The sequence below is a fragment of the Athene noctua genome, chromosome Z, assembly GCF_965140245.1.
Source record: "Athene noctua chromosome Z, bAthNoc1.hap1.1, whole genome shotgun sequence".
Classification (NCBI taxonomy): Eukaryota; Metazoa; Chordata; class Aves; order Strigiformes; family Strigidae; genus Athene; species Athene noctua.
Genome location: NC_134077.1, coordinates 21,342,342 through 21,486,520, shown reverse-complemented (window position 1 = coordinate 21,486,520; position 144,179 = coordinate 21,342,342). Strand labels below are relative to the sequence as shown.

General features: G+C 38.2%; 1 long non-coding RNA gene across 1 annotated transcript; it reads right to left on the bottom strand.

The window, feature by feature from the left end:
• Window positions 1–47,955: 47,955 nt before the first annotated feature.
• On the bottom strand, window positions 47,956–128,147 carry LOC141973646 (uncharacterized). The gene is made up of 4 exons (XR_012635583.1): window positions 128,040–128,147; window positions 101,402–101,505; window positions 49,065–49,395; window positions 47,956–48,247 (listed from the first exon to the last, which is right to left on the bottom strand). It is a non-coding gene; the product is annotated as an uncharacterized LOC141973646 (long non-coding RNA).
• Between the last annotated feature and the right edge of the window lie 16,032 nt (window positions 128,148–144,179).

The window sequence follows — 144,179 nt, the reverse complement described above, 5'->3', positions numbered from 1 at the left end:
AGACTTCTTACAATCAAATAAGAATTTCAGGTTAAAATGAGAGTGAACTGAAATACAGAAGAGCTCACAACAACATGAAGCATTCAGAGCTGCAGAAGTACATCTGCACCCACATGCCTTAACTAATTGCTGCATGACTTAGAAATTATTCCTTCTAAGGCATGTTCAGACAAAAAATTGAGATGCTTAGTCTGTGCCAGCTTTGTAAAGGGACTTTGCTGTGCTATGTTATATAGTCCTTGTAAGGACTTAACTCTGGAGAATTCTTATACTGTGTTGCAAGAATTCTTCCGTGAAGTAAATATTGTTAGTGCTAACGTACAAGAAGCATTTCCAGAACTGGGCCTTGTGTGGTAAAGAAATTTATGTCAGGCAAAATGTTGTTCAGTCTATAGGGAAGGGAGTACCTTTAAAACTTGGCCATGTTCACTGTTAACTACTTTTAAAAGTAATGGTAGAAGCACTGGTTCTGGAATTCTTTAACTTTATTCAGATTTCTACTGTGGCATTCTATGCATAGGGGTCTAGTGACACCTTTAATGGCAAGGGTATTTTGGAAAACTGCACAGGTCTAGCAGATATAGCACAGGGCTACTGGGAGACCAGCGTCATGCCTGGCTAGTCTGCATTCCATAGGGCATCTAACATGCATGGTGCCCACTTTCACACATGTGGTGCAATCCTAGAGGTTGTACAGAAAGTAGTAACAGCTTCAGAGCCATGGCACAGATGATGACACAAGACTCTGATTTCTAACACTTGTGTTTATTAGAATAAAGAAAATGGTGACAGAACAGATTTCAAAGAAGACTGTGTAGCATTCCATAGCAGACAGTACCTTAAAAATGTTAAGATTTTTAAAAAATTTGTTTTGGAGGAAAATAACGTATTTAACCTATTTTCTTTGTATCTAGTCCTGGCTATGAGTATGTTTGACATTTTACTCTATACATGATCTAAAACTGCTTTCAGAGTAGTTTCTTAATATTCCAAATTCAGGCTGCTGTGACTGTGCAGCTTTATGTCCATTGTTTTCTGTTGTTGAATATGGTAAATACCAATTTGAAAATGCTTTTTATTGATACATTGTCACTTGAATTTACTGTTCTAGGGAATATTTATGACAACTCATTTAATATATGACTACTGAAAAGTAAGTGTAACAGGGATGCAAAAATAATGTCAGTGATTTTATTTAGTAGCTCAGATGAGTATTAGCAGGTATTTTGGGTTTTTTTCTTGTGCTCGTTAGTTACTTGTCTTCTCAGCTAGCTATATGAATAAGTGGGCCCACTGTATATTTCCTTTAAGACTAGTGTTCTTAGAATACCTTAGAATTTTTTGTCTACTGTGATTTTTGAAGAGTGTTTGACACAGTTCCTCATAGAATTTTTATAGAAAAACTGTCTGCCCATGACCTGGATGAGCAAATGCTTTGCTGGGTAAAGCACTGGATGGATGAACGGTCCCAGAGAGTGGTGGTCAGTGGAGTTAAATCCAGCTGGCAGCCGGTCACAAGTGCTGTTCCTCAGGGCTCGGTGTTGGGACCATTTCTGTTCAACATCTCTATTGATGATCTTGATAAGGACACAGAGTGTATCATCAGTGAGTTCACAGATGACACCAAGGTAAGCGGGAGTGTTTATCTGCATGAGGACAGGGAGGCTCTGCAGAGAGACTTGGATAGATTGGATCGGTGGCCAATGTTAACGGGATCAGCTTCAACAAGGCCAAGTGCCAGGTCCTGCACTTGGGCCACAACAACCCCCTGCATGGCTACAGGCTGGGGGAGGTGTGGCTGGAGCTGTGTGGAAGAGAAGGCTCTGGGGGTTCTCATTGACAAGCAGCTGAACATGAGCCAGCAGTGTGCCCAGGTGGCCAAGAAAACCAACGGCATCCTGGCTTGTGTCAGCAATAGTGTGACCAGCAGAAGTAGGGAGGTGAAAGTCCCCCTGTACTGGGCACTGGTGAGGCCACACCTGGAGTGTTGTGTCCAGTTTTGGGCACCTCAATGCAAGAGAGATCTCGAGGTGCTGGAGCGAGTGCAGAGGAGGGCAACGAAGCTGGTGAAGGGCCTGGAGAATAAATCCTATGAGGAGAGATTGAAGGAGCTGGGACTGTTCAGCTTGAGGAAGAGAAGGCTGAGGGGAGACCTCATCACTCTCTATGACTACCTGAAAGGACACTGTAGAGAGGCTGGTGCTGGTCTCTTCTCACACATAATTAGCAATAGAACAAGAGGGAATGGCTTTAAACTGCAACAGGAGAGGTTCAGACTGGACATTAGGAAAAAATTTTTCACAGAAAGAGTGGTCAGACAGTGGAATAGGCTGCCCAGGGAGGTGGTGGAGTCACCATCCCTGGATGTGTTTAAGGGTCGTTTAGATGAGATGTTGGGGGATATGGTGTAGGGGAGAACTTTGTAGAGTCAGGCTGATGGTTGGACTCAGTGATCCCAAGGGTCTTTTATAACCTGAATGATTCTATGATTCTGTGAATACTGGAAAAAGAAGGAAAAATCATATTTTTGAATGTTGTGAGGGTAATCCCTATGGCAGCAGGAACAAAACAGCTCAGCTCTATTTTAAAAATGTACACATGAATTTCCAGAAAGTAAAGAACATAATGCTGTCTTAAATCTAAATTTTGAGTATTTGGGGGATCAAAGCCTCATGTATTACTAGCTTCTCTTATATTTTTATTCATTCTTTTGCCTTTACTGGAGACCCAGATTTACGATGGTCCTCCAACACTGAAATTATCCCATTGGGTTGGCCTAATTCTGCAGTGATATTCTAGAGTTTAAGCAGTTAGTTTGTTTCATCATAAAGAAAGGGGGTAATTTGCACTTCTATGTGATAAGACAGAAATTAGTCTTTGATGTCCTAACTTTTTGTGTGCAGCCTGCAGCTGCTGACAACAATCTCCATTTCAAAAGTCAGAACCAATAATACAGGCTAAATCTCATTTGAAAACCATTGTGTTTGTATTTTAATTAAGAGTTTAGAGGAATAAATTATTGTCTTCTAGAAGCTGAACAATTCCTCTCCTCAGAATGTAGCCTGTAGTATTAAGCCGTAGCAGACTTAATTGAGAAGGAAGTAGCATTTGCACTAGCCAAATAGTTTGTTTGTTACATCATAGCAATTACAGTCTACATCCCGCCATGTTACATGTCATTCATAAATGCCAAACCACATCTCATCCTTTGATATCTAGTAATGTGTATATATATTTACAGGAAGAATATTTTTTATAGCCCCTATTGCATTAAGTAAGGAAGAAGATGAAACACATGAAATAATAAAAAGGAGATTAGAATCTTTCTGATCTTTTTTCACACTGAAAGAAAGCATGAGCCAGCATATGATGCACAGTCTTTTATAAGTAAATGAGATGAAAAATAAATAAAGTCACTTCAGGAAAAAAAAGAGAAGAGTTGGATCCCATCAGAAAATAAGTCATTGCAAATGAAATAACCTTTACTTTCAAATTTTAAGGGACAATATTGCTATTATAGGATGTTTTCAACATAAGTCAATAGGTACTGGAAGGAGTTCTCTTTCTTGTGATAATGACAGTGGAGTTCTCAGTGGAGGTATGTGCCCTTTGCTGTTCTCATTCCCTGAAGCTGTCTAGATCCATCAATATAACTGAGATCTGCCCTGGAAGAGCAAATCAAAGATGCTTCTCTGGCTGTGGCTTATGTTGTGTCTCTCACACATAAATGGAGAGCATTATATTCTAGCTCATCCTCAAGAGTTACAAGTAAACAGCTGAAGAAAAGGAGGGGAAGCCACATAATCTTTTGGAGTGAGTATGTGATATACATGAATAGACTTGTCAGTCTCAATATCTAGAATGACAGGCACTGGCTGTTTCTCAGTGTAACATAGTTCTGCCACTTTTTCTGTCTCTGCCTTTCAAGTCTGTATACTTCAGCCCTGGAGATCTAGCATGAAGGATGTAATTCAATGCACTGATTCACAACTTTGAAGTGTATGATTGTCACTGATAAGTTACATGATATCAGCAGATTCCACTTTGTGTGCTACCAACTGTTAGATAGAATTTAGGCACAGGTCTCCTATGATAAAAGTCTTCTAACTAATTCTTAGGTTTCTGCAACTAGAATATCCATTCTAGGTTTACTATAGCCTCATGAACAGCTGAAAAGCAGTGTGAGGTATTTATGAAATGATGTATAAAATTCCAAAGGAAAGCGGATTTTACTTAAAAATGCATCATCCACTAGAACATTTATTTTGCTAATTACTGAAAGAAAAGTAAACAAAAAACAATATTCAAACTAATCCATTTACCAAGAAAAGGTAATGGAAAAGAATACAAGTAGAATTACATCACTGCTGAAAGTGGAAATGGAAACTCAATTGAAAAAATATAATCTTGCCGAATCACAAAAGGCAAAAAGTTGGATAATGGGATTGCTCAAACAAAATGGGATTCTTGGCATAATGCCTTGTGATACCATAATTAAGACTTTACTTTAAACATAAGAAAATAGTCAACAATTGCTTGCGATAATATTTTGTAGGGCCATTAAGCTTGCCTTTCTGTCTTCAGACTAAATTTAGAACTCTAATTTGCTGGAAGTAATGATCCCAGAAAGCAGTGATGGATGGGAGTGTTATGGTTCAGGCCAGCTCTCTGACCAAAGACACAACTGTCTTTTTGTCTGCATCTGCTTGGTCTGTACGAAGTGCATTGGGAAATAATATAGTAAGAAAGGCAGAAAAGAAGAATGTGCCAGCTGAAAGCAGTCAAGATTTCAAACTCACTGTCTTATTATCTCATTCCTTCAAGATGCACTGTATTCTATGAACATTTCAGGAAAATGGTAGAGACACTGCAAGTTGCTCTTTTCTCCAGCACTGGAGAATAACTGCAGGTGAGCTTTCCCTCCAGAGTGAAGGAAAATGCTGCCTAAACACCTGGTGTCTTCATATTTTAATTTTCTGAATGAGAAAGACTTCAGTCATGCAGCGGTATGGCAATTAACTGTTTTAACCCATCCAGTACTTTTCAACTGTGTATTGATTGACTCAAATATGCTTTGGCATTTAGGATCATTGAGGAAATAAAGGATTCCTACACCTGCAGCTGGTAAACCCAGGCATTCATAATGCTACAGAAAAATTTTGAAAAGTGAGAAAACCTGAGAAGTACGGGTGCAAAGACTACAGCTGCAACAGGTTAAACAGAATGCCTCAAAATATGCTGTGTTGAAACCTCAATGGAATAGCATATCCAGTTCTAAGAAATACTGACTACCAGAGTTTACATGGTAGTATATGTCCATACATTGGAATTTGGAATGATTTGCATATTTCAGGCAATTGTCACACAGTGGGAGTGACTGTTCAGCTGTCAAGTTTATTGAGTGCTTGAGATGTCTCCTCAAACACAATTACTCGTAGTCATTTAATTTTAAACTATTATTTCAAAACAAAATTTCAACAAAATATTTCAAAAATTTCAACAAAATATTTCAAAACAAAAATTTCAAACACAATTAGATCGTAGTAATTTAATTTTAAAGTAAACATAAAAATAACGTGGCTCTTCTAATTTGTGAACTGAAAAAGTACATGTTGTTCCATCTTAATGATGGTGTTCCTCAAAGGATAGACTCTCGGAGTTTTCTCCTGAGGTCTTATTGCAATTGAGGTACTTTTTGGATTGTTCCACAAAACAGCAAAAAGGCACACTAATCAGTCTCTTTCCTAGGGATGTCATAGCCTTGAAGACTAAAGACTTTTTCCTTAAGGACTTCAGTAAAGGCAGCATAAGAGAATTATAAATCACTGTGAACTACACTTTAGCCATAGGGCGCACTCTTCCCTTTCTTGAGTATTGTCCATATTTCACTGCTGTCTTGATGAGTTTTCTTTCACCTCAGAATGACCTTCTATTTTCAAATAACAAAGTTTCAAGCTATCTTTGTGGTCTTTTTTTTTTTTTTTTTTGAATAAACATTATTCCTTTAGTTTCTTTTTTTAGTATTACTTTTTATAACTTTATAACTTTCTACTTTCTACATTTATACCTGCTATTTCAAAAGACTTCCTAAGAGTTTTGCTGTGCCACGTAATACCAAAAATAGGAGGATACTAGCCTTTGTGTTCATTACACTTCAAAGTAATGTCATATTACCTTTTCTTGTATTCCTTTTCCTCTCTGTTCTTTTGGTCAATGGAAGTTAATTGTTTGCTTCTTAGCATGGTGCCTTGTACACCAACAACAGGTAAAGTGATGGAAATCAAATTTGATCACACTGCAACTGATGAAAAATCTGACAGTGAAAATGGATGAAACTTTTGCAGAAATTTGGGGTATTGTAAAAAGGTAGAGAGAATGTTAATTACTGACAGAATAATGAGATAGGATGCACTATAAGACTAATAGGAAAAGAAAGTCCTTCAAAATACAGTTCTTAAAGAGACTGAAGAGAATTTGACAGACTATATGGTGCTAAGCTAGACATGTTTTCAACAGGAACACATGGCAGTGTAGCAGCAGTCATGGTAAAGTGCCAATTTAAAATAAAATACATTTTGTTCTTCTGTTGCTCTTCTTGGAAGAGTTCCACTTTATATAAAATATTGAATATTCATTGAATCAGAGAAGAGTGGTGAGAGGAGGAACTGTACCACCCAGCAGTTAAGAGTACTCATTTGGGAAGAATGAGGTTCAAATCTCTGCTCCAAAAAGCATTAAATTATTTATACAATCAGAACTCCACAGGGTAACTTCAGTCACAACTTGTCAGATCAGCTTAGAAGTTGGAACAGTCACTGGGAAGACAGGGGACCAGAGAGTCCTGCCAGTGAAAAATGCATACCAAGGGCTTAAAACTGGGTCTTTTGCACCCCATATCAGATCCTTAATCATTAGGCTTTTCTGAATTACTTTGTACCTCTTATTCATTTTTTTTCAGAATTTCATATGAATCTTTCATATTATTTTCAAGTATCTTGCATTTATCCTGAAGTGGAGTGGGAAAATAATGTGTCTAGAACATTTCTGCAGCAAAGAAACAAATGAACTTTCCTAAGCTAGCTGTATGCTATTTGAGTGTGGTCTTTTCCACACCCCCTCACGCCCTGACTTTTGCCAGGAAATTCACTGTCTGAGAAACTTTTCTAATGCATCATGAATCATAATAATGAATAAGCGTATTTGAACAAAATATATCTATATATTCCTAGCTCACTTTAGGTTGAAGGCTGATGACACATGAGCATAATTCTTAGGTAGGCTGCTGCTTTTCAATATAATAGTAATAAGTAGGGGTTGATCACCAGAAAAAAAAAAAAAAGAAAAAAAAAAAAAGTTAAAAAAACAGAACAGCCTTCTGCAATCAGTGAAATACTCCAAACCAATGCCTAGCTTCATTTCTATTAAAACAACATTGTCTCTTGCTGGTTAATGTAGAGATTAGAGTTTTTAATGTCAAAGAGAAGTCAAGGGATCACCCTTTGTATTTGCTATTTTACTAACTTGGTCTGTTAATACTGGGAAGATATTAAACAAATGAGACATGCCCTAACCAGCGGTAAGCAAAAGGGTGCTCTTCAGAACATGTGGCTGTTGGTGTGCAGGAGTGTGACTGAAGCATAGGGGGAAGGAGTGTGACTTTGGAAGAACAGATTAATAGAACACATACCATAAACAAGTGGGTGTTTTTTCCATGTACTAGATGCATTTTCAATCAATCCATCCTGATGGTTGCCAGAATACCAAATTATTTCACACGTTTTTAAGGAAGTTGCTTCTTTTGTCACATCCTTCCTTATTATTCTTCCCCTTCCACCAGGAAGGGAATGTCATAGCTCTAAAAATGATTGAACAGCACATATTCTATTACAAATCCATTAAATAGTTTTGACCTTCTATACTTCAAATATGACACAGAAAAATTACTGATTTCAGGTAATTTTTACAATTTGTTGTAATGCATTCTGATATTGTCAGTTATGATCCTTTCCTCCAAAGTCTCTGAAGTGTTTCTGAATCCCATCCATATTCTCTTGCTGAATCCAAACATAAACACTGTAACTCAAATTTTGTATCATGAAGGATGTTGGTAAAGGCAACCATAAAATTTTTGTAGAGGAATATCAGTTTTAAAACTACTGAAAAACACTGGAAAAATTAAGATTTAAGATAAAGGAGTAAAAACAGTGTGAACTGGAAGTTTTGCATTGCATCTCTGAATCCAGTATCTGGACATCCAGCTTTACTGTATCAGTTGCCACATACAATATTGAATGCCATAAAAAACTTTTATGTGACACTAGTTATAGTTTTTGTAGTTTCATAATAGAAAAGGTGTGTTCCTAAATACAAATAATTCCAAAGAGGCTTTCACTAATATAAGCTGACTTTTGGGGTTAGGGAGCATTCCATAGCTACAATTTATCTAACTGAATAAAGACACGCAGAATATCTAAATGTGTGAGGACTGGAGCAGAAAATATATCATGTCTCATTATCTGTTTTCAGCCTCTTCTAATTCCCTTTGCATATTCTAATTTCTAATATATTTGTGGAAATTTTTTTTTATTATTTTTTTATGTGTCCTTCCATTTGAAAGTTTGATTAATTGTAGTTTTTATTTTTACACCATATGATTAGGCTTTGATGGCTACCTTCAGCCATGTGCTTTTCAATTTTAAGTTCTTTCTTATTTTTAAAAAGATTCTAATACATCTTATGGTGCTTATAATCTCTTAACCATAAAGCATTCTCAGTACATACCTTATTTTTTCTTTTTTTTGGGTCATATTTTGCTACTGCACTTTGAACACCTTAAATTACGCCTAGTGCTCCCTGAATCCTTGGACTATCTGTCAAGATATACTACCTATCAGTTTTCAGAGTTTACTGAAGTCTGCTTTTCTGTAAAACACTATCCCTCTTTTGATGTTTCTGTTTCTTAGCCTAACTCCCAATTTCTCATTAAACCCATGCAAATTATCTTCCACCTTCAGATACTTTACTCAATTCTTCTTTAATACTTTTCCTTCATTTTATCCAATTATCTCTTAGCAAGTTTGTCTAAGAGAGTATTCAAGTGGCTGGGACTTAGACTGACATAGCATTAGACTTACTATGTCACTCCCACGGTTAACTAGAGATAGAACCCTACCATGACATTACTCTTCTTTCTTTACACTTTTCTTTATGCTTTGACCTGTTCTTGATGTTCAGAATAAGTACACATACTGAAAAAGTATATTCTTGAATGAATTTTCCCTTCTGCTCTTTGTGAATAATTTTTACTCTTATACCAGTACTTATCTCACAGTTTGTTCTGCCACATTTTCTTGATGTCAGTGTTGTCATGAGTTTGGCTGTATGTTTCGTTTCTCATTGTGTCTCTTTATTTCCTATACTCCTGACATATGTAGAGAATGTGTTCCTATAAGTCTTGTCCCTATGTCCCATATGGTCTTCTTGCTGTTTTGTCTTTTCACCTAGAAGCTAATTCTCGGACTAGGATTTTTTTTTTTTTTTTCTTGTAGTCTTTTATCACCTGTCCCTTTCAAATTTTAAAGCCTTCCTGCCTTCCTTTCTAGGTCTAGGAATCTATACCTGGTCATTTCTCTCCCTCTCTGTGGGAGCTGGACCCAACGTTTTACTACAGGTTTTCCTTCCTCAGATGTTCTTTGTAAAAGAGACTAAAGCTTCCAGTTGATTCTGCTGCAGAACAGTGCTTGTTTCCAAAGTGTGTTTGTACCCAATTGACCTTTACTCTTTTTTTGTTTACTATTTTGACTTATTTATTTCTACCTTTATTACTCCAACTGAGCCTCCAGCCTATTGAAGTCACTTCTGACCTGCTATGGGTTACCTCTAGCATATAGTTAGCACTCACACAGAAAGTGCAGGTAACACCAAGAGAGCTAGATTGACTCAGTGTAACACTCCCTGCTTTCTAAGAGACAAAACCTTTCTCTGAATTGTAGTTCTAACAGCAGGCAGGTTGCTTTGCGGATCACCAGGGAACTTTTAGTCTGCTTCACCTTTTGTTTGTCCTTTTGGAATTGTGGCTGTATCTTCACAGCTGCAGCTACTTCTCATTCCTCCACCTCTATTGTCATGGTTTGCTACTGTTTTTTACAATAAAACTAAATGGTTCTTGATTCTAATGACAAAATAACTTGGATAGGAAGGGTGTCATTGCATGCTGGCTGGTACAGATGGTATCTGTCCCCCTCTGCTGAGAAGCAAGTGTTTTCCTCTTGAGGTTGTTGTAGATGAATACCAGAACATGAGTTCCCAAATCTGTCTTCCTATGCATTTGGGCTATGGGAGAAAAGGAGGAAATAAAAATATTCTAATGAGATCTTCTAAATTTCTGTACTATATTGGCTAATTTTCTTCCTTTTCCTCATATGGGGGCACAAAGTTTAAAAAGCTTCCCCAAAGTCTTATAGCTTCAAGAACCCAACATTAACCTTTCCATGGTAGTTCCATTCCCCAGTTGCTACCTGTTAACGGTCTGACTTTTGCAGTTTACCAAGGACAGAGGCACTAAGACAGTCTGTACATAGCAAAAATGTATATGGCAGATAACCAGGAGATGCTAACTTCATTTAGAAAGTCTCAAAAATAATAAGAAAGTAAAACATATATAAATGGCATATATATAAAATATATCAACATAGAGGGCAGGAAGATTTTTAAAGACATACTTTCTCTGACTCAGGCAGTCAGAGAAAGTCGAGACTGTTTCCAAGTAATCTGCCTGGATGGAAGAGCCTAAGCAGACCAAACAAGCATCAGGAGCTTCCTGTAAGGAGATCAAGCTGGCAGAGCAGAGATTTGAGATGTAGAGCTCAGAGGTGAAATGCCTCACTATGGACCTGTGTTGTGGAGAACTGCCGTAAGGGCCCTGCTGAGACTAAGATTTTTGCCTTGAAATGGTCACTATTAGAAAATGTTTTGTGAGTCGGTGCTTCCTATCAGGTATACTTTTAAAACTGTGAAGCCAGCTCACGATTGGAGATGTACATGCACATGTATATTGGGTTTACATGGCAAAGTTTTAGTAGCAGGGGGGCTACAGGGGTGGCTTCTGTGAGAAGCTGCTAGAAGCTTCCCCTGTGTCCAACAGATCCAATGCCAACCAGCTCCAAAACAGACCCATCACTGGCCAAGGTCAATCCCATCAGCAATGGTGGTAGCACCTCTGTGATAACATATTTAAGAAGGGGGAAAAACTGCTGCACAACAGTAACCAGAGAGAGAAGTAAGAATATGTGAGAGGAACAACTCTGCAGACACCAAGGCCAGTGAAGGAGAGTGAGGAGTTGCTCCAGGCACCAGAGCAGAGACCCCCCTGCAGCCCCCGGTACAGCCCCTGGTGAGGCAGGCTGTGCCCCTGCAGCCCATGGAGGTCCACGGTGGAGCAGATCTCCACCTGCAGCCCCTGGGGGACCCCACTCAGAGCAGGGGGATGCCTGAAGGAGGCTGTGACCCTGCGGGAAGGCCACACTGGAGCAGCCTCCTGGCAGGACCTGTTGCCCCGTGGAGAGAGGAGCCCACGCTGGAGCAGGTTTGCTGACAGGTCTTGTGACCCCATGGGGGACCCAGGCTGGAGCAGCCTGTTTCTGAAGGACTGCAGCCCGTGGAAGGGACCCACGCTGGAACAGTTCATGAAGAATTGCAGCCTGTAGGAAGGATTCATGTTGGAGAAGTTCATGGAGGGCTGTCTGCCATGGGAGGGACCCCACGCTGGAGTAGTGGAAGAGTGTGAGGAGTCCTCCCCCTGAGGAGGAAGGAGCAGCAGAGACAAAGGGTGATGAACTGACCACAACCCCTATTCCATGTCCCACTGCACCACTAACAGGGAGGAGATAGAGAAATCAGAGTGGAGCCCGGGAGGAAGAGAAGGGGGGAAGGTGTTCTGAAGATTTGGGTTTATTTCTCATTATCCTACTCTGGTAATAAATTAAACTAATTTCCCCAAGTTGAGACTGTTTTATACATGACAGTAATTAGTGAGTGATCTCCCTCTGTCCTTATCTCCATCTACAAGCCTTTCATTATACTTTTCTCTCCCCTGTCCAGCTGAGGAGGGGAGTGATAGAGTGGCTTTGGTGGGGATCTGGTGTCCAACCAGGGTCACCTCACCTCCACATGCCACTGTTGATAAAAAGAAGACTGATCATATGATGCATCACTTAAGTTGCAACTGAAAAATTTTACTTTTATTTATTTATATTTGTATATATTTATTTATTTTATATTTAGTTTAGTATTAGGTCATTATTTTAGTATATGTTAATATGGTTGTGGAGTCCCCAGTTTCTTTAGATTGATGACTTGACTATCTCTAAAGTAGTTATGCAATAGAATACCGATATTCTTAGCTTGTATAGAACATCAATTAATAAATTAACCATTTAAACCCCTTACACACTAAGACTACTACACAGAGATTAGGCATTTCATTCCTGTTACCGTTCAGGAATTAGATTCTGTCCTGTGTTCACAAAGAAGCAGATGACTCACCTGTTTAAGTATGCTACATTACACTGAAAATCTGCACATCACTTGACCTAAACCTAGTTAAAGTTAACATAACACTATGGTAGCAATACTCTAAGCTTATTTATTATATGATTTAACTCTGTGCAATGTATGTACATTTGATTCCAGCTAAAAATAGTTTAGCATTTTATTAATTCACAGTTACTTTTCCATTAGTTTGTTATAAGTTAAAATAAGAGTGGACATAAATCTATTTTCACAGTCTCACTCTTTCACAGAATAACAGAAAAGCTCAAGATACCGTGTAGATTTTTACTGCATATAACTATTTTTACCCTGAAAATGTGCACTGCTTTAGCAGTATGTAACTTTATTTACTTTTTCAACATCCCTCTCCCAGGTTTTCTTTTTTCTTCAGTGAATCAAGATGCATACTTCCAGTATATCTGGCAAACAAACTGAGTGTAATTTTAAGATGCTGTGCTGACATTACACGTAGCATGAAATGTTATTTTATATAGTTTGGTCTAACATTTGAAATAGAACTTGGTCATTCTTTATGTATTAATTTACTGGAGACACTGTTGTGCCTGAGGAAATCATAAACAAGAAGTGTGCTTTATTGGTCTCCACAGGCTTCAGTGTCAGATTTTCAGAGCATTTTATATATATTAATGACTTGAGCTTCACACCACTCCATGGGGAAAAGACGGCATTATCCCCACTTAGCAGTGCAGGAAATGAAGGAACATATGTGAGTTATTTAAAGGTATTAGGTGTCAATCTGCATGATGAAGTGCTGAAATACTTAGGAAAAAATTCTGGCTCACTGAAGCTTGATCGTTTAGTCAAGCACATGCAGGAAATCTGTGGCCTCGCCAGGAACCCAGAATCCCTAATCCCCAGGGTTTTAGTCATAATCCTCCTTCTAGCACTATCAGTACAGTGTGCAGCTGCTGCAGGTAATGAACCCCGTTTTATTTCAGTGTCTATGTCCAATGGAGCAAGGGATGAAAAGAAAGTTCATACTGAACAGCAGATTCTTAACATAGCCATGCCATGGGTATTGGCATTGGTGGAAATAACATCCTTTGTTTTCTACTAACAAGATGAGAATGTTTTTTCTACCTGTGGTGCTTTTTAAAGCTTTTTAAACGGGTAAAACCTGTCCTTTATAAGGAAAGAAGGGAAAAAGAAAGAAAATTCTATTTGCATTTTTAACTCCCTTTTATGAAACAGTGTGACTTAACTTTTTGTGGGCCTGCAAAGACTAGCGGATTCAAGCCCCATAGCTGATTTAAACTTTTCTAAACCTGTTCTTCAGAACAGAAAAATCAAGTGCTTTAATCTTTTCATATATTTTGGGGGGAGGCATAAGAAGACAAAGTAATTAGATGAAAACAACCACTTTAAACAATTTCAGACATTTATGTAAAAGAATAATGACAAAGTAAACTCATTTAAATATTTATCAGACCAACCTGGAAGCCAAACTATATAAGATTAAAGGGTTATGCAGGTCTTAAAAATGGAAATAAATCCTTGTATTTACTTGTGATGATACCCAATAACAAAAGAAATAATTATATCAAAATGCAATTTCTTCTTACGCCATTATGCTCTGCACCTCACTGACTCAGCATGGTGAAGTTTAGGCAGGACTGTCCCCACTTGGTTCTGCTGACTAAGTGTTCAGCTGCTAAATTTCCGCTGAAAAGCAGATTTCTAACCACACAGTTTGCTAGCTGGAGGTACTAGCCCACACCAAAACCTTGATGAAATGCTTACACTCTTGCTATCTTCTGCAGCTGTAAATCAATCCAGCTAAGCAATCCCTTCATGAAGTGGACCCTTCCATGAGATATCATGTGGAAGAAGGCTGAGATACTGGGGACATGCTAATGTTTAGGCTTGTTCTTCTCAGCTGCCCAGTGTTTGGATTACCCTGATGTATAAAAAAGGCTGAACTTTGAATCCTTACCCTGTCTGATAAGAGGTAGGGACTTAAATCTGGATTTCCACATGTGATAATCTGTGGGTTGTTGACTATTCTTGAGAGGGTCTTTCTTAATCTTATCTTTGAAGCTGTTCTGCTTTATAAATAATTAAATATGCAGTGAAGCAGAGACTGGAACCTCTTGTTCCCACCTCAGTGCCCTAAACACTGAGCCTGAAAGTCCTTTCTCCTTCTCTTTGGCTCAATGAATATTTAATTATTACCCCAAGTGGAGTAATGCCAACAGATTAAGATGGCTTTTCTACGATACCCAATAGTCTGGTGGGTGGAACACACTCCTGGGATGTTTCTTGTGCCTGTTCCACTGAATGGCTTTAAAAACAAATTTCTGACGTGCCAGAGGATTACCTGGTGGTGGAATAGGTCCCTCCATGTCTTTGCTTAAACTTGAACATTTGACTCTTCAGAGAAGTTTCATTGGAGTCAAAAGGAATCATGTCCATAAATGTCTTGTGTTGAGGTCTCATCTGATATTTTAATTAGTAATGTGGAAATTGAAGTTGATATTATCCAATTTCAGATTACATGATATTAGGTTTATAACACCTACAACACCTTAGAACACCTAAACATAAAACATCTTTATAGACACAACAAAAAATTCCAAACAAGACAAGAAACAAAGGTGAAGCTGAAGCTGATACTGCAGAAAGGTGATGGGAACTACAGCTGGGAAAGTAATGCAGTCCATAGTTGTTTAAGAGAAATTATGATGTTGAAAATCAATGGCTTTGAAGAGCAGTCAAATAATGAGGGACAGCAAGTTAAATGAAAATATTTGAGATTACAGCCAGGTCTTGAGGGTTGCATTTAACCCTTGTGAATTTTTTCAGTCATGTCCCTTTTTCCCCAGTGCAATTTTGGTTTTTTCCAATAATGTATTAAGTTTCTACTTTCCAGTGCAGAATGAAGTGGATAGCTGACACTATCCTGGATTGGTGATGTTTAGATACTTTCTAACATTACCACACCAATGTCTGATATCATATACCAACAATTTTACATGACAGTAAAATGCAATAGAAATCTATCATTAAGTGTCATTATGCAGATAGAAATGGAAGCTGTTACTGAATTAGATTTCCTTTTAGTGTCATCTAAATTCAAGACCTGGCAAGCAAAAATGCTTCTTGAATGGATTGAAAATACCTAGGGAAAAACTAAAAGAATGAAAAATATTATTATATCATAGTATTTTTTAATCAATGTGTCTGACTTTTGTAACTTGACAAACTGTTGGTATGTTTAATTGAGATTAGCCAACATACATAAATTATCAATCTTTTCAGATGTTCACTCGTCCAAACAATTTTACCATACCTAGTCTTGCCTTTATAATTGAAATGTCTTTTGATGCTCTTTTATTTTAGTTCTCATTGTTTATTTTTATCTTCTTTTAGCTAACTGTTTTTAAGTTTTGCTTATTTCTAGTCACTTAAGGAATAATGTGCGCTGGCTATATCTGTGTTATTTACAAAAGTTATTTAATCAAGAGTGCTATCATTGAAGAAGAAAACTGCATGAAAAATATTGTGTTGTTGTTTAGACATCGACCCAAGCCCATTACTTTCTGTTCTTCCTCAGGTGTGGGAGCTCAGAGGAGGTGGTGGTGAGTGTAACAGATATCACCCTGATGGATTTGCAGGCATTATGATCTTAACGATACATGACCAGGATCAAAACCTCTCAGTACTTCTCAGAAATTTACATTTGGAAGGAATGTGTCAGTTGTATTATGGGGTGCTAGAAAAGTCTCATAAGCAGCACTAGTTTCATAAGTTGTACTAGTTTAGGCTGCTAAAACACCTGCAAACCAGAACTGCACTCAGGTCTTCCTGACTTCTTACCATAGGTGAAGAGCACTGCACGAAGCACAAATGTACCTGATTTGTGGTTCTGTCCAGTAACCTCCCTCCCCAAGGTACTCTGCATAAGTGATGCAGAGTCCAGCTAACTCCTGTCAGCACAGAAATGAATGCTGAAAGGAACCTGTCTTTCTTCTCTAGAACATGTCCTTAAAGGAATGAGAAAAACAATAAAAGCAGGTATTAACATTAATTGTAATTGAAAACTAGTAAAGCAAGATCTACTGCATATGGAGATGACAAGATGAAAGCTTTGTTTGTACAAGATAAATTTATTTTCCTAGTGCCTGTGGTTCCTCTTAGCCTGTGTTACCTCTCTTAAAGGTGAGGGAGGAACTAAGAACTCCAAACACAGAGAAATTATGTGGAAAAAAGTGTCCATCTTGTTTTGTAATTAGTTTTAAGGTTTCTGTTCCCAAACAGAAAGTCTAAGAAACATGCAGTATTTCAAAGACAATAAGGATAAACGGCTGTATTACTGCACAGAGAAAATAAATTAATAGGGGACAAATAATTCAAAGCAAGAGTGTTAACTGTCTTGCATTACGGCGTGTGATAATGAAACCATGGTTTTCAAAAACTTGCGTGTGTGTATTACATCTCCTACTGGGTATCCTCCAGGATATTGTCAACAGCTGAAGTAGAAAAGTAGTTAACTGTTGTTTAGTGCAAGTATAGACACAGTCAGCTGATGCTCAGATCTGCTTTCATTGTTCAGATATTGTAATGGAGGTACAGGTATAGAAATACACAATACATGTGGTAAATGTTTGGACCTATCTCCCTTTAGAATTATGTTAAAAACCAGTTCAATTGCACTCATAAATGTGCAACAGTAGATTTTCTAAAGTAGACAGGTCCTGCTGCTTCCTGGCACATGTGAGTTATAGAGTGAAAAATAACTTCCCTGGCTATCATACATCTGATGTGACTGATCACTCCATCTAGAACCAGTTAAAATGCTCTGTGCAGAGGACTTTCAAATTTGAGTTCATTTAGCAGCTACCAGCTAGGTTTTAACTCTAGAAAACCTCTTTGTGTAAGCTCTTTCAGTGTTACTAGAACTAAATACAGTTTTCTACAGAAGTGTATATTTTATGAAGCAGGATGCAGGATATCAACCTAAACACATAAAAATGCTTTTCTTCCAAGATCTGTTGGTTTTTGGTTGTTTTTTGGTTTTGGTTTTTTTTTTTTTTTTGCATAGGATACATTAAGTGGATTAGTTAGAATTTAGCTATAGAATGTAAGAGAAAATACTTTCTTTTCACATTCTCAATTAAAGACCTGCTCATACTGAGGTATAAACTTGTCTATCGTGGAAAATATCAGCTTGGAGGAAAATACCAGCTTGGATGACTCACTCTTTTCCCTTCCTATAGCAAATAAAATACATATCACTTGAATTGCCTTAGGGTTTAAGTCTTCTGCTTACTGAACTTTTCCAAATTAAACTGTAGTGTAATCTATCTTATTTTATGGCCTTATAATAAGATAGATTTCTGGTTATTTTAGGGAGTACACAAGTTTTGACAATTAGAAATAAAGATTGTTTGACTCAGAACATTTAATTTATCTACATTTATATCTCATAGAATTTGTGAATTTCTTTATATGGGTATCTCCTATCAGTAAAGTCAAAGTAGAAAAGACTGGATATACTGAGCCTGAGATTTTGAAATCAATCTTTCTCCTTTATTTTATTATCACCGCCTAATCTACTTTTCAAGGTTGATTGATGCTAGAGTAAGATATTAGCAAGACAACATCGTATTTTAATGTCATTCTGATAAAGTGAACATCCATTGCATGATTTTGATGAAAATCTGCCTTTGTCTGCTCCCCAGGGAGCATTACTGACTACTAAATGTGAATAGTTATGATAATGCAGCAGTTGGCTCTTTGGCCATAAGAGATAGGCCTGGAAGGATATTCCTGGAATTGCAGTTAACCACAAAATGGACCCTTTGTCCAGAAAGAGAAACTTCACGCTTGAATTGCTAACAGATCACAGTCTGCCTACCTCCCACACACTTCATAACAAATTGAAGATATTGTACAAGCCTGCTGTGCAAAATTGCTGGCATGCATTTGTATACCCAGTTTATATCTGCCCTGCTACCACTGAGAAACAGCCTGACCTCAGAACTATAGATGTCAAAAAAGCCAACTGTTAACTTTAAGATGTGTGCTTCACATGCCAGGCTAGGAGCAGTGTCCTTGGCTCTGGGTGCTCTTTATTAAAATTCCTCTGCGAAAACAGAGGAAAGGATCAGGTGAAGAGGAATTATTTACTTTAATTTTAGTTTTACATCTAATGCCAGGGTCTTCTAAACACCTGGAATGAAACTGCTTGCAGCCTACCAGCAAACATATCCTTCCCTTTTCTTTGGTTTATCTAAAACACTGGATCAAAGACTGATGGGGAATGTGCTGAGAATGTATTTCCTATTATGACTCTTTCTGTTCCTATCAAAGGGGATGAGAAGTATGACCAAAAAGCATAGGATTTGGTTCTAGATGGGTAATGTTACTGCCATCAGGCTGCCGGTTTGGTCCCATGTGATAGACCTGTATGATCTGAACCACATGTGACAGTTTATCATTATGATCCTTCTGACAAATCCAGAGGGCTGGGCAGGGGGCATTCCTTTTGCAAAGCACACTTAAGTACTAAAGCCCAGCATTACAAGTCCTGCTGCTTCGGTATTGTTCATAGCTTTAGTTGCACATGACGGTTAGAGCGGAATGAATGGAGCAGGTCCCTAGGCTCCGTGGGGAAGCTCCTGGGAACTTCTTAGTCCATCTGAAACCAAATCACAGTTTGTAAGTAATATAAAACTTACACAGATCTAAGCAGTAATAACCCCCCCCCCCCCCCCCAAATATATGTTCCTTACATGAAAGACGTTTTATATGCAAAACCTTTAAGGAATTCAAAACACTCTGAACCTTCAGCCTATAACTTTTTCAGACAGGTCTTAAATGCCTAGATCACTCCCTTAATTTCTCTGTATTTGCCATTCTTCCTCATGTGTTGTTTCTGCATCTATTGCCTTTTGTGAGGTTTAAGTTTCAGTGCCAGCATCTGGTTTGTAGTTTTTTGGAAAAAATTTGCTCCATCAAACTGCACTTTAATCTTTTCACCTTCCCCCACCTCATCAGAAAAGTTAGAGAAAATGGGCCTTACAGAAGATTGCCACTATTGTTTGCCTGTTTTGTTCAGGGATTGCCAGTCTTTAACTGCTGCTTCTAGTCATAGATGAAAGTACTTATTATACCCTTTCCTTATTTTATGCAATCTGCATGACACAGGATGCAGTAAAAAGGCAGTCATATACATACAGGTTTCTAAATCAAACACGGAAATGTCCCTTTATGGAATAAAATACCAAATAAATTACATTTTGTTTTCTATACTTGGTGATTTTCATGGCCTTGTATGAAAACCCTAGCTGTCTATCCTATCTGTAGCTGAGCTTATATAACAGCACTGATTTTAGGACCTTGATGTCCAGTATAGCTGTAGAATGTAGACAATTCTTGCATCCTCTTCACTGTTTGTTTACCAATCTGAGTATTGCACATTGATTATGTCCAGGCATTTATAGTACAGACTAGAGTTATAGGTTGAGAACTGTGATTTTTTTAATATGTTTTGCCATGTTAATGTCAGCAGTTTTAAAGAAAGGTGTGGAATGGTATATACATATTTATGCATTCATACTTGTATGTATAATTAAGATAATAAATCAGAAAAAAATATCAAAGATTCAAAAAAATAAAAGCTGTATCTGGAAGTGTTCCACTGCTTCTATGTAATAGGGTCATTTACTGAACAGGAATTTTCTTAATAATTTATATACATCAGTCATGTTTTGTCATGAGTTTAGAGTATGAAATCAAACTGGTTTTTCCTACCTAGTAACTACTATAGATTAGCTTTGTACTGGGTTTATATAGTTCATTGGGCAACCTATCTGGGGTACATTCAACTTCTAAGTCCTCTTTAAGGATTGCAATATCTACTAAATATTGCTGGTTTTATTGCCACACAGTGGAAACATTCATCATAGATCAAAATTAATGTTAAGACTAGTGTGATGTTTGAAGGTGTTACACTACGTTAAATACTAAATGGTGTTTCAAATCCTAGTGTGTTGGGGGAGGCAGCAGGTCTGCCACCAGCCTGATTGAAGAAGAGTTTCATCTTGATAAGATTCCAGTGTACCCTTGAAAAGGAGGAATGTCTGCTGAATAAACAACGTAAGAGGAACAATGAGCAAGGAAGCAGGATGTAAGAGCTGCAGTCTCACACCTATGGAGGAGCAGATTAGAAGAGTACAGATTAACCGATAGCAGTGCTAATGTTAAAAGATAGCTATGGGACCAATCAAACGAGCACACGGGTTTGTAAAGTAGATACAAAAGAAGGGTTTGGAAAATAAAGACATAGACATTTTGCCTGCAACATTCGTTTGTAGTGTCCGTCTCTACCGCGACACTAGTGGGTGACTGGATTTAAGATGTTTTTTCTTGAAGGTCATACATGATGTGATATAGATAAAAATCCTATAACCATGGTAAAGGCTGCTCTTTACATCATTTGTGTTTGCTTAACTAAAAGTAATTTTAGTATAGATTCAGATAAGATGGTGCAGATTTCTCCTTGGGCACACTTTTTCACAGATTGTATGAATTTCACCTGATTAAAAATGTGTTGAAATAAGAAAAACTAATTCAAAACAGCTCTAAATCCACGCAAGGAAAACTATGAAATTAATATAGTTAAACAGTTTTCCATGTATACAAATGTAAAGTAAGTGAAGCACACTGACCTACTGTAGCCAATTCGTACAAGCATGAAGGCAATGAGCACTGAGAACCAGGCTGACTATGCATAAGGTTGCTTTTCTGCTTCTGTGAAATGATTGTTTCATGTCTATGTATATATTTAAATATGTTATCCACACATAGAATATATAATACTGTATTCCTATGTGAGAGCCAGATCACTTCACCAGGAAGGAAAAATTAAAGACTAATTTAAATAAAGCACCTTAAGGTTTTCAAAGCCTCATTATAAAATGAAAAACAAGTAGTAAACTTTGGAAAGAGACACAGATGTCTTAGCAAAATTCAATACTCTGAAACTTCTCAGAAATATTTTGCAGTGGATGAAATGCCCAGACAAGCTCTGAATTGTTTTCTCCTGTAGTAAATAAAGAATAGCCAGAAAACATTGCAAAATAAAGCTTCAGATCAGTACTGCATAGACAAATCAGGCTATTTAGCACAGTGGGATTTAATTTTAAGCAGAATCTAGTAAGAAGATTATTTTCTCACTAATGTTGTCATAGATGCATAATGACAACTTCTGTTGGACAAAGGGAGCAAAAAATGTATTTAACCAGCTACTGCACCTTCTTTAGCTCTAGCACTTGCTTTCAGATTGACAGGTATTGAAACTGTATGGCTGAAAGTGAGTGAACAGAACCTTTAAATTTTACTGGATTGGCAATGATGCACTACCGCTTTTGTCTAGTAGTTTAGATTCTCCGTATATGTTTACTTAATCTTTTCCTGGGCCTAACCTGTGAGGGAGAGGTAGCATCCAGACTGAAAAAAATGTTTTAATTGCCTTAGTTTAAGGCAGTGAAGGCCTAGTGACAAAAGAATAAGAGGAAAGGAGGGAGGACTTTTGTGAATGGTGTAATGGCACCAGATGCCTGCTGAAGGAAATGGAAAACTGAAGGGCAACTTTGCTATTAATTTTTTCATGCTCTTGCTTATTAAATAAGAAAGCGGAGCTTAAAATTCTCTTCCCTCTCCACTTCATTACATTGTTTTCTAGTGCAAAACTATTAGTTTGTCTTTTTCCAATTGCTATGGGTTATTTTATAATCTGACTTCTAATTTGTTTTCTGAGGAAAATGTGATGACAGCTTTTGTCTATGCAAATAAGTTTTGATTGTGTTGACAAACTTCAGTCAGAGGTTAAGGTCACTAAGACACGAAATACATGGAAGTTGCATTAATAGGCATCTAGAGGAAGCTGGAGACACTCCCCTCCATCCTTTGTATGCCCTCTTTTTTTGAAAAAGAGAGGCTTCAGGCTTGGCTGGATATTGGAAGACTCACCTATGATAAAATACATCCATCACAAAATTTTCTTATTTTCTCATTTTTCTCTACTTTTATTTTGAAGTGACAAAAACTTCACCGGAAAGTAAAGTAAGGCCTCGACACAAAATGACAATGAGAGCTTCTGTGGGCACAACCTGTAGTTTTGCCGGAAATCGTCAATGATGGCAATTGAAATGACAGTGTCCAACATCTTGGAGTTAGCATTTAGAAAATTGTGCAGATGTACTGCTGAAGAAAATTACAGATGTGAGTTGAAATTTCCATTATAGACTCCTCCCCAGATGTGGCCATGGCTGTAGGGGAGCAGAGTGTCTGATTCTAACCCTTCTGCACAGGAGGAAGCATCTGTAACAAGGCTTGAGGGTAAGGGGTGTGATGTGCAGCCAACCTACAGAGGTCTACATGCATGGGAGGAACAGAGTGTAATTTTGATCTAATGATCCTTATCTTTGTATTAGTTCCTCTCCTAACCACTGCTAGCTGTATAATAGTCTTGTTTACCAGTGAGTAGTGTTCCTTCTTTATTTTATTTTCCACAAGAATCTCAAATAACCTCAATTTTTCTTCATCTTTTAACACAAGTCTTGCCAAAAAGTAAGTGCTATTTTCTCAAGTTCTGGCTTCTGCAATCAAGAGGGAGAATGCTGAACACCCTTTTACATGTTTGTCAGTTTTTAGCTTTTTCAGATTCACTTTTTCTTTTTTTCCTTGAGAAAATGGTTTCACTAAAAAATACCCAGAATAGAAATAAAGTAACTGGAGATTGCTTACAATGTGAGCTTATTCTTCTACCTGTTTCTTCTTTTCATGTTTTTCTTCTTTAATATCCAACCTTTCCTTACTGAGGATGGAGCACTGTTGGGTAGTGTACTGAGGAAATGTTAGGGAAAGGCCACTTGGCTTTTTCAGTGTGTGCCACTGAGATCCTCAGGGCTGCTATACTCAGCTATGGCTGTAACAGCCTCTTGAAGCCTCACTGAATTGCATACTCTTCGTCTATGGCTACAGAATGAGTGAGATGGGCATCTTTCATGCACAAATTAGTGCTAAATTGTGGATGTGTTGTTATTCTGTGAGCAGTTATGCTCCTGGTATGGGAAGCTGCTCTCAGGATAACGGGGGTTGAAAACCCCATCCCATGCTCTTCATTAAACAGCCAGTGTTGTCTGAACTGTTACACCACTTTTTTAGCAGTGACAGGTAGAGCATGTGATGGGAGTTCCCCACATGGTGTTTGTATTTCCTGTATCCAGGACTGGCTTCAAAATATTGGAAAACCAGAATGTTTATTGTAGATATATACATGCCTGTGCTCAGTTATTTTTCAGTCTGGTCCTGTTCAAGGTTAATAGTCAGGGCTAGTTAGCAGTTTTCTTCTGCATGTCTGCAAGTGAGGTCCCTGGTTTTTGGTGTTGGTTTGTTTTTTTTTTTTTTTCCACTGCAGTTGTTCTCAGCAGCAGAGACTTAGAACTAAAGATATTCTATGCAAACATATTAGAAGTAAATAGTCTGCAAGTTAAAATGAGCACAATATCTAGATCTAGAATGCAAAACTAATTTACGTGAAAGTTATTTTCAGCTCTGTTATAAAGTCAAGATGAATGACACATTACTGGAATAAGCACCACATGTTTTCTGCTCTGTAATTAGTTATGTAAGTTATTTACTATGGAAACGCAGTAAGATGTTTTTCTACTTGGACAGATACATGCTACTGCTACTACTGGCCCAACTCCCACTGTGTGGTTTGGGCAACATTTGAGATGCACAGTGTTTGGTCTCAGGCAAATAGGCAACCTATCCTCCTCTATTCCTTATTAGATTCTGAGCTCATTAACTATTTACACAGGCCTCCAAATGTGCATGTATATTCAATAGTCACTCTGAAAAATCACAGCTGAGTAATCCTAAATATATTTGTACTTGGGGACAAATGTTTTTGAAATCCCCAGTCAACTAATAGGCTAAAACTGTGTACTGGTACCATAGCTACCATGATCTTGGAAGTGCAAAGGAGCAGGAATGTCTGCCTGAGAAAATGAATATGAATGGTTTTCCAGGTGTTATTTATAGCTGAAAGAAAAACCAGGGAAAAATGTAAGAAAAATAAGCAATAGATTTTTAAACTCTTTTAATCAATTTCAATATTAAATTTTTAAGCAACATCCTAGAGAAATTCTTATCTTGCTACTTCCTGTGAGGTTCCTTTATTTCTTGTGTAGCCAAACTATAAGCAAACTAATTTGCTTATATCTCTGCCCCAGAGGCAGCTGTGGCCAGGTGATATTACACTCTGATTTTCTAATTGGTCCATAAAGTTTTACCTGTATGCTGTGACCCTGGAATCAGAGCTGCTTCAAGTATTTAAAGTGTGCAAACACAGTCCTTAGCCAGGCCTTTGATGTCCTTTGTCTGTAAAGCAAACAGACATGCTTTGTAAGGAGACTGAGTTGGACACAGCTGAATTGACACTCTTGAAGAGAAGTAGCAGGAAATTTTCTAATTCCATCATCTATATCTCGAATAAAATAATATTGTGCTATTTATCCCTACACAGTTTTCACAGGGCTGACTGAAAGTGACTTAACAGGTTTGGATTATATTTAAAAATCCTGAGATCTACATTGAGGGAAGGCACTTGACACAGTTCCGGGTGTACTGCTTGCACTGAAAAATCTAATTCTAATAGTAAGGTTCAAACATACATTTCTTTCACCATCTAGTTCTCTTTAAGTATGGCTTTCATAAAGCAAGTAATTAGAGTCCCAGATTTTTGATCTGAAAACTTTCTTGGGGGTTAATAATTTGTATATTAAATTCTCCTCTAATGCACTTGTAACACCTGAAAACGGGGATATGTTTTGTATATAGCAGCAGAACTTCACTTTCAGTTAAGCAATTTAAGAACATCTTTCACAGTATGATGATATTAGTTTTTTTCTGAATTGTTTTGCAAATTCAGATTCTACTGTTGGATATAGCAATGGAAATGAGTTTAAATAGGTGGTCACCAAAATATTCCTGTTCTCACTGCTAATCATACGCGTACGTTATGATGAAAGAAGAGTAACCGTATGAGAGAATAAAAAGAATCAAGAATGGAAATTTTCATTTAATGACTTTTATTTTCAACTGACTGTTCTGCACTGGTGCATACAGAAGTGAGGAGTTCATAGACTTCTCATCCACATTTCTTTCTTTGGATGAACACGTGAATATACTGAGAAGAAAAACTTGCCCTGAAGAATTTGGCTAGACAGACAAGATAATTAAAGTCCACACACTATGGACAAAGGACAGCAACACAAAGATTTTGTATGGAAGGTAGATACGTTAGCATATTATAGCCACTAAGTCCTACTTCTCAGCAGTTTTTTGAATGCTTTTATCTTCAGAAATCATTCCTTGGTATGGAAGATTTAGTTTAAGTACTAGAAAAAGTATAATAAAGACATTATAAGACAGACTGGAAAACCTCCACCTGTATAAAGTGTTTACAAATATTGGACAGAGCTAATACAAATTTCATATAATTATCACAATACTGAGTGGTGTCTCAAAGTGTCTTTGGTCAATGGGCTACATTCATGGACCATCCAAACGATTCAGTACTAAATCAGACCATGATCCAAGAGAAAGCAATAAGCTGGTTGAGTAAAGGTAGCTGAAGGAGAGGTGACAGGAAGGATTTATTAGCTTACAGTAACAGATAAACCCACACAGAGGTTAGAACTGAATGAAGAGGGAATGATGAACCAGGGAACTGAAATTTTTTCTGGCTGTGAGGGATGGTATAGCTGGAGATGAGTGGAGGAACCACAGATGAGATGGCAAACCAGGCATTAAGGCAGTGTGCTGTGAGAGAGCAGCCAAAAAACTAGGGCCTCTCTGGTGCTGCTGATAAGCATTCACACAAAGCAATTGCAGAAAACAGTCATGGGCATTGCAGTGGGACAGCAGTGCTTCCACAAGAACAACAATTCATTAAACTGTTCATAGCTATTTGGGATACCTATTACCTTGGTCAGATGAAGAATGTGGTGAGAGTGGGTGCAGGGGAAGCCTGAGCAAACATAGCATAGAAGGGTCTAAGAAAACAAGTTGTGCTGATAATTAAGAGAAATGAAGATGATGTAATTCAAAGAACAGAAGCTGAATTTAGGTGGAAACAAGTACACCTTCAACAGCAGTGGCACAAGCAAGAATTTGGAGATGAGTTTAAAGGCTATTGTATTTGGAGCAATATGAACAGTAGCAGGTTAAAAGGAATTAGCTGAAAGCTAGGTTTACACTTAAGTGATTTCTGTATTAACAAATGTCTGCAGAATAGCTGCAGTAGTTCTTACAAGGATGTGTGATGGCCTGAGTGTAATGGCGGTAAAGGAACAAAAGTTTCAAGTGAGAAAGGCTTGGAGAAATACCCAGAAGGCAGTCTGTGTGGTGTGTTGTTAACCTGAATGCCATGGGCCCTGGAAGACATCAGCAGGGGCAGTGAGCAGAACTTTCTGGGGACACTCTTCTGATAAAAAGTCTTTTAGGCATTAGAAATTAACAAAATACAGGGAATGGTGGATAAAGCTTTGCTTTCTATGAGGCATAATGTGTTGCAGTTTAATCAAGGAGGCAAATCTAGATGAACTGTTTCTACCATAGATCTGCCCCAGGTTACTAAACAGCATGAGGTACACAAAGTACTTACTGCAATAGAAAGCTATAGGATGCATGCTTATATATATATTGCTTCAGACATACTATAAATGCTTTCTAGAGCAGAATATTGTGACATAACCCAACAGGGACTCTAGAAAAAGAGATGACAGATTCAAATCTAAATTTAGGCATAGCAGAAGAAACTGAAAGGAAGAATATTCAGTGTCTGTCTGAAGCAATAACAGGTTTAAGACATTCTAGGAAAAACCTTGGATTTAGGAAATACAAACACTGTGCAGTAAAAACAATGAGTGACTTTCAGCTCTTCTCTTTTAGTTTCTTCTTTTTTAGATCTGGGAAGACGTAAATAGGTGACCTAAATAAGTCTGTGACTAAACCCATTAAAACTCTAGAAACTAACAGAGGGTAAAATGTAAGGTCCAAATCACTAGGTGTGCCTCCTCTTCCTTGGACTCCTGTGAGAGATGAGCATGTGTGGTTGTTCACCCACCACTCTGCTTGTTTCCTCCATGTCTCTTCTACTGCAAACACTAAGACAGAATTAATCTTTCCCAGGTAGAAGAGGACAGTTTGCCTTTGCATCTAGAGATCTGCTTGGCATATAAGTAGGCTCAAATGGATATATAATCAAGACACGGTGCCATCACTGTGAAAGTTACCACTTTATGGTTTCCAGTTTCTCTGCTGGGTTCCTTGCTCCTTTACCCATGAAAAAACTCTTCTTCTATAGCATTTTACAGATAAGGTTTCCTGCAGTAATGAAGCTAACTAGACTTCATAGCTCTGTGTAAGGCAGTCTAACATGTAGTTTTGCGGGCAGTCTTTTTATACTAGAGGAAAACAAGGAGTCCAAGAATATGGTTATTCAAATATGAGTCAAAAATTACATGGAGGAAGTTACTGTTGGTATAAACAAGACTGTGTGAGTTAATATTTCTATTTACACTGAATTGGAACTCGATTCAGATGCCCCACTCACTTGAAGATCTGTGAAAAATTTCGGCTATTACTCACTATTTGAATTTAATGAATCTGGAGACTCTGTTTTACCTTCTACATCTTTTTACTCATCTTCTGCTACTTCTTTATCTCTATACAGTGTGCATTGAGGCCTTGATTCTATATAATGATTCTATACTGTGAGCTTAGGCCTACACATAGTCAGCAGTGTTGCAGGGCACAAGAGAGTCTGACTGTGTAGACTACAACTGAGAGAGTCTGGATTTTAAATGTGTTGGACTGGCATGCATGCACAGTGTCTTTCATTCAAAGGGTGTTTGATAGATGATCTAGGAACAAAGCAGGCTGTGGAACTGGGTTTGGCTTTCTAAGGATGTCCAGCTTGGTGTGAGAAGATAGCATGGCTGAGTTCATAAGGCAAACCTATGCCTGACTAGGGGAGTCAGAGATAAATCCTCCGTGCTGATGGTCACCTGTGTCCCTTTCCAATAGAGCATGGACTCTGCCATACACTCCAATTCAATAGCAGATTTTCTGGCTTCAATTTCCATTTGATAAAGTCATATAAAACAATTCTGATGCTTTGAAAGTGAGATGTTTATGAACTGACAGTCTGCCCTTAGTTGATTGCAACACAGTTCAGTGCAGGGGTGGTGCTTTGAAAGGGTTACCAAATAGCTCAAAGCATCCCTGCTGAAAGGCAAATATATTCTCAGAGACAGCTGGCAGACAATATATTTTTTCAGAAAACTTAATACATACTTTGACCTATACAGTTACAAAAGGGCTATGGGAAATAGATGGAATAACAGACACATTTTCTGGTGAAGAAAATAGAGCACAACTAGAGCAATTCCATTAGTTTTAGTCCTTTTTTGTTTACCTCACTGAATGGGGCCTGGTCTTGGGTAGTAAAGCTGTCTCTAGGCTCACAGTATTTGACAACCAATGTTGAGATTTTGTTGAATATCTTTGTTGAAGATTCACTCACTTCATGCAAAGCATGAGAGGGGAAGTAAGAAGCAGCCAGCCTCAAGGGTGGGGCAGAAGCTGTCCAGAGTCCCTAAGCTGTCACACACTCAGGCTTGACTTCAGTGCTGGACACGGTAACTAGGAGCTGGGGTTTATGAGGGGGATAGGACAGGAAATGAGAGATAAACTTTAGCCACAGTTAACTCAGGTCAGGGAAATTCTCAGGACAGCTAAATAATTTGTAACCTGACCAAGCACTGAGGGGTGTCTGAGAACATAAAATATTATGAGGTGTATTTAGCTTCCTAAAATGGTTATGTTATCCCCGTGCTGCTGTGATACCTGTTCTGCACAGCTGGGGTAAGCAGACAAAGAGTAAGCAAGTATGAGCAACAATTAAAAACTATTAGTTAAATTACCAATATTATTGCAGAACAAACTGCCTTTACAGTGAAAATTACTGGTATTTTTGCTTTTGTTTCTGATGCTTAGACTGGTGAGCTATGCTTATCTTTTACTGCAATAATAAAAAAATGTTTCTTTTGTCATGGACTGACATCCAGGTTCAAATAGGCAATGTGAAGATGCAGAGCAGAAAGACAGATACAGCCCCAGACCAGGAATGGTATGTGTTTGTGTCTCATCTAGTGAAATCCCTGTAGTTCATGTCAAAAGGGATAGTTACTGGAACAAAAGAACGCACAAGATCCCAGTATGGCTGATTTAAGGGGGATTCTTTTAATGAATATGATAATTACTACAGCCTCAAACACTTAATGTTGTAGACAAATAAGCGTGGGGAAAAAAATTTATTTTTTTATGTTTTTTTTAACATTTTTTAACATTTTTTAACATTTTTTATGTTGATAAAAAATTATCAACAATGTAATAAAATGTATAATTTCAAAATCCTAAATATCCAGAGGGGTCTATGTGCTCCATTATTCTTTTCCTCAGAGGGGTGGGTATAAGTGACTCAGCAATTTGCTTGCCAAAGGAAAAAAATAGTTATGTCAAAATGACCTCTTTATCTCAGACATTTGGTATCTAACTTGTAAGCATCTGGAGATGAGCTGGTTAATCAGAAATGATCAAAGCATGGAAAACCTTTAGCTGAAAGGTGAATAAGGTTTTATGTCCAACTTTGTTGGAAAGTGAGGTGTGTTGATAGCAAAAGCTGTCATTGGTGCTCTCTGAAGTGATGTGCAGTCTCTTGCAAAATCAATATGCAGTCAGACTTTGTGATCCTACCGCTCACTTTGGCTGCAGATGGGAAAGCTCCAATGTGATAATACAGAGCAAAGTTCACTTACGGGATTATTTGTTGTTAAGTAATACGTTGAAAACATTGCAAAGTGAACGATGGTACAGGACTTTTCAGACAACCATTCACTTTTGGAGCCAGCTTCCATTTTATTTTGTTCATGTTTGTGACTAGAGGAACAGCTTAGGAGGCTACAGACCTGAGAGCTGAATACCAACAGAAATGTATTTGATTAAGTATTTACTTATATGGTGCTTATGAGTGTGATGGTACAAACTGATGAAGTAGAAGTTTCCTGTGGAAGATTTGAAATGCATGTCAGTACATTTTAAAGGCTGCAGTCATACTGCCAGTGCCAAAAAATTAGAGGGAAGGTACTGCTCTTTTCTGTTATTTTCAGCATTAACTATTCTTTTGTACCAATCTGAAAGAAAAATTAATGTTGAACATATGAATAGTTCAACAGGACATTTATGAAGGTCTATTTATTCTCCTAACTTGTCTCTGCAAGTGGCCGCTAGCTAGTGCTAAGCAATATATAACAACAGGGAAACTGCATGATAATTCTTATCCAGGACAATCTTTTAGGCCTAAGCGATTTGTGGCCAAGGATTCTCTTAGCCAAAAAGATCATCATTCATATGAGTGAAGGCTACCAGGCATCATTTTTCTTTCCTGAACTTACACATATGCTTTCTAAACCCATGTCTGGTACTTACAAGGTCTTATGCCTAGAAGCTCTCCATTGTTTACCTGTGCTACTGAAGAAGAATATTTTTATTTTGACTGTACCACCTCACATTTTCATGTGATACAGATGTGTTTTGTACAAAAGGCAAGGAACAGACATGCTCTATTCACTTTCTTCCTTCTATTCATATAGCCATTCTCTATTCACCTTCTCCCTTCTACTCATAAGTGTATAGATTGCTATTATGTCCTCCTGATGACATGTCTTCCCACACCTAACATCTCTTTTCTAGGCTAAAGAGCCTGGTCTCCTTAATTTTTGTCCATCTGAAGTTGTTAGTGCTTTTCTAGCTGGCCTTGTTGATCTTCTCTCCTTTTGGTTTGGTTTGGTTTGGTTTTTTTTTTTTTCTAATTTTATAGAATAGGAACTGCTTTCCTGTCAAGTTTTTGACACATAATGGATTTATGGTGTGTCACATATTCTACCTCTTTCCTAGTAATTCTTAAACCTTGATTTTCTCTTTTGACAGATCATTGAATAGATATTTTCACAGAACAGCTTATCATCACCAAACATCTTGTTTTTGACTGGAAGAAAAATAAAGTATTTGGATGTTGAGTTGGGAAGCCTGATTCTCTAATGAGAAATAGATCACAAATCAACAATTTTGGCCATTCTGGAAAGAGGGAGGGAAACAAAAATTGGACAAGTTAAGTCTTTTCCCCATCCCTAGTTAGCACTGGAGCCAGAGCTGAGCAGGGTGATGCTCTCCTCTATGTTTTGGTATGGCAGCAGAGCTGTAACTTTTTCCCCTGCCAGGTGAGTTTGGGGGCAGAGAGGCTCTTGGAAGAACTCACCTGGCACTGACTCAGAAGAAGCAGAGTGGAGTGACTTCAAACACTGCTCAAGCAGCCACTGCCTGGGTGCCCTTTTGAGCTATTTTATTTTGAATGCTTTCTAAGCTCCTGTGTACAGGAGTCTGTGATGGAAATTCATATTCTATTCTATTTTAAAATGCCATTTTTGCAGAACACATAAGTATCCAAAGAAGAACTTTTAAGCATTTGGAAAACACAGTATTTTGCCTGAAAGACAGAAAAGCTGACCCCTTGCTGGCCACCTGAAACACTTGCATCAGTTTTATTTTCAGTCTACTGGAAAGTAAATCTGAGTGAAAAATCTATACATGCTATTGGGAAGAAAATATTATCTGCTTGGCTTTGTCTCTGTTTTGGAACAAAAGAATCATAATGCTATTTTAATTTAAATATATATGTATTTATTTTAATATCTGTCTCTTTCTCTATATGTGTCTACCCCTGCTGGCTCCTTACCACTACATCTTCTGAGTATTGCCTTTTTAGACTCTGAGTGCTTATCATGGATTCTTCTTTTATTTTGTCCATTATTTTCTCCCAAAGACCTATCAATTCAGATGATCTCCCAATTACATTGTTATTAAATAGCATTACGTTGGAAGTAATCACTATGATTACTGGGAGGTTTGTTCTGATGTTTCCCACAGGCTGTGGTATACCCATTCCTCATTTCCTCAGTTCACAAGAAGCTAGTGAAAGCTCTCTGAAAATCACGGGGGGCTTCTTTATGGAAATGTCATGGGAACTATCATGGTGAGTAGTATGAAGCTTGCAAAAGCAGAAGCTAAAAGATTACTATTGCAAACTGTGTATATTTGAAATAGAAAAGCTTGGATGAATATCTGTGTGCATGACCCTTGCAAGGTTCTTGCCAGCTTCATTTTCTCTCCACAGAAAGAGAAGGAACATAACTTAAAAAGACTCTCGCAAAGAACAAATGGGGATTTGGGGTGCCAGTTGATAATCAGGCTCAGTGCTGGGCCCCAGGATTTAAGAAGGATGTGAAGGTCCTTGGATGTGTCCAGAGGAGGGCAACAAATGTGGTGCAAGGGCTGGAAGGCATGTCCTGTGAGGAGTGGCTGAAGACTTTGGGCTTGTCTAGGTTGAAGGATGTTGAGGGATAACTTCATTGCTCTCTACAGATTCCTGGGAAGGGAAAGTGAAGTGGGAGGTGCTGATCTCTTTTTTCGAGTATCCAATGATAGGACACGTGGGAATGGTTCAAAGCTGTGCCAGAAAAGGTTTAAATTGGACATTAGAAAACATTCCTTAAGTGAGAGTCAAACACTGGAACAGGCTTTCTAGAGATGTTGTCAATGTCTCAGGCCTGAGAGTGTTTAAAAGGCATTCTGAGAATGACCTTAATAACATGCTTCAGCTTTTTGTCAGCTAAAGCTTTTGGTCTAGAAATCTGTCCATGACTGTAATATTTTACTAAGAGGGTTTACATAGCATCATCTGGCAAAAAACACATTCAACTGTTCAAACCAGCCTTAGAAGATAATTTCCCCAGTAGTCCCAAAAAGTCATCTAGTGGTGGTCTTGGAAGATCCATTCTAATGACACAGACTTCTGATCTGACTTGAAGGAGACTTTTATAAGCATATACCCTCTGAAACAGTTAGAACTGTATCACTCTAACACTAAGCCATCACTTAAATTTGAGGGTTTGGATCTGATTACTGTACATGTTCTGAGTCTTAACATTTTCATATTAAATCCCCACTTGTGACACAAGATTGCACTGTACTACCCAATGTTGCAGAAATTGTTTAAGGAAAACAATATGATAGGCCATGAAGTTAGCACATATTGTGATACTTTTCTCTCTTTTTTTGTTTTGGTTTTTTTTTTTTTTTTTTTATATATAGTTTGTGGTTGGTGGGAAGTTTTTTTTTAATTGTTTGGGGACTAATTTGAATCTTGATTCTGTTTTGTCTAAGTGAGTCTCTCTTGGGGAGATGAAATGAATTTGGTTTTATCTTGAAGAGTCTTCACATGTAAATGTTGTGTTGGATGTCCTGGATTTCAATAATAAATTGACAATGTCTCACTTCAAGGCACTCAGGCAGTCTGAATTTAGTCAGGAAAGCTTTGAACTACCTGAATGGCTGCTGAAGGGAGAGAGGTCAAACTTCAACTCTTACCATGAGTCTTTTACACAGATGTCTTTCATTATCTATGTAGACAACCCTAAATATCAGATGAAGCACTTAAATTTGATGCTAAGATTGTGAAAATATCCTTAACTGAAGGATACAGTCGTACATTGAAGGACTAAAAAGTCATGCTTGTTTACACACAAATGTCTCAGTAATAAGGATGGAGGAGGTTTGTGAGCTTGAGAAGACCCCATCAGTCCTAGAGAATTCTGAGCACGGAGCATGGCAGCTTAGTGCATATGTGCTCTTTCATGCTTTCACCTTGGTCTCCTGTCACTTCTGGAGCCACAAGCTTTTTTATTTCTGTCATAGTAGAAATCGCTTTGTGGCTACCATAAAGGAAAGAGGGTCAAGGTTGTAGCTAAAGAAGCTCTATTCTTTTCAGCCTTGACATTCTTCTCCACAGTCATTGAACCTAGGTGTACTACTACAGAGGAGTGCGTAATTGCCCCGCATTGCTTGTCTGATAGAGAAGCTGGGAGAGAAAGGAAAATAATAACAGTATTACAGACTTGAGTGACCTCAGCTACCTTGTTCTGGAATCTCAGAGGGAGAGTCCACTGCTGATTAGGACTGACTTCAGTTGCAGCTCAATGTGGTGGAAGGCCATTCATCTTCAGTGTTAAATAACTGTTGTCTTCCAATATAAGTTTATAATTTTCAGAATAAGAGTAGTTTCCTTGTTAGCAAATAATAAATTAATAAAAGCATGTATAGTGTGTATTATTTGTTTTTCATAATGGTTCCCATTTTTCCTTCTTGTCTTGTGGAATGAGTTAAGAAATAAATATATACAGCTATTAATATTCCATATGTGATGTTTCTGGAGATCCAGAAACATCTCTGGAAATCTGGATGGAAGTTTTTCAGTGTTGTTCCTATACCAGAGGCATGTTTGTGTTATTTTAGTGGGCAGATCCTTTCTATGCTTTTTTTTTTTTTTTTTTGTTAATGTTTTATTACATATAGCAAAGCAATATGCCATTCTGGGCACCGCACTAGAAAAGCAACAATGGAAACAAAAACTGTCACCAGGTGTAACTATAGGCAGCCTCTGGAAAAAGAATAAAAGAAAATAGTAATGATACAGTCAAACAGGATAAAAATATGACTAATAAATGCAAAAGCTCCACCAGCAGCAGAGCACATGGGATTTTATTTTCTATTTTAGCTCAGTAGTATTGTTCTTTCGTTGCTGCTCAAATTTGGTAGAAACATCTGGAAGTGGAAAAGTATTTGCTTAAGGTAGTTATGAGTGGAAAGTCTGCTGGAATGATCTGGGTGGTACAGGTTTGACAGTCAGAGCTTAACCCTTCTGTGCCACAACCAAGCTGCAATTTGGTAAAATGGTGGCAGCAATTAACTTTGGTACCCTCCACCCCTTGGTCTACCCTCTGCAAGTCCAAGATGTTAGAACTCTAGAGCAGCCTAAAGGTGGTTACAAGAAGAGATGTTTAACTATGTTCCTTTTGCCTCAGATGCTCCCCTTCCATCAACGTGAAATGTTCAAACAGCAAACGCATTGCTTTCATATCTGTGGGTTACCTGAATTTCACCTTATATAAGGAAAATTCTTAAGAAGCTCAATAAACCAGATGAAGGCTGCTTTGTTTTGCAAAGCAGTTACAGTTACGCTGAAGAATTTGGACCTTTGAGACAGTGAGCTCTTAAAGGTAAATGGGGTGAACACTGTGCAGAGGTAAATGGGGGCAAGCTGTGCTCATGGACCTGTTCTGTCCTCCAAAACAGTGTTTGCAGGAACACAGCCTCCCCTTTTTTTGTCTTGTAATAGTAAAACAGGGAGAGGAGTTACCATGTGTACACTGTTGGATGTGACAGTATGGACTGTCATGCTTTGGAAAGCCTCTAGGCTGCCTGGCTGTGTTCTCGGCAGTAGAACTGATCTCATGAGGTAGCAGCTAGGGAATGTCTGCTATTTGTATGATAGCATTATCTAGTATTGTAGCGTGCAATCAATCCATAAATATGCTTCTCCTCTGCCTTTCAAAAGCTGCTTGGTTACTCATTTACGCTTAAGATCATTGTAGTTCATATTGTCATGGGTTTAGGGATAATTGTGCAACAGTTAAAAGGTCTTAGCTGTGTCAACGACAGAAACAATACTTCTGTTTTTTCTTAAACTTCCAGGTAACAGGTACACTTAAATAATTTTTACTCATCCAAACTTGGAAATCAAGTGCAGAGTTTTCCCAGTAAATCACTACAGGACAGGGTGGCTGTTATTTTTTCTTGGGAATGTCGTGCTCTGTGGAAGTCCTGACTGACTGCTGACACGTTACTCCTGAGCAGAGGCTGGTAATTGAAGGAAAAAAGCCTCCAGATAGCATGAAGTACACTGCCTTAAAGTGGATATCACATAAAAGCTAATTGCAAAAGAATATAAATTCTGAAAATCATGTAGAAAGTCTTTTGATGTTAATTTCCCAGAGGGGAAGATATCAGATGGCATGTTAATTGCCATAATTTTTCTTCTTTCTCTTCATCATTTGTGCTAGTCCCCACTGTTTCCAACACAGCATCAATCTTTTAATCAATTTACAGTGCTGATTATTGCCAGTGTTAACAAGCTCTATACCATCTATTGGAGCATAAATTTGCAAACTGACTTAATCTGTAAATCCCGATATTATATTTTTACTTTGAAAAGTATATAAGCATCCCTTTATTGCAACCATATTTATTTGTAGGTATGATACCTGTAATCCTTATTTCTATGCCATACTTTACCTACCTCAAGAGATTTCTTCCTGAGATATTAGTTACCATTGTATGGATGGATTTTCTCTTGAACATATACACTGCAGATGCAAAAACCAGCTAGTCCATATGGTTGCATTTCAGAGAATGTTATTTTGCTTAAGCCAAAGCTATACCACAGACTGTTTTAACAATATGCATGGTGTTCAGAAATGTTCTTTGGCACAATTTAATTTATTAACACAGATGTAGACTAAGATGATGCACTACATGTAGTTCATGAGTTTGAATTTGCTTTTCTGCTTTGATCTGTTAGAGGAAGCAAGTTTCTCCTCCCTCCCTCTTCCCACTCCCTTCCGTGGGAAGACTTAGCTCATGCAATTCACCAGTTTTTCAATCTCTAACAATCTTCCATGTGTACATCTGTGTCTCTGCCTTGATTCCAAGTCCCTTGACTGGAGAAGGCACAGCAGACACATTAGTCTCCACGTCTAAGGGTTTCTGCAGAATTACCAGGTGGTACCATGTAGTTCCCAGTGTCTGGGTTGAGTTTGTCCAGTGGCTGACCATACTCATGTCTAGATTAGCTATCTAATACTGCACATTTTTATGAAAATCCTATCATGCTGATGGGCAGTAGAGGCATTTTTAAAATGTATTTTGTAGCCCTAAAGCACTTTGCTGCTAAGAAATACTGTAAAGTATTAAAAGATCCTCAGGGAATTGCAGAATGTTGTGAATGGCAGGGTGGGATTTGGATGCTGTGAAAGGTGTTTTCAGAAGTTGGGTTTTTTTTCAGACAGTGTAAACAATCTTTTAATTGTTTACTTATTGCCTATTCTTCAGGCAACGTAACATCCTCTGCATTAATGCATGAGTCACCAAACATGGGCTGTCCTAAATCTTAGCCATCTGGATTTCTTATAGCAGATAAGAAAGAGTAGTGTGGGAGCTAAAGAAAACAGGAAGATCCCATGTAGAGAATAGAAAAAGCAGTTGGATCATACTGCCTCTTACAAAGCAAGCAAAAATATTTTATAACTAATCCTTGACGATGTCATCTCTGAAATCTTCAAAGAATAGCTGTTGATTTTTCTTTTTTGAAGATTGTCAGTCTCAGAGAAGTTTTGGTTTGGTAGCTGAGGGGATGAATAAACATTGATGAAAACTTCTTATAATTCTAATAGCTTTAAATGCAACAAATCTCAAAAATGGCATTTTTTCTCAATAATTGTTTGTAATTGTTATACACAGATAAAGAAATGTAACTCTATGGATAAACCTTAACAGAAATTATGTTTTAACTAGCTGATATTTTACAATAAATGGATTTGTTTAATGAGTTCCAAAGTATATGTGGCACAATTCTCATCTCACTTCACTTGCTGAGCTAATCTGTTTTGGTTTTTGTCAGCCACTGTTTATCAAGCACTCTGCTTTTTCAATAAATCTCAAATGAGATAAAAATGTGTTTAGTGTTGTTGACATCAGACCCCTGAAACCAGCTGCAGAGTTGCTATTGTTTGGTTTCAATGCTCAGTAAAATGAATTTCCTTTCTGTTGAATCCGAGGGATATGATGAGTGACAGGCCATCTTTTTTTTCTTAATCACAAAGATCTGTGTGTTCCTCTAGATGCCCTGATAAGTAGTGCATATGTGTGTGAAAGGAAGGGAAACAGGAATTCCTTTCGGAAGGGTGACAACCTTAGTAAGACTGAAACAAGTTCAAGGCAGATGTTCCTGGCAGAAATCAACTGAAAACTCGGATCTAAAAAAATGCACAGCTGCCAGCAAAGAGACTTGCATTTATTTTGGCTCTTTTTCCAAACATTGATCTTGTTTAAATAAAGAAAAAAACAACTTAACTCTATAAAGAGCTAGTTTTATGCCAATTCTATAGTACACTGACTTACTACACCATGAAAAAAAGGACTTGGCAAAATGTCATCCCAACAGCCATGTTGCTATTCTTTGGTTTAATATGTGAATGTTTCCATCTTAGAGAGCACCCTTGGGACAAGTTGTTGCATTTAATTAAGCATTTGTTAGTATTGTAATCAAAGTGGTGGAAGTGAGATAGAGAGTTTTCCTCACAGGAAGAAAAAAAAAAAAAAAAAAAAAAAAAAGTTGTGTTTGATGATGCATCTACAACTTGAGTATGGAGCCTTTTCTCGTTCAGACATCCCAGAAACATGTCACAGACTCCACTGATGCCCTTGGCCTCTTAACCAGAACGTTGTTCTTGATGCAGGCTTCCTCCTGTAATTCTGTTCAGCACAGGCTCTCAAGATTTTCCCCTTCCTCTACTTGTCCTGTGCTCCTGTCACACAGAGCACTACTGCTCCCTTATTTTAAGACCCTGGGTGACAACAAATTTAGAAAAACTAAGAGGCAGTAGTAATGGATAAATTAGTTTTACAAGGTTAGAAACAGCATGGTTTGGCATTTCATGCTGAATGAGACCCTCCTCGTGGGCTGCTGTAAGTCTAGAGAAACACTAATAACATTGATAGGGCTACTTTGGAAATCCAGTAGTTTGGCTGACTGAAGATTTTAACATGTTCTGAGAAAAGTTATATTTAGGGAATGCTAGATCAGATGATTCAACTATGAGAAGACACTAACCCCAACAATGGGGTTGAAGAAATACTGTCATGGAACAGAAGTGTCTAATTATTCAGGTTCCAACTGCTCTTGAAATATAAGGGGCTGGGGCAGGAATGGGAGATCTTGTAACACACTAGGAAGGGCACTAAATATAAGGTCTGGGATATCCAAGTGGAAAACAAGGCTGGAGTCCAAGGAGATATCCTGTGTGTTGCCTGTGGTTAGAACAGGAACTATTATCCTAAGAGTCTGGGATTATAACATGCTGAAAAACGTAACTGGAGTAACTGAAATTTGAATTCTAACACGGTTTTTCAAACTCTAAAAAATACCACCAAAAAGTAAAGGGTAATAAAAAATGTTAAATCTATAACTGTTGGAAAAGGAGAAAGGCTGAAGTAGTTTGAAAATAATTACATCCACTTACTCCATGTTGTCAAATGGCAGAATAAGCAAGCCGTTTTTCTTATTTGCCCTGTTTCTTGGCTATACCTACCTTCTTCTCCCCACTCTCGTTCCAGTGGGTAATTTATTTCAAGCCTCTCATATGGTCTTAATGTACTTCCCTAAAGTGACTACCAGCACAACTCCTATAAATGGTCGAATCACTGTCTCGCCCTTACTAACATATTCTAGAGCATTAACAATGGGACAATAATGATCAGTCTTCTGTGAGATATATTTCTGCTATAGGTCTCCACTCAGGATCCCTTATACTTTCTGAAATAGCCAAGAGCACTAAGACATACATGGCAGGAGGCTGCATATTTCAATAATACAAGCAAGTGTATGTGCTTCCACCCTTGAGATGCTTTGCTTACTAAGCAGCTGTTATCTGGGAATCCTGGACTGATGTGATGGTGGCCCCAAGTAGGCAGACTTAGGCTAACACCTGCAGTGCAGTGCTCAGTTACTAAGAACTCTGGTAAATTAATATTTCCTTCTCAGTTCTGGACTTCACTATTGTGTGTTTTCTGGAAGAGCAAATTCCCACTGGTTACCCTCTCTTCCCCAAGGAAACTGCTTAATCAGATCCAGCTGGACCGTTACAGGGCAGGAGTGTTCAATACACACAAAGTATCTTCTATACTCTCTCTGGCTTGAAATGTGCTTGAAACTATGTCTGTTTCAACAATTGGTCTTTTGAGCCTGAACAGTCATTGTCAGCAAATTATATCACCAGGACTTGTTTGACGTCCTAACAGTTCTTCTTCATTGGTGACAGGACACGTACAGATTTAGTTTAGTTCTTGAATTATGTTTGAATATTTTTGGCCACTTCTATCTCTAATTCTTGTTTTTCTCCCTTTCCATTGTGCCCCTCGCTCTTCTGAGTCTTCTGCTTTCACTCACCCTTTACCCTAGACATCCCTTTCCTTACACATACTGCTGCTCCCTATTCTAACCCAAACAAAAATATTTTCATGCAGAATGTATTCAATACCAGGATTGCTTTATACAAATTATAGATAATTTGTTTATAGCTTAATGAATCTGCCTGTTTTTTTCTTTGCATCCTGTGTTTTCTGTGCAGAATATTTTAATAAGCAGTTTGTTCCCAAATGATTAAATAGCACTGCTTTATCTTCGGTTCTGAAAAGACTAGTTACAGAACTATGTGAAGACCCATTTTCCATAGCTTCCTTCTTTGAGCCAGAAGGCTGTTTCTAGGAGGGGTGTGATACATCCACCATTCCAAACCACTTTGGACTGTAGTCAGTTAAGTTTTCAGTATCTGGATCTTGATTCTTTATCTTAATTTCTAGATTATAAAGTAGCAAGCACAGTTTTAGATTAAAAATTAACTTTCTGCAGTAACATATTCAAATATGAGCAACAAAAATAGATTTATAATTACATAAAATGCAGAAAACAAAGAAGAAGGTTTTACAACATTGCAAATGTCACAGTGCATGAACACAACTTCTAACATGCAGAGCTATGCTGAAATCGATATCTTTGAAAAACAGCCCAAAGGATTGCCTGTTCATGACCCTTCTTCATAGTGGCAACAGATCTGCAAGGCCTGTCTAATACAGGCCAGTATTGAATTAATGTATAGGGGGTTTTGACCAACTTCTCAGTGACTGAATCACCTTCCTAAAAAGCTTTGTTTGCTGAGGGAGACAAGCCTCTCTTCCCTGGAAGCAGGTGAAGTGTTGTATTACTTTAATGCACCATTCCAGTCCATATCATCAGCTTTAAGAGTGGAAGAGTCACATGCACTGAATAGTGTATCCTAGCTCTTTGTTTAACCATTTGTTTAGTAATCATTTAGCCATTTGTGTGAAGGGCATGAGACACTGGAGGTTTACTTGCCAGCACTTTAGATATCTATATCAGGGCAGGTTATCCAGACTTTTTATAGCCAATGGAGAGAAGTTTGTACTTTAATAATATAATACCTCGTCTCCAGTTTGGGATGAGAACAATTCTGTGCTAGGATTGCCTGCTTTCTCCACTGATTACCAGCACCCATTACTAGAACAACTAACTAGGATATGAACAACTTAAGATAGTCAGATGAATCCCATCTTAGTCAACGTCTTTTCTACATAAAGATGAATGTTGAAAACTTCACACACTTCTTAAGCTAAATATCCACTGAAATCAAAGTGTTACGACTTTGGATGTAGACTCTGGAGCCTGGCAGAGAAAAATGAGGGAAGGGCAATTTTTCATGTCTGCCCATTCTAGTCTATAAAACAGGATGCTTTTTAGAGATTGGAGGGAAAGAAAGAATGTCCCAGTTTTTTGGGACTCAGCATTAGTGTGATAATAGCAGTTGTATCCATATGATCAAGACCCATGTGGTCAAGGGACAATGAAAGGGGAAAGTGAAATTTGGTCAAGGGATAGTAACTTGGGAAGTTGATATTTGTGAGCTATTGTTATGCTGGACAACCAGCAGTGTGTATGAGAGCGCTATTGTATCGTGATTGTAGGGGAAAATGTGTAAGTCACTGAAATATGGAGATTGCTGCCTGATTCCACTTATTTGCTGCCCATTCCCTGTGGAGGAAATCCTAGGTCACTTCTGCACATTTATTAAATGGGTGGGTGGGCGGATGGATGGGAGGGGACAATTTATTATGACACATAAGCATCCACATGGAGAAGAGGTTTGCCAAGTTCCTGCAGAGGCCAAAGTGACCAGGAAACAGGCTGCAAGAGTGACGTAGGGGAAACTTGGTGGGGTTGCACAAGCAGAACACTTAGTAAGGAACAGCAAAATGTCAAACTTAGCAGGCAGGAGGCTCTTTTGTGTGATAGCGCAGAGCTTTTTTTCTGTTCAGCAAATTCAAAATGATAACCACACTAGACAATATGATCTACCTCTGCATCTTCTAAAGACAACAAAAGCATATCTTGCTAGTTTACAATTGTTTATCCTGTTTTAATAAATACAGCCTGTTTCCTTTTTCCCATCCAGAGCCTGGAAGCCAGATGCTGCAGATGAAGCTTCCTTTGCTATCATTGAGTGCAATCTGTTAGGATTTTATGTTAAAATACATTAAAGTGAAGACAGTAACCAGACCACACCAACCTTGTGTCAACAGTCAAAGTTCTAATGGAGCATATGTGGCAGGGGGCCATGGCCCTGGACCAGGACAGTGTGACTCGACAATGTCCCTGGCAAAGGCTTTGGGTAGTGGGGAGCTGAAGGGAACACCAGCAGTACACTGCATGCCCCCAGCTTGGAGAGAATATGGCACCTCCTCCCTCTGCTGTGTTGTTCGGTGCAGAGTAGGGCCCACAGCCAGAGAGGGAACAAAGCATTTCATGAATACCGCATTTGCATAAAAATTGTCATTTATTAAGTAACACTCAAACTAATCCAAAATCTTTATTATTTTCTCAAACTGTTTTGGAGGCTTTTGTCTTGCTATGAAGTCTCTCAGAGTTTACAATGTTTTGGCTCCGAGCAGAACTTCTTTTACTGTGCTCCTGTAAATTTTATAAAGTGAAAATCTTCCAGTTAGCTGCTGCTTATGGAATTCAGCATAGGACTGTATTCCTGGATGTAGTGGTAAACACTTTTATTATTTGCTTTAGAGGATGGCACACAAGATACGTAGGGAGGATTACCAGAATCTGCTTAAATAGATTGCATCCAGGCCTACATTGCAATGCTGAAATCTGTCTTGCTTAAGTTGCTTCCTATTCTTTGGTAAGAGGGTGACGAATCCTGGTGCTTTCACACTGTTAGAAACAACTCTGGGACATGAGAGATGGAAAAGAAGTTTAATGTGCCTTTAGGAATTCTCATACAGGTTTGGTGCAGGAAAGAATAATGCACTTCTAAACTTACAAGGAGTGCAGTTCTAAATCCATAAATTTAAAAGGTCTTCTGTCTCAACCTATATTATTCTTTTCTCCTAAAGTGGAATTTCTCCAGGAATGGCTCCACTGAGCGAGGAGTTTCTTTTATTTTTTAAAATCCATTTCTTTTCCAAGCTTGTTTCACATTCTTACTAAAACAAACAAACAAACAAAAAAAATTTTTTAAATGTTTTTCTTTTCCCATTACTGTAATTTGTTTCTTTTCAGATTCTTGAAATCTAATATATGCAACCATGTTTAAAAAAAAAAAGTTATCTGTCACCATGAAACCAATGTTTCAAAAATCCAGATAGCAGAAGTTGTCCCTACCTGCTTCATGTCTGGTTCATTCTTTTATTTGAAGTATATAGAATAGACAACTGGGTCTGACTATAACTATGAACTATGGTATTGTACTACAATATATTCAGCTTTACTGGAACTGGAAGGGATGACATAAATGTTATAGTGTGTCATGCAAATCACAGCAGATATATTTCTGTGCTGTTGATGTTCAGGTTGGAGGGAAAAATAAACTGGTGGGATTTTTGCATTCTGTTTTGTTGGTTAAGTCAATAAGTGTGTATGTATACACATTTTTATATATATTCCTGATGACCAAAATGGAACTCTGATTCACCTGCTCTGTTCTTCTTTCTCACGTACTGTATTTATTTTGCATGCTACAGTTTATGTTCAGGTGTGTTACTTCTATTTGGTTAAGGTAACACTTCTAGAACTGTTACACTTTTGCAGTGAAGAAATGAAAGGGAGTGCCACCATCACAGCATTTTGGAATGGCTTAAATTGAAATAGACCTTTAGAGGTCATCTGGTCCATTCAGAAGTAATCTCAAAGTCAGATCAGAGGCCTTTTTTGCTGAGTTTTAATCATCAGGAATGGAGACACCACAAAATTTCAGGGCAGCCTGCTCAAGTGTTTGTCCATTCTCCCTGGGGAGAAAATTTTCCATATGTCTAATGAGAATTTTCCTTGCTGCAACTTGTCCATCTCCTCTTTTTTATTAATCTATATTAAAGGACAGTCATTCTTATTGTAAACTTGCTACATTGTTTAACATTTTTTTCCTATCTTTAGCTGGTCTACATTTGTGCTGCTTATACCAGTTGGATGTATCTCAGCTACATTAATAGATTAAAAAGGTTTTTTCATGAAGGCAGACAATGTGTAAAGTCAAATGAGGTGACTGTATGGAGAAGGAAATGGACTGAGCTCTTTAAAAGTGTATCTAATGTGCAGGTCTTTAAGGATGTCTTCTTTATGCGTAACTCTCACACACAGCCTTATTCTTGAATAAGTATATCATACTCTTGCTTGACTTGAATTTTTTGCTACAGGTAGAAAAGTCCTAGGATTTCCACAGCAAAGCATATTCTCTTTTTTTTTTTTTCCCCCAAGTGTTTGCAAAAATTAGAAATGTGATCCCTGGGCCTGAGTGTGACATGTCATTGCCTATCTGAGTGTAGGAGCTGCTCTATTTTCTAGCTATCATGTCTTAATCTCTTGATTTCTCTGCCTTCTCTGCATGCTTCTTCTGACTCCTGCCTTCTTGCATGTGAGAAAGAATTAAAGGCAGAAAAGTATGAACTCATACTTTTTTTTTTTTTATCAGAGACTACCTCATGATATTAGGGGATATTCTGGATACTTTGCCAAAACTTAAAAAAAAAAAAAAAAAATCAGGGATATATCCACTTCTGAACAAAACCAAAAGCCCCCAAATATTTCTTTGTGAACGTATTTGAAAATCTCCACAAGAAATTACTGCTTCCCCCCCCACCCCATTTTATCAAGGATCTTTCTTCAACATTTAGTGAATTACAATGAAATCTGTGAAATCTGTCAGACCTGTGTGCAAAATGGAAAACAAGTTACTTGTGCAAATGGAATAGTGTTATTTAAACTTGTCCCTTACAAAGGTACTGTGGGAGGACAATGGCATTGGCAATGCAGTCTTGTGCCAGCCATTGCAATTCACCAGATTTCTTTGCTACCATGAAGCAGTTGTGTGGAGCATCTTAATTCCCTCCTCATGATTGTCTGCAACAGTCGAGAGCATACAACAATGGCTACAGGGTGATAGATATTGAAAAGTATAGTGCACATTTCTGTGATTTGTACTTAAAACTGTGACTAGAAAGTGACTTGAAGGATACAGAATATTTCAGCCAAGTGTCATAAGTGTTCTTGTTTTAGTCCCTTTAAAATGCCACTACATGAAACCTGTAAAAATCACTAAGGGTCTTAAATTGGAGTTCTGGACCATTTAAAATGTTTGCTTCCTTTTTCATGTACATACAGTTTCCCTAGCAACATAGAAATTAATGCCCCTGGGTAGCACCTTGTCAGGTTGTCTGCACTGGAGTTTACTGAAGCAAAACATCATGGGCCTGAAAAATTAAGAGCAAACCTGTCCAAGGGATAAGGAAAACTAGTAGATTAAATATGAGGAACTAGAACTGACAAATCCTCATTACCATACACGTGGTAACGTCAGTTCTGAAACAAAATAAGTGCTCTGCCTTTGCTCTAGCAATGTGTTTAGTTTAGGAAAAGTAAGAAGACTTCCTGAGAAAATCAAGAGAATGTTGATTACCTATTTGAAGAGGTAATATTCACAGTATGTGACTGACACAAATGCAAATACCACAAAGAAATCATCTCAGAATAGCATATAGGATATTGTAAGGCTTTTTTATTAGCAAAGAGTGGACAGACATAAAAAGACAGTACACCAAATAATGCAGAATACATTTACTTGGAGTGCAATTCAATTGGGCTTTATTTCTCAGTTGTAGGTAGTGGGCACAGTTTACAGGTCTTTAACTTCATACTCCCTTTGCAGATTTTTTTCATGCTGGATAACCACTTTGGAACATTTATTTCCTTTCTATTTTTGTGGGAGAGGGGAGAAAATAAGCAAGAAAGATTTAATCTTCTACAGGAATGAAGCTAATGGGAAAAAAACCTATACTGGGGTGTTATTTTATTTCAGGAAACTTTAAAAATAAAAGCTCTAAACCAGTCACACATCAGAGTGTAGGATTTGAAATCTGGCAAGTACAGGCTGCAGATGTAGTGCTCTTCCCCTCTTGGTTTACCTACCCAAGCTTGGACAAATCAAATATGTAGATGCACACTACAGATTCAGATAGACCTGAACTATGCAGTGTAATGTACCATAGTTGGTGCAAAATGAGCTGTTTGGATACTAAAACCTACCAACTGCAATGGTGCAAAGTTCTTACCCTTCTCTCAAAGCAGAGTGACTTGGCTGCCATTTACCCATGTGAAAATCCTGAAGTATCTTCTATCAGAGTCAGTAGGACTGCAAAGTCACTATAATTTGGACAAAATGTGCCCAGTCCTATATGTATTGCAGAAAAGTTTTGGTAAAAGTGTCACCTGTTAGGACAGTGCCTTTTTAACTGTGTGGTCTCTGCAGGTTTGCAGGTTATTGTAGGCCAAAAAAAACCTTTAGCAATGAAATCAGTGAGGAAATATTTGATATTATGGATTTAAAGATCAGTCTTCTGCAGCTTAATATCATAACTCACAAAACTTGAGAAAGTTACTTACTAAATAGCCTGTTGCATTTCAGCAAAATGGGCAGATAACTGCATCTGCCTACACAAAAGATGGCTATACAAGTAATATATTAAAAAATAAACATTGGATTTAGTGTAAAAGAAGTATCATTTGAATTAACTAAATGTACAGAAGGAACATTAAAGATTATAGTTTCTCTGGAACAGCTGGCAGATTTGTTCTTCCTTCCCTTGTGAGATATCTTAAGTATGCTGCTTTCTGCCTGTTTGTCTGCACTCCCTATTTCTTTCTCATTGTTTCCTTGAGGCTTTGTTTCCTTTTTTTTTTTTTTTTTTTTTTGTTTTAGCCCTGCAGCTGAAGGAAAATATAAACCAACAGCTGTCATTAGTGAAATGTCTTCTTTGCCACAGCTCTACCAAGTCAGAAAAAGATGTAGATGATGGGGCAGGTTTTTAAAAGAACAAGGGAGCTTTGTACTGAGTCAGTGGGAGTTGCATGATTAATTCTCACTCCTAGCTCTGACAATTTCTATCTACTCAAAAAAAATGCATGTATGTATATATATTCTTATATATATATTTATATAATCTTGGTGTTTACAAAAATAAATTCACCACCTAAAAACCTGGATCTGTATTTTTATTTAAACAAAATTTCTACTGATTTAGTGGTAGCATCACCCAAGTAAAGAATTCAAGATCAAGCTCACATTTTGAACACTGTGCTGAATCTTCTGTAGTTGTGTGGCCAGAACAGTGGGCTCAGTTCTTGCCACTGGGGGTTTCAAAATGCATTTTGTTCCCTTGCAGTACCCTGGACTCCTGTAAGGAAGTGGCATGAAGTGTGACACGGTTGTAGAGGTCAGCAGAGGAGCTGTTTCTGAGGGAGAACATAGTGGTTGTGACTAGCAGGCACCTAAATCATATGAGATCACAGTCAATGAATAAAAGCAAAACAGATCCTGCTCAGGAAAGGACTGAATCAGAGAGATCAGCTTGAGGGGTTTTTTTTAATCCCTCAATGCTGTCAAGATTCAAGATTAAAGATAAGAGGACATTTTATCTATACATGCGTGGTTTATTGGTGCGGTAAGTCTACATGTATGGATGAACTACTGGCACACAAATATTACATAGGAATGTAGTAATTAAGGGATGTCTTAAATTCAGTTCCTGACAAATGAGACACACTATTATAGGCTATTATAGGTGTCTGCTTTAAACTGGTCATCAAGACTCCCTCTGTAGTCACTGGAGAGACAGAGACAAGGCTTTTGAAGAGAAACAGAGCACTTCAACATTTTAATATTTTACACATCTATTTTGATAGGATGTAACACCCTTTGCAAGTTCTTGTTTTGGTGGTTTTTTTTTGTTTTGGGCTTTTTTGGGGGGTGGTTTGGTTTTTTGGTGGGTTTTTTTGTTTGTTTGGTTGGGATTTTTTTGTCTGTAGAAACAGTCTAGGCAATGTATTTCAGCCAGAAGCCTTTCTGAAAGGTTTTCTGAAATCCCCTCAGATAAGGCCAACATCCTCAGTCTGCCTTTTCAGAGCAGGCAACTTGAGGCACCAATAGATTACAGAATTGCTTGGGGTCATGGAGAGAGGAATAAGAAAAAACCTTACCAATTCGTATTTGCCCAGTCACTTTCAGACATGTCAGTTTTATGAAAGACTTCAAATTTACCATGAAACTTACCTCTGAAAGACAAGGCCTTGAGCCAAGTTACATTTTTTCCTCTGTCCACAGTCAGATCTTTCTCTAGTCAACCTCTGCACACCAGCTGACTGATGAGCAGCAACCCATGCAAATGACTTCACTCTGACATTTTTTCCACTCTTTCTCTGTGTTGTCTAATAGTGAAAATGTCACCAAATTTCTTGCGAAGTCCTGTTTTCATCTCACGTGTCTTTCTGAACACAGGCCTGCATTCCTCTCTCTGATGCAAGTCTTTCACCTCCCTCTGATGGGACTTTCCCATTACTCCATTCCCATATTTGAGAGTAGCAAAATGTCTTCAGCACAGCGCCTAGAAAGAAGAAATGCATAGTTCAATATAGATGTAGAGAAATAGCAGAAAGAATGTTCATACAACATATCAGTGTATTAATATGGCAAGATAAGAAAGGAAAACAATCAGAATTGTAATATACAACAAGCAATTGTTTTGCTCTTAACCAAAACCACCTATGACTAGGATGTAGTCTAAACTTTTAGAGTTCAAAAAGCATTTTGGAGTCTTTAGAGCTGTTGATTCTCTTTTGCTTCTTCTAGTTTTGATCTAATCCTGATCCTAATCCTGATTTTCTGAGAGTTTCATTCAGGTGTTGATATTCTACAATAATGTACTGTGTTACATGTATAATGTATGATCCAGACTGTCACAAAAAACCCAGTGATGTAATGAATTCATAACATGAGACCAAGAAGAAAAAATTCATGGAGGTTGCCTGTCTATAGATTGTAAGGTATGAAAACCAATCTGTGGCTGATGTTGGATGTTATGATGTTGATAAGGCATGAGAATTAAATATGACCTCAACAAGTATGAAATTGAGATGAAGTAATGTAAATGTGCAGTCCAGGCACATTACTGTTTTGAAATGTCAACAGCTGCTGTGAAACACATATCAACATGTATTATTTTATATTACTGGTAACTCCACAGTCCTACATCTATCAGAAATCTTGAACAGGGAATATTTTTTTCTCTGTGGTGTGGAAACATTTGTGGAGGTGTTCTGGGAATTCCTAGGTATCTTGGTCTGTTCCCTGTATTTATTTGCAATTTGATTATACGAAAGACATTTCATTGTATCAGAAAGATAATTAGATAGGATAATGTGGTGAAACACAAAGTGGGAGGGAGATTTTGTTCCCTCCTACTTTCTTATTGCACGCTGTGGCAGTAATATTACTGTTGCTGTGACTGTAATGAAAGTAGAAGGTAAAGTCCTTTCATTGTTTCACACTTTTTTGTCTTCCTGGGCTACAAAGTAGGCTTTCTGTTTATGATTCTAAATTGATACTTATCTGTCTTTTGAATTATTCTGCTTTGTGTGTATCCTTTATACAGTTACATCTAAATTATAAATTATTTTATTCCCAGGTGACGTAATGTCAATTTTTTCCTACGTTGAACAGTGCATTTTGGTAGTTATATACCTTGAGCAGCAGAACAAGCTAACAGTTAGGCTGCAGGTGTTCTTCAGTGACTAAAGATTAGCAAAAAAACAAATGTTGGTTGGCCTCTATACTTCCTCTCTAAACAGAAGATGGGAGATCATCCAACACGTCATATTTTCCTTAGAGGAAACTAGTCATAGAAGAGGAAGGCAGTGTCAATAAAAGAGGTACAGCTAAGCATTTCATGATTGTATTGAGCCTCTAAATATAGTGCAAATGCTAAAACATATATATGTGTGTGTTTGATATGTATATGTATCTTAAACAGTTGGTGCTGTCTAGCAAAAACAGTAACCAAAAACCTTAGAAAACTGGTATTTTAGACCCCAGCCCAAATTTACTGACTTTTGTGACAAAGCTCACTATAAAAAAAAAAAAAAAAAAAAAAAAGAGAGAGAGATCGCTGTAAAACCATAAAACTCAGGACTGATTTATATCTAGTCAGGCTCAAATTCCGGCTGGTAAGACACATAATCACTTTGTATCATTCTCTAATGCAGGCTTTTCTGTAAAAATCACATTAACCTGGCAGATGTGAAGGGGCTTCATAACTACTCATCCTCCAGCCTCCAGCTCTCTGGCGTCTGGAAAGGTCAGTTGCTCTGGGAGAGTTCATCTCACAGTCTGGTTTGCCAAATTTGCATCAGTATTCATTCTTTATTAGAAAAGCTTAGGAAGAAGGTTCAAGACAGTTACCTACTATGCAAGAAGAATAGACAGGGTGTGTTTACAAACATTTTTACTTCAGCTTGTCAGCTCAGTTTTGAAAAGCTGCCTCCTGATTTTGTCTGCAATTTTTGGACTGAAATGGTGGTGAGGTAGATGTGATATCATTTACACACTTAATTCCCTTGCTGCCTTGGCATGTCAAGATTACAACTATATAAAAGACATCATTTTCACTCAGAGACATCTTAAACTGTCATTTTCTTTTGTTCTTACTTGGAAAATGATAAGCTGATTTTCAGACACCTTTTAAGAGTGTAGAGACACCTTTCTGCACAGAGTGTAGAACTAACTTCCCTTCCCCTGCAACTTCCTGCCAAAAGTCTGGAAAGATCTTCATCACAGTAATTGTGTTGTGAGTGCTATATGTACCTTGTGTTAATACACATGTGCGTGAAAGAGACAGTCTAGGAAACGCTAGATCGTGAAGTAAATGTATGCCAGCATCCTAAAATGTTTTGTCTGGGGTCAACAAAGACACAACTATCAAATGAGAAACTAGAGACAATCTACTTTTAATAATACTATAGCAGTGTCTGATAGCTGTAAAGTGAAAAAAACCTTTCTGTCCTAAAATGATGCATTTCATTCCAGTTGCCTCTTAAGTCCCACACAGGGTATGGAGGAGAAGTAATAATGCTTTTCTACAGATGGTACCCAAGTGCTTACAGGAAGGAGAAGGAAACATTTTAGAAACCTCTGGTAGAAATATATCTTTTCAAATATTGTGGCATTTTTCATTCCTTTTGCAGAGCGGTGGGGAGTATGATCAAGAGTGGATGCAATTGCAGTATAGGTTAGTATGGGTTGTGCAATGGTGGATGAGGAAATGACTGCTTAGCTAACCTGTGACTCAACCCATCACATGATCCCCATCTCGTGCACTGCACTGCTCCTGTCAGCAGCCTGGAGTGGGTTGTAGTGTCCTTTGATGTTTTTGAATCCTCTTCAGTCACCTTCATCCCTATCTGTAGACCTGTTATTGTTTCCATCACTGCATTAGAAAGAAGCACACAAGCCATTCAGTAAGCAGCTGTACTTGAGACCTTCTTGTGAGTATGTGTAGGTCATGATATTTGACCTGAATATATTTGGAAGCACGCTCTTTCAGTGATAATTGCAGAGCTGTCAGTCTTCCATGGTCAAAGTGTAAAATGAGAGCTTTTAAAAATGTCGTTCTGCTGCTACGATCACTCTGGTTTCACGGTTTAGCTAGATGGCCACATCATTTCTGTGGTGTCCGTAACCTGTAACTTTCAAAATACTCTCAGATGAACATTGCCATTTATAGTCTGAATAACTGGCATATAATATCCTAACATCACAAACTTCTTTTATCTCCCCACAGACATGTTAAGGAAAATAGAACACTGTTCCTTAGCTAAACAGAAGCAGGGAAATGGTGCATGTAAAACAGTATTTCATCTCTGGAAAGATTACCAGATGTCCTTCAGCTTCCATGGGAGGAAGGAGGAAGATTCCCTTTGTTATTTTAAGATCACAAAAGATAAAGATGTCTGTGTTAAACAGTTCATAAAATTATCCTGTCTGATGCGAGATCATATCATCACAGCTGTCTTATACAGCCAGGAATGAACTATTTTTCTTGAAAACACAACTCAGGGTGTTAGGGATGAAGAGTCACAACTCTGATTGTAAATAGTGGTGCTATATTAGGACCAATTTCCCCTGCCTACCTCATGTGAATTTTCTACCAAAAAAAAAAAGGATAAAATACCCCAGCACTATGCATTGCCTCTGCCAACAAACAGCATGGTGAATTCACAGACCTTTCTTCTATTCTTTTGTCTAGGATAATGTCAGTTAGTCCAGTTTTTATCCGCTCGCCACAAGTCATTCTTTCATGGCCTAAACAAGGTGTCTTATCTTCGCTTTCACTTAGGGTGAGTTATCTTGCACCACCTGAGTAGCTCTGGACAAGACTCTGTACATGAGGAGGCACCACTGAGCAGCTTCATAATTTCACAGCAATCCATAACCTTCATGTGGCTGCATTGCCTGGGACATGATTCCTATCAAAGGTGAGATTACTGGCGGGTTGAGAGATCCTGATGGGTTGAGACCCAGTTAGTCATATCAAAGGCATAGAATAGTAAATTTTCTTTTTTTTCTATGGGGGTGATGAACAGATTGATAATTAATATACTGAGATTCACTGAAATCCTATAAGAGTTTTGTGAATTATATTATTAGGCCCATGATTCTATCCACAGTATCAGGAGACAAAATCAGACACTGATTAAAAAGCATAAATCCGAAAGAGTCAGAATTCATGCCATAGATGCTGAAAAGCTGTTATTTTATATTTTGGACTAAATCTATCTATAGCTTACTCAGACCTTTTAAAGCACATATAGGTGAGTAAGAGTAAATATGAAATATCCGATGCTGAAGCTGTTACCAACATTTTGTGCATTCCTTCTCCAAAATAATATATTATTCTGTGTTTATAATGGGCAGGTAGCAACTTCCCAGTATTATGATATATACTTTTTAAATATTAGCTTCACATGTGTAGAATGGAAATGACTGTTCATTATCAGAATTTTAAATATCATTCAATTAGTTCCCTTCCATGACAGAAAATATAGTTAAAATGCTTTCCTCTCCTAATTAACATTTGAGAATATGACAACTGTAGCTGTTAGAAAAAAAGGGAAACTTTTATAAAAAATAATAATAGGATGTAAATATAAGGTAAAGCATTTAAACTGTATTTGGAAACATCACAGAGTTACAATGATATGTATATATTCCTTTGCTTTCTACTGTTCAAATATAGGAGGAAAATAGCAAAAGTAAATAAAGAGTCAAGAATAAAGCTGCTTTTCAGCTTTTGTGAATATTGTATTTCTGGTGGAATCAAGTAGGAGAGCACAGGAAGGTTTAATCAGGCAATTTTCTTGCCGTTAATTGAAATTTGAGGCTATAACCTGTTATGTCTAGAATCAGATAAACATTTCTTCAAATCCAGAAACTGTACAAATTCATAGAAAATATATATGTTCAGGAAGTGCTCCTTGAGGAAAAAAATATTTTGGGCAATTTAACTTACAGGCTCCACAATTGTAACATCAGATCTTCAGGTGTTTAAGAGTCTAACCTTACCTATAGAGGATGAGCAAAGGAAAGGTAGCACCCATATGCTGAGAGTGCTAGAACTTTTCAGGTGATCTAAATTTTACAGATCAGTAATGATAGTACTTATTGACAATTAAGACACTGTATCCACATGTGCCAATGCAATGCCAGCCACTCTTTCTATTAGTCATTTGATAGAGAAACCTCTATTGCAGTTCTGCTTTCCCAGACCATAGAGAATGACTGAAGAACGTCCTCTGTCTCTCTTTTCTAAATGGCAGCATGTACACTGGAACACTGAAGCTGAGTGTTTGTATACATGATCGTTTTTTTCAGAAGCAACAGCCTGTTTGTGTTATACAGTGGCTCATTACTTCTGTAAGGCTGTGTATGCCAGCCCTAAGGTCCCCTAGAGATCCATTTTCTTGGTAAATAATGCAAGTGAAGACTTGTGTGTCATTACAGCTGCCCAGTGCATTGATGATCTAAATAACTTTCCTGTTTTGTAAGCTTTATGATACTGTCTGCAGTTTCCTAGCTGTATTTCTGGAATCTGCTAAACTCAGTACAGGTGGGAGTTGAAGCGTTGCATGGAAAACTAACAAAAGTCCATAGAGAGGCCATCAGCTTGTTCCTCTAGCTCCGTGCCACTAAGTAGATGCTGCTTTTAAAATGCTCAAGAGGTCTAAAAGATGTTCAGAAAAGGCTGTAACTGGCAGTTTACATTCACCTTGCTGCCTGATATTTGCTTGTGTACCAGCTGTTACTTGCCCAAACTGGATCATGCAATCCCACTGGGCTTAGAAAGTGGGATATTTACAGAGCACTTACTTCCACGTACTTGCACAGTGGAATGCACAACATCTTCTGGCATGTGCATGTGTCTAGTGTGCCTGAACACATCCATATGTGAATTTTCTCTGAATGGAGTCTGTTAGGCAGAATCAAATGCCTGAAAGCTTCAGATTAGCTCTTCAGGCCTGAGTTCCCTTAAAAAATAATGCAAATATAATAATGACTGATCTTCTTTAATCGTTCTGAAGGGCTTGAATGCTGGAGATAACTTAAAATGTCCTTATAATGAGAGAGAATCCCACTACAGCAGCTATTAGAAAGGATAAGAAGATTCTTCCCTCCTAGACCTTACAGTCTCGGTGTGAACATAGCACATAACTACCAACAGATTAAACACACTACAATTAAAAAAGTCAGGTGAGAAGCTCTATCAAAATGCAAAATATGATTATTGCTTTGAGGTCATGTAATTTACAACATTAAAAGCAAGGCATATTGGTTTTCTATGAGTCAAAAATTAATTTGTGCTTCAGATGAATCATTGCCTTCGTGGTGATGATGAAAGATGTGAGTATTGTCTTCTGTTTACAGGTTTTATTTTGTTTACTGTTTCTTTCGCATCGAGGATAACAAGATTTTTGTATCAGGAGTAACAGAAGATTATGTAGACAGAACAAAAGTTGTTAAAGTAATTATAAATTGTGTTGATTCACCCTTGAATTCTGTTCTAGATAATCATTCATATAACAACAACCTACATGATATATTTGTAAAATCTTAAATGCTTACTGTATCTCTCTTTGACAAAGTATTTACCTGCATATAGATATTTATGTAAACATTCTTACACAGATAATTCTTTGAGAACTGACAAATCTGAATATAGATTTGGAATTTAATTTCGTGCTTAGGAACTTATGAATCTTTTTATCTTATGTCTCTCTTTGCATTTTTTAATTTGCATGTCCTATGGAAATGGCCAACATGATATAAGAAGTAGGGGTATTATGCTAGCAGATGAAAGTAGATATGGAAATGATCCATTTCTTAAATTGATAAAATGTGTGTTCAGCCTTATTTTGGATAAGGTATCACGCTTGTGTACATGATTTCTTAACAGTAGTCGACAGTGGAAAGACTCCAGAAGTGAATACTGTAAGATTTAGAGTTATTGGTTTTATAGGAGCATGGTTAGACCTAAATAATTTTTTAAAATTTTCAAAATTGTTTTCAGTACTATCAGAGAGCTAAGCAGAGTTTCTTCTTGGTTCAGCTTTTACCTGCAACACTATGCCTATTTCAAGAATGTCTTTCATTTAAAAAGTGATGTTTTCTGGTTAAAATGAGAAAAACAATATTCTGTCTGAAAACATCTGTCAAACGCTATTAAGAAGTTAGATCTTTACCTGTTCCAGGACTTGATGCACTTTTGCAAAAAGTAATGGGAGAAGACCAAACCTGGAAAATCCTGTTTTGTAAAGAACACTGAGGTTTGCTCTTTTCATCACAGTTCCATCATCCAGATTCAGAAGCCTACTGCAGATGAATCAGTTCCTGGCAGAAGTTACAATAGCCTGGAGGATTCATTTATCTGAATTGGCTAAAATGTCTCTTCTAGACGAAGTTCTCAGATTGCTCACCTCCCTTTGGTCAGGAAGAGGTGTTCACCCAAAACACCTGTTCCTGTACTGGAATGCTCACTGTCTTCCTTGATTTACATTTCTGTGCAGTGAAGTCTGCATCAAATAGCATGCATATTCACTGGACCACATATATGTATAGAACATCCTCTATTGCCAGAATCTCTAGTCTGAGTGAGATAGTTTGCCAGAGACATGTGTGTACTGAATCAATGAGGTATTTTGCTCTTACAGTTAAGATACTGTAATTGAAGGCATCCTGAACTTGATCTATTTAAAAGGAAATAGAAATAGGAACCACTTTTCCAAAATAATTAACTTACACATACCCCTTCTGTGTAGTCTAGAAATAAACTGCTGCAACAGGGATGCTGTACTCTACAAGTTTAAGTGTATTACTGTCATGCAGATAAATCCAGAAAAGTTCATGTAACATTCTGAGCATCGCATAAGCATTACATGTTACTGAGATCCCTCAGTATGAGAGGAATGCCATGAGGTGTTCGGATCTGTACTGGGAATCCACAACACTTTGTAAGGCAGTGTGATCTACTTCCATGGGGGACACATGCCAGGGTGTTTGCCAGGGCAACTCTGCTTCTCTTTTTTTTCAGTTCCCTCCTGTGTAAAATAGCAATAATAAGCCTCACTTCCCTTGTGGAATGTATTGACAGAGTGATGAAAAAATGCTATTTATTACTGTGCCTCTTTGCTGAGGAGACTGTGACTGTGCATCGGAAGTGGAAACCTCCTGGCATTTGCAAGTCATGAAGATTCATTCCACTGCATAACCACAAAGCAGGTAAATTCTAAAGCGACAAATTGTATTCTGGAAATCTGTGTATTGTCTTGCAAAGGTTGCATGATCATTCACGATTAAGAGAAAATTATTACAAGCTTTGAAAATTTTAAGGTGGTAATTCACAGATCATTTTGATGAACCTATTCAGAGAAGTCAACTTGAACACAAATTGATGAGAAAAAATATACCACCTTCTAAGAATTTTTAGAAGCCTACCCTGAAATGCACTCAAAATTGAAAGTGAAACTAGACCTTAACATAGAGATATATTACATTTGACCTTGTACTGGGAAGTACTGAGTATGTATATTTCAGTTTCTTATAGAATTTAACTGTTAGTCACTAGACTTTCACCTATCATTAATAGAAATGTTTGAATAGCCATAATTTTGATCCGGTTACTGTAATCCGTTGGACAACTTAAATTCAGTGACTTTTTGTCTGTTTGTGTTTAAAGTCTGTCTTGTTACATTTGTTAGTTTTGAAGCAGTTATAGAACTAATTTTGATTTTTTAATATATTTCAACTAAATTTATTAATCCAATTCGATCTGAATAATTTTAACAGTTTCAATAGCTCCTCAACTACATGATTAATTAAACTTGCTGCCCATGAGAAAAACAAACTGAATCCAAAAATATCATCAAGCTTTGCTCATAGAGAATTGCTGTATGTCAGTTTATTGTGATGTCTGGGATTTACAGAGTCCTGACTGCAGAATATTTATAGCTACTGCATCAGAACTGTAGTTTTGGGGTAGGGTGTGTAGCAGGAGGAAAAGGATAAAGACATGTGAGAGATGGAGAGGAGGATATCTGAAGGCACTCATATACTAATAAAATAATGAAGGTTTTTTTAAACAGCATTTACCCCTTTTCATCACTGCCGTGTGCTCATAAAAATCTCTTTTAGTTTCTATGCGGTAGATACATGGTTCAAATACAAGTAAGGATTTGAGGAATACACTAAAATAATGTCCTAAGAGCACTGCTACATGACAAAGCCTCTGGCAAGATTTTCTTCTCATCATGCTGAGCTAGAGACTTATCATCATAATTCTCATTATGCCACATCTTATCCACACTACTGATGGAAACTTTTGCATAGATAAGAGTGACAGCAGCTTGGACCTTAAATTGGTCCTTGTGAGGAAAGAAACATGGATTTGTCAGCACTGTAACATTCAGCCTCAGGAATGGCAACTAAAGGACTTTAATCTCAGCCCTGCCACGTTTGACTTTATTCACGCAGAAAACTAAGCCGACTCATCAGACCAAATGCTCAGTAGTGATGCAGCTGCTTTCTGCCAGTGGGACATCCGAGTACCACAGAGCTGTCACAGGGACGCGTGCCACAGATCTTCCTTTGTCAGAGAGGAAAACGACTGTAATAGGAACTGGCAGATCTGTGCCAGGACTGCACTTTAGCTTCACACAACCATACAAGGCTGGTGTAAAAATAAGAAGTGCTTGCCACAACACAAAGGCAGTGTTTGTGTACAGAGCAGGAGAATGTACTAAGCAGGTTTGTTCTCTGTTTTTTAATTCTTAAGCATCTCCACGATCTGCAGTTGGCCATGCTTGAAACAAGTAATAGAATGACTTACTCTTTTGGCTAGGGAGGTTTTTCTGGATTTCTTTTGTGGGTAAGTCAGAGACACTTTTAGCAAAATCAGGAAGAGAAAACCCAGTCTGATTCCTCCTGGGAAGAAAAAAAAGTAAGTTGTCTTCAACTTGCCACTTTCCTCCCTCTTTATGTGTGATGCTTGTAATTGTGTTAGCATCATGTTAGAACATGTCAGAACAATTCTTTTTGCAAGTCTGTGTTTTATGAGCTCAGAGCCAAAACTACCAAACTATACCCATAATATTCCCATGCTATTATGAGACTTTGTTCAGCTTTAATTAGAGTACAACTGATATAAAATGTATTTCAAAGCATCTTAACTGCACAAGTTGTTCTTCATTGTAAGTACATTATAGTACCGTATTCTATGTGATAGATTTTATTGCAGATGTTTATGCACTATGAGAGTTAGTAACAGTAGAGAGAGGTATTCTGTTGAAGTGGTAATCACATAGTGTAGGAAATTTAGACTGCAAAATCGTGTAGCATTATCCTGCTCTCACACTGTAAATTATTTATAATTTGAAAAAGTATTAAAATCATGCTAAGGATGAAAATATTTTGAGTTAAAGCTAACTACCTGTTTCAGGATTCTGAATTACCAGTAGTACAGAGAAAAGTTATAAATACAGATATACAATACAGGTATATTTGGGCTAATTAAGAACAGTTTTTCAGCTGTAAATGGTCATTTACAGTTTTCTGAAAAGAGCAGTGTGAGCTGTCATAATTGTTGAAAATGTAATTTTTTTTTCTCCAAACAAATGAGTTTTTAATTAATAAAGATAAAAACAAAGCCCATGAAATAAGCCATATGAAGAAAAAAAAATAATTGGCTTGTATAATTGCTTTAACGTTAGTCCAAAGAGTAGTTCTCAGTCTAAGATGTTTTCAAAGGCAAGTTTTCAAAACTTTTCACATAATTGTCACAAAAGCTTCTAAACAGAGTTGATGAGACATCTTTACAGAGACATCTGGACAGGCTGGATCTCTGGACTAAGGCCAACTGCGTGAGTTTCACTAAGGGCAAATGCCGGGGGCTGCCCTTGGGCCACAACAACCCCCAGCAGCGCTACAGGCTTGGGGAGGAGTGGCTGGAGAGCTGCCAGTCAGAGAGGGACCTGGGGGTGTTGACTGACAGCCGGCTGAACAGGAGCCAGCAGTGTGCCCAGGTGGCCAAGAAGGCCAATGGCATCCTGGCTTGTGTCAGCAATAGCGTGGCCAGCAGGGACAGGGAAGGGATCTGACCCCTGTACTCGGCACTGGGGAGGCCGCCCCTCGATTCCTGTGTTCAGTTTTGGGCCCCTCACTACAAAAAGGACACTGAATGACTCGAGTGTGTCCAGAGAAGGGGAATGGAGCTGGTGCAGGGTCTGGAGCACAGGTCGTACGGGGAGCGGCTGAGGGAACTGGGGGTGTTTGGTCTGGAGAAGAGGAGGCTGAGGGGAGACCTCATCACCCTCTACAGCTCCCTGAAAGGAGGGTGCAGAGAGCGGGGGATGAGCCTCTTTAACCAAATAACAAGTGATAGGACAAGAAAGAATGGCCTCACGTTGCACCAGGGAAGGTTTAGACTGGATATTAGGAAGCATTTCTTTACAGAAGGGGTTGTTGGGCATTGGAATGGGCTGCCCAGGGAGGTGGTGGAGTCCCCATCCCTGGAGGTGTTTAAGAGAAGTTAACATAGAGCTGAGGGATATGGTGTAGTTGAGAACAGTCAGTGTTAGGTTAATTGTTGGTCTAGATGATCTCCAAGGTCTTTTCCTTGTGCTGCCTTCCTTCCACGACCAGTGGTTGCACAGATGAGATGTGTTTTGTATGTATACTCTTGTTTGCACTTACAAGTGTTAGGCTAGCCATAGAAGTGTAGGGAAAACCACATTTCACAGAAGGTACAACGTGAGATGGTCATTTTACTTCAAATAATAACATTTTGACTTTTTCCACTGTATTATATGTTGGAAAATGACATCTGTACATACAAGACCACATCATTCAGTGTGCTTACAAATTATTTGTTTTACCAGTTGCAAGCTGAATTCCACTGGGATTGTGTAAGGGTCTTGGCAGTGTTTAGTGCCTTATTGTCTGTAAGCAGACCAACAACATAGTAATTAGGAAAAAAATGCGGAATTTTGTTCCAGATAAACCCTATGTCTTATCAAACCTTTGAGGTTTTACTCATCATTCTGCTTTTCAGCCCTCCATGTCACTCTCGAGTATCTGAGTTCAGTTTTGAGAAGTCATTCATTAGCTCAGTCAACATCTAAGGGATGGATTTAGCAGGACAAAGTAGGCACTGTCTACGAGAAATACTGGTTTTCATGTAGCAGACAGCTATGTGGACAGTTAGTTACAGTAGTTACCATCCTACATGGTCACTACCTGTCCCAGAGGCTAATGCCCTCCTACTAGATATGAATATTTAAGTGGGCAAATGAGTGCAGTTAAAAACTTGGCAAATTTAGAATTTCCGTTCACATTGAACACCACAGTTATGATGTTTATGTAAACGCAGAGAATCACAGCATTGTATGTACACACATGTCCTGCTCATTGCCCCTGTCAGAAATGAGACATGGTAGGTGCTGAGGGGAGGGTCATAATCCTTCCAGACATCTAACTTTCATCTGTTGTGGCATGTGAATCATTATCTTGTTTATTACAGCACTTTCCTGACAAGTATTTAGTGGAATTTACAAAGTGCAAGTGGGTTCTTTGGCTTATTATGAAACATATAGAGCAAGTTAGGACTTGTCTACCTGGGGTGCAATAAAAGGCCGTGCAGCAATTTTCTGACCTGGTAAGTGGCATGGCCTTGCTGCCTAGGATCTAGAAGCAATATCATAGGATTTGTGTGATGCTGTGCCAAAGTTCACTGGGTCCTGCATGGACATAGCCCTTGTGATGGCTCTGTAAAGTATTCCTCAACAGTGCTATGTTAACAGAAGATGATAACACAGGTGCATCTATCTGAAAGCTACTGATACGGACTTAACTGTTCAGGAATTGGGTCTGCAAAGTCAGATCAGAAACCAGAAACTAGCTCTTTTCTGGAGGCCCTAAAAAGATAAAAGTATAGATTTTTCTGAGATATGCATCTGATCCCTCTGAACACCTTCTGTCTGATGTTTTTGCTCTAGGTTTTTTCAGGTTCCTGTTTCGGATGTACTAATCGAACTCTGCTATTGTAAAAACTGTCTATAAACCAAAGTTGTTTAAACTTGTTTTTCCTTCCTCTCCACCCTAACACTTTCTCATAAAAGCATTTCCCTCAGAGTTGAAGGGAGCAACCACCATGGTCAAGTAGTTTGGAAAAACTGGCACAACTTAAGCTATGCAGCTGACATGATCATTTAGCTTATGTGATCTTTTAGCCTATATTAAAGACACAGTTAAAATTTTAGAGATTAATGTTCAGAGAAAGAAAGTGAATTACGTCCTGGTTAGTATTCATGTTTGTAATTTAGTTTATGAAGCCCAGAAGTGTATTTAGCTGTACCCACTTGAGGACCTGGAGTGTTTCACAAGGAAACTGTGCTTGTTTCTGGCGTTCCCATAGCACTTTGCTTGCAACTGTCTGTGATTAGCTACTCAGACAATCCCAAAGTTAGACAGGTGTTGCTAGTAGGGTGCAAGGCAAAGTGGTCTGAGGATATCTAGCTCTTCCATTTCCCTTGTGGCTGAACATTTCCTTTGAACTGCTTTGCTGTTTCCTCTTCCTTCTCCACTTCAGAGGTCCTTCAAGTGTGCTGCACCTTCAGTTTGCCTACTGGAGTTCAGACAGATGGGTTTGAGAGTGAAATGTTTAAAGAGAATTGGCACTTGACTTGTGACAAGTGGCAGGTTGCAGGAAATGCTAATTTTCTCTAGCCCTATCTCTGTTTTCTTTGTCTCTGTTTTCACTGTCTCTGTCTTCTTTATCTCTCCTTTATTCATAATGTATGATAAGGCAGCAAAGAGCTCTAGATTGACTTGATTTGGTATAATGGGAGGTTTCATATGAAACTGAGCTCTGTCGTAACTGCCTGTGGAAGTGAAGCTGACTGCTTAGAGTTCATGAACCTTACCCTTTGGTCTCTAATAGTTAGCTTTGTATCATCAGCCTCATAATTTGTAATCACTATTCATCTTCTAGAATATATGTAAAAAATAACTTGGCTTTTGTTTTTGCACAAGGGAAATAAAAATCTATGCTATAAAATGGGATTCAGAGAAAAGAGTTTTCATATGTAAGGAAAGGGAAATGAAATTTGACAAACAGCACAAACGTGATAATGTGGTTTTGCAATTGTTTTGGGTTTGTGTCCATTCATCCTGTCCCCACTCCCTGCCTTCTCATGAGGCTGAATGCAGCTCCAGCTGTTTCTAGTATGTTTCTTACAGCATCTCCAACCTCAGTCTAACCAGGAAACACTCTCCCCAGGCCTAAAATAGATTTGCAATATTATTTTATGGTTGTATTTTTTGTTTCAATCACTCAGCCACTGTGGGAGATGTAACTTACCCTTCAGAGAGCCCTCTGAGCGTTATAGGCTAATGAGAACAGCTGCTACATATTCATGCTTCAAGTCAGCAGTGTAATGAGTTCAGCAAGTTGTACATTTTTAAAGCACTGTGACACAGAGGTCAGCGGATGATATCCAGGGCAGAGCAGAGTTATGGAAGAGGATTAGGATCAGCTAGGTTTTAAAACTGTTGATCACATCTGGGGGACTAAATGTAATTTGTCTAGCTCTGATAAAATTAAAAAACAAACTAAATACTACCCTGTTTGACTTAAGACAAAACATCCAATTTAAAAATATTTAAAATCTGAGATTGTATTGCAATATTGCCGTCCTTTTGTCAGATATGCGATGCCATGTAGTCCTCCTGCACATGAAATATACTTTGGAAGTCCCATTAATTTACTTTATATCATGTACTAGTCTTATATTTAGGCATTTATTTCCATATTTTGCTAAATCAGGGCTTTGCCATGTGGGGCAGGTCTGAGAGAAGTGTTTCCTCTGGGTCAGACTACAGCCTCTCTCATGACTGATACAGAAGACTTCTGGGTCCTGCCAGGACTTCATGTGGTTGCACAGCTAACCCTGCACCATGGGCAGCTGCTCTGCCTCTGGGCACAAGGGTCTGGCAAGGTGGTTTCCATGTGCTGGAGAATTTAGCCTGGTTTATGACATTCCAGAGACGGATTTGCCAGAGATGACACCAAACTGTTTTTTGCTCTTTTTCTTTTAAAGATTACATGGAATTACATTAATCATCTTTCAATTATTTTACCAAAGACTGTCATAAGTGTGTTTCCATATTTTTTGCAAACCTGTAATTCTATTGAATTTGAAATGATTTGCTGGACAAGGGAAGAGGGTGCAGGTGAGGCATATCATTACATCAGATTCAGATCCCTAATCCCAGGCAGTTTGAGCAGCCTGCTGAATGCTCTGCAGGAGGGAAAGGAAGCCCAACCTTTCCAAGCTAGGCACATAAAGTAAGTGATTTCTGCTGCAGGGCAACTCACCAAGACTGGTTCAGAGCTGGGTTTCAGTGTGCACTTGCTGTGTCTTACTGTGGAGGGCCCATTATTCCTTGTCAGTTTCATGCCTTGTAGCCCAGGGTATATTTACCTGCATGGGTGCTGACTGTTGCCTGAGCCAAAGCAATCTGCTCCAGCCAATAAGCCCTGCTGAGACAATTTGTAATAGCTCAGGGTCAGTGCCCTGCCAAGCCACAGGACACAGACAGACAGACATGTCTTCAGTTGTGTGAGACTCACTTAGTCCTGCTGTGACACTTGCTTAGAGATAGACTGATGAGGTGGCTGGGGAGAAAACTCGATGTGATTTAAAATACACACAGCCATTGAAGAGTTCCACCTCATTGATGTGAAATGATTAGGGTGGAGGGAGATCGGAGTCATGTTTCACATTGTTCTACCATAAAGGTTCTGCCTTCACATCTCTACCGAATTCACACAGGTCTATGTGCAACATGGTGGAGTTAGCAGGTGGCAGCTGAAAGGAATACCATGTCCCTCATGATTTCTGTTTTCAAAGGGGAGGGTAAAACCTATTCATTGGGTTATACATTCTTTCAACTCACAGTGTAGCTTTCAAACATCTTAGAAAGGTTTGGGATGCCAACAAACTGGTGATAGGCAGTGTGAACTAAAACTAGTACAGGCTCAAGTTTTCCTGTGGAGTGAAAACTTTGCCTTGAGTATTTGTTCCCCACTGTCCCATGAAATGGACTTCCTGTCATTCTTCTAAAAAATCTCTGCCAGTCCAGGAGTGCTTGAATCCTGTGATCTGGTTCCTTGGTATTCTAAACCAATAAAATAGGAGAGAGGTGTATACACATACATAAGGTGTATATACAAATAACTTGAGGATAATTAAAACACTTAAAACACTTAAATTTATTATTGTTTTTAAAAGATGAACTAGAATCTTCTGTCAAGAGGATACTCATACAGCTCTGGAGCTATGTGCCATGTCCGCTCACACCTCTTTGGCATGCTGCTTCTGATAGGTAGTGAACTATCTGAATACTTCATCTTTCCTCTTAGAGGGTTAAACCCGTGTCATTCTGCAAATGAAATTCATCATTAAGCTAAGAAAAAAGGCTACATCCTTTTTTGGTTTTGTTGGGTTTGGATAGCCCACTTTGCATTTTCTGTGCAACAATACATTTTGTTCATAACAATCTATTAAAATCTTAAGAATATATTGTATTTTCCAACTGGCACAGGTGATTAAGCTGTCATTTATCTTCAGTGCAGGCTTCCCGGGGGGCATTGGCTGTTGTGCCTGTCTCAGTAAGGTACATAAACAGGGCTCCAGGATGTGCTACAATGCAAATAGTACCATAAAATTTCTTTCAGAGTTTCACATTTATGCTGAAACCTCTTACAGGAGCCGGCCTTTCTTTACATCACAACTGTTGAAAGAGACAGGAATAGCTGTAGGCCTTGTATTTTCAGAATTTAATCTCAAATTCAACTGATTTAGCATCTGCTCAGTTCTTGCAGGAGGGCACACTCTACTAGCCATAAAGAACCCTACAGAGATTGTATGTGTATTCCTTTCCTACGAAATAATAGCTCTTCTCAAAATATACTGATAAAGATTTTTCAACGTTTTCCATGTTTACAGATGCTAATCCTCACAGAAATTTGATTTCTAATTCTGTCTGATCCTTGAGATTCTGCCATCAATTAATCAAATTTATAATAACATTTACATTTGCTGGTAATTTGCAAAAAAACTGCCTCTCCTGTGAGGTGGCTGTCTCAGGATAGCCCTGGCCTGTACTAGAAAGACTTGTACAATTTAGTACCTTCAGCTGAAGGAACACCGTCGTTTAGCATTACATAAATGTATAACCCTTTCTGGGAAGTGTGACTGAGGCCAGGTGGGAAGCAGTTATAAAGTGCTTTGGAAACAGGCTTTTGTCTTTACTGTGCTTAAAGCTGTTTGTAGGACTAATACAGCCCTTACGTCAAGTTAACACTCTGTGCAAACCTGAGTCTCTGAGAAGTAATATTCAAACAATCGATTAAAAGGTCACGTTAGTCCGCTGTAAGGTTCTAGGAACCTGAGACTGTTACACTAACATTGTTACACGTTTGGAAACACCAAGTAAGGGGCAGCAACTTGCTTCCGATGCTCTGTGAAAATGAGGAGAGTAATTGAATGCTGTAGCCTCCTGAGGACTGAAGAGCAGATCCCATTCATTATGTGTCATAAAGAGAAAGATAATTTCAATGTGCTTCCTAATCTTTCTGACATACCACATGCCACACACTGGCTTTTAATGTCCTCTGCTCTGAAACCCAGAGAAAAGAGCCCTGCTTTCCAGAGTAAAGCTGAGTATCACCCCTCGTCAAAAGAAACAAACCAGGAAGAAATGAAACCTCTTTCCAAGAGATGACAGAACTTATTCAATTATGAAACCTATGCTGTTAACCAGGTGTAACCAGGTGCTTCCTAAGCTGCTGTTGAAAAGAGCTGGGTCTGCCCCTGATGTGCTGCTCCCAGCACCAGCCCAGGCAGTTGCCAGGGCAGTACAGCCCTGAGCAGTGGCCCCTCCGGGCTTGGGCAGGAGAAGACATGGAGCAAGTAGTGGATCCACACAGAACATCTGGCCTTAATGCTGCTGTGTGTTCGACAGCAGTTTCTCGGGGATTGAAGAAGGAGTGGAGGGAGTCATGTTGTGCTGCCAGTACTGCTGGTCAGAGGAAGTTGCAATCACAGCTCTCCAGGCTAGCAATTCAACAGGAAGAGCCTAAAGAATGCTGACAGATGCTTTGTATCTGCTGAAATTGCCTGGCATGGCACAGTCTGTATAAATGAAACCACTTGTTTCATCCCAAAGAAATTATCATAGAGAATTAATATCTTCTGATAATGATAAAAGAATTTAATTTTTTTTCTTTTTCTTTTTTTCCTTTTTTTCCTTTTTTCCTCTTTTTCCTCTTTTTCTTTTTCTTTTTTTCTTTTTCTTTTTCTTTTTCTTTTTCTTTTTCTTTTTCTTTTTCTTTTTCTTTTTCTTTTTCTTTTTCTTTTTCTTTTTCTTTTTCTTTTTCTTTTTCTTTTTCTTTTTCTTTTTCTTTCTTTCTTTTTTCCTTTCCCTTTTCCTTTTCCTTTCTCCCTTTCCCTTTCCCTTTCACCTCCCTTCCCCTCCTCCTCAAACTGAAAACTCAAAGGAACAGTTTTCGTTTTTGATTGCCCAGAACCTTGTGCTCACCTTGAGTTGGGACAGGCTGCTGGGAAATCCCCTGGTTACACAGCCAAGACTGTTGGAGACTCCACATCACTGATCTGCCCCAACATGACTTGTCTATGAGGGTTTTTTAATTAATTCAGTTCTCTCTTTTATGTGCCTGCTTCCCACAACATTTTGCCTCCTTTAAATGTGCTTCACCAATGAGAAGGGAAATTGATTCAGCAACAATTACAATAATGTTCCACTTGTACAATTTGTTTCATATGTACTATGTGTGGTGGTATTTTGAGAAGTAGTAGACATACTCAAAACATTTTTAAATCTCCCAGTTAGGAGTGAAAAGTGCAGGGCTGTAATGAAGAAGGAGAATATTCAACATTAGAATTTAAATATTTGCACACATCTCTTTCAGTACTTTGAGATGGGAGGAATGGAAATTTGTCAAGGATTTGCATTGCAAATTGCATTTAGAAATTGATTGAATTTACCCATCTTGTGAAAGTGTCAACTCTTGACATTTGATAATGTCCTTGAACCCTGCAGGGACTGGAACAATCAGATTTGCTTTGTGATTATGAGATACACCTCTGTATTTTTTCAGCAACACTGTGGGACTGTGATACCCACTGCCTGGGTGTAGGCTGTAGATGAGTACAAAACTCTGGGTTTAGTGCGTGTTGTATGCCAAGCCTGTGCAGTGGCAAGGCCTGGTCACTATGCAGACCCTTTCCATCCCTCTTTCTCTCTAATCCCATGTTTCCACAGAAAGGATATGCAGTCCCATGGCCTTATGGGAGCTGAGGTGTATTCCCACAGGGGCATCACTTGTGGGGTCATGCAGTGAACAAGCCATACTTTTTAAAACACTGTATTCCGGTATTTTAAAGCACTGTACTCCAGATAACGCAATTTAGGCTGCTATACTGGAGTTGTAAAGAAGGCGTAAATTCCTCTTCCATAAAATATCTCTATTTTTGCAGAAACATCTCTTAGCTGTGGATTGCTTCTATACCTCTGCCAGTACCTTGAGATATTCTGTAAGATAGAATAGGATGGAGTGTGAATCAAGCTGAAAGAAAATAAGGAACAGTGATAGAGAAAGTCTGTACTCTCATAAACTGTCCTGTTGGGCCCTCTTAAGGAAGGAGCTGAATTATCACTGGAAACCAATTTTCATTCTAGGCTGCCCCTAAATATTGACCAAACTTTGTCCTCTAAGTGCAAACTTGAGGCCTTTCTGCATCTTCTAACCAATCTTTATTGCATTTCTTTACTTAAAAACTCTAGATATGGCTCATTCTCTCATGATTATGATGCCTTTCATTTAAAAGCCATTTTTAAGTTTAAAAAAATTGAAATATGCCTCACTCGCTGAATCTTCTTATATTATCTGGACAGACAATGCTATCTTAGGAGCCACCTTCGTAATTTAGGTAGTGTGAAAACTGAAATATCAGTTTCAGATCGTATCAGGACTGCCAGACTTTACTCTCACTGATATCATAACTGTTGCATTAGCGAAAAAAATGATGCAATATAACCTGATTGCATAATAATACTTTTGAAGCAGATTATACTAAAAGGGAATTAATAATATGTGAAATCAAGAACTATATGAAACAGCCATAGTGAAATCACATGAAACTGTACCATTGCCCAAAATATTTTTGTAAAGTCAAAGCAGAGGTTGAATTTATGTGCCATGGAAACAGCCTTAAATGAACTTTGAGATTTTAAAGTTGATTGAACTGTAAACTCAGTGAAACTAAGGAGAGAGGAGAGACAAGCATATTCACACCCTTTTCTACTCACATGACACGTTACAGAATTGATGTCCTGAATTTTAAGACTGAATCTGAGGAAAAAAATTTTAAATTTGCTTGTAACCGCAAATAGTAAGATTAACCCCATATTAAATGCTGTAAACCTATAAAACCAATATAGAGGCAAAACGGAAGACACAAGCTGATTACATTAAGATAATTTATTTAGGGTGACTCTCTTTAGTGTTCCTCCTGTATAAAATCTGCTGATTTTAAATTTCTTATAAGGACAGAGATGTCATCTTAATGGACATGTTGTTTTATTAAAGAATGTAGCTTTTTTCTCCTCATTTGAATATGCAAGCTTGTCCATCAAGCACATTTTTATTGTGCAGGGCACAGAATATTTGACTTATAGGCATTTCAACATGTGTGATACTTAGTTTCATTATGAATAACCACTGTCAGTGTAAGAACATGACACTGGATATCCTACTGGTCCTAAATGAAGATTTATTATTATTTGTAATTAAGCTGGCAAATAAAAAACACCTGGTCTTTCATTTTCTGATGTATGCTATAATAGAGTGAAAGTCTTAAGTTTCCCATACCTTAAGTTGGTAAAAAAGATCAAAACCACCACTGCTAAATACAGGATTTATGATATCATTGATAAATGAAAGGTACACCAAAAGAGATAGCAAAAATAATTAAAAAAGGAATCCCCTTCCCTCAACTAATACATGGAAGGAAGAGGGAATAGCTTCAAAAGAAAGCTACAGTATACAATTAAGGATTCTAATTGCTATGCTACATCAAATTACAAAGGTAAGTAGTTCATTAATAGATCTTTTAAAACTTCATTTCTATACTGTTTAAAAATACATGTATAACAATTATATAGAAAGTTATGATCCTGACAGTTTTTTGGTGAATCATTTACACTTAACCTGGATTCTAGTGTAACATAAAATGTAGTAATAAGAACTAACACGGGTCTTTTTCTATAAGCCCTCAAATTGTTGTAAATCCAGTTGTATCATTTATTGGATGTTTTTCCTCACTACACTCACTCTGCAGTGATTATGAGTGCCCTGATATTTTACAGACAATCCAGTACAATTTATTTCATTGAACCGAATAACATTGATGGGGACATGATTATTCCACTGTAAATAAATCAGTGAATTTAAAGACTTTGCAGATCTTGTAAGGCCAGGGGTTTTCACGATAAACTCCCATTTTACGGGTGAATGACTGTGGACAGTATATTATGACAGAGTAATTCATGTTGGAAGAGACCTCTGGAGGCCACCAGGTGCAATCCCCTGCTCAAACAGAATCAATGGCAGGTTGCTCAGGGCAGTGTGGAGCCAGGTTTTGATTGTCTTCAAACATGGAAACTCCACAGACTCTCTTCTCTTCCATATACTGTCAGAGTACATATTTTTTTTCCTCACATCTAGTTGGAATTTCCCTCATTCCATATTGTATTTGTTACCTGTCATCCTATCCTGGTGCACGTCTGATAAAAGTCTAATGCCACCTCCTCTGCACCCTACCTTTCAGTAACTACAGGCAGAAATGAGGTGTCTTCTAACCCTTCCTGATAATGCATAAAAACATTTCCCTTGGCCTTTTTGCATATGTCATGTTTTCCAGTCTCCTGACTGCCTTGGCCCTTAGCTGGATTTGCCTCCATCTGTCATTGTCCTCTTTATACTGATGAGCCCAAATCTTGATATGGATTAAGAGTCCACAAGTGCAGATCTCTGGTACAGAGACAGTTAAATAAAAATCTGAATTCCAATAGCAGTTTAAAAATATGGTTTAATATATGACAGTAATGATTATGTTTTTATTTAATCATGTAAATGTGCCATACAGGATCCTTTTCTATCTAATGCACAATCCCACAGTGCTGTCTGGTCATTGGCATCCTCAGAGGAACATGCCTGTCCTTGTGGAGTTTTTTAGGCCATGGTCATTGCAACTGATGGAGGAAGAAAGCAATTCCCTAGCTGGCTATGATATTGCTTCAAAGATGAGTATTTGTACTATCACACTGCCACTGACAAAACTAAAACAAAACAATAATGTAAAAATTGGCAGAGTAGTTGAACAAAGACCATCTTGATAAGAATCCTGTCTCTGAAAGTGACTAATCATATCTACATAGAGTAAGAGCACAGAAAAACCCTGGGATATATGTCCCACCAAAATTTCTTCCTAATACACAAAAGTGGGAAATATTGCATTAACTCATTGTAAATCTGTTGAAGTAATTTCTCTAAGAAAAGAGGTTTCTTTAGACAGAATTGGAACTCTGTTGAAGACCTTTCAGTAGATTTGTCTGGCAACCTTCATAATTCTTCAGGAAATGCCAGTTCATCTAGAATGAAAAATGTTACAGAAACAACTTTTTCAATACTATTTTTTGTTTGTTTGTTTGTTTGTTTGTTTAAACTCAGGCTGGACATTTGGAGAAAACTAGAACTAGATGGATCCTCTCAAATTTACACACATAAGGTATTTTTAACTAATGATGCAATTCATCTACCCCAACTTTCACTGTCTGAAAGTTAAATATCAAAATCCGGACTGCTTACCTTAGAAACTGCCTCTAGAAGAAGGTTCATTTTATACTAAAATTGATATACAGCATCAGTCAGACGGATCAGCATTCCTCTACTTTTCTCCATTGATTATATAAACAGCCTAAGGTCACTAGATCAGACTCACAAGTTCAAACTTTAGACGTGTAAAATTAAGAAAGGTAAATATCAGTATAAGCATCCCTAATTCCAGTCTCTACTGCGGAGTACCTCTTTCTTTCCACCAAAAAGCCTTTGGGAGATTGTCTTTCTAATGAAAAAGAAAATATATTGGAAATAGTTTTATCTAACACTTTAAAAAAATATCTTTTGAATCTTTTGAATAGGGTTTATGGGATGAAAGAGCTGTTTTTATATTAATCTGTCACACTTAGGCTTTTGGCCAGTAAATTTAGCAGACCATCTTCTAAATTTTAATAATACAGAAGCACTGAGACTCTAAAATAATCTAGTTGTCTATATTAATATTAGAATGTTATGAAAATAAAATTCCTTTCTTTTTCTGCAGTAACACATTATCATTTGAGTTTACTGACTATAAGACAGTGCCAGTAAAACAAGATTTTATCATTTACAATAACTTTTTTACTATATGAGTATCATACAGTGCTAGTAAAACGTAATGGAAAATTGTGGGGATGATACATTCCTCAATCCTAATGTCAGGATAAAATCTCTGCAATATAGTTTAAAAATTTGAGCTCTTAAAGGATGCATGGGAAGAACGTTTTATTACAGCTGCTGCTGCCATGTCATCTGCAGGAATAAAGTGAGATCACTAAACAAGTGTTCAGCTTTGACAGGTGAAGCATCAGTCTGATGGTTGATTGTTTCTTTTGTATGCAGCCACCATAACTTGTCAGGAAAACGTTTTAGCTAATCTTGAGTGTAGCAGCTGTTGTTGCCAAAGATCGGCAGATATACTAAAGTAATGCCAGATTCCCACCTTGTGGCATAGAATTCAACCAATTTATTTAAACTACTGTCAAAAATAGGTATGCCTTTTTTCCTGATAATTTTAAATCCTCAGTTTCTCATTAACTGTTTACTTTGATTTAAAAACAAAAACCAGTGATGGAAACAGTGAGCAAAGAATACATATGCAAAATTTAAAAAATATTTTATATTTGAAAGCTCCCAGGAGAATTTCAGGTTACTTGTACTATCCATTGTATCTTCTAAATATAGGTGAGAAGCACCATTTACCACAAAGGCAGGTTTGCCCAAGTTACACCCCTGGACACTGCTGTCCAACAATAGGCTTGGAAATGTGCAAAAAGAATAAGAAATTAGTCCATCTACATATACAATAATTTCTGTAATAAAGGCCTTTGGATTCTAGCCTATGCTAGAATTTGGAACCACACAGTGAGGTAGATAACTGTTGTATTGACTTTATAGATGGTGGAATTTAAGTACAGAAAGCTTTGCAGAAACCCATGCAGAAAGTCAAAAGCAAACCCAGAACAGAGCCATTGTTTTCTGGCACCCAACTCCATGCTTTAAAAAGAAAATGTTCCATCCTGTGCAACATGGATGAGCACAAAACAGAGCCCAGATTAGATTTTCTAATTTCAGACTGGGAATTTGTTCTGGAAGTGTGTTCCTGAAGGGTGGCAGCAGATTGTGAATATTTCAGTGAGGTCACTTGTCTCTCAGAGACAAAAGGGCAAGCAGTCTTTGTGACTGACTTAGGTTTAGGGTAGGAAAGCAGCTTGGGCTAATCATAAGGCTCCCAATGTGCACAACTAATGCACCTGCATCATTTTCTTTTACTCATTTAACTTCCAGTTCAGAGGAGGTCAATCTGTGTCAGGCATTTGAAATGGCATCTGCAACCCAAAGCAAACATCCACCTTTCAGATCAAGGTTTTCCTCTGATTTTAGGCTGAGTAACCTTGATTGCTGACTGTGGACACTGTCCAATTTAGTGCTCGGCATATATGATCACTTAATATGATTATCTAATTCTGGAAATGCTGTTAACCCATGGAAGAAATATCCTGCGAAAGAGAAAAAAGTGTGATTGTTAGTTTCAAGTTTTGGGATCTTTCTCATTATTTGCTGACTCAGGCAAGTTTTTTTCTTGTTAGGAATTAGAGATAAATACTGGTGTGGGGCCTTGCATTGCATATTTATGTGTGTGGATATGTTCTTCCAGAATGCATCCTTTTTTGCCAGCTGTACAAGTTTGAGTATGATTTTCAGAAATTTTCACTTTACTATGATACCAGCCATTATTTCAGAAAAAATGTCCATATTTCATTATTATTCGCTTTATAATTTCATCAGCTTCTAGCTGAATACTAGATACACTGGAAATCCAGATTTTTTTTTTTATTTTCAATGCGCATGCTTACAAACTTTGAGCAGTCATAGGATTTCTCCTATTAATGTGGCTCATGACATTTAAATGACTTGTGAGCTGTAAACAAGCTTCTTATAAAGATTACAGTGGGTTGTAAAAGTACTTCTCATGGTGAATTCTGTTTTATAAATTAACTAAAGATTTTATTTTCTGTTTTTCCATGCTTCTAAGGTTATCTTCAACACTGTGCCTTCTCTGTTACAGTGGAAGCCACATATTGTTTATTTTGACTGTTTATTTTGATTACAGCTGTTTATTTTGACCTGCTTTTGAAATATTAAAATTGGAGAGTGATATAGAAAGAGATGTAAACCACATATCTTTAAATGACCCAGACTGTAGCCAACCTTGTTCACATGTCTAGTACCTTAACCTTGTATACTTTTCTGTCTAGCTTTCCAGTTGAATTTAGCTTTATCTGAGAATGTATGTTGATACATCCTTCATTTAGCTCATTTGCCTTTCCAGTTGTAATATGTATTTCAGAATAAAACCAGTGCTGAACACTCTTTGCCTCTATACTGTAGGTTGGCCACAAAAGTCTATTCCCAGGTTCCTTTGGGAAGCTGTGAACTCACAGCTAAAGTTTATGTTTCTGTTAGGATCTCACATAAGCTAAGCTAAAGCAGCTGGAAATTCATATACCTTTCCTAAAGTAAAATTTTCTTTTTGCACTTAATGAGCAGAAAGCCAGATAATCCTAAATGATCTATAAGCAAGCCACTTCCGCCTTAGTAGCTCGAAACTGTCTGAAATTTAAAACAAATTAAGAAATAGAAAATGGCAAAGTGTACCTTTTTCTCATTTGACATTACTCAGTAGACATTCAGAAATATGTTTTGATTGCCTCATTTTCCTTGTACTTTTTCTCACTTATGATTTTAGTATCATTGTTTTGTGGCTAATCCACTATTTCTAGTCATTGAAACATGAGTTGTGGTAAGAAATTCCTTAAAAAGTAAATTTTCCATTAACAGATAGCTTGTGTTTCCCACAAAACATACAAACTCAGATGTGGAAAGGTGATGCAGTGAGATCTAGTGAACAGATGCCCCATACTGCTAAGCAGCCCTGTACCAAAAAACAGGTGGAATCAGGCTTTCTCAGGAAATGTCTGCTACTAATTTACAAGCCAGAAAAATACCAGGGTGCATGTGTACATATTCTCTGCGTGCCAACACTGGGTTATAGCGAAGCCTGCAAAAAAAAAAAAAAAATGAGGAAACTACTTGAGACTTTAAAAAATTAAATAAAATCTGTTCAAATCTCAGAGGAAGTGTTTGTTGTCTGATGTTTGTTTGAGCTGATTCAATATCCCCACCTTCAAGCTAGAGACTGCTTTTTCCTAAGAGGCAGATACCTATTGTCAGCCCACTTCTGGCTACCTTATTTGTCATGTTTGGGAAAAGAAAATTTAATGTTTTCAAAGAGTTTTCTATTGAATATTTTAAATGTTTACCAAGAGCACCACCAATGCAGAAGTTACTTGGCTTTTTTTTTTTTTTGGCTGTTATTTTTCTTCTGATGAGTCTGTGCAACTCACTTCTCCAAAGATGTATGATCAATAGGAAAAGAAGAAGAGCCTCCACTAGTTAAACTTTATATAAAAAAAGTTTTTGTTTCCTTTCTGAAAAGGAAATCAGAAAAAAAAAAAACCAAAACGTTGAGTTTTGTATAACTTGATGGATAGATTAGTTTCAAAGGAAATATAAAATATTACTGATAACAGACAGCAAACAGCTGCATCTGTACCTGGCTGGGATTTTAGCTGTGACCCTAAGGTTTTAGTCCATTCAGACTTGCTGCAGTTTTCAAAGGGATAAACTCAATAACATGTTGCCAAATATATCTATTTTAATTACAATAGTAGCAGATATATAATTTATCTACCATTCTTACTCCCTTTTTCAGTTAACAATGCATCAAGTATTTAATATTATCTGAGTTGCATTTCCTAAACCAGTGATTTTGATCTTATTGTATTTAAATAGGAATCCAGTAACTAACTTTTGTAGGTTTAGTTAGAAATTGTGCCATAGAACATCTCCTCTTGGCTTGCTGGTGGTCTGCACTTAATCTCTAGATACATCAATAAAATGCTTATGTGATTTGAATCGGTTCATTGTTATCTAGGAGAGGGAAGGTAATTGCAGTACTTTGAAAGGAAACATGGACAAGTAGTTCTCTAGAGGAATATTGTCCAGTTCCAGCCCTGCAAGAAATACAAGAGTAATATCCCTTCTTTGTTCAACATTTGAGCTAAGGCAACAAACATAGATAAGTATAAAAAATTCACGAAAAATTCCACCTGCTTCTCACTTGCCATTTGTTTCAATTCCCATATTCCTTTCAATTTGTTATCTTTCAGTCTTTCCCTTTATTCTTACTTTCTAGTTTAATGCTCTCATCTTCTGTCTTCAGATTCTTCTTCCTCCCATTTGCATGCTTTCTTACATGTTGTCCTTTTTTTTTATTTTTTTTTCAATTTTCTCTTTGTCATTCTTCATTTCCGTATCTTGCTTCTTATTGCATGGCCTGAGAGTTTCTCCTTAATTTTCAGATGTGTACACAATCAATATCAATCCATTTCTTTGGACTCTTTTCCTTACCTTTGTCCCATGTCTCAGTGTGTTTTACACTTTTGCAGTTCCCCTAATGTAATTTCTACACAAAGAAACCATATTGTCTTAGAACTTTCTTTTCTGTTACCCCTTTGGATACATAGGAAGGCTTCAAGCCCGTCACAGGAAGGATGGGCTTTCACGTGAACTTGCATGATCCCAAGCCTATAAATCTGGCAGCAGTTCTAAACTCAGTTTTTACTGGGCATCACACTGGCTTTTGGCATTATGGGCTTCAAGCCATTTTAAGATCAGTTCTATCACACAGGGCTTAATTGCTTCTTTCAGCTGATAGAGCCACCAGTGTGGGTAAAAGGAGGTAATCAGTCATAGAGATTGACAGCCTAATATGAAGAAAGCCTCTGCCAAGAATAAAACTTTAAGTACATTATCTGCAGTAGATAGATAGAAAAGCAATAATAATTCTTTACAAGAAATTTGGGCAAGTCATGGCAAGGTCTACTGGTCCAACACAGCTGTATTTGCAAGTTCAGACACAGGATTCATCATTTCCTATACAACAAGGAATGCTTTGCATAGCTGCAAGTAGACTCAAACTTGCAAATGCCAGAGCTCTGTTTGGATGGATGTTCCGTGATGGTTCAGGTTGGAGAAAAGTGGTCCAAGTGTGCTACTAGGTGTGCTACTTTAGGGAGAGTAACAAATAGCTATACCAAAGTTCTTGGTAATTTTCAGAAGTGACATTTGACCCTGTGCAGAGGGCAAGCATGAGTCTTGTGTATCCTAATGTGATTAATTGGGTCTTCTGCTTTCTGTGGTGTTCTGAATTTTATTAAGCATTAATATAGTTCAAAAAGATACCAAGAAAGTCCTTATAACAAGATGCACAAACTCTCCATTTATTGCTTTTCAAATGCAGACAGTGCTATCATAGCACCGATATTTGAACATCCCAGTTAGCAAAGCAGTCCTTGGAGCGCCATGTAAACTGGAGCCAAAGGTAAATAAATGAGAGAGACTACTTTGCATGTTGAATACAATTTGCATTTGAGAATTTTGCTATCATTTCCTGTTGTGTATATTATACTTTACACTAAAACTCTTGTGATGTAGTGCCCTGTTTACAGAGTGTGCTTCAGAGTATGGACTGCTGCCTTTGGTACTATGATTTCAGAACTGCATTCAACCTAGACTACCGGGTGAGAATGCAGCCTTTTTCAGGCTACTGTGACTCTCTTTGGACAGTGAATATATGGTTTTGAGTATCTTTTAGAACTTTTCTTTGAATGTAATGATTACTCCAATTCTTCTTTCCCTTTTTATTTATTTCTTATCAGTTACATGGAAAAATATTTCAACCTTCTAAATTTTTCACCATTTTTTTAACTGAATTTGAGTTCTCATGTTACTATTCTCTCTGACACTTCTTCACTAGCTGTTTTTGTCGCAATGGGCTTGGAATAAATTAAATTTTACCTGGACATATGGACTATTTTGTATTATTGATAAAACATATGATAAGCTTATAGAGAAAAATCCAGGGAAAGATGTGGAAACCTGCAAGTCAGGCAATGTAGCATACAGCTTTTAGCTATTTGATCCCCACACTGGATCTTTAAAACTAAAGTTAGATACTTAGGTTTCTAATAAAATTATAAGAGGTAACCGTTAAGAATCACATCAACAATTCAAGCTGAATGAGAAAATGATAAAGAGGAGATGTTGAGAACATGTCCTGACTTCCCACCCCCCTGTGGAACTTAGGTATTTGGCTCAGATCTCTTCAGTGTATTTGATATCCTTCTATGTGGTTAGAAGACATAGCAGTGGTGTTCCCTTTAGGGCCCTACAGCAAAACCAGCATATGTTGACCTCTGGGACAACACCCCTCATATTGTTACAGCATATAAGTCTCCTGTCTACCTCTATTGTAAGACTTGGGCCTTTTGAAGAAAGGAATGTAAGGTTCATGGAGTCAAGGCATTAGAGTTAAAGGAGCATCAGTCACATAGTCATTGGTGCATTCATTTCAGGGTGGGAGTCTTGGATTTTAATCTTGACTTCCCGTGCTGCTTATACATTTAATGTTAAAGGGAATCTTGGAAATGCAAAGGCACCTGTCTCTTTTTTGCCCTGTTTCAGCAAATGGTGTTGTATGTAAACCTCCCCCTCACTTCTATGTACATCTGCCTATATTGTAAAGAGGTCCTTATCCTGATTAGTGGAAGAGATGGATCTGAGTTCACTCAGGTCAAGGAATTTTTTCCTGGATGAGTGCATTAATGCCTATCCTATTCTTTAAAGGCTGTAGGTTCCTTTATCTCCGCCTGGTATTCTAGTGCATTTTATAGAGAAAACAACTAATGCTATATTTTTACAAAGAGTCTGAAAGTCTAGAATCCAACTGTCTTAATAGGGATAGTAGATATCTTTGTATTTAAGGTGAGGCTAAATTTAGTAAGAGATTAATCCCCTTGCATTCTAGAAGGTCCTCAGAGATCAGAGGGGCTAGGTGTGGCTGGACTTATCTCTTAATAGGTATGCCAACTGGGGCCGTGACTATAGGCCTGACACCAGATGCAAGAACGGACCATGAGCTGTAAGTCCTGCTGCATTCAAGAGAAGCAGTCAGGTTCACAATCTGATATCTACAGATTCTTTAAGATTGCCTGTGATAAATGCACAAACTGCAGGTAGGTTATATAGTACTACAGACAAAAAGGAAAACAATTGCAATCACACAAACACTTAGTTCCCAGGTAATCACTCAGCATAGCCAAGGGAATCTTACCAAAAGGCGTCCCTTCTTGGGGCCGGGGGGGAGAGCACAAACTCCTCAATCTGTCTCTCCAATTTGGTGTCTGATTATCATCCTCCCCTGTTAGGTACAAATTTGTGGTAGCATTTATCATAGCATGTATGTGTGAGTGGGTGGGACTGTGGTCAAGCCATTATCTCTTGAATAATGACGCAGCACAATCACTGGTGTGAGGGGAGCACTGTTTTTTGTGGGAGAAGAGGAAGAGTGAGAGCCAAGGTGGCAGACTACTGCAAAACAGTCCTTGAGAGGAGATAACTGAAAGAATGGGACCACATGGCCTCCTCCTCACTTCACATTCCTCCTTTGTGCCACAACAAACACAAATCACTGGATCTTCATCCCATCCTGTGTTTGTTGCGGGCATCATGTATCAAGGATCATGTGTTTTTTTTCAGATTTTTCATTGTTTTACTTTTCCCACACTTCCAACACCTAACAATATCAAACTCTGAACTAATTGTCTAAGATCCCTTTACAGTCAATGGAGAGAATTGGGAATTTACAGGACTTTGGGGACACTGAGGCGAAAAATAAGTCTGATGAGCTACATCCAGTAAGTGTTTCGCTGGTCACAAATAGAGCTGAGGGTGAATATCTCATCCACAGACATCTAAATTATATAGCCTATGGCTAGGTGGGTTAAATCCTGATGGATTACGCACCTGGAGAAGTAAAATTATAGGCCTTTCTGGATTGCGGTTGACTAAGTGTGAAGTACCTAGAAAGCTCTTGTTGGTTGCTGAAATCAGAAAATAACTAGCAGTTGAATCTCATTTTTTGATTGAAGCATCTGAAGTCTGGTTGTTCAAGGTGTTTAAATCCCATTCTGTATCTGGACTTTGACTATAGTGATAAACCTGGCTATTGCTGACATTCAAAAGATGGGTTTAGTCCTTTATTTTTCCTATAAAGGACTTTGCCCTGATCCTTATCCTCCCCAATTTTTTTAATTGTTATTGTATAATGCTGTAACTGACCTGCCCTCATACGCCTCTCAGTTCATGTGTTTTTTTACACTTTGTGTCAAAATTAAATGGAGAAAAGGGAAAGAAAAACATCTGAATAAACAAATGCAGTGCTATATTTGGAAATAGTTTCCCTGCACATTACCCATATTCAGAGTTATAATCCTTAAATAGGCAAAGAACACAGCAAGACATTTTTCTATAACTAATAGGTCATTTTATATTTTCAGTGTGAAAATATGTAGCTTAATGGATAAAGGATGAATTCTGTTCAAAGTAAATTGTAGAAAAATATTTTCAAAAATATGAACAAAAATTTCTATGAAAGAACAGTATTACACTAAGATTAATACATTTATTATGCTTGTAGAACAGTACACAGTTTCTCAGAAGCTCAGTGTACGTTAAATTAAAAGCATAAAAACCATAAACACCGTCTATCTGGGGATCTGACCTTCAGCATATGAAAACTGTTTCTCCTTTTGGGATAGCCTGATGCATGTCAATTCTTTTAAAGGTTCTTTTTTTTTAAAAAAAACCCAAACTTCTTGATATTATCCTCACTAATAAAGACTAGCATTTCCAAGAAGTACAAGGGAGTGAGGAGTTCAGTCTGTCTGACACTGGACAAGCAGCTCTTGAATACTTTTGATAATCCAACCCAAAGAGCTAACTCAGCAGGCACTTACAATTGGTTATACTGTTTTTCCCTTGGAGTAATCCACATTAATTAAAGGCATATTTATTTGCTGGAATCATGATTGCTGGCCCAACCATTTAAAAATTTAAAACTCAAAATAAAGATGAGATAAAGTTAAATTTACAAGGAATTAATTAACCTCTCTGGTCTTCTCCCAAGTGTTATATATTAATCCTTATATAGCCTTCATTTTTTCTTTCTTTTTTAAGAGGATGATTTGTTTTCTTATGGGTAGTTTGGAGAGGGTATAAAAAATTGCCAGATGCTCACAGAAATTCACTAGAATTTTTTTGCTTTTGCTTTATTATGTATACCTGACATACATCTTCAAAGGTTAGTGGGTAGGGTAGTTCATACACATAGCCAACCACTTGTAAGGAATGTTTGCTTTAGATAAGAACATATTATCCAGGTTAGATTACATTTCTTTTAGCCATCAAAGAAATATACAATATGAGCTCAATAAAAACTGATGTGTCCAAGACAACTTCCCATAAACATTTATTTTTGAGATTTACATATCTCGTTCCTCAGAATGTGAACTGGACTGAAAACAGTAGAAAAATTTGTATTTGCCTTTTAGAGTAATAAAGATAACAGACATAAGGTATCATTTAAATTTATATTTATTCCTTTTAATTGATCACATCCTGCTATCGAAGATAAGTGTGATCTCATCGGAAAGAATTTATGGCTAGATGTGAGACTGTACTCTGTAACTCTGTGTCAGAACTGATAAAGGATTTACTGTAAAGTGTTATATACATGTAATGATAATGCTTAGTATCACTGCTTTAAGTGCAAGTTGTATAAACTTTGAAGATACCTCTGATTTTAAAATAAATTAATTTAAAGTACATTTTCATACTTTTGGTACCAATATTGCTTTCTTCTGACACAGCAAGGAGTTCAGACTTGAAGCAAGGTATGCTGTGAATTTTCAGGCAGTTTTCCTTTTTATTGCACAGCTAGTATAGCCAGAGAAGCTGAGAAGCCAGCAGGATATTAGCTTGGCTCAACTAAATTGCAGGGAAAGATAAAGATCTTTCCCAGTGAACTTGCTTTGCAGTGTAAACCAGTGCAAAATTTGTCTCAGTGTTTGCCTATATATTAGTAAATGAAATATAATTAAGCCATAGGCCTGACACAGACATGTAATTATCGTATTGTGCCCATGGTCCCTAACATGCATGATTTGGGTCAGCTAGTTTATGTGCTGGAAAAGCCTATTCCAGTATTCAGCATGGACCAGGACCCATTCCCAATATGCAGTTTGGATGAGCTACCCTGCAAAAAGGGGATCTGGGGAGGTTAACTGCATTAAAGTGGTACTTCACTGTTGTAGCTGGGACTCAAGGAATAAAAACAGTCTCTGGACTTTTTTTGTTTTAAAAATAAACAATTTGTCTAGCAGTTTTACTTCACAACAGGAGAGAGAGAGGAGCAGGGGAACCCCTTGTGTCTCAACTGACAGTGTCTCCAGAGATAAATCCTCCAAACTCCACTCTGACACTCCATACCTGTTCAAGCCAAGCTTTTATAGGCAAATGGAGGTTTTCCATCTTTGAATGACAGATCATCTTCCTTGAGTCATGGTGCATGTTCCAGTGTTCTATTGGAAATCAGCAAGAGTGCCATCCATAGCCAGGCACAACAAGTTCCAGCCCAGGGTCAGGAACCACTGTGAACGAGCTAATTCTGACCCATCTCTCCAGCCTGAGTGATGGAAGAGCTCCTGTTCTCTCTGTCTGTATTCACTGAGAGCTAACCCACTGCTTGTGGTGTTCCTCTCCTCATCACACACAGGGGACCCCTGCCAGAGAAGGTGTTTTGGAAGTACTCACCAATGCTGTGGTGGGACAAGGACCAGCAACCTCAGACCCAGCACTCAGCTGTAGGATTACATCATGCTTTCTTCTTCTCTCCCTTCTATTTCTCCAGACTGTATTGATAGCTGACATATGTTTTTTGAACATGTAATGGTCTCACTTGTATTTCATGCCTATTGGATTTCCTCCATATGTGGGTCACAAACTAAAATTAGCAAACCGGTACATTCCAAATAAGAGATGAATACATATCTACCTCAAGATAAATTCAGGAACAGCAGCATTGCAACACTGGGTGCAGCAGCAATCCCACTTTTACCAGTCATGCTGTTACACTCAAAATCTTGTTTATGGGCAAAGAGGAAGCACACCATATATATATGTATATACAGTCAAGAATTTATTGTTAGTATAATGAAATCTTAAGAATCTAATCATTATTAGTTTGTCTAATTGTTACAGAAAGAAAAAAAAAAACAAAGAATAATAATAAAGTTAGAATACTTCTATATAGAAAAGGTCTCAATAATATAGCTGACACTCTTACATGCACAATACTGAGTTTCTACCCATTCTACTGGTATGTTCACTCTTCCACTGCTCTTCTGATTCTAAGGTAGGTAGTTTCATTCCGGTTGTGGTGATGTTACAGTGAGTTATCAGCATCTGGAGTCTTTTGCCAAATGGATTACGATGTTCATGTTGCTGGTTTCTTCTCCTTAATCCAGGAGCTACCCAGGGTCACTTTATGTGTTTACTAACATGGTTTTATACCCTGTCGTTCTTCACTGGTCTGCAGCTTTGTATTACATCCAAGTACACAGTAAATTGTGGGGGGTTTGTATGTTAGATATTATTTCTTTGTTTTCTTTGTTACTCTTAAAACTGATTTTGTCCATCTCCAAGTCTGTCTTTCTTTAGCTGGAGTAGTTTCTAGCTGAGGAGCCTCCAATATCATAAAGCTTGTGCCCCATCTCTTATCATCCTGTGCCTGTACTGCTCAATGCTGCATCCAGTGTCTCTGCTTCTCAAGGCTCCTGCTATTGTACTGAACTTGTAATTCTTTACACTGCATCATTTTGTTAAGAGTTATAAACATCTCATTCTCTACAGAATAATTGTTTGTTACTGCTAGCTGTATGTGGTTGTACCACACATAGATAACAAGAGGAAAACAAATCAGCCATAGACGCCTGGTCAAATAGGGAAATTACTGTCACTGCTAAAGCAAGTAAAACAAAGCTGTAAGCAGGTCAAGAAAAGTTCAGACTGAGCAAGCATGACAAGCCTTACTCTTGAGGCTTTACAAATTCAGTACAAAGCTTATGGTCTTGTTACCTGCAGTGGCAGTACCCTATTACAGGGGTACATGGGTATGCTCCTGTGTTTTCATTATTAGTATGAGTGTTGATAGACTATATATCAAAGCACTTAAGGTATACTAATCTTGTCTCTGGCATATTCTGATGCCTGTACACATCAGAACAAATTTTAAATGTTATATGAAGTACAACATTGGCAACTGAAGTGTGATGGCCTGCAGGATGGGCAGGAGTGGAAGCACATTTTGCTACCATGCTGGTGGAATGACACAGGTGATATCACATTATAGTGTAACTTTGGTGGGGGAGGGGGGCAGAAGAGTAGAAGTGGCATTACTTGAACAGTTAAAATGTTTCTCAGTGTTTTCTGCAATAGATGCTATTACTGATTTTATGGTCAAATAAGTTCTAGGAGAATATAACAAGATATTAATCTGTCCAAAAAAAGTCACCCTTGGAAGTCATGGCAAAAACTGGTGCCGGGACAGTGCTTTTTCTTTGGTTTCTGTCTGTTCATCTCTCTATAACTATGGATATCAACTGGAAGCTAAATAAGGGTCTGATACCCATGACAGCCTGACATTTTACATGATACAAGACACAGGTAGGAGCAGCCAGTATTGCTCAGCCTCAGGGGTTCTGGAGCCTTTACACAAGGAAAACATAGTAAAATTTTCTTGTAATGCAATAGGAAACATTTTTTGATCGCTAAGACTGAGAAGGGATTTCTGTTCTGTACAGTTCCATCCTTCCTCAGCTGGAGGATGTGTAGAAGAGCAAGGCTCTCCTTATGTACATCAGACAGGAAGATGAGAAGAAGTATTTTTATTTGGTTTTGATTTTGATGAGACAAAACAATTGGATTCACGCAAGCCAGTCTTGGTTTTAGCGAAAGTTAAATACTGTATGTTTTTCTGTCCAAACTCATAAATATAAAACAAAATCCCTCCTTGTGATGTCTCCATCCTCCAGGACTCTTCCATTAATTGTAGTCCAGTATTGTAGGTCAGGACAATGGTGGTGCACAAATAAGTAACATTTAGAAATCCTGGTCCAAAAGAGACCCATTACACAGCTAAAGCATTCATCCTGACAAAAAGATCTAAAAAGCTGGAAGAGGCTACTGTCTTTCCTGATTCATTTTCTGACCAGTGAAACAGCTACTCTGAATGGCTGAGTAACACAGAAGGTGAGGGCATCCCTGAAGACTGAAAAGCAAATAACACCTGGGACAAATGTCTGGAGTCTGATCTCATCTTTGTCTGTTGGGCATGCAGTCTGATTGTGAAATACAGTGCAATTTGAAGCCTCGATTCAAGAGACAATTGGGATTGGAATAACAAAGGTGTGGTAGAATAGGAATTAACTGCATTGTTTGAGTAATGTTGAGTAATTTTCACAGTACCTTCCTAGGCTGTGCCTCACTCAGCCAAGTCCTTGGTACAGCATTTCTCCCACGATCTGCAACTTCATTCACTAAGAAAAACTAATGAGTGTAAATAGGGAAGTATGGCACTAGAACCACAGCTGTTTGGTTACATTGATATGACCTCAAAAATCAAAAACCATCCCAAAAAGTTTCTAAACTGTTTTGGTTTGGTTTTTTTTGTTGTTGTTGTTTTGTGTTTGTTTAGTTTGGGTTTTTGTTTTGTTTGTTTTGGTTTTTTTTTGTTGTTTGTTTGTTTGTTTGTTTGTTTGTTTTTTAAAATTCTGCAAGTTACTAACTGCAAAAATAGCTGCCAGAGAACAATTAGGTGGAAAATACAAAGCATATCTCTTACATGAATGTCATTGTTCTACTTATAAACATCCGCTGGAGTATCACATCCTGGAAAAGCCACTGAGTTTCACTACATATGGAGGTTAAGGTTTGCTAGTTCCCATGCACTGGCTGGCCATAGTCACTTTGCATGCACATACAAGAAACACACCTTCTGTATTCAGGTATGTAAATAATAAACATACAACCAGACTCAGGAAATTATATTTCTCATATTATTAATTAGAACCATTAACCATGAATTGTCTGCAAAATAATCAGAAATGAAAACAATTAGTAAGCAGATGACCATAATTTGCATTCAGGTAGGTGTTCCAAATACTGAGTAAAGTCTTGCTCCTCTCACAATGATTTTCCTTTAAAATATTTACACAAAAAAAAATTTGAAGAAAAACCATTTACATTATGTAGGTTTGTCCTCTCTTCTCCTGTTGTCTTCTCTACTCAGCACTCTCTTTTTCCAAGTCACCAGTAGAGCAGTAAACATTAATTTAGAAAAATGCAAACCCATATCTCCTATTTCTTACTTCTGTCCCATTATTCTAAAGAGGCTGACCCTGCTGAGAAGGTAGTATTTTCTATGCCCACCACAGGTACTTTGTGGCAGTATTTAGATTCTTTAAAAGAAATGGTCAGACTTAATACAGTTAAGCCTTAATTCAACCCATCTAGAAAATCAGGCAGTTTTACAGTTTTCAGAGTCATGAGAGCTATGCCAGCAAGGCCTGCCATATGAGAAACGAAAATGAGAGAAAGGAAGGCTGCTGTAAAAATAAATTATTATTTTTTAAATTCTATAGACATCATAGAATGGTTTAGGTTGGAAGTGATCTCAAAGATCATCTAGTCCCAACCCCCTGCCACGGGCAGGGACACCTTCCACTAGACCAGGTTGCTCAAAGCCCCGTCCAGCCTGGCCTTGGACACTGCCAGGGAGGGGGCAGCCACAGCTGCTCTGGGCAACATCTTCCTGTGCCTCACCAGCCTCACAGTAAATATTTTCTTTCTTCTACCTAATCTAAATCTACTCTATTTCCATTTAAAACCATTACCTCTTGTAATGTAGGATAGGTCCTTACACTCCCTGATAAAGAGTCTCTCCTCATCTTTCCTGTGGACCCCCTTTATGCACTGGACCCTATGATACAGAGTCTCCTCAGAGCCTTCTCTTCTCTGGGCTGAACAACGCCAACTCTCTCAGCCTGTCCTCATAAGGGAGGTGCTCCAGCCCCCTGATCATCTTCGTGGCCTCCTCTGGACTCACTCAAGCAGGTCCATGTCCTTCTTATGGACACAGCACTGCAGGTGGGGTCTCATGAGAGCAGATGGGGAGAATCATTTCTTTCAACCTGCTGGCCACACTTCTCTGGATGCAGCCCTATATAGATATGTATGTACCTGTATTTTTTATATATATATATATATATGTATGTATGTATATATATATATAAAATATTTTCTTTTATGTATATACTGGGAAAGGCTGCTCTTAGAAAACTAAGGTAATTGTGACACACAAATTCACAAACTAACAAAAATTGGACATTCAGATGGAGAGACTTACTTTGTCTCAGATGTTGTCCTGAAGTTTACAGACTGCTTCTTAGACTTTGATTTTCCTGGTCTTGATCAGCTTGTATTGCATCAGAATAGTTATTTATTTTTCTAAATATCCTCACAGACAATTATGTAAAATCTATAATGGGCATATATACCTCAATTAAATATTTAATATTATCTACCTGTGCATTTGACTGACAGATACAGTGGCTTGTGCTCAGCACAGGGCCACATTTTTCCCAGAGCATTTCCACACACACTGACACATACACTTCCAGTGCTTTAATTAATACTACTTTTGTAGATCAGAATAATATTAATTTAATACATAAATATGTTTGAATTACAATTTTTAAAATTCTTTTCCTAAGTTGTGCAAATTCAGAGAGAATCTGCGTAGAATTAAGATAAAAATCTCTAAAAGCAGAGGAATGATCAGACTGTCTAAAATATCTCACTTTAAGCCTTCATTTGATGCCTTAACCTAGAAAAAACCTTATTGTTCTTTCTGTAGAGCCTGTTCTTAAATAATTACTGTTTAGCTAGAAAACTCCAGGCTCTCCTTTGAGCTATGACAGCCAAGAAACATTTTCTCTCATTTGTTTCTCCTTTATATTCCTCCTGTCTCTTACATACTTGCTACAATATCTTCAGACTACAACTTCAGATGACATTTTAATTGTAATTGCCAACTAAATTAAAACATTCTTAAGAAAAAAAATTGAGAGGAATTTCATGTAAATGAGGTTGATGATTTCGTGGATCATGATCAGAGCTTCTATAATAAACTATGATGAATTGACTGGAAAAACCCTGCATTTTTCATAAGCAGCATCTCCATTGTAGTGAGTGTTATATCCACTGTTGCTGTTGAATGACAAAGACCAAAACCTATCATCTGGCCTCTGAAATTGCAGCATACATAAGACATTCACTCCATCCTGGTGCTCAGGCAATGGAGGTGTCTTTTAAAGTCTCACAGCTTTAAAGCCTCCACTCCCAGATAGATGTCAAGTTTACCTTGATGTCCCATTTGGAAACCTCCACAGAATTTGTCGATCAATCAGTGACTTAGAAAAAAGATTCTCTCTTTTGAAGACTAGAATATGTTGGAGACCTGGCACAGAAGCAAACTGAGGAATTTACCTAACAAATCTCTTTCTCAGTACACATTTAATCATTTTTAAAATAGCTTAAGGTTTTGTTCACAGACTGCAGACAGAGCATACATCTGTGCAGAAACCAAGTAAGAACTATCTCACCAAAGACATACTTTAATTTTGGTTCCAGGCTCCTTTAAAATCATATACATAGCATTAATAAGAAGAAGATTGTGAGGCTTGTAATGCAAGTTTTATTATTGAAAAGCCATTTTTGTATTTTAATTATTATTATTATACAAAAGCATAAGTACACTGGTATTTGATAGAGAGGTGTGGCTCCAGAAGTTAACACTGAAGTTTCTCCATAGGTATGGCTAAAGGCAGGAACATCGTTAAGGAGGTTTTGAAACAGCATTGCCCCACTCCTTTGAAAATACCTTTGGGATTATTTCAGTAGCACCTTGCTGATGTTGCAACAATGAAAATAGTTAGGTCAGAGACATTAACATTCCTTTGGCTATGCTGTTTCTATTGCATGACTAAGAAATAGAGTCTATTAAACTAATCCAGGGCTGGTGTTCTCCACAGTTTTGCAGATCATGTGGTGTGGCACATCCTCATAAATTCATAAATAAAGCACAACACAACAAAGCTTCTTTTTCTTTTTCTCTTTTTCTTTTTCTTTTATTTTGCTGGGGGTTTTTTTAGAAACAACTTTATTGCCACATGTAACGTAAAACCCAGGTCCTGAAAAGTGACTAAAACTTACACAACTTTGAGCACCTGTGTGGTGCCACTGGATTCAGCAGGGATTACCTGTGTGCTGAAAGTGAGGCTTTAGGAATTTGCTGAATTGAAACCTCACTTGGCATTTTCATGTGCTGGATTGAACCTCAGTATGCGTTTGTTTCAGCTAAATTAGCACCTGATCTCTAACAGTAGGTCTGGAGAAAAGTGAGGTTGAAATCAAACTGTTTTTATGAGACCGATCCTAATTATTAGTATTTTGGAAAACTGATGTCATCTGCAGTCTTGACTACCTGTATTAAATCCAGTGTTACTGGATGTCAGTAACTGCTACTTATTTTGGACAATAATTATACACAGCTGTGATTATTCTTTAAGTGATTCAATGCATTATTATGGCCTCATCCCTTTCTAGTCTTCCCTCACTTATAGTAATAGAAAATTGTACATAATCTTATGAAATATTTGCTACTGCCAGATCTGGCTGCACATTGACAGAGACAGTACCCATAAGTCATTCATGTATTAGATGGATGTTCTGATATCTCCTTTCTGCTCATATTAATGCATTAGGTCATCTCGCTAGATGTACTTTCTTGATACTACATGCTAGTTGATCAGTTATGTGTTTCTTGATTTTGCAGAGTTACTTGAGAACTAAAAAGATAATGCTTTTAAATGGTCTCTTTTCAAGAGTGTGTTCTAGTGTTTAGAGCAGAGAATAGGCAACAGCAATCTTAAATTTAAATTCAAATTATTTTTGGATTGTTGCATGACACAAGCTCACTTTCCTTTGATTTAACTTCTCTTGATACAGACTATAAAATAATGGCACATAAATATATTTTGAATCTTCATTGACTTATAAAAGCAAGTGAATAGTCTGGATGATTATGCTGCGTGACTACCATTCATAACAATGAGAGATTACAGCATAGTGTCAGAACCCTGGCTCATCTGAGGCCTACTGACCTGCTTTGACACAATTGATGAGAATGTGATGTGTTTCAGTAAAAGTTCAGTGCTGTGGTAAGAATTAGTTGGTATGCTTTTCCTTTGTTGCCCCTTCACCAGCAGCTCTGCTGCTACACTTCAGTCATTCATCATGCAGGAATCTTCCTCCAAGCCTCTCACAACTGTCTTTGTCACACCAGAAGCTGTTTTCTTCCATCCTAGTCTATCTGAAATCTATCAGTGAATGAGTACAGCATTAGGTATCTGTTTTCAGGGCACAGCAATCTGTTTTCAGAAAGCATACTTTGGCTTAGATGAAGAAAGACTCACCCAAGTGCCTTTGCGGAATTGTCCGTATCCCATATCCACCTCCTCTGTCTTCTCAGCTGCATGTGCACAATACACTGACAGCAGCAGCATCTTCTAGCAAAGCATCATATCCTCCCATGTGCTGCTGGTCCTGGCAGCTGACTAATCACGAGACCTTAAAACTGGAATACTTTGCTTATTAACCTCTTGCATTTTTTTTTCTAGATTTCAGTTGTGTTATTATTTAAACATCTGAGGTCTTCCCAGCTGCTAAAGTCAGAGGTTAATATACTATAGCATTAGAGGTAAGAAATTTTCAGATGTTTTTCTATTTCAGGCTTTTCTGGAGAAAGCAGCTGCAAGATTCAAGTCTGAGCTGAAATAAAGATAAAAAAAGGCGAAGTGGGTAAATCAGAATCTAGTAGCTGCAGGGAACAGAGATGAAGAATGCAACTAAATGACACTTTTCTGTGTGCCTGCTAGGCAATAACTTTCTAATGTTATTATCCAGCTTACACCATGTTTCAAAACCCATTTTAAGGCTTCACTATAAAGGGTTCTAGTTCAGCCTGGTGAAAAACAGCAAAAATAACAAGGGGGAAGTGACATGGAAACTAGGCCTTTTGGTTGCAGAGATATCCACTTCAACCTTTGCTACAATCCAAGAATCTGATAATGAGCTTCAATAAACCCTGACTGAATAACAAAACACTATGTAGAAACAATTGTATGCATTTCCTTTTCTCAGCTGCATTGTTCTAAAGCTAACTTCTAGATTCTCTATGCCACATGGTAGTAAGTGGATACTACATTAAGTAGACCATTGTGCTGATCCATCACAGTGATTTCTGTGTCCCTATTGCATTTTAATCTCGCATCTGTATTTAGTCTGGATGTGTATGAAAATCTTGGAGAAATTCCTTGTCCTGTTCCTACAATGGATATTTCTTCCTTTAGCCATTTATGGTATTGAATAACAAGCAGAGGCCTCACATGTATGTACAAGAAGCAGAATGTCAGGACAGTACATGTAAATTTTGTGTGCTTGTTTGCAGTCTGACAGCTAACTCTGTCAAGCAATGTATTTGAGGTCCAGCTGCAGAGTATTGAGAAGAAACATGAGCCAAATAACACTTGGAGTGTATCCTGAGAGAGAAGCAAGGCACTAATCAGTAGTGAAGAGTGTTGGTCACACAGAATCCAAAGAAATGTCTGCTGAGTCTTCTTCCAGTGTTTCAGGCTGGATCTTGGAGTCACTCAACACTTGCTTAGTGAGTAGGAATAGCAGATGCCTCCCGCTGCCCGGAGCTCTGGTGGATTCAGGTTATTTATAATCCCAGTTCAGTTTCATATTTGTCTTTTTTCCTTGTTAAATTTACATTTGCATGGCTATGCTAGTCTGACAGTGACTGCCCTTAATATTCTCACAAACAGACAAGCTCATTGGTTCACACCCTGTAAACGAAGGGACTGAAAATAACAAAATGCTTTAAAAATTTTTTTTTCTCCAAAGCGACATTAGCTGTTATGTGACTAACTCAAAGTAACTGAGAGCTGAGGACATAACCTTGATTTGTGCCCCTTGAAAGTCTTTCCTCACTTGCAATGAAATATGGTAAAAATTCCTTCACACATAACTGTCCTGCCATAACCAGTGACTGACAACTGTAAGGTTGATACATGCACCACTCACTAGGATTGAATTATGGAAATATCAACATTTCAGACCTAGAGGGGCAATAATGTCTTTCATTACTCAAAAAAATTTTCAAGAAATTTTAAAATGTTTTCACAAGGCTTTTCTTTTTCTCTTTCATCCCTTTTTGCAAAATTCCTTGTATTCTTTGACAAATGCTCATAAGAAATTTGTATTTGGTTTGTTTTTTTTAAAAAAAAAGTTCTGTACTATCATAGATTGTCAAATACGTTATGAAAAAACATCATATTTGTCTCCAAATAGCTTGGTTCTCAAAGTTATAAAACTCAAAGGTTTGTGTCATCTCGTTGTTTCTGATACCTCATACATATGCCCTCACTTTCTTTTACTCTATAGATAGATTATAGGTGCTTTGGGACAACAACTTTTTTTTCTGGAATCAGATTTTACAGAATTTAACACAGTGTGCTGTGGATTACAGCTCTTGGGAGAACAATCATTTTTAAAATTGTGATTTCTTTTAAACTAATTTAAAATCAGCTCTCAGAACTACAAACTCAAGGGAGAAGGCTAATAGACCATGCTTAAAATATTAATGCAAATACAAAGTGTGGTTGTAAAACAGGCACTTGTACATGTGTCATGATGTAAGTGTCTAACCATCCATGTGTGCGTGATATCTGATTTGCATAGCTGGTTAGGAAGACGTAGGAGTTTTTGTAGGACCCAAATCCAAAGTTTCAGCTTATGTTCTTTATGTTTGTAGGTTAATGTGGTTGTTCCAGTAAAGAGTTGCCCTACCCCATCTTGTTTTATAACAGTAACTGCAAATTAATAATTAAAAAAAACCCTTTCAACAGTCCGCAGAGGTAGAGGTGTCACGCTGGTGTGGCTGAGTGGATTTTTTTTAATGTGTTCTGTAAGAACAGAGATGGTACTGTGGTCAAACTGCTGGTATAGCACTGAGAATAACTCTAAGACATTAACACTGTGTCCCTCTATAGAGCAAGGTACAGAGGGCCTCTGTATTTCCTAAAGCTACTGTTATGTGCCAATTATTATTAGATATTTAACTATAAATAAAGAGATCATACACTTACTACTGATGGCGATCACTGATGGAAATTCACTAGCACATACTAAAGGAACAAATTAGATATATTCTCTGTTGCTGAAACCCAGCCTTTAGGGCACAGCCTCTATACTTTTGGGACAGGCATTTCTTTACAGAAGTACAAGTATCACATGTGCTGAAGTGTGCACACTTTCTGCAGACAGCAGTTTATAATCTGCAGTCACACTAATAAGCAGCGGCTAATAAGCAGCTGCATAGCACAAACCCCAGATACTGTTTTTCACACCTGAGTTGAGTTGGATGTACGTACCCCCAGTGGAGTCAACCAGGCTGGAGCTGCAAGGGCTGGTGGTGGGGGCCACTCTGCAAGGTGAGAGCAGGGCTGGCTGCACAGCTCCGTCTGTGTTTCCGCATCCAGTGCCACAGCTGGAGCAAACCAACCTGCTCAATTCTCTCATGTATTTGCAGCCTGGTGCAGTGTACTCTTGACAACCAGATAAAAAACCCAAAACATCAACAGCAATAGAAGGTCAGCTGTTCCTTGTTCTAGTGAATGAACTACAAACCCCAGGTGTGGTGACCGTGTGCTAAGAGCTGAAGAATTTGATTCAGCATTTAGTTACAGCAGTTTGCTTTAGAGAGCTTATATCACTATATCCACCTCTTGACATACAGGAACTTCTGCAGGGCTAATTCCTATTCATCTTCAATGTATAACTAAGACACTGCTGTTCTGTTTCCTACTAGAGTCCTCTTCTACATTGGCTGAAAAAGTCACAAATGTAACGTAGAGCCCTGAAATACATTGAATAACCACATGACGTAGCTAGCATAAAACATTGGCTGAAAAAGTCACAAATGTAACGTAGAGCCCTGAAATACATTGAATAACCACATGACGTAGCTAGCATAAAATAATAGGGTATGAAAAGAAACTCGTGAAGTCAGAAGTGAAAGCAGGACAGTATTAGTAATACAGCTTCAACAGCCATATGCCAAGGGTAGCTAGTAAAACTACATGAGAATGGTGAATTGTGATTTCTGAAATATAAGAGCTGAAATATAAGATCTGGTTAATGAATTTCAGTGAACTTCTAAAATTCCATTCTTATGACTCCCTTAGTCTTTCTTAGGTTGTCAGAAGAGCTATTATTACTACACAGAAAACTGTGGTTATACTTAACTTCGTACTTTTAATCTAAGGATATGAAAGTGCTTTTCAGACTGAACAAAGCCTCCTAAATAAATATCCCATGTTGAGATCATTATTCAAATATTGTATGGGGAAAGAGAAACATGATGGTATTGACTATTTTGCCTAAGGTGACTGTTTTGCCGATTAAGGATACCAATTAAACCCAGGCACCAGAGTGAAAAGAGTAGGCATATTTTACTCATGATAACCAATGTAACCGTGTAAGACAGAAAACATACAGTAAGAAAAAACAGAATAGTGCACTTAAAGCAGCAAACAGGAAAATACAGGGTAATGCATCAAATCATTACTACACAAGAGAGAGAATAGTGATTAATAAAGATACATCACCACTTGCATATGTTACCATCATCCAGACCCGCAGTGGCTGGGCAGCCCTGGCTTCAGGGAGGGTTTGCAGAGCCTGTCCCGGCCAGTGGGAAATCCTACGCGGTACGTCCATCCGTAGGTGAGGCTGCCAAAGTCCCTGTGAGTGGGTCCAGCCTTATATACCAGAGATCAGCAAGCCAGAATAGCTGGCACCTTTGTTTTGAGCAGAAAATTTCTGGTTTCATTCTCCTGTTGGATTCCACCCAAAGCCTGGCCAGGGCTCAGGGGGGAAACCAAGGGAGTTTCTAACAAGGCCAGACACTTGGCTTCTCAGCCTTGAACAAGGCTAAACAAGGGAAGTTGGTTACATTCTCTCCTCACTACTGATGATATTTTGTCTAAGCTGCATCTTTCACTAGCGACCTTACATACTTTGTTAATGATTACAGACTAAGTTAGCAGCTTCAGCTTGGGGCCTGTTGTTCAGGCTTCAGTATTTCAATACTTTAGCACTTTTTACATCATCATAAGTGGGTTGTTATAATTTAGTACATTATCTACTAGCACAATGGTTTTCAGTTACAAAATATAGAGGATTCATCTGTAAGTCAACTCTGATTTGGGCCAGTTGTCCAAGACTTAGCACTTCAGGTGACACATGAGGCTTATAGCAAGACAAAACTGGAAGCAGTATTTTCTGACTTGCTAACATAATTATTACCCTCAAATAATTCATCTCTCACTATAGCTGAATGTTCAATATTGTGCTTTTAAATGTTCAGTTAACATCCAGATGAGGTGAGCTTTCAAGAACAGCCACATTTTATGCAGACTATAAATTATAATAGTAGATATTCAGATAGAAATATAGTCTAAACAGAAGTATGTTTAAATACATATTTTTATCATATTATTTCCTTTTTCTGAGGGACAAAGAGCTGTTCTGTGACCATCAGCTGTGTACTGTTGTTGCCTTATACTAGACAGACCAAATGATGGGTGCTGTATACTCTGCACTTTGTCATTGAAAAAGGATGACTCACTTCCATTCCAACTATGAAAAACATTAATCTTTGCCATAGAATTTTACAGACTACCTCTAATAATTAAAACCATAAATGTAAGCTTGTTGCTGCTTCAACCAATAAGGTATTTTTGCCTTTCAAACAGATCTAGGAATTTTTATATGCTTAATTAATAAAGATGCAGGCACAGCAACTACAAAGCTTTTAATCCTTGAAGGATTTTTGCTTCAAAAGGAAATAAGAGGTTTTCTTAAAGTGTAGGATTGAATTTAGTCCTTTAAAGATATTGACTAGAGCAATTCAGAGACTTAACAGTAAATGCAGCACTGTCTAGATGGGGAAAAAAAATAGCCAGGAGGAAATAAACCTCATTAAGAGTTCCTGGAAAATAGGTTCTGTTTATGGAATATTAGATGAACAGATACCCACAACACTGGACTATGAGACTGTGGTGGGTTGACCTTGGATGTCAGTCAGACAGCCACCCAGCTGCTCTCTCCTCTTCCTCAACAGGACAAGGAAGAAAATCACATACAAAGCTCATGAGTCAAAGTAAAGACAGGGAGATCACTCACCAAGTACTGTCATGGGCAAAGCAGACTTGACGTAGTGAAAATTAGTTTAATTTCTTGTCAACCAATAGAGATTCAGATAGTGAGAAACAAAGACCAAACCTTGCACCCCTACTTCTTCCCAGGCTCCACTTCACTCCTTCAGTTCTGACTCCTCTAGCTCCCCGCACTGAGTGGCGCAGTGGGATGAGGAATGGGGGCTGTGGTTAGTCTGTAACAGCTCCTCCCTGCCACTCCTTTGTCTTCACACTTTTTTTCTGCTCCAAAGTGGATCCTTTCTATGGGCTGCAGTCCTTCAAGATAAACCTGCTCCAGCGTGGGTTTCCCAGGGGCTGCAGTTCCTTCAGGGCATATCTACCTGCTCTGGCATGGAGTCCTTCACAGGCTGCAGTGTGGATATCTGCTCCAGCATGATGTCCTCTCTACGGGCCTCAGGAAAATACCTCTTCTGGCACAGGGAGCACCTCCTACTCTGCTTCCCTCCCTGGTGTTGGTGTACATGCTGTTGCTTCTCACTTGTTTTTTTTCCTTACGCCTCTCTGCTCCCTGGTATTTTTGCCCTTTCTGAAATACACTTTTCCCTGAAACATCACCATCTTGGCTGAGGGGCTCAGCTATATACTGTGGTGAGTCTGTTGAAGCTGGGTGGAACCAATTGGGACTGGCTGTGTCCAGAATGGGGCAGCCCCAGACTCCTCTCACCTCTGAAACCCTCTGCAATCAAACGTTGCCACCTGCACATAATGCAGAAATATTAAACAGGCGCTGGCATAAACACAGAAGGAAGGCTTGAAAGTCAGTGAAACACAAAGTAAGAACGGGGTGTGCAGGTGAAACCGTGTAATCAAACAAAATGACAGCTGCATGAGGAAAACACAAAGGCAGTGACTGCTTTTTCCAAGCTCAGGCATGGGCCCACAGCTGCCGCTTGGCAAGGTTCGTGCCTTGCATTGGGACTGCCCAGCTACTCTCTTCTCTTTGAAGGCACAGGGAATGTTTAGCACAGCTGAGGCTAGGTTATTGAGTAAGCTGCCTGATCTGGCTGACAGATATCATGACATATGCTGTCATATCCTGACTGGGCTTCTGTTCAGCTGCCTGGTGTTACAGCAAACACGCAGGAGGAGGCAAGCACATGTTCCTGTCCCTTCGCTCTCTGGGGCAGTGTGAAGTAACGTTTCCACTGCATTATCTGGCTGGGAGGTATTCCAGGGCTGGACTTCATCATGCACTACTGCTTTAGCTGGTCCACAGGTGAAATATTCATGAAGAAAAAAAGAGAGCTTGAGAAGGACCCTATAGCCTCATTAGGGCAGACAATGGCAGACAGAAATTCTGGTTCTTTCTCTGATTAATAGTTAATACAAAAACAGTACTTAAATATTCCCAGAGCATGGACTGAAGCCTAGTCTTACTTTCTTCCAGCTAAGAGCCCTAGCTGTGAGGTTGTGGAGGTGGGTGCTAGCTTCTCTGCCTGTGGTTTCTGAGAGGCTCAGTTCAGTGTGTTTTGTCTCAGCATGACTGCGGGCTGCAGACCTGGCCTTGCAGTGGCAAGTGGGGACACAATTCACCGTGGGGGAGAGTAGGGAGGCATGCTGCTCTCAACTGATGCCAGCCTTGCTGGATACCTGCATACACAGAGTTTTTCTATGAGCCCTGTGAAGCTTAGCAGCTGGAAACACTGGTGCATAGCACTCTGGACCTCCAGAGTTCAGTGTCAAGTCTTGCAAAGGCCTTGATGACCTTCATCTCTGAAGACTAAAGACCTAAAATGATAAACATGTGCTTAAATGTATTCCTGGATCTAGTCTTATCAGACTTACACAGGAGACATACTGAGCAAGAGCACTGAAATAAAAGATGGACTGGTGACTGCTCTGCACAGGGACCCAGTCAGGATTGCTGGAAAGAGAGCTTACTTTGGGCAGACACGTTTATTTATGATACAGAATGATAGAAAGATCATGTAGGTGTTCTATTTATAGCAGTCTTAGTGAAGGATTCTCATTAATGACATATTTTCTTTTTCTGCCTTAACACAGAATTCTGCATGTGCAATTCTTAAGATCAAAAGCACTTTTTTTCCCCTCACCTGTTACAAAGCAGATGTTACATGCTTTTGTGTCCACATTCTGGATATTTACATGCTTTACATGTACTAATATCACTGGAATATAGCACAGACGAACAGAAAGGCTTATGTCCTGATAAAAATGTTATCTTTAAACAGAGAACTTTTAAGGCTTCATCTCCTATTAAAATGGTCATAGAATCATAGAATAGTTTAGGTTGGAAGGGATCTTAAAGATCATCTAGTTCCAACCCCCTGCCACGGGCAGGGACACCTTCCACTAGACCAGGTTGCTCAAAGCCCCGTCCAGCCTGGCCTTGGACACTGCCAGGGAGGGGGCAGCCACAGCTGCTCTGGGCAACATCTTCCTGTGCCTCACCAGCCTCACAGTAAATATTTTCTTTCTTCTACCTAATCTAAATCTACTCTATTTCCATTTAAAACCATTACCTCTTGTAATGTAGGATAGGTCCTTACACTCCCTGATAAAGAGTCTCTCCTCATCTTTCCTGTGGACCCCCTTTATGCACTGGACCCTATGATACAGAGTCTCCTCAGAGCCTTCTCTTCTCTGGGCTGAACAACGCCAACTCTCTCAGCCTGTCCTCATAAGGGAGGTGCTCCAGCCCCCTGATCATCTTCGTGGCCTCCTCTGGACTCACTCAAGCAGGTCCATGTCCTTCTTATGGACACAGCACTGCAGGTGGGGTCTCATGAGAGCAGATGGGGAGAATCATTTCTTTCAACCTGCTGGCCACACTTCTCTGGATGCAGCCCAGGGCATGGTTGTCTGTCTGTGCTGTGAGCACACATTGCTGGCTCATACTCAGTTTTCTATCCACTACTACTCCCAAGTCCGTATCTGCAGGGCTGCTCTCAATCCACTCATCACCCAGCCTGAATTTGTGCTTGGGATTGCCTCAACCATAATGATAACTTAAGAAATTAGGTTAAAATAATGCTTTACATTTTGAGAAAAAAAGTCAGTATTACTTTGACAATATACATACACCATTTGTTTGCCTCAAAGTGGTTTTTGTTTCATTTGTAGAAGACAGAGCCCTGAAGTCTCAGTTTTGTATATAGACAGTATAATTAATAGACTAGATACAGGAGAAGGTACATCGGTATTCTTTGCTAACACAATTGAACATAAGCATGCAGTATTAACCTGTATCTGCATTCATTTATATAATCCAATTAATGTTTTTGTCATCTATGCCTGCATCTTGAAATATGCTGTGGACCACTTAACAGAGGCACAAATAAAGCAGAAACTGATTAAGTAGTTTATTGTTGATCAGTGCAATGACCTTAACTAGGCAGATAAACATTGTGCCAATAACATGTCTTTCAGCTGCTGCTACACATATTTCATCTTTTTTACCTGAAGTAATAGATAACTAGAGCTACTAGCCCTGGATGCTATTAGGATCAGAAGATTTTGTTACAAGAGTCCTGAGATTAATGTGTGTTTATATATATATATATATATATATATATGTATAGGTATATATACCAACTTGTTATGGTAGAACAGGTATATCACAATGGAAATCATTCAGATCCACCTTTAATTCCTGTCTTTGGAACTGGAGAAATTGGGAATATTTCCAAACTGATGGAATATGTCAAAAAAAGTGATAGCCAGTCAGTCATGTTTTTAAATTCATGACTACAAACTTAAAAGCAAACAAATTTCCCTAAACTTTTACAAGGAGAAAAGAGGTATTATGATATACAATGTGTTCTTAAATTCCTTGTATGTAATTGGATGCAATTAAAAATGAGATTATATTAAACAGCAGATGTAAGACCTTGTTAACTGCAGAGGAAAACGTTTCAATGGTCCACAGAGAAATGAAGGTGGAATTAGTAACTGATATATTAAAGGTATCTAGAGAAGTCATTCAAGATGTATAAAATTGATAGTGACCAGTCAGAATAGGCTTTTGGCAAAATGCAAAATGAGTGAAGCCACATGAGAGGTTGAACTGAAAATTTCTTAGCAATATTTCATTAGGAAAAATCCAGAAGTCCCGTTCTTTTCAAACCATATCTACTAAATAAACATCAGTTACTTACAGCTCACTGGTGTTAAAGGGCATTTATGATTACCAAGAATGGAAGCTTGTCTTCACCTTTTCAGCTCTTCAGCTGTCCTTGCAAAAGGAAAGAGGTGATTTGGCCTGTGAAACAAAAAAAGCTAATTTTCTGTTTCGTTCAGGCTATTCAAATACAACAAAACACATTAATTTCCTGGACAGCAGTCAAGTTTTTCGCAGAATGCTTTCTGAGTATCTTCGTTCCCCTCAGGTAAGACAAAGTTTAACAATAGTTTGGTTGTAGCCAACAGTGACAACAGAGCACAAGCTCGAGATGTCTGATGGGTTGCCAGCCAATGCCGGACTGAATCAGAATATATTCCTGACATACAAGAGCATAGTATTAGTTAGCATGATTTAGGTCCAAACTCAGCTTGTCAGCACTCCAGCACATTGCTGTGCTGATGCCTCACAGCTCTGTATTGCACTGGATGCTACAGTGCAGCACCTTTACAAAATGTCACTGGGCCAGGGTCTCCACAGAATTTTACTAAACCCTACTGGTTGGGAAAACGAGCTGAAAAGAAGGCTTCTTGCTGCTCTTGCTGAATGTAAAGCACAGAAATTAATCTGGGACCAAAGACTAGAACCAAGAACTCCCCCTGCAGACAGGTGCCTTAATCACAGGTTTTGTCTCACACCAATCCATTTTATGATCTATTAATATATTTGCATGATGAACACAAACTCAAGAAAATGACTGGTGGGAAACTCTTCTTGAACAAGAGAACTACAGGTGTCTGGAAAATGGGAAAGATAAAGATCAGCACCCACAATGCAACCTTTTATGAGAGTAACCCTTTCTTGTCCATGCATTTAACAAATAATAGCTACTGGATATCAGCAACCGCCATCCCTCATTTGCAGCCACAGCATTGATGCATAGCAGTGAGGCAAATCCAACTCTGTGTGGCGTTTTTAGAGTTTTTTATTCTTTTCAATCACTTATTTTCACATAATTTTCCTGATTAAGACTGTGCTGGTTTAAGCCTGCCAGGACCGGAGAGCACATTGCTGTTGCCCCTCCCCCACCCACAGCTGGTTGGGCTGGAAGTTAAGCACTGACCCCGGGCTGAAATAAGAAGAAATTTAATACAACAGAGTGATAGAACAATCTGAACAACAGTAGCAATGGCAACAACAATAAACAGCAATAACAGTGAACAAGACAAAAGATATACAGAGAAATACTGCAAAATGGTCAGGGAACAAGCCCGCCGCGTGTGTGTGCCACAACCCCAAAACCAAAAGCCAAAGTAAAAAGGCTCTGCCCCTGGACCTGACGTCAGCATGGTATGAATAACCCGGCTGGAGATCCCTTCCCCCTTCTCTGCTGGGGAAACTTGACCCTATCCTAATTGAACCAGGACAGCTACCAAATGTTCTTCCTACATATATTTTTCTGATGACAAACAAAAAACTATTTAACATCCTAGATAAGTCAGTATTACAGTGGAAGACTCTGAGCTTGACCTAACAAATTAAAATATTTTTCTGAGCAATTAACTGGCTTTTTTTTTTTTTCACAGTTTCTGATGAAGACATCCCTTCTCCTCCTTGAAGCCGAAATCTCCATCTCACCAAGCGTGACCACTTGATATGTCTTTTGTTCCTATTCTTGCTTTGTATTATTAACTACCAAGCATAAGGTTTTTTTCAGGCATACCAAAAAGCATTGTAAATACTGAAAGCACAAAAGAGCTTCTAAAGAATGCTCTTCATGTCCCATATATAGGCTTGTTTAAAGTTTCTGACAATTGTTAAGCAATCCATTCAGTGCGTAGCATAGTTAGATGCCTTTACAGACCTCAGCATGCTGCTGCCTGAACAGTTTACCCCCTGCTGCAGGATAATTTGAGCCCAGGCACTTTCACATTTATTTTTCAGGCAGTAGCTTTTCTTGAGGGTATGTGACCTTGATGTGTTGTTAACACCCTGAGATTTATTCAGCAGCTTCATTTGATGAGGCAGACTCCTTCATTAAGTCAATTCCCATGCATTTGCAGCTCAAGCCATAGCTGTGAGACATGTTCCAATTTAACGGTTTGTCTCCCCAAATGGTCCTTCATGTTACACATCTGACTACTGCTTTCCTAGTGCAACGTCTTGTCTTTGGTTCATATTCACTGCAGTGTGAAAATCTTTACCTTCTTAATGTAGAATGCACACACACATCATGTGTCAAACCAGACACCCGATGGGAGTCCTGGGAAGGCCAAGAGGTAGCTTTTATCTTCTGTTATTTTTCTCACAACTGCCTGAGACACCATGTCTAATTACATATGTCCCAGATGTTCTTGATAAGAATTTCACTTCCTAATTCATAACATTTTTGGTCTTACTCTGCTTTTAGTGTGTTTCATGTATTTTCAGTGTTTCATATGGAGTAGTGGCCCCACAGGTGCTTATGGTTCAAAGTGCAGCTGTTTGGTGGTACAAATACCTTGGTCTCTTTGGGTGACTTTGAACCAAAGGGAAAAAAAACTCAGAACTGAGCTCTAGAAAGAGAATGCATGCACTGGATCTAGAAGGTCTAAGCAGTTGTGGGAAGAATGCAGTATCAAGACAACTATACAGTACTACAGAGAGGAGCCAGGGTGAAATCAGGGACAGAATTTCCTTTTCTATCCAGCTGCCATTTTTATGATAAATTGATGCATCTTTAAAAGATCATGAGCTCCCATAAAGTCAGAACTCATCTGTGGATCAAGTATGAGACTAAGTTTAGAACAGGCTGCCAGCTACAGTCTTCTCTTGCAGCCAAATAGCTAAGGGAAAAGCAGAAAGAATCATGACATAAGTCTTCAATAGCTGCTGTTATTACAAAGGGTATTGCAAAATATTTGCATAGGTTCCTTCTGGCAATTATAAGTATTCCACTCATCTCCTTCTAACTCCTAATTCTCCTTTTCACAATGTTCAAAGTGTCAGACAAATATAAAGGAACATACATCAGCTGCAGCAACATCTAGCAACAGAAACAGATTCCAAGATATCTTTCAGGGGTAAGCTTCTTTTTGCTGTCCCTGTAACTACTCCATGTTGTCCATCTGAAAAATTAAGCCGTGCACGTGATACTTATAGGGGATTTCTCTCCCACTGTTGAAGTCACTGATCTTGCTCTGGAATAAGCAGCACTACATCATTTAAAACTGCAGCAGTCTGACTCTTAACATCATTCTTACCCTGACAATAAGTAACTGGTCTCCCATCTATTCCTGCCTATACAAAAACTTTTTACACATTTGGCTGATTATTTCTTTCTGCAGAATAGTTCTGCAGGAAAAATTGTAAACAGGCAGAAGTTTTAGTGCCAAAATGAAAAAGCAAAGGGAATAATGTTTATTGAGATAAGAGTAGTTTATATTCTCATACAGCTACGCCAACCAGGAAGAAAGTCAATGAAAACAAAGATACCAGTTTCCTCTGCCCCAATCCTACCTACATGGAAAAGGTGAGACAGCATTTGGTTTACTGTCAACTGGAGTGGGGAACAGAGAAGACCTGGCTGATTATAAGCACAGATATTGGAAGAGTCACCATGCTAATTCATAGTAAATATATCAGAAAAAGACATGATAGGGATAGTTATGATGGCTAAGACTGATAAGAAACCACCTAATGTTTGAACTTCTCACTTTAACTCAGCAGCTGACATGCTTTTTTGGTATCAGCAAAATTTAATAAAGCTGAAGGGGAAATACGATTTGATACATGCACAAATATTACATACAGATATAAGTACAAATGTAAGGTAACTGCCTTGGTGCTCCAGGAGTTACCTCTTTATTAACTTTGTTTCTGCTGACCAAATATCCTAGCTGTTTTGGTGCCTTTTACAACTTCATGATTGTGATCACAATCATGAGTCTGTCAGTGTTCTGAATTAGTGGTCTATGAATCCTGAAAAGCAACCCAAAAACCTTATGTAGTGCTTTGTAATGAAAGGGCTGGATGGGAATGCACCTTATTAATCATATATAGCATGCTGTAAAGGTCATCTGTGCAAATTCCATTATTTTCGATGGAAGTGAACACAGCATTCTGTGCCTCCAAACAATTATGACCCTACCACTAGCATGAAGCTTGCCAACCCCAAAATAGGTGCCACAAGCTGTGAGGGTGTTCACTTCTGCCAAGAGTAGAATAACATCTTGGTATTGGTTGTCACATCCATGTGTTCTCATCTGCTCTGTTGTCAAGACAGTGGGGTAGGATCCTCATGTAGTGTCATTAATATTTCAGAAAAATCAATATTCCCACAATATTCATAATAATATTTTACATTAATATTTTGCCTATTCCATCCATTATTAAAACATTCCAGCTGAGTTGGTGTTCACTGTGTCATTCAGTACAGCAGGTTTCCAGAAGTGTGTGCTAGTGTGTGTCTCACCTAGCAACTGTAGTCCATGACAGGCATCTTCCATCCCCATTCATTCATTGAGGCTCAATTGCTCCTGACTGGGAACTCTTGCCTCCATTTTCCTGGCCTCAGAGCACCATTTTAAAAAAAGTGCTGCCAATGTGTCCTGGCAGCAGCTTGTACGGAGTCATGAAAAACAAATTCTGCTTTCATAAAGAGCAGTAGCTCTTGGCCACAGTCAGGGCAAGTAAATGCACATGAGCTGATCTACTGCCAGGAAATTAGTTTTGCAAGTCCAGTAATCCACAACAGAACTTTCTCCACAAGCCTGGCAGAAGGAAAGCAAGGGAGTCATGTGGTGAGTTGTTGCACTGTGGAGGGCAGATACCCAGCCAGCCATAGTGTACCAGTCACAAATACACAGAGTAGCTGAGGACTGCCACAGGCAATGTACAGTGGCAGAGCAGAGCACCACACAACTGCTTCCCTAATGGTTAGTATATTCTCTAGGAAAAGCCTAACAATAAACAATAAAACAACACATTTAAGAGGAGATTGGCTTGAAGCATTAAGTTGGAGGCTGATCTGTCCCTATGGCCAATGCTATTACTAATAGCTACAATCCTGGCCAGTCTTGGATGTTGCTGAGAGTGGAAACCCATGTGGAGGAAAAAGGTGTAATCTCCATGAAAACCGCTGGCAATTATCAGTGATCTCTGTGCATTGCCTGTGTAGTCTAATCTGTTAAAGAAGCTGTTCATTGTGTGAATTACCATTGCTAGGGTTAAAATCCAGGCAAAACTGGTAATTTCAACCCCAGCTGGACTGGGGCTACAGATAACAGATTTTGTAGTTTGTCATAAGTTGTAAAATAAAAGGCTGTTTGTTGCATACATAACCATTAAAACCAGCCTTTGGTAGAAAATAAACAGGAACAGATACATCCTGTCCTGAGCTATGGTTTTATGAGCTTGACTTCCATACAGGAAAATTGAGTGAAATCACATGGCCAGTGCTATGATGATGGCCTTGGTAGTCTTTAAATCAGTTGACCTGTGGGTTAGTCCTCAGTATATAAAGTCTTAGGTTGAGGAAAATAAGGTACAGTGATAAAAATGTGGTGTCTCATTTGTACAGTGGGCTTTACTGTTCAAGGTTTGCACCAGATTTGTGCAGCACAAGGCTGTGCTAACCTATCTTTAAGACATATGAAAAAATATTAACAGGGAAATATCAGCTTTGACTTTATAAGATGCCATTTTGACTATTTCTCAAGTACAACTAGATAGAGGAGATTTAAATTCAAAGAAACAGTGAGCTCTTTTGCTTTGCTCAACTGACCTTTAGTGATTCTGTCTGCAGAAAATGTGCCTCCAGTTTGATTCATTCTTTTCCCCTCAGATACAGTCTCAGTTTGTCATTAAGGAATGTTACTAAAGGAGCTCTTGAGAAAGCATGCTGTTTTCTCCCCCAGTTATAGTGGGAAGTATAATTACAGAATAAGCTGCAATGAATTTATGCCAACATGTTCAGCTCAAGTCACATGTCAGAAAACAAATTAACTACATAGAAAAGCTAAACCCTTCACCTGCATTCTTGAACTATGCAGTTGGATTGAATGCTTTTGTGTCTGGACAGAAACAGCAAAAGACCTTTTAACCTCCCCAGAATGTACAGATGTTTCTTCCTCTAGGCTTTCAGTCAGTTAAAAATAATTTTAATGCTAATCTCTCTTGCTATGAAGAATTTACAAAGAAAGAATATGCTTAATGTAATCAGATTTGTTGTTCAAAAAGATGGGTTTTTTTGTACTGGCATGGCCAAAATTCTCTCATTCTTATCCACTCAAATTGGGCATGGTTGAGGGTTTCCTAACAAATTATTTGTTGAAAAGATAACAGTGCTTCTTAATCTGAAAGGGAAAGAAAGTTATAAAAGCACATCCAGTTTCAAATGTTGAGCACTCTTCACAGGAAATATATTTGTGCTCCTTTCTCTTTACTAAAATCTGAAAATGAAAGGCTTCAAAATGCCTGTAAAACCCATGTGGGCTAAAGAAAACATATGTTGTGGCTGTGAACAGCTCCTTCTTTTGACATGAGTGTAATCCAAACAGAAGGCAACTAGAGATCAGTCATACATGTGACCAGCAAAACTTCACGTAGAGTTTTGCTTGCCTTCTGTGTACACAAATACAGAAGTATACTTATAGTGCAGAAAAAACCCAAAGGGATACACCCTGCCCTACAATGGGGTTTTATGAACCTGGCCCACCTTCCCTGGGACAAAAGTTATGCCCACTTTCCTTGAGGCAACTTAAACCCACTATAGCCCTCTTAGATGCTCAGCTGGTATGGCTGAGCTGTGGATCATTAAACAGTGAAATGACAAAGGTGCAGAGAATGCAGTGCATGAGAAAATACAATGACACATGGCCTGTTAATTTGCACTGCTACCATGCATTTGATTCAGCCTCCAAAACCTTTCAGTGCTTTAGTACCTACAAGCCACCCTGCCCCAAGACCTGCCCTATTTTCTTAGATACTTGGACCAAGCCAAGTCTTAAATATCTAAAATGGGATATAGGAAGAATGAAGGGCTTTATATTCCAAATTTCCATTCTGAAACCTGTTCTCTGATTGCTACATAACTCTGGAGGCACCTAAACTTCATAATGGCTTTGACTGTCACCTTTAAATTTCCCAGAATCTCTTCCTTTTTGGTATGCTTGGAAGCATTTCATTCCTGTTAACACTCAGCAGCTCTGTTCCTCTTGGTCCCTAAGCTCAGACACTCCTTAACCGCTACCCCCAGGTATGCTAAGGAACTGGCATAATATCGCTGGACAATTACACCTACTTGCAACTGATTTCCTTAATACTATGGACAAAGAAAGACCCAGTAGATTCACAATTAATGATCCTGCCCAGCATGTAAAGAGTCTGTATTTCCATATCCACTCCTGATGAAAGACATCAGCTTAAGATTTGTTTATAGGACTCCTGATATTAGTAAACTCCTACATTATTTCAGTTTGTCACCCTATCACATGGCTCAGAGGTGAGGATACATCAGTTCTCCAGTTAAGAATCTGATTTCTGTGTGAGCATCCTTGTTACATCTCTTGCTTCTTAAACAGCTGAAGAACAAGGAGGAGAAACAGAAAGATAAATCAGTCAGAATTTCTGCAAATGAAACAGTTCTAATCATGAACAAAGCTAAAGGGTAAAACCTGGTAAGCTTCTGCCACAGTGTTTCTCTTCATTGCTGTCACAGGTAACACACCTGGTGGCAGCTGAACTACCACAGTGTGTTCACAGCTCCTGCAGAAGCTAAAATTGAAAGTGATTCCACTTTTTTTAAGGTTTCTTAAACTCTTAGTAACTTGATTAATCCTTTCGGTCAACTTATTTGGAAGGTCTAATGTACATTCAGTTAGTAAATTTGTAGCAAAAAATAAACCTACAGCTAATATGATATGAAAAGTCAGTTTTCTAAAGATCTTTTTGTGCTGCTTGTCGTCTGTCTTTTGTTTAGGCAATCAAGTGCATACATTTACATTTGACGTATTTGATCATAAATTTAATGAAGTAGATATAAAACAAGAGAGGTGAAGTTATCTTCCTAGAAGGGAATAATGGAGAAAAGGTGCAGAAAACAAATTGTATCTTCGAAAAATTAAGATGGTTCCTACACAGAGGTTAATTTAATGCATTGTTTTTTTCAGAGAATGCATCTAGACTGTGTTTCTTGTTCCAATGTAAATTAATTTGGAGGTTGCTTCACTAAATGCTGCCCAAAGTCTCCCGAAATAGAAGGAAAATCTCCCCCTTGAATACCATGAAATTTTTATCAGGCCTCAGGTGTCAGTGGGAATTTTCTTAGTGTTAGAAAAGATTCATATCACTTGGTATGAGTAGCAAACTCTTCTCTAGAGAAGCCAGGTCTACAGTAGCTCCTGGTAAGTTGGAGGTCAAACCTGGGATACATATAGCAGCTCAGCAGCAGGAACAAAGCTGCTCCCAGTCAGTTCTGTTAGGTCCTTAGCGGTCTCTGAACATTTTCTCTCACAAACCTGCTGTAAGCTGTTTCTCACAATGGAAGAAAATAGAAGCAAAAAACCCACGTTTTATAATATTGCTACAAAATTTGAGAGGGCTGTAAAGTTCCAGTGTCGGTCCCTCTGCCTAGTAGTGGCATAGAACAGGAAATTAGTGATGAATTACAAGTTACAGCATTTTTAAAGGATGCCATAGTAAAATTAATAAAATGAAAAGACACAAATTAGTAGTTTAAATCTTCCCATTTCAGTGTCTGCTCCGTGATTTTAAATCTTCCCATTTCAGTGTCTGCTCCCTGATTTTATATCAGTGTGATGAACTTGACTAACACTGTGCATATTTACAATCCATAGATAAGAAATGCAAACTGCTACCTTCAGTGTCTACTTTACCCAGGGAAGTATAGAATAAATTGGGATATGTGCACATAATGCTCCAAACTGAGCACAGGAAAGAGAGCTGCACAGCCACACAGCTGAAGAAACATCACATGGTACAGCACAGCAAAGGATAGACTAGCTAAAAAAAGATTCTGATTGCATCCTTTCTTCCCCACAGCAAACCCATGCCTACACATGCCAGGGAAAGTTTGACTAAAAAAGGACTCTAATACAAATTACCCAGATATTTCTGGCAGGGACAATATGTTGCAAACTAGCTGCTCACCCTTTTTTTATTGACATAAGAATGTTTCATATTACCAGTGCTATGTTTGGCAAGAAATAGAAGTTGTATCATATTGTGAGCACATTTGTGAAATAGGGACAAATTCTCAAACCTGGATTCAGCCATAAACATCCTTGCCTCCAAAGGCCTACTCATGGTGTCATGAAATCAGATTCCCTAGTCCTTGATCAGGTCCCTCCCACATGCCTCAAGATTCTGATTTTTTCCCAATTTTTCACTAACAAATCTTTTCTTATTCTAATACTATACCTAAGCAGAAAATAGAAAAGTTATTTTATAGGTTTTGGTTCTGGAAAAAATGGATGAATTGTTTATTTCATCACAAATGTTCACTTAAATGGAATGACTTTAAATAGAAAAAATATTAGACACAAGAGGTTTCATCCGTGAGGTCCTCATAGCTCAAATACTTTTAGGGCTTTTTACTCTCATCTTCACAAAGACAAAACCAGCACTCCAATTAAAGCAGGGTCAAGCTTAATGTCCTTGTTAAAGATAAATTGGTTCACAAACATGTTTACAGATAAATTGTTGCTGCAAACAAACTGTATAATATGAGACTTAAGAAAGCAAATATATTCAGTTTATCAAAGCAAAGGCAAACATGTAACTTGGCCATTGTGTGTGACAGGTACTTGTAGATGGAAAGGGTTTGATAGACAGGACATTCTCAGCCTTGCTGAAAAAGTCATAACAAAATTCAGTAGCAAGAAATCAAGTTGGACAAATTTAACTTTGGAATAAAAGGAAAATTCCTGAGAAGTCTTTGAAGAGCAATTAGGCATATGAAACAGCTTATAGAGGAAGACAGTTAACTCACTGTATGTTGAAGTCTTTAAAGGAAAGACATCAAATGCCTTGTCTGAAAAATGTACTTAAATATAGCAATATAGGCTGGATATTTGCAGCTTCTGGGAGATATTATTTGTCTGTATATCATTTGCAAGGGAGCTAAGGGAACAAAGTGGGGTGGAAAAGCCTGGTCATGATGTTTTCTTCTGGCCACAGAGTTTGTGAGACTCTCAACAGTCCAGATGCCCCTGTGCGGGCTTTGGGGAAGCAGAATTGCTTACTTGGCCTTTATCATCCTCAGAGTATTTGCAGCAGGACATAAGACAATATCTCTAATCCAGTTCAAATATCAACCCCGTCCTCATTCTTAAGTAATGCTGCTTTCTCATCGTCTCACTGTTCCCTTGAATTTTATATTCTTTGCTGCACAACAGCCCGATTTCAATAGAACAACATGTGCTAATATTCACTAACAGAAACAGAGTGATGAAAAATGTTTTATTTCAGTTGCACTTATTTACATCTGGTGTAACTTCACTATTTCTGAGACTAAACTAATGCCATATTGTGATGAATTCTGCAAGGTACTGAATAGTATGATTTAACACAACGTTAAGTACTTACATAGTTTAGTCAATATTAGTGAGACTAGTTTATTAATGCAGGCTTGTTTTTCTCGGTATAGGCCACAGTACTCAGCAGAGTGAAGAAAGAAATCCTCTAAGTGTTCTTCTATTACTAAAATTATTATCAATTTGCAGAAAAACATTGCAGAGGAAGCAAATTTTTACTGTAGCCTAGAGCTCCTTAATACACTTGTCAAATCTCTTTTCTTCAAAGCCTCAAGTAATGCTCATGGAATACCTGAGAACTCACAATAAATGAACTACAGGCTGAAACCAGCTTCCCAAACCAAAGAAAATATATTACCCTTAGGAAATTTGCTTTGGTCCATTCATCAAAACTTTGAAGATATCAAGGCCTGTGTATAAAGATGAAAGTACGACATTACCAGAACAATTGGGGGTACTCAGACATTTACTTTCCAACTCAGTAATTCATTTTCCAAGACTGTTATTAGAACCAGAAGTTCTCATTTCTGGAGAGTGTGAGAAGTATGCCACACATCTCAACAATGGTTCATGTTTGCTTTTATAGGTATCTTAACTGTAATAAAATGTTCTTCCAGTAATGTTTATATCCGAACAGGAAGGTATTTCTTGCATATATGAAGGTTAAAATTAAAGGCTGTTATATGCTGGCCAGGAAACTGAAGATTAGTACCCCTTGGATTTGTTGTTACCTGACATATTTTTTGGCTTTGAAGGAATCTCCTAGACCCATAATTACTTTGCCAGTTTACGTAAGTGTGCTTACTTTGTGGCAATATAACAGCAAAATTTATTTAATGCTAACTGATTGTGATATTATTAAATGCATAATAAATGTATTAAGATATGCTGAATGATCTTCCAGCATTATTTTCATTACTATAGAATGCATTTGTTTGATTGGATCCAGTATAAATTCCCAAATGGTAGAAGAATGTGTTTCTTCTGAAAACTCAAAAATACAATATTGGAAACAATATCAAGGGAAAATAGTACATCCCACACCTTTAAATTTACCAATTATAACATAGCATGTTAATATTTCCCTAAGGGTGTTCTAACTTATGTCTGTATTCTCTTTTCCATATTTTGGTATGAGGGAGGATGTATAAACTATCACAGCAGGGTGTATGAAAGTTGAAGTGAACAATCAGGATGACATTTTTCAATATTTCATGTCAAATCTTCCACCTATTCACTATATCAAGGATGGGTAGATCAAGGGGAAGTATTTAAAGGCTGCTACAGTATTTATTTCCTGTCATGAAAAGCAGATCACCCCTGGTAACTTCTCTGTTGAAGAAAACCTCTGTAATCTCAATAGAACTCTGTGTGTTTTAAAAAATCATCTGGGTTAATCATTATCATATTTCTACTGCTCTGCTCTAACAGCAAATGTCTGCAACTTGAATTAAGAGTTTGGCTCTAGTTATTTCTTGTTCTACAATACCAAGGGGAGTGTTCTCCTATAAAATAACGTCTGTATTTTAATAACTTATTGAGGAAGCCTTTTGTTTCATTTTGGTTTTTCACACTGAAATCCAGTGCTCTGTCTTAGAGGTGCTAAGTCACAAATTTTCATAATGAGACCAGTCAGGCACTTTATTTTTCTGTGCTGGGACAAAGCATGACAAATACTTGTAAAACATTTCAGTTAAAGGCTGTAAATCAGGTAGTAGAAAAACAGGCAATAAAAATGTCATTAATTACTTCTTTAAACTATTATTTTAGAACCAGTTTCTTATAATCAGATTTCATTTGCCTTCTCAATAGGTGACATTCCAGCCCTTTGTGTGAAGACATTTGTAAGAATACCATGCCATCCTTCACATCTAACATCATCTGAGCAGGACCAGGTGGGAGAGCTGGAATTTACACCCAGTGCTGGGCACCATCTCTTCTGCAGGTAAGCCCATGCTACATGGTGAGTCATCTGATGGGTTATAGTGAGTTACACCTGTGAATCTAAGCAGGGTCCTCCTGGAGCAGGTCCCACAGGTGTTGCAATAGTGTAGATGAGTGGCTCTTCTGGCCTCATTGTTATCCCCCAGTGCTGCTTTAGCCAATAAGGTGAATGCAACCTGCTGAGAACAGTGAGGAGTGATGTTCTGCACACAAAACATTTTATTAACATGGTTGCAGCTGCTGTTCTGAAGATTTCATAGCTGTATCCAGCATGTGCCTGTGGGACACCAGCTGCTCTAAAGAAGCCTGCCTCTTCTTCCATGGTTCAGTGCAGAGGGCAAGCATTGCTACTACAAGTCTCCCAATTTTTCTTCCAGCACAACTCCATTGTGTTCCTATCCAGTGTGCAGTGCCAGCCTGAGCCACTTGCTCATAGCAGAAGGAAGAGAACAGAAACTGGTAGTTGGAGCTGCTTGTCCTGAGGTGTTTGTTGTGAGAAGCTAAAGACATCCTAGTGCATTAATACATAGCTCTGAAATAATCAAAGAATCAAAATCTCATCTTCTGGGAGCTCCTGGCAGTGTCACACCATACTGAACCAAAGCTAGCCATGGCAAAGTTTTCAGGTCTGGCATGTGTTTATCCGCTCTGTTTCTCCAACAGACAGGGAAGAGGGACTGAAATAATCTCCATAAATGCAATTTTATCTAGACTGTGGATTTATTAAATTTAACAGAGCTTTCTTTAAAAAATTATGTCTTAGGAATATGTGTTTGTGTGTGCATCTGCTCCTAATACTTCTGACACAGAGCAAGGAGACAGGAAAGACAACCAAGAGGTTTTCTCTAACCTAAAAGGCCATGTTGCCTTGTGGCTTCTCAACAGGTTTCAGGAGTGAGGAGAACTGTTCCCAAAACTAATACTTCCCTGTAGTCTGACCTTCATGTCTTGATGACGTAATACATAATAAGGTGGTAATGATTCCAAGCACTCCAGTAAGGCCATTTATACCTACTGAAAAAAACACTTGTGTGCATACACTCAAAGTTGGTTTTTTGTTTGTTCTGCTTTTTGTTTGTTGCCATTAATATCCCTTCCATGTAGTCCTGTCCCTTTCTGACCTTTTCTTAGTGGCCTTCTGAGAAGGCACCTTTCTTACAGTGCACTAGCCATTTACGATGTACCCATAGGGCATGGAGCCCTAGACAACAAGGTAAGTTAGCCCATAGTGTATAATATCTTACATCCTAGGCAGAAATCTACACCACACTACACCTCTCTAAGGTGGTTTCCTATATGGATGTACCTGAGCTTGACAAGACATTACTTGAATGTTTGTATCTTTGTTGTCATGGTGAAAAAACTGCATCTTCCGGGCATCTGGCATGTCATCAAGATAACACAAGGAAGAATGTCATCAAAAGTATCTAGAAAACCATTGCTACGTAGAGATATTGGTGGAGTCAGATACAGTACTCTGGAGGATCCACCTCCCTCTTCCCCTCCAACCTCTTCTGCAGCTGTTTCCCAAGACGACTGCTCAGGAGAAAAGAAGAATGTCTATTTGGTAGCAGGACAAAATCACCTTCAGCACTGTTTACAGAAAACAACCTGGCTACTATAAGCAGACTGAACCAGCACAGTGCAAATGTTGCTCAAAACACTTAGCTGCGGCATTCATCTTGGTAATGATTCAGGCCTCCAGGGAAGACAGAGCTCAAGGGTCAAACATTAAAACAACATTAGTTAAAAAGCATGTGTGTTAAGGTCATGGCTGGAAGAACATGACATTTTTTCATACATCTCAGGAAAGTATAGAAATACAATATGCCCTCTGTAGAACACCCACTTTTTAGATGCAAAGTAGCCTGTGACTGTGAATAGTTATGAATTATGCTTACTTGATGCTGATGCTGTGCTCTCCAAAGATTTTTTCATTTCCTGCCATGTGGGGATGCCCTAGAAATTCAACCAAAGAAAAGATGTGGGCAGGAACAAAAGATCTCAGCCAGCTGCCAAATTTGTTCAGAACAGTACAACGAGTGTGGTCCTAGAAAGGAGGAAATTGCTACTGCGCAGTTGGAGTCAGTTTTTTTATTCAGTGTCAGAACAAGGCTTTCTAGCAGGGCTCCTACATGCAGGGCAACTTAACAAGTATAAGAATGGCTGTATTCAGACAGACCACAGTCCATCTAGCTAAGTATCCTGCCAATAGTAAAACGTTTGGAAAGATTATAGGAATGGGACCAGAAGACATTGATGTTTCCCCAAGATTATTCTCTCAAATGGCAACTTTTACAGCACTAGGAGTGCCATTTTATGTTGGGCTGAGGAGCAAGGTTGGGCACTGGACTGTTAAGTGCCTGTGATGCTTAACAGTATGCCCTGAGGTGTGGTTTTGGCTTACGATAACTGTATTTGAGACAGTGCTCTGACACTGTTTAGAGACTTTTTTACTGAGGACTGCAGAATGAACAAGATTGCATAAGGTCTGACTTCAATTTTCTGCAGCTTTTTCTCTACCATTTGTCCAGCACACATAGCTGCCTTCATACTGCACTGCAGGGTATGCATCTAACACCCTCAGTTTCATGAAGTAAAAACACCACTAGGAGCGCTGCAAATCTTTTTTCACATTATTTATTTACAGCTACCTTCACACTCCCCCACCTCCTAAAACAATTTATTAGAATGTTTTGAGACCACAGAAAACAGCAAAGAAGCCTGGGACCAAGTAACTATGCAGTCTGGACAAAGCTGACTGGCTTCAGTACTTTGGCCCTGTTTTATTTAGTGGTATGAGAATATCTTTCCATTCAAAGTTCTCAGTATTGAATCGTCAGTGAATTTGTCCACTCAATTTTGAAGCTCTGTAAGCTTTTACCATCTGTGGCCAAGCTAGAACAAGGAGTTCTGAGCTTTGGTCTGGGAAGAACCACTTCACCTCCCTTTTTTTTAATACATGCACTTTTGGGCTGTATGTCTGGTCAGGTGCCTTTTTAAACCTTGGAAAACAAAAAGTCAAAAAAATTCCACAGAGGTGAGACACCTCCATTGACGACTTACTACTAGGCAGTATGATGAGAAGGACTGGAGGATCTGGAACATCCAGATGCAGAGTGCTTTGGGCTCTGACTGACTACTGCCTCCTGAGCACTGACACACTCATACTGGTGAGAAAACTGGTCAAGACATTGTGGGTAGTGTCCTAATGACTAGCCAGTTCTGTCATGGTTCTGATATGTTCAAGGAGTTCTTGTAGACCATTTACAAAGGCTTTACAAGTTGGCTTTAGGGGGTTAAAGATAATTTGGGCATCTAGTCATTGGGATTCAGCATTTGCTTTATAACTAAAAGTTGCTGTGTAAATAAGCTTCATCTTTAGAAGTCTATGCTATTACAGGTGTATATACATATACATATATATATATATATATACACACACACACAACCTTATTTTCTTGCTGGGAAACCTGAAGAATTGTTCCTCAGAGGACACAGAAACACTTTTTTACTCTGAGGGTGACCAAGTGCTGGAGCAGGTTGTCCAGCGAGGTTGTGGAATCTCCATCCCTGAACACATTCAAAAGCTGTCTGGACATGGTCCTGGACAACATGCTCTAGATTATCCTGTCTGAGCAGGGTGGTTGAACGACATGACCCCCAGAGGTCCCTTGAAGCCTCCGCCATTCTATGATTCTGTTAAAAGGCTAAAGAAACTTCTGTGAAGCTGAAAAAAAAACCTCAAAGGAATAATTGTAAATCTGTTGACCTACTGAATCCCTCAGATTTGGGAGAAAAGTGCCAACTAGAGTGAAGGAACAGCACCTTTGTCTCTTAGATTGGTCTAGGAGTGTCATTGAGGGAAAGTTGGTGGAGTTTTGCAGCAGTGATTTAGGTGGTGAAGTAATCTGCCAGTCTCAGAAGTGGAACCTCACTCTGCCTCTATCAATTGCAGTTGCAGAGAATGCAACACAAAGCAACATTCCTGCTGCACCAGCAAGATTAGGAGAGTTTGCTGGAGGGTTGGCATTGCTATGAAATGGTCCTATTTATCCAAGAGCATGGTTAACAAGAAAGATCGTATGTGCCAAAAAAAATTAAAAGGAACACAGTTTGATTCTTCAGTCTCTTCTCCCCCCAAAAAACAGATTAAGATACTTATCTTCAGGCAAATACATGCTGCATGACAGCTCTCTGTTTCTGTAACAAAGGATCTTATTTAGTGTTGTTCCTTTAGATCACTGTATTTCTTAAAGATCTACATTCTGAGACAAAATCATGACTGCACATAAAATTGCTCAGGTTTCCCTGTACATTATAACCTATTTACACATAGTTGTGTAATTTATTGAGATGCATAGCACCAGCTCTTCTAGCTAAGGATCATGCAGAGTGAGCATAAAGAACCATGACAGTCCTGCCAGCAGCACCTATGTCATTCCAGAGTGCACCTCCTGCAGCCTGGGGTGTTACTCTGGATTAACGTCTGTGATGCTGGGGTCAGGATCTTGTTCACAGGTTTACATTCTCTACACTTACAAGCTCTCAATCAGCAAATATATAAAAATATTAAGAGATTAATGAAATCACAAGAACTACAATGCCTTGGATACCATTTGTAATTAATTTTGATAACCTGATACATTAGTATAAAAATTGTTGCTATAGCAACCTAAAATCATGTCAAAGAGTTGGATGTGCTAATTGGCATGCAGTGTGAGTAGCTCATTCAGCGGTTTTTATTGCTATGGAAACGTAACTGTCATTTTACGCAGATGACAAAGGAGAGAGTTATGGGTTTTATTTTTTTTTCTTACCCAAATTTTTTTCTTATCCAAATGCAGTATTTACTTTCCAGCAATGCTGGGAAATCCATACATTCTTTCTGTCCATGTTCTCTGTGCTTTGAAATTTGAACAGACTTGAACTCTGTATGTTATTGTACTGGTTAAGACATACCCTCACAAATGCGCAATGAGCTATATTAGAAGAACAGCATGTGTTACTGTTCAGTCTTCAAGACAGTTGTCCTCATAACATTTTTCACAACCAGTCTGTCCCAGTTTCCTCTTCAGGAGCATGGAGCAAGTGTCTATCACTCAGCTTGGGCAGTATCAGTTTCATTTCACTTGCCTGCTTTCCTCATAAACCTGTAACTTTGTTGCTTTATTAGACCCATATTTCATATATGCTTCAGATCCAGGCCCACTTTCATTCTCTATATTCCCTGTTCACTCTCTCCCTCGGTCTTCCATGGATGTCTCTTACAGCTTCATGATAACAGGCACTTGCCTCTCCCTGAGCAGTCTGCATCATTCTCCCACATCTGCCTCCTGTATTTTCTTCATACGAGTCTGGGGCCTTCCATCTCTTTCTCATTGTCTGCATCCCACAACGAGGTCAGAGGAAATACTAGCAAAACAGTGTCCCTGTTTCTGATTCTCGTTCCTGAATCAGTATTGACTACAGTCCCTATCATCCCACAGTTACAATCTGGGGGATTGTCTCAGGCAGTTCTGGACTGGGCCATATTCAGGAATAATATCTAGGACACTTTCACCATAACAGCATAAAACACATTCTTGGTATAAATGGTACAAATTTGCCAGATTTTAAAAAGAAAACACTAGACATTTCCAAAATTTCCAGAATCTTCTAACCCAGGGAAGGCAATACCTTTTCTCCATCTTTGTTTTCAGAGAGTAAACTGAGTGAAATGCTCCTCATACTACTGGACTGATTCATATCTTTAGGAGTGAAAATTTCAGATCAAGTAGACAAAATTTAATAAAGCTACAACTTTTAAAATAAAGTCTTCTGACAAGTGCCAGGTAATCCAAAATACTGCTGAAATATCAGCTACAGACCATACCTATAAAAATGGAAGTGTCTAACTTGGAGGAAATTAGATGTGTAGTGCTTTGTGCTGCCCTAGAAATCTGTAATTAAGGTTTTGTCTCCAATGTTGGCTATGCAGGGTTAAGCTATACTAACAACATGAGTCACAACAAGTGTTCTAATGTTGCCCCTACATCTTTAACATGGACTAGGATTATGAAAAAACAATACATTGAGGACCAGCTTCTGGCTGGAGTATTTTGGAGAGCTGTCAGCAGGCTGACCACAGGGCATTTCCATTAATGACTGCCTGCTTGCATGAATTCTCACTGAAAAACCCTTAATAATAGTGCCACCAACGTCTTTTGCTCAGTGTATTTTTTTATTTAAAAAAAGAAATATATTTTTAAACAGACATAAAGAGAGAATTTTTCTTCTGTATCAGTGGAGTCACAGATCTCACAAATTATGATTTTTCTCTCATCAGTGGTTTTTTGTAGGGTTCTTTTTTCCTATCTCAAAGCATATGGAATGTGAACCTGTAAAGAGCTGTCAGAGGAAGAGAGAACCAGAAAGCAATTGGAACTTGGCTGAACAAGACAAATTCCATCCTAGGTGTTCAAAACACAAGTCAGCTCTATAACTCAAGTCTATGCTTTGTGACATCTGGGAAAGGAGTGGATTTCCTTTTTAGAAACGATTTTGTTTCTGAGACTTTTAAATAGTGAAGAAACATGTGATTCTGACTGCTTGTTATTTGCCTTTGCAATAGCAAATACTAATGAGAAGAAACATTATCTTCCTAAGACTGCTTGCAAGTACATTCTTATATATATTGGTATTGTTAATAGGATACTGCAAAGAGATCTTCTGTAGCTCAGTTAAAAACATCATTGATTACCATTACAGCCATGAAGTGTTCTAAAACCAGCTCTACCTGCAACATGTAAAAAATGGAACCCTGTTCATAGTGGATGTGTGGAAAAACTGACAGCACTGAGGCTGAACTAGTCAGAGGAATGACACACAAAACTAAACAAAAGCATTCATATACTAACTTTCCCACCAGTGTTTCAGTGAAATCAAGGCACAGTTATGAAGTTATTACAAGAAATTCCTCCTAATTGAAGGAGTGGTGTTATTCCCATAGCTTTTTAACATATTTCAGTATTAACTTTCCTTGTAAGCAGTCCCACTTCTAATATTAATTATTTCTGCAAATGATCTTATTGCATCACTTACTTATAATTCCCTAGCATGCCCATAGGCAATAAAGAAAACAAAGAAGATATTTAAAATGTAGTTCAATTATGCAATTTCCCCAAGCAAATTATTCACTTTAAAACTAGATAAAAACTCATATATTTCCAGTGAGAAGAACAAATTTTCTGTGTTCTGTATTGAGTTATTATTCACAAGCAGATCCATTAAAGCAGGGTCTGCTTTAATGACCTAGGTCTTACCCCTGTACTGGCACTGGTGAGGCCGGCCCTCGATTCCTGTGTTCAGTTTTGGGCCCCTCACTACAAAAAGGACATTGAATGACTCGAGCGTGTCCAGAGAAGGGCAATGGAGCTGGTGCAGGGTCTGGAGCACAGGTCGTACGGGGAGCGGCTGAGGGAACTGGGGGTGTTTAGTCTGGAGAAGAGGAGGCTGAAGGGAGACCTCATCGCCCTCTACAGCTCCCTGAAAGGAGGGTGCAGAGAGCTGGGGATGAGACTCTTTAAATCAAGTAACAAACGATAGAACAAGAGGTAATGGCCTCAAGTGGCACCAGGGAAGATTTAGACTGGATATTAGGAAGCATTTCTTTACAGAACGGTTTGTTAGACATTGGAATGGGCTGCCCAGGGAAATGGTGGAGTCCCCATCCCTGGAGGTGTTTGAGTCGGGTTGACATATCTTTGAGGGATATGGTGTAGTTGGAAACTGTTTGTGCTAGGTTAATGGTTACACTAGATGATCTTGAAGGTCCTTTCCAACCTAGTTGATTCTGTGATTCTTCAAACTCTTCCATATGAACAGTGCATGCATCTGAGTTCAGTCCATGGATGTTTCCTCCAGACATACAGCTGGTGAAGACTTTCTAACCCCTTCCTTTCCCAAATTACTTGTTCCTAAAATCAAGCTGCTATTGACTCCATTCATCAGAATGACAGGGTTAATCATGGAACCAATTCTATCAATGAAATTATTAATTCAGAAAAAATATTCTTTGGAGGACTTAATTTAATCCATATCCTTTCACAGAGGAAGTTGGATGAAGGTGGAAGGGGAAGGATAAAAACCTCTTTAAAACAGGAGAAATTTTAAGGTTGAACCACAACCACAGTGAGACTCTGTGAACCCCCAGGAGATGCTCTTTTCTTGTGTCCACCCTCCACATTGCAGTGGTGTGCAGACCTGACTAAGGTAGCTCCACATAATATTCTCAACAGGATAAATTAGTTTCAAACTACTTTGGGTAGGCTGCTTCCATCTTCCCACCTAGCTCAGCTGGAGCATTCTGATGCAAATCTAATATGTGCACTGGAGTACTGTGCAGCAACCTGTAGTCCAGTTAAACTTAAGTGCAGCTGGGCTAGTTAAGACATGACTCTCATGATGTCATTGTAAGTAATGCTTATAGTTGATTTAGGATGCAAGAAACTCAGTGAAATTCTGATCTCAGTGATGTCACTGTCAGAGTTGTCTCTATCTTTAGTGTAGCAAATACTTAATTCTTTGCAGCTACTAGTTACTGAAAAGCATGGTTTGCTATCATAATTTATACCATATATTTTAAAAAATATTAAGTTTCCAAGGGAAATGACCTGACAGCACTGCACAAACAGTCCAACTAGTCCAACTACAATACAAACACTTTCAGTACACATACTACACCCTCACAAAACCTTTTTACCTGGGTAGTTTCTAAGCATACCTCAGGTTTTTTTCTGTGAGTCAAATTCACAGCTGGAAATCACTGCATTAGAGAAAGTAACCACTGTTTTCACTCAGCTGAAAACAAATATTGCTGAAACCTCCATTTGGGTCATTCAGAACTTCACTCCTGCAAAGGCAGTTTTATCACTCTATACTCATATCTGATTCATTGGAAAAGGTGCCTGATAACTATTTCAAAAGCTTTATAGTCACATTCACTTTTGAATGCTTCAGCAAGATAAAAGTGAGTGAAATTAAAAGGACGGTAAATCCAATGTGAGAGCAGTTCAGCATGTGGAGTTAGGAAATGAGATTTTATTACAGAATGACACTTGTTGAGTAAAAGCTCCATCATCAGAGACATCACCTGTTATGAAGAAGCTTGACAGAGGGGTTTGGTGATATCCACAGGCTGCTCCTCCATATTGCAGAGAAACCTAGGTCCAATTACAACTTTACTATAAATAGAGCCTCTTACAATTTAAGCTAGTGTGAACATTCCTGGTCACTTTGATGAGACTAGGTCTGCACTCTACACAGCCTCTTTCAGCTGAGGTCAAGAACCTCATGTGGAGTTGTACACAGCCCTTATGTGACCTCGGATGGGGAAAAGGTCCTCTTTTCCACATGGGTCCTGTAGTGGTTCTGAGGCACACCCAGAGTCACTACACTGTCCCCACCAGAGAGGTATTAGGCAGCTGCATAGACACACAGACACAGCCAGTGGAGTTCCACAGATGAGTGCCACAGACATAGAAAAAATTCTTAGATCTTATTTTCTCCCATTTCCTGTTCCCCTGCTCCAGCCCTGGCATCATTCAGTCTCTTATCATATTTGATAGGCATACACAGGCCACTGTCATGGTCGGCAAGAGGAAACAGAAGCTAATGGGGGAAAGGTTGCTAATAAATTTCCTTCCTTCTTCCTCCTGCTTCCCCATACTTTGATAGATTTCCCCTCTCAGCAACTGTATTACTCTGTTCATTTTCACAGAGCCATGTGGTTTTTTTACCAACTGCTTGTAAAAAATCCTTCATTAGCTCTTTATATCAAATGCACTAGGAAAAGTATCTAATCCTGTGTCACTGATATGACGCTGAAAAACCTTTCTCAAAAAGAACATGTCAATATAGTTGCCGCTAAGAAGCTTACTGTAAGCAATTAGGTGGAATAAGGCAAACCAAAAGCTAAAACACTCTTTCAACGCCATGAGTTCTTGAGTAGTACAATATTCACTCTGTCCAAAAGCTTTTTAAAATGGCATGTTTTAAGAATCCAAAGAACCCAATGTCATTTGGCTAAACATTTTCATGAACAGGTTATAAAATTGGCTTCTAGAGATCTAGTTAAGTTTGTCGAAAAGCAAAAAAGCTGCCCCAGGTGAGAAACTGATTTTAATCTAAATCATTTGGACTGTGGCGAAAGCAAGTGGAATTTCATATGCAGTAGAAGCCAGACACAAGCTGTAGGCTACTATGTCAGCTGCAGGCTACTACATCAAAACCAAAATGATTTTGTCAATTTATCAGTACATTACATAACTCTCAAAATTAAAGGTTACCCTGATGAGCAGCAGAACTAAAAATCTATCAACAAACTCAGCTGCCTTTTATTCTCAAATTGTATGGTAGAAATATCAAGCTTAGCCAAGAGGGATGTTACAGTCAGCTATGTGATGCTGCTGCAAGGTGCTATATCAGAAAACTTAGCTCAGGTAGCAAACTGCAGAGGAATATATTCCACCTAGTATAACCCAAGGAAGGGGGTTGCATCCAAAAAGGATGAGCATAATGCAAGTTTAGACTAATGAGTTTATGCAGTAAATCTTTATTCCAGTACCATTGTCCAGAATAATACTGATATTGCTACTTGGATGCTAAATAGGTGCTATCAGTTACTTCATTCACTTACTGATACTTTAATGGTGAAAGTTCACTGTTCAAATGCAAGCAAATGACTGTAATCTTTACTCATCTCTCCTGTACTTCGTGCATTACTTTTCTCAGGCTGTAAATTTTGCAGGCCAAGAACTGTCTTAAGTGAAAATATTTTGATAGCTACCAGAACTTAAGCAATAAACAATAATAATGTTCAGCTCTTCAGAAAAGGTTGTTTTCAAACTGTTTTCTACTGGTTCTGGCTTCTGTTAAACATAGCTGTGCTGATAACTGCTGCGTGTGGAAAAAAATACACCCTATTTTTCAGACAGTCACACTTAGTGTCACAAAATTTTTTTCTCACTATGCACAAAAATGGATCTAAGCTGTTACAGGGAAATGTGCTATGCTATTTTCGCCTCTTCATAAATGTAACACCATCCCAAAATTAGAAAGTTTTACTTTCCACTGAGAACTTCACAATCCCTCAGACAGTAAGAGTTCAGTCTTTACAGTCTGTGGTTGCCAGCTTTTTTAGGATTAAAATCCTTCTCTAGGATTAAATGACCTTTGCAAAATTCTACTAAAGTGAGTTTTCATGGCAACATTATTTGCTGTAGTTGTCACTGTACAGTTGGGTTCCTTTCAGTTTCACAGGTAAGTTGGACCCATTAAAACATTGTCCTACTCTGATGATTTTTACTTGGGATAGTACTGATAGATCAGGGAAGTACTGAGGTCACAGTGAGTATCATGTGAATACTACTTCACGTTGAAAATAAATACTTCACTCCCTTTGCACGGCAGGAACCAGATTAACACACTTCAGTTGGCAAATGCTGCTTTAAAAATCAGAACAATAGCACAATCTAGCTTGAAGGGGACATCTGGATGACAGTGCAGACCACTGCTCAGAGCAGTTAACTGCTAAGTCAACTTGGGTTGCCCAAGGCCTTATCCTGTAAAATCTCTAAGGATGTAGATCCAGAGCCTCTCTGCACAACTAGTTCCAGTCCTTTATCCCTGTCTTATTGTGAAGAATTTATTCTGCTTTTCTTTGTAGCAGCATGAAGATAAATAGCAAAATCCTCTGTTGAGTTAGAACAGTTTTACATCATGTAAATGAATTGGCAATAGCAGAATCAACACAGCTTAAGGCATTCTCAAGCACACCAATGATGCCAGAGAAATACCTCATTTCTTTCATTCTACATTTGGGTGGCATAGGAAAAAGGGGCAGTGGGGTGGTGAGGCCATTCATGAGATTTACATGATCAGCTACCTCACAGTGTTGTTTGGGGAAGATTTCTAAGATAGAGAAGTTGAGTGAAAGGTCATCTTAAAGACGTTTGTAAAACATATTTACCCATAGTCACCTCTGCACTGAGTTCAGAGCTGAAGTTGAGAGAAGTGCCTAAAAATATGTGTTTATCATGTGAAGAAGTTTCTGTGGCTGAGGCCATGTGGTGATGGATACAATGACAACATGCACAGAGAAACTTTTCACATACAGGGAAATAATTAAACCTTCAGTCACCTGGCTGGCAAACAGAGGTGAGTTTTGACAGGCAAAGTAGAGGTGACAGTATTACTACGGGAACACAGACTGCTCCTTTGACTTCAGTGCAGTTCTTCATATTCATCAGGAATGTGACAGTGAGTAATGGCTTTTCTAACTCATCTTTGATGTTGAATCAAGCTGCTATGCATATATTCTTCTAGTGAAGCACAGAAGTCAAGGTGCTGACATCACTTGATTTTATTTCAGCTGTAAAATGTCTGTTCCCCTGAGGGAATCTTAAAACAGGAAATGAAGGGAGTCTTTCATCCCTATGACCATATATCGTCCCAAAGGGCTGTGCTCAGCGATGCCCAGGAGCTATAAGAAAAGTCAAATGATTCAAATTTGCTGTACACACAAAAATGTGCATCTTTTAGATGAGTTTATTTCTGAAGTGCAATCAAGTTTCTACACATGAAGTAAAAAGGGTTTAGTGGATTAAGTCTCTGCAAAATCCCTCTGTCTGAAAGCCTTGAAAAGTGATGCCATGCAGGCAGTTACAGACTTAGTGTTTACAGAGTCAGGGAAGGTCCCTCCAGCACCCTTAATCAGAGGTTATGCTAGGATATGGTTACAAACATTCAGCTTCATGCAGACACTTCCCAGATCCCTAGCCCTTATTGCTAAAATGCCCTGCATTTTATAATTGTGATGTTGTGCTTAACATGTGATGATGTGACAGGATCCCTACTGAGGCTAAGTTTTTTTGGAGATCACAGAAGCTGCATAGCAGTTCCAAAATAGGTAAACATGCTCACTGTCACTTCTCAGCTTGATATTCACTTGCATTTGTAAGAGAAGCAGAGATGTTATTCTTCCCCAATAAATGGGGAAGTCTTTTGTACTCCTGCATATCTCAGCTTCCCCCCGGTGGGGTAGCTCAAAAATAATGAGAAATATTTGTGGTCATAGTATATCAAGACGAAGTAGTAGGAGAGTGAGTGAATGTACCAAGTACACCTTTATAAGGCTAACACAGGATAAGAAGATTGCAATGGCTATTAGCAATACTGGAAACTGCCTAAATAGTTCAAGAATTTTACCTACTGATAATTTATAAGAGTATTCCTCTTGTCTGAATTTCTGTAGACATCTGTTCTTGATTACTGTGTTGCCTGAGAGATGCTAAATCTTTTTGTTTTACACCTTCTGTCAAATGTATGTTTATGATCTGGGGTTTAAACAAAATCTACCTCATAGATTCAGTTTGGATGAACCCTTGAAGACAGTTAAATCACTATAGTGTAAGCTTTTAATTTAGTTGATCTAATATCAAAGTTATTCTGTAATTTACCAAACTTTCAGAGTTAGTTTGTAGGAAAACTCTGTGGCATGGCTCCAGTGAAAGAGCAGCTAGCTTTCATTGTGACCTTTTCTTTTATTTTGTACATGAGAAGAAACCAGATCTTTTCAGATCCATCTTTTTCTGTATTTTACACTTGGAAAAAAGCCTTTAACCTGAAGAAACAAGGTACCTTTTTTTAAAAAAAACAAAGGCAATATCATAGAAATATTTTCAGGTTCCCAATGCACATTTTTGACTTTTCAGATCTGAAACCAGATAGATTTTTCAGAAAGCTTTAATTTTGGTAGATTTAAAAAAAAAAAAAATCCATATGGATCATGCTGAAATACTTTGAATGTCTAGTATTCTGAAATTTTACTCATTTTCTTTAATCTATTGTGCCTTAGGAATTACTAGACAATCTGAAATCTTGCCTTTCATTGCGACATTTTATATTACTGTATACTTTAATATCCCTGTGCAAGGTAAAATGGTCATTTTAAATTCTTCATTTAATCTTTGTCCTCTCAGATAAGGTTTCTGTGACTTTCATCTATGATGTGATAAAGTTTTCTAATAACGTTTTCCCTTAATTGTTTCCACTGTTTTATAGTGTCATTCTCCTCAATAATGTCCCTCACTTTATTCCACTTCTTCCTGTATCTGCATTTTCTCCCAGCTGAGAGTCTGGTAAAAAGGGACCTACCTTGTATGACCATCAGAGTGGCTTGTTCACTCATAGCCAGGAGCAGAGATGCTCTAGTTTTCCATCCTTGCTCCACAGTTGTGGCCTCACAACTGCAGTAGTTCAACACTCCTGGACCTTTAATGTGTTTTGCCTTGTTAAAGGCCAGTGCAGAATGGAAACTGCCCTGTAGCACTTGGTAAGTGTCAATGATTTTTGTGACAGCTGCATGACCGTTTGCTGGAGGGAACTTTGTTTTGGTTCATTTGCCAGGTAAGAGATTCTTGTTAGAAACTTCAAGTACATTTTTATTTTCGTATATTTTTCTTTCCACTTTTTAAAGTGTTGCTTTTTTTTTTTTCCTTTTCAAAACAAGTTATTGTTTTTTATTACTATATATTTTATAAACAGATGGCAACAGGCTGGAACTCCCATCTCATGGTGAAATAATCTTTCTTATGCTAATTGTCATTTTGTTTTCTAGGCTATTTTTTTTCTTTCTATGTTAACAAAAACTTAAGAGCAATCAATTTTGCAAAAAGCAAGCTTTCTGTTGCTCCTGTAGGATAGAGGGCTACTAGTTAATTCTGAAAATCTTATTTTATCTACATCCTAATTATATTATTTTTTAGTGTTTTATTGTATTTCTAGGGTTTTGTATTGGTTCTGTTTTGAGAAGATTATTATGGACAAGGAATACAATGGTTGTGAGAAGACTGTAGGGAATGACAGGGTGGTACCAGTGTAAAGTATGAGACACTGGTTGGATAAGGAATTCAGGTGCAACGAAAAGACGAAAATGACATTGTTGAACCATTTTATTTGGAGCTTTTAATTCAGAGACTAATTTCATGGGATGAAACTAGAGTAGCAGCAGATCTGATGTTACAGGATCAGTAAGGGGTCTTAACAAGTAGGACTCCCTTCAGTAAGACGTATGTCATGCATCAGAAGGTCATAGCAGTGGTTGTATGGTAAGAAGATGGCAGAGACCCACCCCACAAATAGACTTCCAAATAGGGATGGTATGAGATTGCCTTTTAGAGAACATACCTACACCCTTATTAGTTGGTTAGTATGGTTTAGTGAGGAACCATAAGCTAGTCTACAGGGCTGCTGTTTGACCTTCCTGCCCTTTGCCTAGCCACCATCTTTCTCCCATACACTCTGTGGGCACTCCAGTGTAAGGTTCTCATCTGCTTTGGCCTTTCACTGCCATATAATCCAAACATCTATAAGTATTAGTAGAACAAGCTGGCAAAACCAAATTCTGTTAAACGTTTTTTTCTGAAACTTCAGTTCTGGAACAAAATATATATTTACTAACAGAATTGCCTCAAAATACCTGTCCTTGGCTAGCACATGTCAAGTTTTCAGTCTGGTTCTCTCTCACTTCTTGTTGGAAATGGCTAGAGGAGCCATGACCTTTTAAACTTTCCTGTGAAGACATTTGTTGCACCTGATAGATCTCTTCAAAACAAATTTCACTCTAGTGAAATGGTATGTCTAGATGAAGATACATTTGATGAAAATGTTCTGACTGGCTCCAGTTGTTAGTTCTTTGCAACAGAACACCAGGGCTTTTTCTACACTAGAAAAATTATATAATCTTTGGCTTTTGAGAGCTGTCTTTGTTCCCAAAACTGATGTTTAAATGAGGTAATATCAGTGAGCATCTTTAAACTTAAACTGTATTCTAGACCTTGACAATGCAGCTCTTCATTGTCAGTGAAGGACTGGGTAAATAACCTTTTCCCGACTTCACCTGATCTCACCAACATCTATAATTTTTCCAGATCTTTATTTCCAGAAATTTTCTGTCTGAAACCTGTTATCCAGAGCTAAGACAGATGAATAAGCAGGCAATGTCAAACCTTTTTAAACAGTGCTTGAATGCCTCAGTTTGAAGCACTATTACAGCCATTGATCTTTTAGTACTTATACTGCCTGTAATCTGGTTTATTGTCTTAGGTGTTTCAGGGTTTTCTTATATAATTTTCTTTATGTCCTCAGAATAGGCTCCATAATTTAAGAGCCTTAGTAAATGGACTAGTTTTTCTGAGGACTTTGTACTTTTATCAAGATATGAGAATATTTCAGACAACCTAGTAATACTGATGCCTGTAAACAGAAAAAAGGTCCTCTTTTAAATAATTGTAAAGGAGGAAAGAAACTATAAAGGCTGCTGATGGCCCTGAAATTGATTTAAAAAAAAAAAAAAAAAAAAAAAAAGGAATATCAGAAATATTTTTCCTGAAGAGAATCTTTCATTCACTTTTGTGGGTTTTACCAGACTGACATGGAAAATACTAATGCTAATGGCATGGAGAATGTAAGTAATCACCCTGGACCAGTTTAATGCATCAACCTTTGTCTTATCCTTGCAATCAGAACTCACTTGGAGAAATGTATTTAATTAAGAGTGTAAATGGCATGATGCTATGTAGTGGGAAGGGAACCATAGCAACAGTAACAACAGCACTTACTGCCAAGTTGTAATCAATACAGATATTTTACCTCATGGTGGGTGGTGTGCAGTTAAATAACAGAGGCATGCACTAATATTGTAGTAATACAGTAAGTGCATTTTGCACACATCTTTGTTTTCAAGGTTACTGACTTGGACCAGAACTTCCTGTTGCCTTCAGTGAATGTTTAGAATACTTTAGGGATTGATGGCCTGATAGCCAGCAAGTAGTTCGATCTGGGTCACTTGCTTTACTCTGAAAGGCTTCCCACTCATTTCAGCTTCAAGTTTACACATACTGGGAAGGGGCTTCTCTTTATATTATTTTTATTATTGTTATTATTTTTATTATTGTTGCTACTGGTGGTGGTATGTTGTTGTTGATATTATTATCATTATTATTATTATTATTATTACTACTACTATTATTGTTCTACATTAAAATTACTAGTAGTTAATCCTGACATTCTGCAAGAACATATACTTTTCCACATTTTGCCATGTATGTGCTTTTCAGATCCATCCTAAAACTTATCATCCTGACTAAGCACTACGTCTAGTGCCTGCCACAGTCTAAATAAGACACTATTAGCATGAGATGAAACCTTCAGAGTGCACAGGACAACAGCAGTGCTCTTTTAGTTGAAGGGTGTCCAGATGCTTTTAAGTAGGCACCTATACAAAGGTAGAATCATCACTCAAAGCTTCTACACAACTGCCTATTTTGCAGTGTCTGAATGTCTTCTACCTAAAACAGTCTGTCAGACGCAAATTCCTACATGGAGTCAGCATGCCAGTAGCTGTCACCCCATTTCAGATTCTACATAGCACAAAGACAGGCAATAGAATTGTTATGTATTGCTGGTCCATTTTTAGTTGGTTTTTTTTTTTTTTAAAGTTTTGGCAGTTGTGAGAGAATAGCAAATGATATGAATGGCATTCTGTTTATGGTAGGAAATCTTTATCAAGTAGGAAGACTTTATATCATTTCCTAGCTATGGTCAGATTTTCAGTCCAATCTTTTCTGGCTTGTTTGCTCCACACTCAGATCCCCTGAAAAGAAACCCTGAAGGCACTGTTCTCCACTGACCTGAGACATTTTCCAGGCACTCACATTTCTGTTTCTATGCAAATTCTTAATGACCCCAGTCTCACCAGTGTACCAGCTCCTTAAGTGGGATTCAGAGTCCAGAGGGGTTAGTCCCACTCTCTATTCTAAATATATAATAAAGGTAAAATTCAGGGATCAGTTACATGCTGAAGTTCCTCTTGCAATCAATGGAGAAAAACTGGTGCCAATTTCAAATGCTTAAATCCAAAGGCCAAAATTAGATGTATTCCTTACCTAATTTCTAAAGTGACCCAACTGAACAGAGGTGCTCTGAGAATGTTACACACTAGAAGTACTACTTTTCCAAGTAAAACAACATTTTCAGTGGTTTTAATGGTCAAGTTATGCCTTACTTTTCTTACAACAGTCCAGTGATAAGTGCAGAAGTTGCCTGTGAAGAGGTAGATCTGGTTTAAATTACTTTAAGGAGGTCAAATCTCCATTTCTCAGGCCTGGGAGTACCTTAACTACCAGGCTAGTAGCACCCCTACCTGCTGTCACTGAACTACTGTGTGAAAACACAGGCAAGGTTGACAGAGCAAGGGACTCCTTACCACCATGGTGAGAACAGGGTCAGGAAGGTAGCAGTCCTGTGCCCAGGCTGAACCTTCTCCCTGCATTCCCACTCTGAAATGGGCTGGGTGCTGTTGAAGTCAGAAGCAGCAGATCCTTTCAGCTCCAAACTGCACAGGCAGGTCCAGTTTGGAGGGAATTGGGGTGATTTGAAGAGAAAAAAGAGTTTTAAAATTATCCCTGGAAAATTTTCTGGGAACATTTAAAAACCTGGGAGAAGGGGAAGAAGTGGCTGACTGAAGCAGCTGGCCCAGTGGGCTGCAGCCCTCTACTCAGGGCACAACCTGCTCTGGGGTCAGGACCAGAGTCATGCAGGACATCTGGGCCCTCTCTTGGTAAGTGGTATGCTGCTGGAGAGTAGGGAGTGCACTTTCCTGGAAACTTGGGCAACAGGCAAGTGAAAGTATATTGGAAATTGCTTTAAAATGAAAGAATTTGAATATTGAACAGCAACTCCCTTAGTAAAAAAAAAAAAAAGCTAATATTTTCCTAGACAGAACTCTAAGCCTTTCAATATATTCTCATTTATAGCAAGTTGCATCATGCATAGAAGTTGCATCTTGTGAGACTACAGTATCAAATAAAAGACAAAAATAAAACAAAAAATAGCTGTGCAGGAAAGAAGGGAGTTGAAGCCTAGCACTACTTTTAAAGTCAGCCCTGATGGCAGAGATAATTCTTTGAATTGTTTCACCATTCATTCAACAAAAATTGTCTTAGGAGGAACATGAGAGGACTTATTCCTAGATAGTCTTCCTATTCCGAGGCAAATAGAGAAAACATTATTGATAAGAGCATCTCAAAAAGAACCCACTGCCAAAAAAGGAGAACAGCAATTAACTACAGTCAAGGAAGCCACACACACTTTATGTACTTTCGGCAGAGCCTGTTTGCTTAGACACAAGTCCTCACTGTTTACATTCATTACAAACATACCTCATGGACAATAGGGAGATAATGAAATCTGTTTAAGATAACAAAACTTAATATAAAGGCATTAATTAGTTATATAAATATACACCATATATGATACGGTGTAGTTGGGAACTGTCAGTGTTATGTTAATGGTAGGACTGGATGATCTTCAAGGTCTTTTCCAACCTGGATGATTCTGTGATTCTGTGATTCTGTAATATGATAGGTAAAGTTGCATTTCCATATATTAGGTTGTCATAAATTAGTCCATTTAATGGTTAGAACTTAAAATTGTGCACATAAGGAAAACACGGAAAAATTATGCAAAAAAGCTTCCAACACAGATTGAATTACATTTCTTGGGATTTCTGAAAGTCAGCTTTATAATATAAAATCTCTTTTTACTGAAGTAGCTAACACTGAAAACCAAACACAGCTTCGTCCCATTCCTCCCCTAAAACCAGCCAAAATTGCTTTCCCATTAGTCATGTTTACTGTGGCATTTTTCATAAAATTGATATAAAAACAATTAATATGATAGGTAAGGACAAACATTAGAATACTCTATTTGTCATTAACTTGCTGTACTTCATGGCACAGCAGTTGTGTTTTCTATTTACTTTTTACTTTAAATCTGTTGGGGTTTTTTTTAAGATTGAATATATTTCTTGAACTTGTTTTAAATCATTTTTAAGTTTCTTCAGAGAATAATTCATATTCTGAAGACCGTATGCAACTCTGCATCTTATTTAAACAACCCACCATTTTCCTCTGAAACTGGCTGGGTAGTCAACATAATGCAAAAAGCTATGTCTAACAACAGTCATAAAAGAAGTGAGAGCAATAGCAATCCTTTTGAACACAAAATTTCAAAGGGACAGGTGCAAAATATTTTGCCTAGCTGTAATATTTATTAAAAAAAATCTCAGGAGTGTGCATCTGTCAGTATCCTGTAGGCAATGTGGGGTTTAAAGAATTTTTTTTTAATCAATAACACTAGAAAGTGGTAATTTTAACATTTTGCTCCTGTCTACATTAAACACAGAGATTTTTTGGCATTTGCAGGCAGAGCTGAGAATCACATTGTTCCTTTTAGAGATAATGGGAGCTGAAAACATCTGGCTTCTCACATGTCATGTCCCAATGCCATTCCACACCAAACCAAAACCTCTGTCACTTTGAAAACATTGCTTATTAATAAATGTTAGGGAACCTGACATAAAGATGAATCTTTATTTCAGAACCCCAAAGGTGAATTTTGAGAGTCTCCTAAAAGTTCATTCTGGATCAGTCCTTATCTAAAACTACCTATCTAGCTTGTTTTGGCTTTCACCCATTAATGGAAAACATTAGATTGATAGCCAGTCTAGGCCAGAAACATGAACCTGGACATTACACAGGAATGCAATTTTTCAGATTTTCCTTTTATTTTCTCCTTTGATTTCATTGTGCTAACAGTACTCAAGGTAGGCTATGTGACTATGTTCTATCAGTTCATCTTCTGGTCCTGACAAGAAAAAGCAGAGTTCAGAAAAATAGAAGTTAATAATTCTATACAAAAGTACTGCACTATTTCAGAACTCCTAAAAGGTATTGCTCTGTTTCGTCTTGGACAATAGTTCATATTTGTTCTTCTTTTTTCCTGATCTGGGAGTATCTAAGAAATCTCTAAATGTCTCTAAGATGTAACCTGCTGGGTTTCAGTGAATACAGAGAAGCAATGGAAGCAGAAGAGACATGGCTTGATTTATGTTTATGTATTCCTTTGAATTTATGGTAATATGTCAGAGTATTATGTTTATGTATTCCTTTGAATTTATGGTAATATGTCAGAGTATTGACCCCATAGGAGAATCACTGTGATATTCAGAGAGATAGCCAGATGCTGCACTCATATTTGAATCTTGTAATGAGTAATCTTTACATTAATGAGTGTATTTATAGGTATATTACAAACACTTTATAATTTCAGAAATCAAGGAAGGAATTTATAAAAGAAGTCAAGCAATTTGTTGCTACCCATTGCCCTAATACATTTTTACGTAATTAAAGGAAATAAAAGTTTTCTGTTAAGGATAGTGGATCTTGTAACATACAAAGGAATAAATATTTTATAAAATGTAACTGAAGAGGTTAGTATCACGGATGGAAATATTAACACAGTAATGATTTATCAGCAAATCAAGATTTATTCATGACTAGCAGCACTTGATCATTAACCAATTTAAATATTTACAAAATAATTTAGTAAAATATGTTAAAACAGCAAATTAACTACAGATTCAAAGATGTCAAGATTCACATTAACTTACTATAGGGTAACTTAAATCAATACATATATACATGCCCATTCAGAAACTCAAGATGTACAAACACACAGACAAAAAGCACTTGGATTCGGTGAAATACGTATGCAGCCACACTCATGAAAATAATTGTGTATACCCAAACATATCGGTGGGTGAGTGGGTGAAAGAGAAACTAGCTCAAAGTTAAAATTTCCCCCTCCTCGAGTTTAGAGTAAATACTCACAATGCATCAGCTTTCCTCAACGGGCCATAACTGAGACTTGAGAGGGTCAACATCTTCCCGGCCTCCCGTTGGCTCCGTGGACGGTACCTTAAGGTTTTTGGTACCCGAGAGGCATCCCAGCTCAGGGGAGATGCTGGTCACAGGCCCGCTGCAGCCCAGGAGAGCTCAAAGGGTCTCACTTGGTGTTGCTGTTTATAGAGTCCAAGATAACTGCCTTTTGTCAGGTACTTTTCACTTTGGCCCAGCTCGAACTATGAAGTATCCTGGCGTCTTCCACCAGCTGCACAAGAGTTGATGGCTGTGCAATTCTGTTACTGTTTTCTCCTGATGTGCCTTAACACTCTGGTTGACTGTCATTGGCAGTCCTTAATGTGGCCCAGGAGGGCGTTTGAAATCACACTAGACTCTGAGTGGCTCAGCAGGGGTGGGGAGGTGGGGGAGTGGGGGTGACAAATTGCACCACCACAGTAAATGGTCTACAGTCAAGACTTAGATGTACTTTTCAAAATTATTAAAGGCTGTTTGTTTTCCTAGAATTCTCAGTGGAATGACAAGAGGTCACTTATGTTCATGACTCATTTTATTCACATCTCTATGCAGTTATATGAGGTGAGTAATGTTAACATCTCTGGTCCTTAATTCTTCCATTCCCAAAATCTCAGACCTACACCCTTCTAGCTTTACTGAACTGATTTTCCTGCAGGAGACTGGAAGGATTAGGGAGGTTAGAAAAGAAATTGGGGTTATGGCTTAGTGGTTGGACATAAGGGTGACAGAGACTGCTCTAGAGTAGCAGTATTGAGAGCTCTGTGTTACCCTGCTGTGCTGTACCTCCTGGTGATCCAGCTGGGCCAGCATGCTTCTGTCTGCCAGCTGGGCCTCAGAGTGCAGCAGTCATCACCGTGTTCAAGCATGCCTCTGAGAGCTGAAGTAGCTTGTTTAAAAAGTACATTTTCATAAATTCCTACAAGCATATCTTTGCATTCATGATTTTTGTGGCTATTTCAAAATTCTAAAACCATATTCTTGGCAAGGTTGATAATTCTTATTTCTCAGGGCTGATGCCAAATGGATACTTCATTTCCCACAACATAATGGAGACATTTGGAGAGAATGCCAACCCTATGATTTGTCTCACCTAATAAGTTCAATTTTTAATAGAGGTACTGGATCCAGATGGTCAGCTAATCAATTCATGTAAGAAACATCTGAATCAAATATAATCAGAAAACACAGGCAGTATTTATTTGTGGAAACAGACTCTACAACTCAGAGAGTTATAAAGCAGGTATGTTCGCTCCAGCACCAGGGTGCATGGGGATCTCTCCACAAAACTTGCACACCCCCAGCACATTTTATCAAAAACTGAGAGTGTGGATATATATATTCATTAGATTACATAATACAAATATCCATATGCATGAGTAAGGTTGGGTTAGTTCAAAAGGCCGGTGTCAGCAGTTTGTGTTCTCTTTGCTCCTGCGCATTGCCTCCTGGTGGTTGTCTTCAGGGGTCTTTTGGAGGAAGGCTTGTAGTGTTTCTCACCTTTTCTTCAGAGCATGCACAGATTCTCTTGGCCAGTTTCTTGAACAACAAGAGTGGTTTCAGCCGGTTTACTCATTCTATCTTATCTAAATGTACTAGTGTATCAATTTCTAACATCCATATATGGCTATCCATTAAAAGACTAAACTAGTTAGAGCATATCTGCTTTCCAAGGACAAGAAACATATTTTTGTTGAACATAGTAATTCTTGGTAACCTTCCACAGAAAACTGCTCTGTTTTGATGAAGACAGTAGTCTTTGGTAAGCTTCCACAGAACAGTCTGAGCAAGCAGGATTCTTAAACAATATTCTGAAATCATTATAAGTTGCTATAAGTAAATAAGTTACAAAGCAGATGATTATTTCCTTGTATCAGTATTCAGAAAAGTCAAGCAAGGATACACACAGGTTCTAAGTCACTAAACTGTAATAAATGTTCATAACCAGAAACATTTTCACTCTTTATTGAGCTCTGTGTTCTGAATACACAGTTAGCAGCTTCAGGCTCCCAGTTGTCTGTAGACCACTCTCCTGTGTGCCTTTCATCAGCACTTTAAAACACTTCAGCACAAAGAGAGTAAAGTTTTTCTTGGTTCTTGGAAAACGTGGGGTTTTAAACAACCTCTACCTTAAACTGTGTGTTCAGCATTGCTTTCAAATGTGCCTTGCATGAGACTGGAACTGATCTGTTGTGCATAGTGAGCAGGTTATGCAAGAGCACCCCCTGGATAAAGCAAAAAGTGAAATCATTTCCTATTCGTCATTCTTACAGGTTATTTTGGCGGATTCATTGTATTATTTTTAATTGACTTGTTTTCACAGAATTGTTTTGTTTTTCCTGAGACCTGAGTTAGAGTGTGCGTACGTGTGTTGAGGGGCAGGAGGGAGGAGAGAAAAGGTGCTTTGCAATTCATGTTCATTGCACACAGAGACATGATAGCCATTCTACACTGTTTAATAGAAAATAGTCTGGGTGTGGTGCTGTACACAGAGACCAAAGAGGATAAATCTCCCCGGTGTGGGGAAGTTCCCAGTCTTACTTCGTTTCCCAAGTACTGATGTCTTAGAAGGCTTGTAACAGATGTAATTGGTTATATCTACACTAGCATATTAAATACAGCCAGGGCATAGGCCTGTAATCATTGTTTAGTCATTAGCATGCACCATAGCACAGTTTTGACCCATACCAGCTAGTTTGCTCACAGACACCCCATTACAGTTCAAGGGTTAGCAAGGACCAGCAATGGTTCCCACTGAGCAGTGTGGACACAGCTGCTCTTTTAAGGAAACAGAATTTAATTGTGTTATCATAAACTGGGGCAGACTTGCTCTCAGGCTGGAGAAAGACTTCTCAGTTATTTAACTTAATTACTTGCATTTTATGGAACAAAGCAGCATAGCCCCCTTGGTAGACTACTAGCTTGCCACCAAAGAGATCTGAGTTCATATCTGTGCCATACCATGATCTGCTAAATTCTCAAAGGTGTTTAAGATTGCTCATTTCAAACAAAATTGAGGTACGTTTGCACATCCCTATATATCTACCCAAAATAAGTAAAATAGGGAAAATAGTGATTTCCTATGCCAATGATCAGAAATACTAAAAAGTGCAATGTACTAGAATCCTATGGTCATGGAGACCACATTACTTCAAAAGGAAGAACTGGTGTTCAAGAAGTTTATTTGTTCTTTAGCCTTCTTTCCCATCTCCTCATGTCCTGATTATCTGATTATCTGCCTATTTCTTTCTGAATTAATAAAGCATGGACTTCTGAGGATGCAAAACAGAAGCAGTTTTGCAGTGCAGCATGAAAATGCATAGGACACTAATCTTGTTTTAAAAAATGACTTGCTAAATATTTAAAAATTTTACTGATTGTACTGACTAAAATATCATAAAGAGCTCTGTGAGAAATACACAATTTCAAAGCAGAAAAGAGGAAGATGGTAGTTTATATTTTTAATGATAAGGAGAAAAGAGGACAATTGTGGTTTATATTTTTTAACTGTTTTAATGATAACATTATAATGCCTTATTTCCAAATGAGGTGAGGACTTGCTCCCTACCTCATGTATTAAACTCTGGAAAGTAAACAGCTTAAAATAAACTCATCTGGATTACAAATTACTTCAGCATCTTCATGTGTGTTTGTGTCTTTGGCAGCTCAGCATTAGACAGACATTGAACTAGTAAATGCCTAGGAGCAGCACTTGACTGTATTTCTCATAATTCCTTTTTTGTTTTGTTTTGTTCCATCAACTGACACAGGTAAGTAAGGATAAAAGTGCCAGTAACATTTGTTTTACCTGTTCATCTTGTAACCATGATACTTAGTATTACCTTAAAGATAATTTCTTATTTCTCAGATATGAGGGATGTGACTTTACATTCCCAGATTTAAAATCTTTGTACAGTGTCTGTCCTTGATACTTCAGTAAAGTCACAGTTTAAAGAGTAAACATATCTGTCTTGTAAGGCTTAGGTGAAATCACCATATACCAACATACACTCCTTATTTTAGGATGGTACATGATTAAAACAGAATATGGAAATAGACTGAAAATAAGTTATGACCTTAAAAGAACAGTTGTCTGTTGAGAACTGAAATTTGTATTTGAACGTTATTGTCTGGTATCATATACTGTTACCAGATCACTGTAGGGTCATAATGAAGATGCACAAAGTGGAACTGAAAGACTTTATGGCCATAGCTCCTAAATGAAGTTAAGACTGACTCTTATTTAGGCATTACTGGAAATGTAGAAACTGTGATTACCAGATGTTATTCTAGTGGAGTTTGTTGCCATTCTGTACCTGAGTTTTCCTTTTCTAAGTCCTGAAATATCCCTTCTTTCTTAATTTAACTATGGTGGTTCAGAGGGGACTTCATGTGCAATAGCGGTAACAAGAAAAGATGATTACTGCATGCTTGTCAGTGACATTCAAATTATACAAAAATCATCATTATTTTAAACATAAAATCAATTTTATTCAAAAAAGGAAAACATCAGGGAAGATAATTTCACATTCTTTGGACAAAAAAAAAAATCAACAACACCCTATCCAAAAGCTTGAAATGTTTTCTAAGGTACTTCCAAAATTATTTTGTAATACACAAGTATTGTTTATTATAAGCAAGCATAGTTTCTAGGGTTTTTGTGCTCTCTTAAATCCTTTTGACATGATAAATCACAATGGTTTATATAATCAACAAAATCCTACATGAAGACATAACTTCAGAATTTAGTGTTTGCCTATTTATAGTTACATATAGAATCTACCTCACTTTCTCAGCATACTCTCCTTGAAAACTCCTTGTTAGTGTTGAGAAAAGGGATGCATCCAGATTTGTCCTTCTCTGGACTGACATTCCTAAGCATCTATTATTTCACTTTCTAATCTCTCTGACATTTGCTCCTGGGTATAACATTCTCATAATATTTTCTGGTCTTCGGTGCACTTATCTCTTTCCAGTGTAAAATTTCCTGGTCATTCCTGTTAGTCTGGATAAAATCATGCTTTTTGTGATTTAAAACTCCTAGAGGTGAAGTCATTTACAGGGTGGAGGATATGTGAGAGGTTGCTTTTTATAGCTTATAACAGTGAAGATAACATATTTGACTGCAGATGCTGTAAATCACAGAAGTAGAGTTACAACTGCAAGCAGTGTTTTTTTCTTTGCTTACCTTTTTTTGTTTGTTTTATTTTATTTGTCATCAGTTGAGTGGCAAATGTGTGTAGCACAGACAGTTCTGGTCCAGCCCACAAATTCTCTTGTTTATTGTCAGTCTGTAGAAAAGATTACTATCCAGACATACGTGCAATCACAGACATGTTAACACCTATTATCTGGGGAATGGACACATCACAGCTCATTTGCCATGGATAATTTGGTATGCAATCTCTTGCTTGACAGAAAGCCACATACACAGGCTGGTTACTTACCAACAAGAAATAATATGTTGTTATTTTTCCTTGTGTAAACAAAGCTGCCAGTTCACAAATCAAACTGTTCTTATTACAGTAATGCTAGGAGAAATCTATTTATTAGTTTAGATCTCCACTGATACACGTGTACAAGGACTCCTCATAGTTATGTGTGAATTTTCTCAAGTACATATACACTGCATGTCACATCTGCTCTTGCTAATCTCTGAAGAGGTATGATGCTCTCAGGACTAATGCAAAAATTAATGTACCTGTCTTTGACTTGACTATCACAGTACTTGTACTTACTGTTTTCTGATAAAGCTTCCTCATACAAAAATACTTCACAACTAAAATGGGCTTTCTGGTCAAGGTTTCCTCATCCTGAATGCATGCTTAGTCTCTCCACTCCACATTCATAAATAGCTTGAGAGCTTTCAAGCATCTGAGGTCATTGTGCTTCACACAATTGTTCTTTGTTGTTCTCTGTGAAGGAAATTACATGAGGGCAAGCTGGAATTCCTGGTTATCATATTTCTCACTATTGAAGGGCTATCTCCTTGAATAAAAAAAAATCAATAAGGCTATCTGAATTGACCTTGGCAATTGTTCATGCACTGTATGGCATTATACAATTAGATATGAGTTCAAATCAAGCAGTCCTAGAAAATCATAAGGAACACTTTCAGGCCTGATAACATCTCTGATCTGGTCAGATTTTGCTGGATGAAGGATAGTTTTTCAAAAATATAGTCTATGCATCAAACAAAGTATTTGATTAGTATTTTCCTGCATGATTTAACCCTGTCTGTTATAGTTCTCCATTGTCATCATTTGCTGAACTCTTAATCCCTGTAAACACATTAAAATTAAACACATATAATGGAAACAATTTGCTGCGCACTAAGGGTAATTCTTAGCAAGTAGAGCCAAAAAGATATTTACAAGGAATCTCATTAATGCTAAATGAATATTACTAATGCAACTACTTGCTGGCATGTAATAGATAAATTATTTAACACCATATAACATAAAAATATATTAAATTGCTTTTCTTTTAGATTGATGACAAGACATGCAACTGAATGCAGGGGAAAGGCTCTGTCTCCCCCCTTTAAAAACCTTTTGATGTCATCTCTTAATGAGAGAGGTAGGAGATCTACAAGTTTTCAGACTGCTAGTTTTCAGAAAATAAGATACTGTATAGTGGAGGGAAACTGTAATATCAGTGGAGAGGGACAGGTATTTCAGAGACTGCACTTCACCCTGCACTCAGAATAATTCAATGGGAAGATGCACATTGTAGCTGAGTCTTTGCTTTATTAGACATTCAAAAACCTGAAGAATCAAAGCCAGAGCACATGACACTTTTCTAATCAGTGTGCAGAGCAGCCTGTGGTCTTGGGCCTAAGCTAATTTTAAACATGATCTTGGTCTCTATTTTTCATTATACTGAAGAGTGTGTCCACCTGGAGACCAAAATTAGTGAATCTGGGCCAATGAATGCACATATGGCAGGTGAACTTCTTCCCCCAAATTTGACTCTACTTAAGTAACTAAGAGACTTTGCAGTACCATGGAACCACAAGTGTAGTAGATCTGGCAGCCATCATTTAGCCACTGTCTGCAGGGAAGATCCTCATTCAGGCCCAAAGTGATAAATCCTTACTCAATGTAGAAGCTGCAGTTTGTGTTATCTTATTTATATTTCTTCCCACATTACTGAGATTCCAGTTTTACAAGGTGTGGTAGGGGGATGTCAAGAAACTGATTGGGTTCCAGCACATGGTGTTTCGTTGGCAGCAGATGACAACAGTTTGGAAGGAGCTCCTGAGGAATCCACACTTCTTTCCACAGATAAAAAAAGAATGAGAAAGAAAATTTGGTGATAGCTAGATGATGATTTGATTGTGGTTGGTTTTTTTTTTTTTCGTATGTGTGCAGTGTACCTCTGCAAAGCTAAACTTAATAAAGACTTTTGTCAAATACATTTACAGGAAATTGGTCATGGTGTATTCATGAAAGGAAGAGGATTTTTCTGCGTGTATTGTGATTTGTGTGTCAGTTATAAACATTCATTATTTTATATATCCATTATATTCTTAGCACACAGCTTGGACTGTATGCTGCCCCAAGAAAGAGGAGGTACTTTCTGCTTGTCCTCATCCCACCAAGGACCCCATGACAGTGCAGTCAGGGAAACCCTGTAACTGTTACCTCAGCTACCACACCATTTTTATGACCCTAAATTACAACTGAGAAATATCTTTTCAACATCTTTATAATTAAAAACCAAACCAAAGCAAAACCCAACAAACCTACTGATTTAATGTAAACCTTTTTTACAGTGTGACAATATTGTTTCACAGACTACAATGATGATAAACAATTTCAAATATCAAAAAAGTCTATTTTTATTGTGTTTTGATGTTATTATTTTGATTTTTATAAGATAAAACATAAAACATTTAAAATTTGTCAAAATGCGTTATTTAAACTAACTAGAAACTGTCAGATTTTTTTGTTTATTTTAGGAATTCAGGGTGGGGTTCAGAAATCTAGGAACTTTTTCTAAAAGACAAATCAAATGTTGTAAAGAATTGCCACAACAAGCACTTTATTAGACAGTCTTTGAAACGTTAGTAATTTCAGGCTGCATCTAAGAGGTGCAAAACCAGCTTTTTTTATGATGTATTTCTTTATGGTTATTAATATCTAAAAGTATTAGATAATTTACTGTGTTTCGTGAGATTACAGCTAGGTTCAGTGCTTTAGTAATGCACCTGCAGAGACCACGTCATACAAGCAGATTTTAGGTTAATGAGATTTCACATGAGTACCTGGTGTCCAGTCCAGCATCCACAGCCTGTGTTGGGCTCACAGGAAGTGTAATGAAACCTGAATGCATTGTGTTTTATTGTATTTGACCATCTTTTTCTACACTTTAATCAAAACATTTCCATAGTCACAATAATTTTGCATGCTCCTAAACTGACCAAAAGGCAGAAGGAAGCAACACCTTAATACCTCCTCTGTGAATGCAAGCAGTCATCATGTTTTAAATGGAGAGAATGTTAATTCAGATCTGT